The 127,049-nt window shown below is 36.6% G+C and overlaps 3 protein-coding genes across 4 annotated transcripts; 1 reads left to right on the forward strand and 2 right to left on the reverse strand.

The window, feature by feature from the left end:
* Window positions 1-2,255: 2,255 nt before the first annotated feature.
* Window positions 2,256-96,980, forward strand: thw (chitin-binding domain protein thawb). 2 transcript variants are annotated; one of them, XM_028307201.1, is made up of 8 exons: window positions 2,256-2,344; window positions 2,889-2,963; window positions 29,912-29,959; window positions 79,954-80,036; window positions 90,853-90,893; window positions 91,634-91,808; window positions 92,523-92,638; window positions 92,971-96,980. In XM_028307201.1, exons 4-8 carry the CDS (start codon window positions 79,961-79,963, stop codon window positions 96,625-96,627), a joined length of 4,065 nt encoding a protein of 1,354 aa, XP_028163002.1. In that variant the 5' UTR covers window positions 2,256-2,344; window positions 2,889-2,963; window positions 29,912-29,959; window positions 79,954-79,960; the 3' UTR covers window positions 96,628-96,980. The 2 variants fall into 2 exon arrangements, with proteins under 2 accessions (XP_028163002.1, XP_028163001.1); XM_028307200.1 differs by having other exon boundaries at window positions 2,911-2,963.
* A 435-nt stretch (window positions 96,981-97,415) lies between these two features.
* LOC114354697 (ribosome biogenesis protein NOP53) lies at window positions 97,416-103,790 on the reverse strand. Its single transcript, XM_028307210.1, has 8 exons — window positions 103,597-103,790; window positions 103,052-103,244; window positions 102,547-102,760; window positions 102,084-102,265; window positions 101,206-101,325; window positions 100,201-100,421; window positions 98,114-98,310; window positions 97,416-97,656 (listed from the first exon to the last, which is right to left on the reverse strand). Exons 1-8 carry the CDS (start codon window positions 103,716-103,718, stop codon window positions 97,487-97,489), a joined length of 1,419 nt encoding a protein of 472 aa, XP_028163011.1. The 5' UTR covers window positions 103,719-103,790; the 3' UTR covers window positions 97,416-97,486.
* Window positions 103,791-105,862: 2,072 nt separating this feature from the next.
* LOC114354692 (tol-Pal system protein TolA) lies at window positions 105,863-114,919 on the reverse strand. The gene is made up of 5 exons (XM_028307206.1): window positions 114,845-114,919; window positions 114,686-114,739; window positions 112,001-112,497; window positions 107,742-107,945; window positions 105,863-106,906 (listed from the first exon to the last, which is right to left on the reverse strand). The coding sequence occupies exons 2-5, from the start codon at window positions 114,717-114,719 to the stop codon at window positions 106,718-106,720; spliced, it is 924 nt and encodes a 307-aa protein (XP_028163007.1). The 5' UTR covers window positions 114,720-114,739; window positions 114,845-114,919; the 3' UTR covers window positions 105,863-106,717.
* Window positions 114,920-127,049: the final 12,130 nt, after the last annotated feature.

The following is a 127,049-nucleotide window of genomic DNA, read 5'->3' on the forward strand; positions in this document are numbered from 1 at the left end:
GCTACTGTGCTAACTTTTATGGGATTTCGTCCATAAAATACTAATCTTTGTACGAGCAGGCCTGTTCATCTCCGCGAGTTTACATCGAAAACAAAACACGCACGATGGCCCACCTACAGGATACTATTCGACAAGGCCTGACATACGAGCGAACATTAACTCACGCACGCGTATTCTTGTGTATGATGGAAGAAAAAGAAAATGGTGTACTAAATACTGTGCAGTATTTAACTGCCTAAATAATAATAAAAACACAGAATGCACTTTTTTAAGTTGCCTCAAGACACTGAGAGGTAAATAAGTAGTTAATATTATTCATGATAATTCATGCTAAATCATGTATTTCCTCCGCCATTTTCCGCAGTTTGGCACCTCACGTCACATCATTTTACCGAAGTCAGCCCTATAGCTTCGGCGCAGTGCCGATCACTGACGTTTGTCAACAAAATGGTGCTTGACTCTTGAGACAGGCTAAATTACACCATATTGTTAATGACATTGAGCATACATTTTTTTAAATACCTTCGCGAAGTAAAACTTCTGTACGTACCTACCTACTTATTATTATTCTGTCGTACGAGTAGCAACTCATATTAGTTTATATCGGCTCATTATGACTAAGCTTGATTCAACTATAGTAAGTAAATGATTGCACATGCTAACATAATAGCTAATTCTGTCCAATGAGTTGCAATATGGACGTCAGCGGGTACATTAGCGCTGTCGGAAGGCTCACGCCTCATGAGGTGTCAGACCGGTACAAATGACAATAGGGTTGTTATAGGGCTGGTACCCTCAAAGTAAATAGTTTTACTAACAAGGGAGATAGGTCTCCAATAGATATAGATAAATTATATATTTGCATACACTTAACACACATGAAATAGTAAAGTTGCTGCAAAACAATAATAAGAAAAGAAAAAAAACTGCAAGAGTCAACGATAAGCATGTATAAAACAAACAAAAGTAGTGTGTACAATTGGAAAAATGATTCCTCTGAGATGTGTGTCGTAGCTATGCATAAAGCAAAGAGCTCAATAAACACTGCCCTGAAAAGGGCAAAACAGTGATTTTCAGCTCTTGCTAGAGAAGCGCGCGAGAACGAAACGAACCCGCCTGCTATCCGTAAAAATGTTTAAAAATAAAGCTTTAAGTAATAAATAGCAGTTAGTACCAAGATTAAGAAAATTAGTTTTTACATCGTTATCGTTACTTTAGGTTTAAAAATGTTTAATCAATCACGCTCTACCTACAGCCTTAAGCAATAAATAGCAATTAGTACCAAGATTAAGAAAATTATTTTTTGCATCGTTATCGTTACTTTAGGTTTCCTATCATCTCTATGCAAAAATTCATCAATATTGGTTCACAGATACAGCTGCTTTATAAGAGTGAATATTGTAACAAAATTATTGTTTTTCAGCAGCCCTCACACTTCATCTGCTTGAAGCCTATCCTCGTTACGATCCATTCAGCGTATTCGATAGCTCTTTGTCGCCTGTCTGTAGCTTGTCTGTAATGCTTTATTATATTCGCGCTGATGTAGACAGGACTTTCGGGACGCTAGAGAAAGATGTGGATGAAATCACATCAAGCTTGTCAATACGCTATCTTATGCAGTTGAAATAGGAGCTATTATGCCACCCCTAACATTCTTTACTCAACTGGACACAACATAAAACCATATACCTCAAATTGTTTAGCAAATTTTCGCTAATTATATAAAAGAATTGATACGTTTTTCCTTTAGTAGAAAAGAAGATATCAACGAGTCAGTAGATATGTGTAATACTAGATGATGTTTTTCAATCAAAGTTTTTATGCAAAATACTTGAAGTAATAAGCTAAAAATAAACGTAAAAATATGTGAGACCTTTCATTTTTAGATAATTATTTTTATGATATCTTTTGTTACTTAATAAATGACGGAAAGCTAAGAAACTAGATTCGTTCATAAACAATAACATTCATTCAGCTAATTATTATTTTCTCTAAAACTTAAGTATTCATTAAAATATTTCGCTTACATAAGTTGATGTGAAGCTTCCGCTTCAGATTTACATAACAAAAACAAACTACAAAAAACAAAACTGAAAATCTCTTTGTTTTTGATGTTAAACAAATGCATTAAGCGTAGATTAGCTTTTTGCCTATTAAATCAAATTGCACCCTTACTCAAAGCAACCTTGACATAAAGTAAGCATCCTAGCTTTCTACCAATGCCAGCTTGCATCACACCCATCCTTTCCCATCTTCTAGCCGCCGCGGCGCGTGCGCAGCCAGTCTCCGACGGCCCTCGCCGCGATTCACCGGCTAGCTTGAGCTCTGCTAGCTTAGCACACCGGTATACCTTCAATTTTATTTATTAAACCGCATCTTGCACTTTCAAACTTTATTTAAAAACTTTAGTAAAAAATTGTTTTGTTAAAAATTTTCGCGAATTTAGAGGGATCTACGCCGCGACCTCCGTTTACATAACCTCTATTTTATCTTAATTCATACGCCGCTCACTGCACAATAGTTAAATTATTTTTTTCACATAAAACTTTAAGTTTACTAACAATGTTTTGTCAAATATAGACAATGTCCGAACGCTTGAAAAAAAACTTAACTAATTGTGTGCAATTTTTGCGTAACGCTATAGCGCCGTGAGAACGCATTGTCTTGTATTCCGTGATAACACGGGTTTAGTTTTTCATATATTAGTGTTATGTCTAGATTATACAATGCAGGAACTGGGATCATACTGTTGCTTGACATATGATAATTAAGTTTTCACAAGTTATTAGATGAAATAGAGTGTAGGATAGTTTTTGCTGTTTCGATCACGCGATGCGCGGAGCGTGTTAGATGTTTGTTTGAAAGTGCATCGTGCGTTGACTGTGTAGATAATTTTCGTGTGATATTCAGTGACCAAACTTTGCCGTTGTTGTGAACTCGTGCTGTGGGAAGAACGGACTGAGGTGAGTGTTGCAACGTAATGACGGTCTATTTGTAACGGTTTTAATTGTTTCAAATGTGTACGTTTTTGTAACAGCTAAGAATGGTTTATTCTTCTCGTTTTAAGGTTACTCCATTAAAGTACTTTAATGAGTTTATTAGGCTTAATTTTGTTTTAAGATGGGAATAAAGGTATGACGTCATATTTTTGAGGAAAAGTAAAAGTAAAAATCAATAGTCAGCTGTCAGAGATAAATAATTTATAATGTATTTTAAAATTTATTTTATGTACGCGAATTTAATTCGTGCTTAATTGATCGCGTTACAAAAACTATCAGTCTTGATGAAATCGATAAAACAACAGTAATTTGTTATTATTTTCTCTAATTACTATAGCGTGTCTGAATAACAAGTTGTAGTATTATAATAGTAATATACTTCAATGATTGGTTGTAAATGTTTGACTAAGTTAATATTTAATTTTGTACAAAGAAGTATTATTAGGTAGACAGTAACATTATTTATTGCATTTCTTTATATTACATAGCATATTATCTGCAATAAAAACAGCGTGGTGTAAACTTCAGCAATGGTGACCTATGGCATAATACAAACAGATACATAAAATGTGATATAATAATGACAAAATTGTGTGACAAAAGAAACTAAAATACCTGAATGTGTGAAAGAAAAAACACAAATTTTAATTAAGGTATGAAAAGATGCTAAAAACTTTAATGAAAATTAAACTCACATAATTAGTCGAATTTCATATAACATTCACAGTCATGAATATCTTGAATTTGTATAGAGTTTCAAGTGTAGTTTTATTAATAGGAAAGTCTACATTAATTAATGCAATAGATTAACTACATCGTGCCGTCTTCATTAAAACATATTTCGCGATCGTATGTTTGTTAATGTGGTTAATGAATTAGTAATCAAAATGATCTTTATATTGACATCACACATGTATTCATTTCTTATGTGTATTACAGTGATGTAACATCCTAGTTATAATAGATCTACTAGAATTTTTAAAAGGATTATTTCAGAAACTTTCAGGTTTCTTACAACTATTCGGGTATAAACGTAATATTTTAAGTGTCCTACCAAAAACTGTAGTCACGTTCTAATTAATTTAGATTAAACTGCATTCAAAATACAAAAAAAGATTAAAATACGTACAAAATGTTGAATGATAAATAAATTTCATTTAAACTCGAAAACTTGAACACATCTTAAGAAAACTAGTATTTTTTTATGTACAGCGAGGAAGCTCTTGGCCTGTATCTCACCTGATGGTAAGTGATGATCAGGCCGAAGGTGGAAGCGAGCTTCACCCAAAATCCTCAACCACGGAGGATGAGGATGAGGAGAAAATTAATTTTATCAGTTATGTTTTATTACTTTCGATCTCATTTAGTAAAGCTTAAGCAACTCTGCAATGATGGGTTACCCGATTGGCGTAATTACTAAGCTGCTATAACTAGGTTGGCAGATTATTTCTGACCATAAAGTTTGTCTTTGCTATCTTAAAACATTGCTTGATAGTAAATATATCTAACTTTGGTTCAATGATTTATTTCCCACCGTATTTTTTAGGTCGAAACTTATTCTAAGCATAAGACGATTTTCTTTTTTATTCAGGCTGAAAATCAGTAGGGGACTTAAACCCACTACCTACTTTTATTTTACCATTGATTTACTTCATTATTTGTCGATATATTCAAGGGTAAGAAAAAAATATAATTTGGTAAATTGGTAACTCATATTAAGGTTTTCGTACTGAAAAAAATTTCAGACCGCCGCGGTCACTAAAGATTTCTTTTGCACAACTTTTTCGTTTGATAATTTCCTTATGGCTACTTCTTAATTCATAAAATATTTTGCCACTATTCTTAGCTGAATAATATACTGAATTAGCTTTTTTACTCCGGAAAATACTATCATTTCTTCCAGTTCACTGAAAAACGACAAGTTATGTGGAGCTCGAAATTATTTTAGAAAACTTAAACAATGATGATCACTTAAACTCCAGTAACTCCATCTGCATCCCCGTGTTTAAAGAAATTGAATGCGCAAATCTAAATGACAAATGCCGATGTTGATTACGAAGAGGCGGACCGTGACACACGTAACGTACGGCACAACACAAATAAGCGAAAGGGAGACTTACCCACGATAGCCCATCAAGCGACGATGACGAGGGCACTATAAATTGACATTTAATAAACAAAAATGAAAAAGCTGCTTCAGCAAACAAAATGTCATGGTCTTTTAGCTAGGAATCCCCTGAATAAATAAGGAAAGTTGAATACAGAATACTTAATCCCCTTGTCAATTTTGATTATTGTGGACGTGTATAAGGAAAGGTCGTCTTACTAAAAGATTAAAACAGATTAAATGCAAGTGGGATTCTCAGACAAAGTGTACCAGTACCAAAGTGACAATAACTATAGTGCAAGATTGAATACCATGTAACTTTTATTTCTGTTATTAAAAATAGTTATCGGTTTTACAAAAACACATAAGTTACAATTTAACGTGTAACCTGTAGAGGTTTAGTTAAAATAAGTCCCGTCTGGTAACACTAGGGTATATGTCCATATCCCTCCTATTGGGCTCCCCCTAATAAGAATCGAGTGACCTAATCAAATAAAAATGATAAGACAACGTTTAGGAAAAGATTCTTGATTCAAGACTGCTTTACTAAAAAGATGTTCCTTTGATTTATTTAGATTTAGAGTATGATTTCATTGAGAGTCAATTAAATGTAGAGCATTAATTTTTAGAACGTTTCGTCGTGGCTAGTTAGCCAAATGCACTTATTTCCCTACCGGTAGAACTCCAGTTCATTTGCAATCGTAAACAAATTGAGTACAGTCTCTTTCTAAAGTATAAAATTGTAATAAAATAATAATATTGATTAATGATCATACATGTCAGAAATCTTTACACTTTATTTTGTTTCTGACACAAACAATTATGATCAAGTGATATTTTTAATTAAAATATACATATTAAAACGTAATGCAACAAAGCTAAACTGAGTAAATTGCTTGACTCACTTTGTATGAAGATGTATCAATTATTTTTGCACATGTTGTCTTTATACTTTAAAAAGAAATATTAGTTTAAATTCTTTAAAAAAAATCTAAGTTTATTTATTTAAAATCTTTATCCACAAAAAAGTGGCGGTACAATAGGCGAACTTAATGCCATGTGGCACTCTCTAGCAGCTAATCTTAATGTGTTACCTATTGTGTGATATGAGCAGGCCTCCTACTAGGTGGACCGACGATCTGGTAAAGTTCGCGGGAAGAGCCTGGATGCGGGCAGCGCAGGACCGTGCATTGTGGAAAACCTTGGAGGAGGCCTTTGTCCAGCAGTGGACGTCATTTGGCTAAAACGAACGAACGAACATGTGATATGAGTGATTTTACACTAGGTACGTGCGTCCGTCCCATCAGAGAATAGAACTCAGAAGCTCTGAATACTGCACCAGGCGTGTAATAAAACGTAGTAAATTTGTAAGTACATACTAATAAAAGACTATACTAAGAGTAATATCGCACGTTAATCTTGTTTAACCGTCAAATTAAGGCCCTAATGTACAACATCCTATCTCTAACGACATCAAAACTCATTACGCTTTTGTCACCGTCTGTACTAGACGACACGTGAAGCAAACACTTTGGCATCTTATGTACTTGGAATAGGGGTGAATTTGCAACAAAAGTGTGTAGGCTGATGTGCTGTTGTATGGACCATCCTTGGAGAATGCATCGCCTGCGCATACGGTCGCTCGCTTGCCTATACAATAGAAGTATGTAGACAGTAGACTTGGTAAAGCAAATAAAATGTTGGTCATAGGATGTAAATTATTTGTTGTGATAGAATGATATGTTAAATGCTATTTTTGATCGTGTAAGAAATAATGTAGTTAAGAACGGGTTCACTAAAAAATCTAACTGTCTATGCCTCTATACCAGGGGTGGCCAACTTGAATATCTATATATATAAAAGAAAGTCGTGTTAGTTACTTCGCTTATAACTCAAGAACGGCTGAACCGATTTAGCTGAAAATTGTCAGGGAGGTAGTTTAGAGCCAGGAGAAGGACATAGGATACTTTTTATCCCGTTCGAAATTTTAAAAAAAAGTCTGCTTATTTATTGCCATTAAGGCGGAACAAAGTTCGCCGGGTCAGCTAGTTATACATAAGATCTACTGTTTACTAACGAAACCCTGTTAGATCTACCACTAACATACTTCTTGAAATCTTAAATGAAACAGCATAGTGTAGTACACAATCATGTAGTATTTTTTGCCTTGCCACGGTCGCAATCGACCGGTTGGCCACCCCTGCTCTTAACTCTATGGTGAGTCGGGATATTTAATGCTACCGATCTAAGTTCTATCAGATCTCAGATAATTACCTTAATTTTTGCGATAATTTATTATCCTGATTGGATATACTCGTATGTAGTTTTGAGGTATTAAGTCTGCTGTTTGAACTTGGGTTGTGAAGCGGCGATCGTGTGACGCGTCCTTAAGTTTGTTTGTTTCCCTTGACTTTAAGCGAGTGACTATCACTTGGCTCAGCGTCACAAATTCGAAAACATATATTTAGTGATAAAAACAAAGATAATTGACTCTTACGTCGCTTTAAAACTATTCATTTGTATGTGTTATTATGCTCTTTATTAGGTTTTCTGTTTGTGTTTAAAAATTCAGTTTACGTCTGACGCGTTGATGTCTTTTGTATAGCGGCTATATAAGCTCAATTGAACGCGTTTTAGACTCAATAAACTGACGCCCGTATTCACAAACATTACTATGAAGTCTCACAGAGCGCGTGGACGCACAGGGTGACACACGAACCAATCACAGAGCTCTATTCAACGCTATGCGTTCGATTTGCTGCTTCACTTAAGCAATCATCGTTTATGAATACAAGTTTTAATCTCTCTCTCGTGTTGAAAAGCTCTTTCCATGATTGAAGACAGGAAACTACATATTCATAATGGAGATTGTTCGTTTGACAGAGCTTCAGACGTTTTGCCAAACATACACACTAAAACTCTATAAAGTAACATATTGTTTAATTGACTTGATGAATTTTTTAGTTATCGCGACAATAATATTCGTTGAAATAAATTTGAATGACGTCTGTAATTTATACTATAATTTAGATTGTAACTAGCATGCTATAGCCTGACCAGGAACATAAAAACCCTCGCCATGTTGCGGAAAACTAATGGTACTAATTTCTTTTAATGGCAACAGTAACTGAAAACTTCATTGACATGTCACCATGCATGTCAGTCTATTGTTGTCAAAGTGTAAACAAACTTTATTTTAAATGTTTGCAATTGATTTTGTGAATTAAATTGCTAAAATATTTTTATAGTCGTGAAAGAAAAGTGGTTCACTATGTGTTAAAGTATTTGTCGAAGAGAAATACTTAGGGTTCGGACAATATTTTCATTGAATAATGTTTCCGACAAAGGTTGTCAAATTGACTGACATGTTTATCGTATAGTACAGTCCACTATGAAAATTAGCTGTAGTCTGTTTCAACTACTATTTTAAAGTTTTTTGTCACTTTCTAAGTTTTGAATTTTATGGAATTGGGAAAGAAGTACCGAGTTTGAAGCGTTCATGAGCAGACATTGCAGTTGAATATTCAAGTTCTGAATTTGATTATTGATGAATAATAAAATAAATCCTACTAGCTCGATTGATGGTTTCATTTAATTTATTTAAACCAGGTTACCTTTAGTAATATTTTTCGTTAATTTATGAAAATATCAAATTAGCCCGTAATCCTGAATCCTGATACATAAATTTAGCCTATTAATTTAACACATGTACAACTGTACTCAGTGTTGCACTATCAAATGCAATTGAAGCGCTTCTATGCCAGGGTTTTTATGTTCCTGGTCAGGCTATACATAGCATGCAACCTACATTTACAAAATTTTTTAAAGTTCTAATTTTATTTTATGGATGGATAAATGCCTAATTTTATTGTGTACAAATCACATATACATCTAGGAGGTAGCAATGCAACATTCTGAACATCTTGTACCTACTACCCTTTATTGTTGGAACTTTTGTAACATTGCGAAGTGAATAAATGAATATATGAATATGAATTAATCGTTGTACGTACGCTAATAAATGTGCAAACATCGTTTAATCGGATTATGTCTTACCATTTAGTGACCCACATGTTTTATATTATTTACCCTATTTTCCCATCTTCAAATTGAAAAAGTTGCAGGGTTTTGCACAAATATAACCTTAACATTACTATTACTCAACAATCGGCCGGTTGGTGTAGTGGTTCGAAACTGTTCGAAACGGACTACTATTCCGGAGGTTGCGGGTTCGATTCCCGCACAGTACAAACATTTGTGTGCATGAACATATTTGTTTGTATTGGACTAGGTGTTTTCTATGTATAATATGTACGTATTTACAAAAAAAAGTATTTAAGTATGTCCGTTTTATATCCGTTGTCTAGTACCCATAGTACAAGCTTTGCTTAGTTTGGGACTAGAAGCGCAGTGTAAAATGTACAAGGATCGTCGTTCGTTTCAGCCAAATGACGTCCACTGCTGGACAAAGGCCTCCCCCAAGGTTTTCCACAATGAACGGTCCTGCGCTGCCCGCATCCAGGCTCTTCCCGCGACCCTTACCAGATCGTCGGTCCACCTAGTAGGAGGCCTGCCCACGCTACGTTTTCCAGCCCGTGGTCGCCACTCGAGAACTTTCCTGCCCCAACGGCCATCGTCTCTACGAGCTATGTGCCCCGCCCACTGCCACTTGATTTTAGCAATTCTGCGAGCTATGTCGGTTACTTTGGTTCTCCTACGGATCTCCTCATTTCTGATTCGATCACGCAGGGAAACTCCGAGCATAGCCCGCTCCATCGCCCTTTGGGTGACCTTGAGCCTTCTTATGAGGCCCATAGTAAGCGACCACGTTTCGGATCCATATGATCCATATGTCAGAAGCTATTCAATTCCGTCATCCTCGAAGGGAAAACGCCTACGACATGGCACAGAAGTGTGGTGGTACTCTTCTTCAAAAAAGGTGACAAAACCTTATTGAAGAATTATAGACCCATCTCACTTCTGAGCCATGTCTACAAGCTGTTTTCAAGAGTCATTACGAATCGTCTCGCTCGCAGGCTCGACGACTTCCAGCCTCCCGAACAAGCCGGTTTCCGAAAAGGCTTTAGTACCATAGACCACATACATACGCTAAGGCAGATTATACAGAAGACCGAGGAGTATAATCAACCACTTTGCCTGGCGTTTGTGGATTATGAGAAAGCCTTCGATTCGGTCGAGACCTGGGCAGTGCTACAGTCTCTCCAAAGGTGCCAAATTGACTATCGATATATCGAAGTGTTGAGGGATTTGTACAAAAACGCCACAATGTCGGTCCGCCTCCAGGATCGGGATTCGAAACCTATCCAGTTGCAGCGAGGGGTAAGACAGGGAGACGTCATATCTCCAAAACTGTTTACCACCGCCCTGGAAGATGTCTTCAAGCTTCTGGACTGGAACGGATTTGGCATAAATATCAACGGCGAGTACATCACCCACCTTCGATTCGCGGACGATATCGTAGTCATGGCTGAGACCTTGGAGGATCTAGGCACAATGCTCGATGGCCTCAGTAGAGCCTCTCAACAAGTGGGCCTCAGAATGAACATGGACAAGACAAAAATCATGTCTAATGTCCGTGTTGCACCCACTCCTCTGAAGGTTGGAGACTCTACACTCGAAGTTGTCGACAATTATGTATACCTGGGACAAACAGTCCAGTTAGGTAGGTCCAACTTCGAGAAAGAGGTCAATCGTCGAATCCAACTCGGATGGGCAGCGTTCGGGAAGCTTCGCCATATACTCACGTCCGAAATACCGCAGTGTCTCAAGACGAAAGTCTTCGAGCGGTGTGTGTTGCCAGTGTTGACATATGTACAAGGATATTTAAAATAAAAATAATTACACTTTTACCAAGCAAACGAATATTAATTTCCCATAACTTGACCCAAAATCTTTCGTGACCCGCAAAACAACGCATTTTTACCTATCTGCGTAACATCAGTAACTTGAACTTATTGTCTGTCCGTCTTACCGTTTATAATGATGTTACGTAAAGGAATTCGTACTGCTATTATAGGTCTGACATGATCTTTTAGGGCTAAAGTTACTTAACATAAGTTTTCTCCGGTTTTCTCTTAATGTTTAGGATGGAATCTAAATGTGAATGATTGTGATAAGTTTTAGAACCTACTAGCTTTCCGCCCGCGGCTTCGCCCGCGTGGAATTTCGTTTGTTAAATTTTCCTGAATTTTCTTTGCTATAAACCTCACGGAGCCCGAGACCTTTCCAACGAATGCAAAACCGTGGAAATCTGTTCGTGCGTTCTGGAGTTATAGCGTCAGGGAGGAAAACCCGACTTATTTTTATATGGTAGATTTAATAAATGAAAATACTTGGTTTAAGCTTAAAATATTTAGTAAAAATTCAAATCAAGTATTGGAATTAGTAGGAAACAGAACTGTTTTATAAAAAACCTATTTAATGCATTTCAAGAATTATTGAAAACCTCTAGTATCCGTGAGTTATTGCCAACTTTCCATAAAAATTGTTGAATTTCATTTAACACTTGATCTTAATGAATCAACACACTTCAAGGTACATTAAGTATGTTTATTATATTATAGTGTGTATACTTCTTACGTACTCTACATTAAAGTATTATAATATACCTAATAAATGATCAGTTCATTCATTAAAACAATGTAAATACTGATTCAAGTATAATCGATCAAGATACAGTCATTCACTCGTTCAACACACGCTCTTTCACCAAGTGCACAATACGAACTCTATCACACCGTCAAATTTATTGTCTGTCTGTATATTGGCATTATAATGGTGTTATATAACCGCTATTGTGCTACAATGTGATACCATCAGTTCTTTTGTTGAATTACTCGCCTGACTAGCCATATTTTCACGACTTTGTATTGTTGACATAACCGTGTATGTATTCTTTTAAAAACGCTGACGTTTTTTTCTTAATTATATGTTTAATTATCAAATTGCATTCTTGAATTAAGAGGATTTTTTGTGTTTCACACGGGAATTAACAGGTAATAAAAAGCTTTTTATCAAAGTAAAGTTTTTGGTTACTGACTGTTGAACTTTTTGAGCTTGATTATACTACTACTTTGATGATTTTGCTTTAAAACTGGTACTTCTTATTGAAACTAGCGGCCGCACGTGACTTCGTACGCGTGGATCCCGTTTTACCTCCTGAGGGGTGGAGTTTCGTAAAATTCTTTCTTAGCTGATGCCTACGTCATAATATCTACCTGCATGCCAAATTTCAGCCCGATCCGTCCAGTGGTTTTGGCTGTGCGTTGATAGATCACTATGTCAGTCAGTCAGTAAGTCACCTTTGAGTATACATATATTTAGTTTGTCCTCTTTAATAAGCATAGATTTAGTACCTGACGTAGTAAATACTGTCGTCGTATTGAAAAGCATTCGTCTCGGTTGCACTGATGCATTGCGAGAGCTTTTGACACCGCCCGCTAATGGGCGCCTCTGAGTTACAAGTTGTAGCGAATGTGAGTGGTGGGTAAGTTTTATATTGCTTAAATAGTTTCTAATTTATTTTTTCTTAGAATTTTCATATAAATAGTTCCATCGAATTCATATGTTCGGGAATTGTGTTCGGATAACTGTCTAGAAAGTCGATTTAATTCATCTTTTTCGGAAGTGAAAAAGGAAAAGTATTAAGCATGTTTTTCTGGGAAAACATGCTACTATTTTATCATGAGATAAATAGGATACTACATTCACTTGAGTTTGTATGTATGCCGAGAATCGTAACTCATCATCATCATCTCAGCCATAGGACATCCACTGCTGAACATAGGCCTCCCCGAATGCTTTCCATATTGCCCGGTTGATAGCGGCTTGCGTCCAGCGCCTTCCTGCTACCTTTATGATGTCGTCGGTCCACCTTGAAAGAATCGTATTCTAGAGTTTTAGTTTGGAATAATATTCTAAGCCTTCAGTTTGCTACTATGAAATTACTGTCTCTTATGCTTTAACCCAGTCATCAAACAGTGGGTGTTTTGAAATAATTATGTTTATTTAGTGGCATTATGCAGCGATGACCTCTGAGAAAATAGCAGAGAGCGGCTACTACGGGGCAACCATTAGGTGGAACGGATTCTTTGCGAATATTCCATCCTCTTGTACTCGTAGTATAATGATAATGTACTGCCAACATGCCTGAGCAATTCAGTGACTTGATAGCATCTCTAAGTTCAGAGGTTAAAGTTACTAGTTGTGTCCGCAACTTCGTACGCGTGAAAATAGTTTGAATAATAATATTTCCCCTTTTTGCAACATTTTTTTTTTGCTACGCCCCTATGGGCTGTAGGGTAATGTTTTATAGCCTAAAGCTTTTCTTGATAAATGGGCTATTCAACACAAAGAATTTTTCAAATCAGGTCAGTAGTTCTTGAGATTAGCACGTTCAATCAAACAAACTCTTCAGCTTTATAATATTAGTATAGATAGGTTCGGTGTTGGTTATAACATTACTTATTAGTCAACATATTGACAGAAAGAAAGTATAAATTAATATTTGGAGGCATGCTAAGTTTGATTCTAGGGTTGAAATATCAGTGGTTACGAACCTTAAAAATTCAATGAGAGGTCTTAAAAATCCTCAAATAAATAACTACCTGCATTACAAACTTTTACATAAAATTCACATAACTCACCGTCCCGTTGGTTACTTTAACATGAATGCGCATTATAGTCCATTCATAGCAAATACTGAATTGTGCATTATAACCCATTCATTCATAGCAAACAGAATTTCTCAACAATTGCTATAATAACACCTGCTATCACGTTAACCTGATCATTGTTTGAGAACGAAAACAACTTCGAATTTTTATATTTTTATTTTGATAACAACAACTGACGTAAATCGAAAACAACAAAGTCGAAATGTCATTCCGGAAGGTATAAAAATACAATAACAACAAACCTTTATTTATATCACACATATTAAGTGATCAACAAGCCGTTTTTTTTATTTATTTTTTTTTATTTTTCTTTATTCAGAAAACCACAGCTCTTTATAATAATAATACAAACAGGTATTTTTGTTCTTACAGCCAATAATGGATTCTATATATTATTACAATTTCGTAAAAAACAGTCAAAGGGGCAAAAAAAAAGAAACATAGGCTTGCATGCAGGTTGTGTGTGTGTATGTGTGTGTGTGTGTGTGTGTGTGTGAGTGTGCGTGAGTTTTCAATAATAATAACAGAAACTATAGTCGTTTTAAAATCTTTATGTTTTCCTAACAATGGTGTTGCCAGTCGTGTGAGTTTATAGTTTATAACACCATTATATCGCCAATAACTGTAATTGAAGAGAGCCCGTATAATAGTTTAATTTCAATGGAAGTATTATTAATTATTGGCATGAACTATAATTTGAAGTGAGAATCAGGGTTCAAAGGTTAAGATGTTATACTCGACGTGACATAAGTGGAACATTTGCTCTGCAAACGTAGCTTTTATTTCGAGTGCAATAAGGATGTTACAAGGTTTAGATCTTGTGTCAAGTACTGAGGTACTTGTTACGTCTGAAGTACGTAAAAGAATAGCAAAGGTATTTGATGACATAAGCAGTACAATTTCAATTTCGTTTTGTTTATCTGTTTAGAGTTTAACGCAAAGCTATTTTGAAATAAATGAGATTGACTCGTGCTATTATTTTAGTTTGGTCGAACTCGAAAGTCTTATGTTACTCAGATACACTTCAACTTATTAAATACACAGCTTTTGCCCGCGGCTTCACTCGCGTGAAATTTAGTTTGTCACAGATCGTCATAAATTTTAGCCTATAAAATATGTTATTCTAGGTTATAAACAATAATACTGTAAAGTTTCATCAAAATCCGTTTAGTAGTTTCTGCGTGTAAGAGTAACAAACATCCAGACATTCGAACTTTCGCATTTATAATATTAGTAGGACTATCTAACTGATAGACAGGTTGACACAACCAATAGAGAAGTTTCCTGGGTAAAAAAGCAAGCGTTTGAATTAGTCCGTCAGTTAACTTATCAAATAATACTCGACATAATTCACTTTCAATATTTTCGCAAATAAACAACTTAAATCATTTGTCATCTGTTGAAAATGATGTTTTCCTAACATTCGCAATAAAATTATAAGTAAAATACTCGTACCTATATCAGTTTTTAAAGTCAATAATCGAAATTTTAAGGCCTTTGGATATAAATCTACTACTATACTTCGATTTACTGACAGTTTGTATAGTGTGAAAATAGCCCTTTTTTAAAGACACACCTCACACACAACGAAGCTAACTTTGGGATTAATTGCCTTGTGTCATAATTCCCATTGTTTCCCACAGATCCTATCACCATAGTACGACACCATCATTGGCAATACCAAATAATTGTTCTCAATATTACCCAAAACCTTACATAGATCAATTATGCGCACGCACACAGCGGTCACAGTTCATACGGAAGCTTTCGCAAGCGCGCGCGCAACCGGCGGGATGGAGATATTTAAAATCGATTAGCGTTTGCGGTTAAATATTGCGAATTTAAACTTTAAAGCGATACAATTAAGAACACTTTTGAGATGCTTCGTTGTGGTGCGAAGACCCAGTTTTCAGAAATTGTACGTATCTTTGATAAATTTTGATTTTGACACAACGTTTTGACATGTTATGTGTAAGTTGTTTTGAAAATCTTGTGGTTTTTTAATGCATGTTCGCACTTCTAGAAAAACGCATATTTATGTTTCTTTAAAGATTTTGCTAGGTTATTGGCAATTTATTGGATTTATTGTAAAAATAAAGAAGATAAATCTTTACTCCAGTGTCAACAGTTCTTGTATACCACGTTCATAAGGGTGGGGGAATATTTTTCTATACTCTAGCTAGCAGCTTCTACTAGTCAATGAAAGCAACTAGGGCTGGGTTGCACCATGTCACTTTAACTTTGACAAACGTTAAAAATCTGTCAAAATCCATACAATAAACACCGGTTATCGTTAAAGTTACCGTCAAAGTTAGGTGATGCAACTCAGCCTAGGTATTTACAGTAATAAATGGTCACATTATAAAAGACATTTGTTTTTTGCAAACGGGCTTTTAAAAACCTCTTTCAAACATCCCAGTGTAACAACATTAACTCTGCAACTTGAGACATAAAACAAACCATTGGCTGAGAAGAAGCTTCGCAAGAACCTCACTTTTGTCAGCCTTCTCTATCAAATGTAAGAGGTGACATGGCCGACCACGATCGCGGTGAATGTGAACAAGTGCACTTTGGATGCGCGTGCGCCGAGGAAAGGACGACACCTAAGTAGAGCACTGGCGTTACTACAGCTTTGACCCATAAAAGTTTTGCCCTTGAAGAAGATGCGAAAAATTTCGCCGATGAGAGTGGTAAACATTTTTAGAACTGTTGTTGACTAGTTCTGAAATTCTTTTAAAAATGTAAATTTGATTACTACGAGTAAAACGGCTAGATCAATTTGAAAGATATTGTTAGATTGCGGCAATAATAATAAATTAGGTTCGGAGTAAAGTACATATGTGATTGTGTATTCAATTAGGTACACATTAAAATCCATTCAAAAACATTCATGATAGCCAAAAAGTAGTTAATATAAAAAACTCGTATCGTTTATAAGTAATAGAAGAGCTTTGTCCCGAATTTATCACAATGTTTCTAAAAAAAGAGCTATCACTTTCAAAAATATGCAAGTCTTTAATGTGTCAATACATCATTTCCAAGTTTTCCCGTATCATAATAATCACACGGCATCTCCGAACCTCATCATACTCATCTCTATTGCAAATACCAACAAAGTTCATATAATTTAAAACATTACACGTTTTTCACTTGCATTAGAAACCTAATAAATGTAGCACGCCATTGTCAAAGCCTCACACATTAATCATTTCAACCCGGCGACAAACAAGCCTTACGTCACAATCAATTATTACCCAGAACAATTGCTTTAATTACCAAAATAATAATTAGCGCACACAGCGGTTAGCTAAAGAAACACCTATTATAATACGAGTAAAGTTTAGTTTAGCTTGTGATAGTTACACCAATTTTAGTTGACCTTTACATTGCGAAAAGCCCTGTAGCTTTGAAATGAGTTAGATTTAAGTGAGAAATTTTTCTAAGATGTAGCATGTAACGCAATATGAGTGACACGCAACGAATTCGTAAAATTACACTTTCAGTTCTTAAGGCAATTTGTGAATAAACAAGTTTGTAAGTCACAATAGTGCTTACGTGTATCGTATGAGTTCAAATAATAATAACAAAATTTGATATCATAATTGCCATTATACGAGTATGTACAAGTATTGAATGGAGTATAATTTTATTTAAGAACTAGCGGCCGCCCGCGACTTGGTACGCGTGGATCCCGTTTTACCCCCTTAGGGAAGGAGTTTCGTAAAATCCTTTCCTAACGGATGCCTACGTCCATAACATCTACCTGCATTCCAAATTTCAGCCCAATCCGTCCAGTGGTTTGGGCTGTACGTTGATAGATTTTTATGTCAGTCAGTCAGTCAGTCACCTTGGAGTAATATACTCGTATATTTAGAAAAAAGCACTTCTTATCTTATAGCATGAGGATCCCAATATTTTGTCACAGAATAAGAAAAAGTGTTTTTTTTTTAATTAAAAAACTATACCAGCAAACTGGCGAGCTTTTTCGTGCTTTAAGTCCAAAAGTATTCCTCTTTCTAATTTTCTATAAAAATGTGGTAGAGTCAAGGGCAAGATGGATTAACCGATAAATTGCGCTACTCACTAAAACATTTAACTACCAGTTTAGGATGAATGTAAATTAATTAAGCCTCAATCAAACATGCAATATTATACCGGAGCTTCCATCAACCTGCACCAATTGCGGAGTTAAATAATAAATAATTACTTAAGACTAAACCGGCGTCTGCGCTTGCGCATCACGAAGTCACGTCACGACCGCCGAAATGCTCCGGTTTCAGACCCTGACTCGAATGTGGGAACTGCTTGATTTCCGACATTATGACGATTAGAGTATGCTCTTGCTCTAGCGTGAACACATGGATTTGCTCGTGTGCAGAATGAAGGGCAATCCATTGATTGACATAGAAGAAAACATGAAGTATTTTTTAAAGCATATTAATAGTTCAGCTATCGTGGCTTCAAAAGTTAAGCTAGTATTTAAATGATTGATTGTTCACTGACATTTAGATTTGTATTATAACTGATTTTAATATAATAACCAAGTTTTGTTTTGGAAATGATTATACGAATTATAATTTGAGGCTTAATTTTATAGCTGCTGTTTCTTGTTAAAGACTTTTTCACTTTTATAAAAATAGGATTCTACAAAACGTTGCTTTGCTGCTTGATCAACTCTATGAATGATCCTCATTTTCAATTAAATTCTATTGTCCTTCCTTTCCTTCTTTTCCTTTTCAAGATAGTATTTAACAGAAACACATATTATTGTACTTGAAATGGTGATAATAATATTATCGATCAGAACTGAAAGTGAGAGCACCACTAAACTCTCGGTATAACTACTTCTATAAACGTGACTAAACCAATTATACTAATTTAATCTATATCAATCAACTGCTCAGTGCTCCCTTCGTTTGCTGAAGGTCGATACCCAACCAAATTGAGAATACCATCTGATAGGCAGTTTGACTTCTACAAAACGGACTTCTGGATTTGTAAAGGTTGCTTGGACTTCATACGCGTGGGTCCGACAAGACATTTGAAGTACAGTCAACAGCACATCAAACTATACTTTTTTGTTGCAAATTAACCTTTATTGCAATGACATAGATGCCACAATGTTAGCTTGATATACTGTCGTCTGTTCATATGGGTAAAACATTTTCCTTTGATATTTCATGTTTGAATTAACATTTGTAACTGATTCCTGAATACTTTAAATTTGTTGGTGCTTGTTTATACGTTTTAGAATCACTAATTACTCCAATCAACATTTACACCGCATTTCCTATCAGTATCAGACGTCAACAAGTGTATTCTGATTGCAATAATAAACAATAATAATAAGAGCTTCCTCGTTCTGAATAAACAAATAATTTTTCATTTAGCCATTATTATGGTAATAGGCTTATAATTAAAAAAAAACATAAATTAAGCAGTATTGCGTAGTAAATGTGTATAATGACGTGATTTAATATTAACAAAATTCTAATGAAGTTTCTGTTCGAAAAATTTAAGAATTTTATTTTTAAATACTGAATAGAAAACAGCAATACTAATAAGTAAAATGCCGAAAAGAAATTGAAGTATATTATAATAATAATCGAAACAGAAGAAAATAATTTTAATTTTTATGTTTTCACGTTTTTTAGTCGTCACGTCAGTGAACTCTTGCTTTTAACATTACCTAGCTTATTATTATGAAAGTAAAAATTACATTACAAATAGATTTGATTAATTAAATTAATAAAAATGTAAATGTAGAATTATATAATAATTAGATTAGCAAACCAATAAGCGGACGATTACGCGGGATTACAAAAGAGGTTTAATCACTTTCATCGTGCATCGGTGTCACTGAAACTGCGCGCACGCAGCGTGACGCACGCGAGGCTTTCACCCTCTCCCGCATTGCTCGTCATCACTTGCTGATATTCTACAATGCATATACCATTGTATTCGTACCATAATCATTTCGAACAACTCCTATGAACGTCCTCCAGACGCAGTGGTCCCGGCTTCGATTCCCAGTGGGAGCAGATTTTTCTGTTCGGTTTGGTTGATGGTAGGGCTTGTTCTAAGTCCGCCTGGCTAGCTACCACCATCTTACCTAAGTCTGTCGCCATAACAACAATGTTAACAGCATGGTTGTGTTCCGTCAGTTAGAGGTAAGATAGCCAGTTCCTCCGTGGTTGAAGATTCTGGGTGAAGCTCGCTTCCACCTTCGGCCTGATCATCACTTACCATCAGGTAAGGCCAAGAGCTTCTTCGTTGTGGATAAAAAAAATCTTCTGATTAATTTCGTTGCGGGTCTAACGTTAGTTGTCCTTCTCCCGGGACAAACTTGGCCTCGATTGGGTTTTTATTGCGGTCAAGCATTAGATCCTGGCTGCACAGGAGTTACAGCCCATTTGAGCCATTAAACATTATTACCAAAACCTGGAGTAGAATAGGAACACCACGTAAATGTCGTAAGAGGTAAGAGGCTACTATGGAAGCACCGAACCTCCCCGACACGACACATATGTGAAGAGTAGACCAAATCCTCTACTTGTTTCTGGTAAAATAGAGAGAGTCGTACTCCTGCAGTGGAGACTAAATGATTTGATGATAATAATAGGATCATGTAGAGTCTAATACTAAACTAATACTACGAAACTATACTATAGTTACTATGCTATATGAAATAGTTTTGATTATACATAATAATATGAGTAGGCAAAATTAATTTGAAGTACGATTTAAGAATTTTAATCCGGTCTGTTTTTCTCTTAGCACCTCTTATAGGTAGGTGCCCTTTTGAGAGACTAGGCTACCTTTAAGAACCAGTTAGTTTACTCAAATACCTTTAAGTATAACATTTATCTTATGTTTGGATATTTTTAACATCTTAATTACATTTATTTCGGGCATTATCAATCACTGATTTATAATCGTGAGAACACAACATCCGTGACTCATTCAAAGTCATCTGGTGCTCTTCTTGATACAGTTTCGACAGAGCATTGACCATGACTTTTGCTTATAAGTCCTGAAGTCCATACTTAAGGCTGCGCGTACGCATAGTGACACGCTGTGACGTATTAATGAGTGTAGAATGTCAATAGGGGACCAATCTATTGAGATACTTATTATGAGTTGTCAAAACAGTGTTGTTTATTGTGAAATACCCACTAGGACCTAGTAGAGCTGACCAACTATTACGGAACTATTCCCACCGATCTTTCCCACAGCTTGACCACTAATAAAACGCAAACAGGGAGGGGTCACGTTTGTCTCGGGCCAATTATCAGATCTATATGCCGCCAGAATACGGTATAGTCCAGTCAATAAAGCATTATAGATGGAAAACTGTAGAACACAATTTCTGACTTCAGGACTTTATTTAGACTAGTTAGGAGGTGAACATAGCAAAAGTCCCCGCCCTTAGCCCTTGAGCCGGCGGGGAGAGGGGGGTTTAAAGGTGCCACTTTTCGGTTTTTCGCTTAATCCTCGGAAACTATGCGTCCTAGTGACATGACTACTTTGAACCAAAAAAAGCATATTCAATTTGCTACAGGTGAAATAGACAAGTTTTTCTATAAATTGTATAGTTTTCGCGGCATCTGCTCTAGAAGGTCTGTAATATTGGAAATTTTATTTTTGTCTTACATGTTCCCATCAGGAGAAAATCGACTAAATCAACATTGAGCAATCATCCTAGTAAAAAACCAGTACATTTTAACATTTCACATGTGATAGATAGATTTTAGTGCTCTAAATATCGATTTTTGAACGTCAATACCTAAATAACCGTTTGAGGTATATTTATGAAATTTGAAGCTGATGTATATCTTGCAAGTCTCAATACATGAGCCAAATTTGAAGTGTTAATGCACAGTAGTTTTGGAGTGATGAGGATTCAAAAGTGGCTCAAAGTAGTTCGTCTAAATATACGCACGGTGCAGTCCTCTCCCTGGAACTAGGCTTTACATGCTCCCGCATGTCTATAGTGTTTGCTCAATGTTGATTTAGTCGATTTTCTCCTGAAAGGAACATGTAAGACAACAATAAAATTTCCAATTTTACAGACCTTCTAGAGCAGATGCCGCAAAAACTATACAAGATATAGAAAAACTTGACGGTTTCACCTGTAGCAAATTGAATAAGCTTTTTTTGGTCCATAGTAGTCATTTCACTAGGACGCATAGTTTCCGAGGATTAAGCGAAAAGCCGAATAGTGGTACCTTTAAACCCCCCTCTCCCCGCCGGCTCAAGGGCTAAGGGCGGGGACTTTTGCTATGTTCACCACCTAACTAGGCTAAATAAAGTCCCGAGGTCAGAAATTGTGTTCCACGGATTTCTCTCTACACCATCGTTAAGGTATTCATTGACTGGACTAGTAGGATATCTTAGCGACATGAAGTTATGAGGTTGGTAACAGCTTAAACCCAATATTTAAAAGATGTCATTCTATTCTGAATCTGCGGCGAATGCCGCAGTACCTGTTAGCTCAGGCTAGAATGCGGATTCTGGTCCTATAAATTAGTGATGTCACGTGTCTATTTTTTTTTGTAAATATCTTTTACACCCATATTTTGAGAGTACACGTATTTTTTTCTTTTATGCTTATAAAATTCACCAGTGTATATTTAAGCGTGCGCGCAGCCTAAAGCTTGCATAGCCCGCGGGCCACTTTTGATATAGTGATATACACAACGTACTCGTAATATGCAAACTCGTTTACGTAAGGAGGCAATATTGGCACATGTTGTCACATTAGCAGTGCGATGGTTAAATTAATGATATACCTGGCAGCTACTTACGAGTTCTAGGAACATTGGTAGACTAATGGTTTGACCTGAATGAGTAACTATGAAAACACAATGAAAAACCATTTCCTTAAAATAACGAGTCTTCCAGTGACTAGGCCACTTCTAACTTGGTCCACAGGCCAAATCGCTGGTTTGAATTTTTAAATAGTTTTCCATCCATGGAGTGGCTGGTACCAGATTTCATTTCATTCCATGGACTGACACCAAATCAACAAAAATCCACTATAGAATTTAAAATTAATTACCGTATAATAATTTTCACGGTACTAATAAATAGTCATAACGAGTATAAATAATTCATGGTCATTTAGCTACCTATCATCATCCAAAGTGTGAAATACTGAACTACACTGTCTTAAATTATCACGTTACATAATATTCATTTTCAACTAATAAATATAAAATGCAATCACTTTAGTGCTCCGTCCTTGTTTAGATGTTATTATGAAAAAAATCACCCATCAAAAACAATACTTGTCAAAAAAACCAAGTCTCGCAACTCAGTTGTTCTACGGTAAAAAGTTGTGAGATCCATGTAATACCAAGTCCAGGCCAGGAAATCTTTAACGTTTTACATAAATATATTGACTTGGCCATCGCACTAAATAATTTAATTTACACGTGTTTTCATGCGATGGCCAAGTCAATATATTTATGTAAAACGTTAAAGATTTCCTGGCCTGGACTTGGTATTACATGGATCTCACAACTTTTTACCGTAGAACAACTGAGTTGCGAGACTTGGTTTTTTTGACAAGTATTGTTTTTGATGGGATCTCATTTCTTTTTGTATTTTGTAGACAGCAGTTATGTATCTAGAAAACTGGACTGAAATTGAAAAATTTTACTCGACTTGGCGGTTGCACTACCGTGCCCCCAAATATTTTAGTTTTTCCTTGATTCATACACCAAACACTACTTATATTCCAAATTTGAAGCTTCTAGGTCTGCTAGAAGTGCCTTAGAGTTTTGATGATCGGTGAGTCAGTGAGTGACAAAATTAAGTAACTTTGACCCGTTATAATTCTTAAACTACTGGTTCAAATTGAATGAAATTTTAAATATACCGTGTCTTTACAATGTCTGCATAGCTAATGAAAATTCAGCCTCCTAGTTTTATCCACAACGAAGTTACAGGCAGTCGAAAATGGCCTGAATTGCTTCGAGAAAAGGATGGTACGGCCGTGCCGCTTTTTTGCTCGACTTGGTGGGGGCACTGCCGTGCCCCCAGATAATAATATCAGTTTAAATAACTGATATTATTATGAATTTTTTTGTACTTTGATTAGGTGACTTTGACACGAAAATAACTTTCTTAATGAGGGCTATCGTTTTAGCGCTCACCAGTTAGCGCCACTGTAGAGTAAGGTCCTGTCACTTGCTAGTAGCGAAGACAGTGGCACCAACTGGTGAGTGCTAAAGTGGTAGGAGGACTATCGCATTTGCACTCATCAAGATGGCGCCACTGTAGAGAAAGATCCTGTCAATCGCCAGGGGTGCCAACTGTTAAGTATAAAAACGATAGCCCTCATTGGCTACACCGTGGTTGCACAAAATATTGGTTGGTTTTTCTGATCTCTGCATGAACGCACGTGGTAAAAGTATAAAGCACCGTGAAATCAATCAACAACGTTACGCTGCGATTTTTGCATTTTTTGTAAACGTAACAGAAATTATACATACAAATAATCATCGCTAAACACTGTGCAGTGTGTTAACCTGTCGGTTCCGGTTTTTAAATAATTGATGGCGGTTGTTAGCGGTGTTAAGGTGTCAGAGCTTGCAATTTGTATAGCTGCTAGCGAGGCTAGCGATGTTTCCGTTGTTTTAATGTTCCTTTCTTGCAGAAATACTATTACTGGCTTTTACGCACGGCTTCGCCCGCGTGAAAATAAATACTGTAAAGTTATTGCAATCCACGAAGGCGAGTGAGCTCTACATGTGTGGTGGCTCGCTACTGTTCGTCATTCAAAAGTTTTGACAGAAATTACACTATCGTTATGTGCGTGTAAGCTCACTCGCCTTCGTGAGTTGCAAGAACTATAATGTTACATCAAAATCCGTTCATTAATTTTGCATGAAAGAGTCACAAATATACATCGACACTTCGACGACTTCCGCATTTGTAATATTAGCATTTGTTTAATTTTCAGGGCCCTTATTTTAATTCTGTAAATTGTAAGTATTTTCAATCTCCGTAAACTGAGTACTCCCACTCAGTTTCACTTTTAGAGTAGGCGCACACCGTTGATTTTTCGTCGGCCGATAGTTTAGTCGGGCAGTTGATCAGTATGGGCATGTATGGGAGTGCGCACACTACGCCGATTCGATTTGGCCGATTCTTCATACAATTTGAAATCGGGCACAACTATCGGCCAACTAAAAATCAACGGTGTGCGCCTACTCTTAGGTTAACAGAATCATGATGATGCCTGCCTACACAAATAAAAAGTCTAATAAACTTTTCAATTAAGTAAAAGTTTAATAAACTAAGTTAAATTTCGACGCAATATTGACCTTTTGCTTCTGTGAGCGCCTACTGGGATTATACCTTCTGGGATTGCCTATTCAGCAAAATGCCTATTCGGACCCATTTTGAGGTAGTTTAATTTATTTTATTGCCTTTTGTTGAGCCGATTGCTTGTGCCAATATGTTTGTTTTATGGTATTGTTATGGGCCTATAGAGAAGTTATGTGTTATTCGATGTAAATATAAACGTTATTCTTCTGTTACGAATAATTATTATTATTTTACCTGATGTCAATAATGATTGAACTTTACCTTTTTAGTTTTCACTGTCATTAGATTTTATCATTTTAGTGAATAAAGGTTTTCTAAAGAAATCATTTATTAACTTAATCGTTTTCATTCTTTGTGGATATTGGTGATATATATTTACATTGCTTCTTCTACAAGAAAACGCCGTTTTAATTTAACTAAGAAATGAATATGTTATATTATACTTTTTCTGACCATTTAACTAAGCATTCACTCCACACAATTTTCTATAGCTTTAATTATGATTGCTCCAATTAAACAACTATTGCATGTCCAAGAAAACCGCCAAATCTTCGAATTATGTTGTATAAACACAATTTTCATCAATTAAGAGCAGATAGTTGCACGTGTTACCCAACATTTCTAAGTACGGTTATGTTTTAAACTCTTAATTGAGGTTAGGGCTTAAGTTGTTATTAATTAACTATAGTTATCATATTTGCTCAGTAATTATTTTAAAGACAGGGCATGTGTTATGAATGTGACCTCTTGTGTTACCTCTTGATGATATTTAATTTTAATAGCTCTTAGGGCATTAAATTGTCGTGTTAGCAAATGTAAACATTGCGTTAATAACGCAATAATCAGTTATTAAATGATTATATAGAGGTGTGGATTTTATGTTATGATGTCATAAATTTATTGTGTGAAAACGCGTAGAGCCCTTCGGTAGATAAAACGTTTACTACATTAGTAATTAATAGTAAAACACCAAGGAATTAGACAATGTGCTATTATTTTAAAAATCTTACAGCAAAAATCGCCTTATGTACAATAACCTTTTCGATTGCTTGTTTCAATTAATTAAATACGATATAATAATATTGCGTGTTGCATGCCACGATGAGTCATGGTAAATTATAAATAAGTTTAATAAAACTTGCCGTTTACTTTTATTTTTGTTTACAAATATTAGCTAAGACACAAAATCTCAAAATTACTTTCTCTAAATCTAAATATATTTAACTCAAAGGAGACTGACTTGACTGACTGACATAGTGATCTATCAACGCACAGCCCAAACCACAGTGGACGGATCGGGCTGAAATTTGACATGCAGGTAGATGTTATGACGTAGGCATTCGCTAAGAAAGGATTTTACGAAACTCCATCCCTGAGGGGGTGAAACGGGATCCACGCGTACGAAGTCGCGGGCGGCAGCTAGTCCCTCAATAAATGTCATTTTAAGCCTGGCCTTTCTATAAATGCGTACCAATAATTTACCTGGCAGGATAACCTACTAGTGAGTTATTTATTTAATTGGATCAATTAGCGAATATTAACTCACTTCATCGCAAATCAATTCTAAATTGGTTGGGAAAACAATCATTGAAAGCTACCGCCAATATAAGTGAATTTGGTCGTTCTTAGTCATAATATCTAATTTAACTAATGTAAATGTGTGAAAATAAATAAATAAAATAAAAAAATTACTTTACATTATTAATGAAAATTCAATTATATTCTTCAGACTTCATAAATTGATAAGTATCTACCAATAACGAAATCTGAGTTAAAATCACATTAGCTATGAGTATTTACTGTTTCAATAAAAATAAGTATTTTGAGTTGTACTACATAGTAGGTACTAATAGACAAAGGTAACTGAGTTTCTTCCGCCACTTCTTCTCATCACCAGCCCATAATATGTTGTCCCGCCCGAAGTGGATTTTTTTTTGAAGGGACGCGCGCTGGTAGCTTGAGGAGCTTTTCCAGCTTCACCGGGCAGAGTGGCGAGTACAGAAGGTACTCTAGCCGTTTGGCGATCGTCGGTCGCAGACCGACGTTCGCGATCGGGCCGTGTATCGAGCGCATAAGGCGCCCGATCAGTGGCGAACCCAACTAGAGGGTTGCCCACCGCGCCCGAAGTGGTAGTAGGGCAAACTATGTATATTTGGGACGTATTGCCCTGGAAAGGGCCTATGTACTGAATAACCAAAAAGATTAATAAAAAAAACCATTTGATTTGATGTGACTACTTTTTATCCAGATAGATAGAAAACACTTTATCATACAGCACACACGACAAGACAAGAATAATAAAACAAAAGATACAGTTCAATTTAGGTGGTCTTATCGCTATAAAGCGTTCTCTTTCAGACAAACTAGAGGACAGTTGTTTGGAATTGGTAGGTAGGTGTAATTTTCTATGATGATGCGAAGCTTGAACTCATTTCTTTAAAATGCTTTGAAAACAAAAGCTTTAGTTTATCGTATCTCTTATTGTCACACAATTCCGTTCTGCCAACCTTCGGCAATATCAAACAGCGAACGTATAATCGGTTTTAATCTCGGATACCATAAATGGCGGGTAAAAATAGGGCAGCGCAATCGATGATCCCCGATCGACAGATTGTGGCGAAACACCGGAGACCGCTTGCCCAAGTCGGGTCATGAGAGATGTCTCTAGGGTTGACAGATGATGAAGTATTCCTTTAGTAACTGTTTATAGAAATAGTTAAATATCTAGGTCGGCCATTTAGTCTTCGCTGTAACAACATGAACCTCATAAAGTTACTAAGGCAAAAGGAGGATTTGATTTACACTCCCGGATGGTCAGATAAGTTGGGGAGGCCTGAACTGATGTTAACCCCACCCTTAGTTGCTTTTTCTGATATCCACATTAAAAAGTATTTTCAAACTAGGATTACTCCCGTTTCCACCTTTGCAACTCTATTTACAGTTTGGTCGTTAGTGATTTAATTAGAAAAATATAAGCTGTTTTCAGTTGCATAGAAACTCAATTTAATATGATGTGCTGAAACTATGCAGTACATGAAAAACTGCATAGATTAGCTATATTAAACGTCTGCCTCATCATTTTGATGTTACATGAAGTGTATACTTTATGTTACTAATATACTAACTATTTGTAGATACTTATTACAGAAGAAAAACGACACAATTCAATAAAAACAAAAAGTTACACATACTTTACCACTCTAACGATGTTGATGTAATGATCTATCAAATATTGTAATAATCAACATATTTATGTAAAATAATATTAACGATTAGCACAAAATCGATGGGAATATTGATAATTAATGAGTTGATCTTTACTTTTTGTTTGTTGATTGACACACTGACAATGGCTCTGTGGGAAACACATCCTATACATATTTTCATGATATATTGCCAATTAACGAGTATTTTTGTTTCTTCACAATAGTCCAGCTTTTATTAGCATGTTGTAGAAGTGATTGTAAATAATGCTTAGTGTCAGGTTTACGAGTATTCTTCACTAGCCGTGCTAACAACTTTATGTGCGAGAAAATAGTTTTCCAGCTTTCCCTATCGTTGGAATCTTCCAGTGACTTAACCCACTTTTGGCTTGGACCACGGGCCAAGTCACTGGATTAAATTTTTTATATTTTTTCTTCTAGCTTCCATTAAACACCAATTCGATGAAAATCTACTCTAGAATCTTAGAATGGGCCCAGTTGCTGGAGGAAATGTTCTCAAATGAAAACATTCGGAAATTTTTTGTTCTTTTTAAGCTAATAACTATATTATCTTTATTTAAATAACTTTTGTGTCGATAATAATTATACTGATAGATAGAAGTGCAGTTTTTTTGGACAGCCCTGTCAGCCAGCCTAGGGTTCACACGCCATAACTTTGTGCCTTATCATCATTCTTTTGCTTCCGCCACGGTAGTGTTCTCTGAGGTAATGTTTGAACCCGCACTAAATTTGGTGCGCCTTACAAATAGTTACATTTCATAATAATTATTGTACTTATTACAATGGTTTTTAAGAAGTATTTCCAAAACAGACAAACTAAGCATTACCTATAATGTCGCAATTAGAGATGTGCCGTTGTTAGAATTATTTGCAAAGATATAAAAAAACAGAACAGTGAATAATTACGTTATCTGTGGTTAAGGATGAAAGGCAAATAAATGCCCATGTATTTTTTTGTAAAAAAAATAGAACGAAAAACATTGAAATGAAAATCAACTTAATTAATTCATGACAGATCATCACTACGCGAAAATTCATATCAATACTTAGATCCAAGTTAAATAAAACTTATTTTTCTTTATCAAATCAAGTAGGTATGCAAACTCGTCACGAGTTAAGCTCGTCAGAAGGTTAAGTGGTTTCTTGATTTAGATGTCACCTGACTTATGGCCTAGGTGGAGGTCGAAAGTACTTCCCTAACTTACTCCTCAATGCGGAAGAAGAGTGAAAGCTTGCCGGAACTTATTGCTAGCTGAAGCTTTTATTAGCCCTTCTAATTTAGTGTGATTGTAATAGCTGTTTGATTCATTTCTTTCACTGGATTCACTGTACAATGTACATACTTACAGTATTTGAAGAATAGACACATAATTTGTTCACAGACAATCGTCAAAAGAGTTGAGAAACCTTTTTTTAGTTATAATTTGGGAATTATTTTTAAGTGATAAGTACCTACTTAATTTAGGTTAAGATACCTATCTTAACCTAAATTTGAATGAGAACTTACTTTTTACGGTCTTATTATTAATACTGTCTTTCCTTTTTCAGGTTTTAATTGACTGATCCTGAAGAAAACACAACTGTACGAACGAATTGGTAAGTCTACCTTTTTTCAGCGCATGTTAGTATAGAAAAAAGTGATAAAAAAGTGTGTCATTTTTTATGCATGACTAGGCAGGTATTTAACTGCAATCGCACCTGGTGTTAATTGAGATGCAGTCTAGGATGATACATGTCTGTCATATCAGTGAATATTCAGAAAACTTCATATAACTTAAGAAATTGTAAACAAAATAGAAAACATCCAAAATCATGGAAAAAATCAAGTACTAGGTAGGTAGGTACATTTTAAAATTAGCCAGATCCTTCACAACATACCCTTAAAAAACCAAATGAAGGTTTCTAGACCTGCTTTTTAGCTCAACATGGACCTAGAAAGTATCAACTCCAAGTTATCTTCAAATCATGACCATTCCAACCGTGCAATTAAACCAACGCGTCTCTCACTACTGTTTCCCACAACTCTATTGTTTTAACGCGTGTCTTATGTAAATAACTATTAATGGCTGACATTGTGCAACGTGACCCAACGCGTTATAAGATCAAAAAATGATAAAGCTTATTAAAATAGTTCACATTTTTGGAGCATTTTGACACTTTCTAAAGGTGTCAGCGAAAAATTAACGATGATGGAAAATTTCTCACAGAATAATGAGTGTCTAGATTCTTACGTGTGTGTATTCAAATAGGTTTTGTATAATGTGGGGTTTTTCGTTTCCTTATTAGGATATTCGTAAGCTTCTAAGGGAGTCGCAATTATTCTAAAATTGTTGTAAGTATGGGACTCTTAAAAATAATATATTAATACATTAACTTATGTTATCTTATTTAACTAGTCGTGGAAGAGCAGAAACAGAAAGAGAATATAAGTATACGAGTATTTATTACTTGTTTGATTTCTTTATAACCTTTAAAAGCTCCTAACTAGCTTTTAAAATGTTTTGTCATAACTTTTCGAAACTTTTATTTTAAATCCGGTATAAATTTTTCTTGGCTTCCTAATTAAATAAAACTTTGCCGTTTTACAAACATGATAAACAACTTTGTACTCGTAAGTTTAATATTTTAATCTCACACGATTCTCTTCCTTGACTTGGCTAAAACCAGTAGCCTAAGGGAAGTGTGCTTGCATAATTGCTGCCTAGGTTTTAAAATATCAACCGGTCTACACATTACTTAAGCCGTCTAAAAGTCATATTAGTTTGATATACAGGTAGTGGTATGTAATATGTATGACTTATTTAGGCATAAAATGAATTCTGATTTGTTTTTTAAACATAATTAAATGACAATAGTTACTTAAGTTACCAAAATAGCTTTAATTAATATAGTATAGCTCAATTTTACATCCTCGTTAATACTTAAAAACTTGGTTGCACTTGCACCATCTTACTTTAACAAACGTCTGGAATCTGTGAAACTCTATAAAAAAGTACCGGTTATTGTTATACATAGTTACGGTTAAAGTAAGATGGTGCAACTTAGCCTTAAAATGATATAAACAGAAGCTTAAAATTATCAAAGATCAAACTACATCCTGTATACACTACAATTGCTATATGTTGACATTGCACAAATTGTTTCAATCAAATGTCATCACTAATAGGTACTACATTAAAGTTTAAGGTTAATTTACTAGACGAGGTTATAATTAAAAGTAACAAAATTTTATTAACTTATCTACATAATATTTTACTTACTAACTAGGTCATAGATTGTATGTAATAATATTTCTGTCGTAGTCTATGGTGCCTCCATATCTTAAATCGACAGATAATGACAATGCGTCATAGACAATCGCCGCCTACCGTGTGATTGTTTACACATGGACACAATAAACTTAAACTCGAAGAGCGTAATTATGTACGAGCCCCAATACCTTCTAAGGGTCAGTAACTACGGGTAAAAAAACTGGGCCCAAGTGGTTCCTTATAATGAATTTTGACAGCAATGACAAAAAACAGAATAATTTTAAAAATTACATTACAAAGCTCCCTTGGCTTTTAGTAAAATATTAATGTAAGAGTTTAGTACAAGATGTAGTTTGATATCTAAAAAAAAACAGATTTTTCCCCCTTCGAAAGGCACGCTAGTCCTCGGACCAATACTTCAAAATCTAAAGAAAAATACTATATAGGGTCTAAAGTTTAGACTTTTACCGTTGGCCGTCACGCGGCTCACCGGTGAGCCTCATCATCATTATCATCATTTCAGCCATGATAGGACGTCCACTGCTGAACATTGGTCTCCCCCAATGTTTTCCACAATGGCCGGTTGGTGGCGGCCTGCATCCAGCGCCTTCTTGCTACCTTGATGAGGTCGTCGGTCCATCTTTCCGGTACGTGGCCTCCACTCCAGAACCTTGCTGCCCCATCGGCCGTCAGTTCTGCATACTATGTGCCCTCCCACTGCCACTTCAGCTTGCTAATCCATCGGGCTATGTCAGCGAATTTAGTTCGTTTACGGATCTCCTTATTTCTGATTCGATCTCGTAAAGAAACTCCAAGCATATAGACCTCTCCATAGCACTATCCTCTCCGGTGAGCCTCGAAAAACAATATTTCTATTGTGTCTAGTGTCTCGGCAGTCAATGACTTAATATGGTGTGGACCCACTGCGACTATTGACTTCCACTGCGCTCGCGCGTGTGTGATTTTGTGCATCGAGCCGATGCCGCAATTCGAAAGTTCAAGGACACACAGATTATCCGACAGTAGGTATGGCTAGCAAAAACGACAAAAATATAACGTAATTTATGTATTACATACCTTTTTCTCTAATGGATAACAAGACATGTTACATTAAACCTAGGCGCAGACTATAGATTTTTAATTGGCCGATAGTTGGGTCGGGCTGTTGATCAGTATGGAGATGTATGAAAGTGCGCACATTACACCGATTTGGTATCGGCCGATTCTTCATACAAATTACAATCGGGCCCAACTATCGGCCAACTAAAAGTTGGTGATCTGCGCCTAGGCTTACAGCTTCATAATTGACAGCTGACTACCCGCTCAAAGCGATTTGATTTGATAGTACGCCGTGAAAATTGTAAAAGTGAAAAGTTATATGTATTTCTCTTTCTTCTCTTATTATTTATTCCTGTAATCTGAATGTCTTGAAATTGTGATACTGATAGTTTTCTACTTTAATTGACTTATCCCTATGTATGAGCTATGTAGGTCAAACTCAGACTTAATTAAATAAAGAATACTATACTTCGAACTACACAAAACTAAAAGGTGGTATGACATCTCTGTTTTCTCTACTCGTATTTCAAAGTATTCAAATATAAGTGTTCTTTACCGCTTAGGCCTTCGCTGGCTATAAAGCGACGTATCAAAGCAACAGGCGATATTACAGCATATTTTAACAATATAACTGTCTCTACATACTTATTACAGACCAAATTGCTATATTAGATGTAAATCTGTATACAATTAATTACCTACATAAAAGTGCATAGTATTAGACTTTCCTTCCGCGTGTAATGCATACTCAAAAGTTTTTAGCATCGTGAGAAATAGCATGTTATTATGCAAAATACATAAGCCTTATTAAAGTATTTCTAAGTACTTCCTAATGTAGAGTAAGTTGGACGTTTCTAACGTTGTTGTGATAGGGATAGAGACATGCGATTTTTGGTTTTACAAAGATAAGGGGTCATCCATAAAGTACGTCACACGTAAAGAGGGGGGGAGGGGGTTGACAAAATGTGACATGGTGTGACAAGGGGTGGGAGGGGTCCTAAGTTTCGTGACATCACATTTCAATTGTTTTAAATATTTTATATAATGTTGATTTCATAAAAAAATGTACTTAATTTAAATGGAAATAAAACTAATTTCGGAACTGCTGTTAATTTAATAATTTTTCGATGTGAAATTGCAAAACATGTTACGTCACACTAGGGAGGGGGGGGTCTCAGAAATGTGACCACCTGTGACAAGGACGGAGGGGGGGTCAAAAAATCATGAAATTCGTGTGACGTACTTTATGAATGGCCCCTAATACGATAGAGAATAATACAAAGTAATAAAAACCACCTGTTATTAGAGATGGGTAGTGGGTAAAAACCCATTTCACCCGATTGGGTTAAAACTGGGTGATTTGGGTAAAAACCCGGTTTTTACCCATTATCACCCATTCTGGTGGGTGAAAACAAAAATAGCGTTTTTTTAAAGTGAGAAGTGGTATTTGTTGCTAAGGGGGCGTTCTAGTGTTGGGCACTTCTTCGAAATTGCATTCTTCGGCTGATTCATATGGACAAATTTCAAATTCAATTTTGGGTCTGTAACATAGACTCACATGAAAATAGGTACACCCAATAACATATATTTGGATGAGGGACTCGTTTTTCTAAAGTAGTTTTCAAGATATCGACGTTCAAATATTTTGTGCCCATATAAATCAGAATTTGTTACATATTAATCAAAAATAGGAATAAAATTTAAAATCTTTATGTACAATTGGCTCTATATTAAAAAAATAATCATATTATAACAAAAACAATGATCTGTTGTTATGAAAAAAATATCAGTTATCAAAATATTACGAGAAAAAAATGCAACGAATTCCACAAAATTCGTGAAAAACATTTTTTGAAACTTTAGTATACCTACATCCATAATATTTTTTCATCATCATAATCATTTCAACCATAGGATTCACTACTGAACATAAGCCTCCCGCAATAATTTCCATAATGACCGGTTGGTAGCGGCCTGCATCCAGCGCCTTCCTGTGGATGAACGTTCTACACTGAGCTTTCCGGCACGTGGCTTCCACTCCAGAAACTTGCTATCTCATCGGCCATCAGTTCTGCATACTGTGTCCTGCCCATTAACACTTCAGCTTGCTAAAACATCGGACTATGCCACCATGCGACTTTAGATCGTTTATGGATCTCCTCATTTCAGATTCGATTGCATAAAAAAAACCAAGCATAGTCCACTGCATAGTAGTGAGAGGCCACTTTTCAGTATAATATGTCATCCCTGATAACACACACTGGATGTAGACTTTCATCTTATGGCACTAAGGTATTTTAGATGACTATAGAGTCAGTAAAACAACATCAGTGATACATCATCATAGGATGATGTATCACTTATCCAAGCCATCGTTGTTAAGACGTCCACCCATAAGGTGAAGAAGGTGAGATGAGCTTATAGAGGTTGTGGCAATGGCAATCAGTTAATCTCGAAATCATTGGAGGCCTATGCTCAGCAGTATATTATTATGTGCTATGGACGCCATAAGTGTAGCTGAAATTATAATAAAAATAAATAATCGTTGGGCAATTTCATACAGCGCCATTTAGCCACAAAATAAGCAACAAATATGCTTGTGTTATGGTTGCTTGCTTAACGGATATACTACTTATTTACTGTTTAAACACATACATTAATCATAGTATAAAAATGATAATGATTTTTTTATTCATAACAAGACCGCAATCGCACCTGATCTTAAGTGAGATGCAGTCTGGGATATCATTTTTAGCTAACAAACACTTTTTAGGTGCTTGATAGATCAAAAACTAATTTATTTTATGATTCATATAGGGCCCTGACCATATGAATCACGCACAGATGAATCAGTTTTTTGCCTAAAATCGAGCAAAACTCGTCATACATACAGACTACAGTGTTGTCATTTTTCTACATGAATCTATAACCGAAAAGCATCACATGAGAGACAGATTAGATTTTTAATGCAATAATATAATTTTATGTTCAACGATTCTTGAAATAACACCATTTTATAAAATAATTGGTCACATCATCATAACGTGATCAATTTTACGATTTGGCCACGATATAAATGCATATTAGTGTTAAATTTGACTTATTACTTATTAATCAATAAACTTAAATGAGAAAAATTCAATAAAAATAAAGAAAAGATACCAATTGAAATAATTATAAAATTATTTGTTTTCACCCGGTGTAAACACCCACGGGTGGAATGAAACGGGTTTTTATTGGGTTTTTACCCTCATGTGGGTTTTTACCCGGGTGGAAACCCATCTCTACCTGTTATAGGGGCATTTTTTGGAGAAATTTATCAAATAACCAAAAAAGCACCAATTTAAAAGCAGATTTTTTTCAAAAAGTATCATTTTTTATTATTTGTTGGCATTTTTTGTGTATTTTATGTATTTTTTTAGTATCGCCTGTTATGTAGAATTATTACTGTTTTTATTTTATCAGGATATACCGCTTAGTTTAAAAGTTATTACGTTTTCTTTACAATAAGTAATTGGAAGAAAAAAAAATCTATAAAAAAAAAATCTCAAAAATTTTTGGACCTCTTTTTTGTCGATAAAAATAGGTCTAGTTTCATCTATTTTCATATGTACACTTTAACGTGACTCACACTGTATATAGATAGCCTAAAGCCTTCAGCGATAAATAAGAAAGGCTTTCCAACACAAAAAGAATTTTTCAAATCGGACCAGTAGTTCCTGAGATTAGCGCGTTCAAGTAAACAAACAAACAAACAAACTCTTCAGCTTTATAATATTAGTATAGATAACTATGTTCTAATTTTGTCTGCCGACGGTACCAAGTTTGTACGAGATACCATAGACATTCAGTGTTGCAAAGGCCATCTTCTCATGTCGTACGGTCATCAGCATCAGTTGAATTTGCACAAAACATCGCTCTTATAACACTTAAAATACGGTCCAAATTGCAAAAATAATTACGTAAGATGCTAGAATTCTCTTCGAGTACATTTATTGTGACACTAGCTTTCCGCCCGCGGCTTCGCCTGCGTGGAATTTTGTCTGTCACAGAAAAACTTTATCGCGCGCGTCCCTGTTTCAAAAACCGGGATAAAAACTATCCTATGTTCTTTCCCGGGACTCAAACTATCTCTGTGCCAAATTTCATCAAAATCGGTTGCGAGGTTTAAGCGGGAAAGCGTAACAGACAGACAGACAGACCCCCCCCCCCCCCTCCATGTCCTTGCCATGATCACAAATTATTGTGTTCTTACTAAATTTCTTCTAAATCGGTTCAAATATTCTTGAAATAACACCATTTTATAAAATAATTGGTCACATCATCATAACGTGATCAATTTTACGATTTGGCCACGATATAAATGCATATTAGTGTTAAATTTGACTTATTACTTATTAATCAATAAACTTAAATGAGAAAAATTCAATAAAAATAAAGAAAAGATACCAATTGAAATAATTATAAAATTATTTGTTTTCACCCGGTGTAAACACCCACGGGTGGAATGAAACGGGTTTTTATTGGGTTTTTACCCTCATGTGGGTTTTTACCCGGGTGGAAACCCATCTCTACCTGTTATAGGGGCATTTTTTGGAGAAATTTATCAAATAACCAAAAAAGCACCAATTTAAAAGCAGATTTTTTTCAAAAAGTATCATTTTTTATTATTTGTTGGCATTTTTTGTGTATTTTATGTATTTTTTTAGTATCGCCTGTTATGTAGAATTATTACTGTTTTTATTTTATCAGGATATACCGCTTAGTTTAAAAGTTATTACGTTTTCTTTACAATAAGTAATTGGAAGAAAAAAAAATCTATAAAAAAAAAATCTCAAAAATTTTTGGACCTCTTTTTTGTCGATAAAAATAGGTCTAGTTTCATCTATTTTCATATGTACACTTTAACGTGACTCACACTGTATATAGATAGCCTAAAGCCTTCAGCGATAAATAAGAAAGGCTTTCCAACACAAAAAGAATTTTTCAAATCGGACCAGTAGTTCCTGAGATTAGCGCGTTCAAGTAAACAAACAAACAAACAAACTCTTCAGCTTTATAATATTAGTATAGATAACTATGTTCTAATTTTGTCTGCCGACGGTACCAAGTTTGTACGAGATACCATAGACATTCAGTGTTGCAAAGGCCATCTTCTCATGTCGTACGGTCATCAGCATCAGTTGAATTTGCACAAAACATCGCTCTTATAACACTTAAAATACGGTCCAAATTGCAAAAATAATTACGTAAGATGCTAGAATTCTCTTCGAGTACATTTATTGTGACACTAGCTTTCCGCCCGCGGCTTCGCCTGCGTGGAATTTTGTCTGTCACAGAAAAACTTTATCGCGCGCGTCCCTGTTTCAAAAACCGGGATAAAAACTATCCTATGTTCTTTCCCGGGACTCAAACTATCTCTGTGCCAAATTTCATCAAAATCGGTTGCGAGGTTTAAGCGGGAAAGCGTAACAGACAGACAGACAGACAGACAGACAGACAGACAGACAGACAGACAGACAGACAGAGTTACTTTCGCATTTATAATATTAGTTGGGATAATGTAGATTAGTTAGATTAGATGATGATTGAATCTGTTTGTAGGCAGATGTCATCATTTCTAGCATTCCAGTTAGTGATCTATGTCAGTATGCGATCGATAGATAGAAGATTTATGTCTATTCACATTTTATTTCGTAGGTAATAACTAGCAATTAACCAGCTATCATCGGTCAATTAATCAAGATCAATGAAACATTATGAAATACAGGGTGTCCCAAAAAGTAGTGTCAAGCCGAAGCTCATCGGTAGAGCATCACTAGGACTACCCAAAACACCGTGACTTTGATAGTTTTCGAGATATGATTTTTTAACAACATACAGGATTTTAGTTTACATTCGTGTTATGGATGAAAATACTTCTGAATCAGCTAGGCATAGTATTCATCTAATAATAAAAAAACAGGCCTTATAGTTGTCTATTTCCGCCACAGTGACCAAAAAAGTGCCTAAGCACAGAAATTTAAAACAATCATAACTCGAAAACTTTAACTATCAAAAATCGCGGAACATACATGGGAGTGATTTAGATAGCCGTAGTGATGCTCTACCTCAGTGCTTCGGCTTGACACTACTTTTTGGGACACCCTGTATAAAGTAGAGAAATGTAGATAATTAAAGTTTAGTAATAGAACATTCTGCACCTTCTTCGCATACGTAGATGTTAGTTTTTCTGATGATCGGTATTTATCAATCACTGATTTAATCAACGCAATACTATCTAATACTTGATCGTATTAATTATAGTTTTAAATTGGCTAAGACTGTGATAAATAGCTAATCGCATTATTTTCATGTTTATTTATTATTTAAAAGACGCATTGCTATTTACTTCGAATTGTGTAAACTCTTGGTTACTGACTTTTTATAGTTAAGGCTGGGTTGCACAATCTTACTTTAACTTTGACAAACGTCAAAAGTCTGTCAAAGTTAATAAAAAAACAGCGGTTAAAGTTATAGTTACGGTTAAAGTTATAGTTACGGTTAAAGTTATAGTTACGGTTAAAGTTAAGGTGGGGCAATTGAGACTAATTGTTTTGTAAAACAACCAGTGTCAGTACACTAAATCATTACCTGAAACTAGCTGTGCCCGCGACTTCGTGTACGCGTGAAAATAGTTTTTTTTTGCTTTAGTAACATTTTTCTTTACTGCTCAGCCTCTATTGGCTGTAGGGTGATGGCATATAGGCTAAAGCCATCGCCGAAAATGGGCTATCCACCACAAAAATATTTTTTCAAATCGGACCAGTAGTTCCCGAGATTCAAGCAAACAAAAAACAAACTCTTCAGCTTTGTATTATTAGATAGAGCAACTTTTTAAGAGCTTTTTACTTTAAATCTCAGATAAGTATATCACCAACTTTCACTCAAATCAGCAGGAAATTCACGAATCGTCCTTGTCTGACAGCTGACCTTGGCATTCGGACCGGTAGTTACCGGTGCAAACCGGTCCGCGTTATTAAACGATCGCCTTATACATACGGGTCGCTGAACTTGGAAACTTTGTTTACAAAGACGACATTTTAAAGCAGATTGCATGATGCAACTTAATTTGCTCATGTAAAGATTAACTAATAAGGTAAAACCTACCGTTCTGTATTACCTTATTGAATTCCAAACCATATCTGTCAGTAATAATACTTAATAAAGAGGAAAAAATGTATTTAAATGTATCAGATTTTGTAAATTACTTAATCACTGAAATTACAGGCTTCTAGGTTATCTTAGAACAATTAAGTTACAAGGGTACCTAAGAACAATTAAGTTAAGATGAAAATGTCCCGAATGGCTTCGAGGAAAGGATGGTTCCTCTGTGTTTTTTTATTCGCACTTCTGTGCCTTTAAATGACACTGATTCAAAGGATATATTTTAGCATTGAGTGATATATTTTTTACCCACTAGTAGCGAAAAGCACGTTCATTAAAATGACATTGTTTGATCGAAAAGACTCAAGAATTCGGCAAAAATGTAAGAAGTGAACTTAAACCTAGTCAATATTATCAAGTTCCCACATTTTCCCAGAAACAAAAGAACAATGTTTAATTAAACATTATTGGTCCTAAAACTCATTTAACAAGGTATCAGTGCTAAGTACCTACTCACTACTCCTATAGGAATGCAAATCCACCGTGCTACTATTTTGAAAACAGTAGCCTAAGATTACGTCATTGCCAGTTTTTCCGAAAAACGTTCGCATATTGCTAAATAGCGATACAACAATGACATAGTAAGACAACTAATTTGCGTGTATGTTACCGTAACATCGCGTTTAGACGCGTGGACCACATACCACCATTCATACTGACCTAAAATCCAACGCACTATAACTAGTGATGAGCGCAGTGTGCGCTACAGTTAGTACGTACTCGAGTACGCATCGAGATTCTGCGATGGCTGCAATCGTCAAATTCAAATTTTTTATTGTACACGTTACATGATCTTCAAAATATAGGACAGTGTGGAATCCTGTCATTGTTCAGTTCATTTCGTTTTAGATAAATAAACGATTTCAAAACTCTATCCATAGCACTTTATTCATTCAGACCTGAATGCCCAAAGCAGTGAAGAAAATAGCTCTTTTGGAAATTGTCTCAAAACAGAATTAATAACACAGAATAATATGTAAGTACCACTAACACCAATCTACATTCATACTGACCCAAAAGTTACTCTACCTAAAAAATATCCTTTCAAATCCTAGTTCCTGTAATAAAAACGTAGGGAGGAGTGGGTGGTGGTTACACACGATATAGACTCCCTATCATTTCGCTACCAAGTTGACGCATGTCTTTAATTCAATCAGTTGATCGAGCTTTGGACTCGAGTATGCACGAACACAATCGATACCTATACTACCTCCCATCACTAGCCCAAACTATTCGGTTCGTTTTCCCGTCTTGACGAGGTGTCCTAATAATTTAATCTTCATCACAATAGGTCCCACGCAATTACTGTTATATAACTTGACGCCATGTTGTGCGATAAAGCGCTGGGGCGCGGGAATCCAGCTATTTTGTGGTGTTAAGTCATTTGGTTAAGTCGAAACGTAGCAGGAAATTGTGTTAAATAACCGGTAATTAACGCCTTTGTTTGGTTTGGAAAAGTATTTCATAATGTTATTGTATTTGTAAGGTGCACTGGTGACCTACAGTGCAAGATTTGATAAATTTTGATTTAATTATGTCTATAGTAATAAAAATAACAACATTTATTTGTCTGAAGAGATAATAAATAAATAAAATAATGTGACAACCAAAATAAATAAAAAAATTTGAGAACTTGATTCATTGACCAAGAAAAATAAAGGAATTCATCAACATAGTTGTTAACTTTGCCCGCTAAAATAAGGTTTAGGACCTACTTGTAGGCTTTGCCTGAATTTTCAAAATCAGTCCAGTAGTTTGAGTAATGCATCGTTACCAAATTCCTACAAAGAAACTCACAAGCTTATAAACCTCCTTATTATAAGTTTAATATTGACTAATCTTTTTACAGTAGCAATAATCAAGAGCAAATCTATTCAATACAACAGCAAATTATTTCAGTTCGTATTCGTTCTTTTGTGTCTTGTATTACGAATGATACTCCGCAATTAGAGTATTCGAACGCAACTCGTCATTATGCCCCATTTCACTCTTTAATCAATGCTTAGCATTGTATCACAATGTCTGATTTCTTCACAAAGTCACTCGTAATCAGGCGAGAGAGAACTATAAACAACTATAGCTAGAAATTGTTGAGTTTGTAGATTTGATTTCGCATGCGAAATATTCAAGTGGTTCAAGCGGTTGGTAGAATAGAATTTGACACGTTTATGTGAAATAGTTTTTGAGTTATGAGGGGGTCAAAAGTGGCTCCAAATGGTTTGTGCTGCTCGTCAGTTCTATTACTTGAACTTGGCTTGACACGCTACTGACGCTACCGCGTGAATAGATAGGATCCTAAAAGGCGACTAATGAAAACATCAGATCTCCCTAGCCCGTTAGGTCATCACGGGGACCATGGCCCTGTAGGCCAGATACTTCATTTGTCTCTGGTAAATTAGAGAGTGCTCAGTGACGTAGCGTGCCTTAGACGGGCCCGGTATCAAAAGTTGGGGGCCCCGTCTAAAAAGGTAATTGGATCAAGGTGACGCTTTTCACTAAAAAAAAGGTTATTGCAAAATTATACTAGACTAAAACACTTTCCTAGTCAGTGCCCTGACTAATGCAAAATCTGGCACTGATGGCCTCTGTTGCCCGAAAGCCCCGTATCAAATTCAAATTCAAATTATTTATTGCATGTCACATGGTATCAGTGATACAGCGGTAGCTATGCCCCTGGTATTGCTCCTGAAATGGAGACTAAATGACCTGTCAGTGATAATGAACAAGAGATATTAGATACTGAGAGATCATAGTCCAGATTGTCAAAAAATCTTCTACCTTTATGATTCTACAGCACAAAAGAATCCCAGCTCATAGCTCACTATCTAAAAGATCTACACAGACAATAAGTCTAGAATAATCAGTGATTCTTTTCAATGAATGCATCTGACAGCCGACGTGAAAACCGTCTGCTCTCACAATAGAACAACGATCAAAATATCGATTTCAAATCTAAATCATCTCGCTTTCCCTCCAAAAATGGCGGTGTTATAGATCCTTCAAGCACAATGTACAGACAGACGTACGGATAATGAAAGCGAAACAAATACTTATTCTGAGTGAATGTTATGTAACATTTAGTTACAATAATATTGACGAAAATTACATTACAGTCATCCCGGAATTTTGAAAGTATGTCACTCTTATCGTCCATTTTAATCATTCAAAAGTTTCAAAACTTGATGTAGATATTCTTAAGACTATTTTGTTGTAGATTGAATATTTAAATTCGAACTTGCTAGCTAGAGGTATTCTTCGAAACACTTTGCATTCGAACGCCCAATGACATAGCGACTCAGTCGGGTGAACAACTTCTCTATGGAACCAATTGCGTTTTGAAAACTAAAAAGCTCATATAAAGCTCTTTTGTATAATGCTGCTCCAAATCTAAAATATCTTATTTCAATTTTCAATTTTAATAAATGTAAGCTTTAGTGTTAGGTTATATGAAACTATGCGTAATTACTTAAACTACCTTAATCATTATAATATTAAATATACAGGGTGGCTAGGGAGTTGACGTTCAAAGCTAAAATTTAGATTCCTTACATCAAGTTGTATCTAAATCACCCTTATGTATGTTCTACGATTTTGCTTAGTTTAGGAGATAGAGTTAATTTTATAATTTATCTTCAACTTTCACTTATACTTAGTTGGTTTTTTTTTCTCACTCTGGCGAGCACTTGTAGTTTGTTTTTCTTACTTACGCCAGAGAAGCTTTCAGAGTGAGAAAAGAATTAAAAACCAACCGTAGGTGATACTTAAGGATATATCACAAAATTAATTCTTATCTCCTAAACTAAGCAAAATCGTAGAACTTACATGTAGGTGATTTAGATATACCTTGATGTAAGGAATCTAAATAGTAGCTTTGAACGTCGACTCCCTGGGCCACCCTGTACAATTAATAGTTATTACTATACTATTTTGAAGACAAATAAACATTTACTAGCTATTCGATTTCGTACCACACATTAAACTACGACCGTCAGCAAAAACAACGCAACGAAACCACAGCACATTACACGTAGCCTTGACACCTATAAAATCTCTCATACGCAAAAACATTAGCGAGATAAAACAAAGATATCGCAAGTCTCAGTGCCTCGACCTATTGTTACATTGACCATTTAATTAGTTTTAATGATACATTTAGTTCATACGATACTACGTTACCTTGTCATTTTCGCCCTTATTCTTTTAGAGGGCGACGACTTTTGTTGCTAACTGTACGCGTTTTGCAACTTTTATAGAACATTTTATAAGCTATTTGTGTGAATTTGTATTGAGTTTGTATTAATTAGTGCAAATCACACGGTAACATGTGTCTTGCAATAAATAAGTTAATAATTTGTGGCGGCAAAAAGATCACCTAATTAATGTAAAAACATGAAATAACTTTGTAAGATTTTAATGTTATAAATACGCTATAGTAACTCGTTTTTAGATAGGATGAACTACATTTTTTGCTATGCGCGATGACATGTTGAATTTCAATCGAAGGTTTAGCAAGCTTTTTGACATTTAAGCTCAATAAAGATGCGATAAAAAAGCTCATCTTTTATGAAATGTCGAGATCGTGTGAATGAATCGAGTACACTCGATAGCTAAAAGAATATGAGCAATGTCGTTTAAAAATTTAAGATGATTAAAATATTGTTTTATTTATTTAAATTTTTATCCTACAGAAACTATGTACCTACGTTCTTACAAAAGGCAAACTTAACGCTATTACATAAGGCACTCTCTTCTATTCTAAGCATTTGGCATGATGCTTACTGCAACGTCACAATTTAAAGCTTGGTAGAAGACATAAATTGTTTTAATTACTGCTCCTGTGAATGTCGTAAGAGGCAACTAGAGAAAAATCATCACTACATAGTATAAAACAAAGTTGCTTACCGCTGTCTGTCCCTATGACAATACTTAGATCTTTAAAACTACGCAACGGATTTTGATGCGGTTTTTTTAATAGAGTGATTCAAGAGGAAGGTTTATATGTATAAATCATGCATTTTATAGAAGCAAAAAGCCTAGAAATTCCATTGGAACCGTGCGAAGCCGGGGCGGGCCGCTAGTACCTAAATAATAAATATGCGAAAACCAAGCCTCCCCAACCCGTGTGGCTAGCGTAGGGCATGTTGGACCAATCGTCCATTTAGGTACCTCTTGCTTAGGGTCGTGCTACTGCAGTGGAAACTAAATGACCTGTAGGCCTAGGATGCGCGCCGCGGTAAGCGTTTTTCACGCTATTTTATCGATTTTACGGGATAAACCCATACATTTGTCGTCTGAAATCATCGATAAGATTTTATCACGGCGCGCATCCTAGCTCGGCTGATGATGATAAAAAGATAACTGTAGTAGCTTACTTTATGCATTCAATACCATCGTGAGATTGATCAAGATAAGGTTTACCTTAGTGATGCCCAAAAGAACTTATGGCTAGCTATGCCAAAGTCATGTCAAAAAGAATAAAATTCCACGCCATGACCCGTCATGTTAATTGTTGTTTGGATATTTTATTGTACTGCTAATGTTAACAATTGTAGTCCCAAAAGTGATGTAAATATCAAGGTTTCTACTTAGATACATTTGCTAATGGTTCCGTGTTATAAATAGTTTGATATAAAGGGCATTTAAATTATTTTTCAACGCTCTCACGCTTGCTCGTAGAGACTCTTGTCAGAGGTGCAAAAAAATTATAATCCTACTAATATTATAAATGCGAAAGTTTGGATGTCTGGATGTTTGTTAATTGTTACTTATTCACGCAAATACTGCTGAACGGATTTTGTTGAAACTTTACAGTATTATTGTTTGTAACCCAGATTAACATTTATAGGCTATATTCATCTGTATTGTTTTATAATATAAATAGTATTTCACACACTAAAGAGGGAGCATTTATCTTATTTTTTTTAAAGAAAAAGAAGCAAAAAAATCATCTATGATTTAAAATTATCACTTCACGGGATTTTTGAAATAAAATCTTTTTAAAACAATTAATAACATATTTACCCTCTCGACGTTTATCTAAAGTAATCATCATCATCGTCATTTCAGCCATAGGACGTCCACTACTGAACAAAATAGTAACTAACCAGTACAACTAGGTGCCACTATGTCATTGTCTGACCTATGTACGAGTAGGTACGCTAACCAGCACTGTCAGCTATTCATAACATTCTTATTATTCTACCAATAAATTCCAGTCAAATAAAACAAATGAGCTCACGTTCGGTTCCCATTAGCGTAAATTATAACTACATCGGCTGTCGACGTCACGTCTCAGTTATGTAAACATGTACTTTCAAAATAGAAAGGACATGTAATAACAGATAAACTCATCGATTGTGAGGGCGTGGTCCAAGATCTGGGATTTTTAGTTAAACCTAGGGTTAAACCTCATCATCATCATTTCAACCAGTGGTCCACTGCTGAACATAGGCCTCCCCCAATGACTTCCACATCGCACGGTTGGACCTCAATCTAAACTCTTTACTAATATTATAAATGCGAAAGTAACTTTGTCTGTCTGTCTGTCTGTCTGTCTGTCTGTCTGTCTGTCTGTCTGTCTGTCACTCTTTCACGCCTAAACCACTGAACCGATTTTGGTGAAATTTGGCATAGAGATAGTTTGAGTCCCGGGAAAGGACATAGGATAGTTTTTATCCCGGTATTTGAAACAGGGACGCGCGAGATAAAGTTTTTCTGTGACAGACAAAATCCCACGCGGGCGAAGCCGCGGGCGGATAGCTAGTACTCAATAATTTATTCAGATCCTTAAGGAATAAGGAGGTTACAAAATAATATAAGACTAGCGTTACCGTAAAGATAACCTGATGTACGGAAAGTTATTCCTTGCAAATGGCTACCTATACCGCAACATAGTAATTTTCTTGTTATTGAAAGGAAATTAATTTGAAAATATGACTAAACTTCTTACCTCTTGTATGGATGGATTCTTGCCACAATCTTGACAACATTTAGAACAAATACTAGTAAAATTCGACATTGGACAATAATCAAGAAAATAAATATCCATAAAGAGGCTCTACTCTGTAAAATAAAAGAAAACCGATTTAATAACAACTTTATAGACATTTGTGTAGATTTTCGTTCCTATAACGCTTCCACTTATGCCTTAGCCCACCCCCTAACGGTAACATCGCATCGTGAACGTCTCGTCTCGTGATCTACCCGCTTTCTGTCCGGACGTACAATATGCATGTATAGTCAGCCACATAAATCTACTATCTACTAATTGTAACATTTATAAAATGTAAAGTCATGCTGCGCATAACATTTATTATGACATGTCATTCCAGCAAGACATAGTACCTAGTCATTTATTGTTTGTCAATCCAGTAAAACATAGTCATGTATGTCATAGTCAAATATGGCTTTGACACTCGCTATATTTATATCTTATTTACTTTTATGATGCTGTGGTGCGCCAAAATGTTTAATTATATAATGACTAACATTTGTCTCATTTTAAGTGAACTGTGTACATTGTCCCTATAAGAATAAAGTCTTTAATTAAAAAAAAGTAGTCATGTAGCATGTTTTGCCCGCGATTTCGTCCACGTAGAAGTCAAAAAACGACGTCCACAAACAGAATTTTTATACCTTTTTCCAGGTTAGCACACATATCTCAAAGCTTCGTATGCCCTCAGTTTTGTTGACAGTTTTATTCCTCTGACTGTACCTATTCCATGTAATTACTCTAAAGATATAATTAATGACAGTTCATTCCTCATTACCAGTTCGCCATTGACGATTGTGTTTTGTGATGATATATGGGAATCGATTCGAGAGCTTTCTTTCACTCTACATCGTGTAAATCGATACATCAATCGATTTAGTAATCGCTTTAGAAAGGTTGTAGCATTTACACGGTCGTACGAACTCGATATTTTTATTGGTAATATGACATTTGATTCACAATACCTATTAATAAGTAACAATAAATGACATTTCTAAAATAATTTTATTGTGTCATTTCACAAAATTGAACTTTGTGTACTCCAGTAATTTTATTACTTCGTTTGTGACGAAGAGATGTTATGACAAAATGTTATTAAACTTAAGAGCAACATAAAATCTTTCTATTGATGTAATCCTTGAAGAAATAGCGTAATAATAGCTTGGAGAAATCTTTGTTGAGTTAATAAGTTAAAAGAATACGGATTGTTTGTGTCATCTAAAATGTGTGTGATAGTTCTCTTAAAAGATTTCACTTCTTCTTCTACTATAATATTTAAATGATAATTACCTATGTTGTCGACTGCAGCTGTAGATGATTTAAAAACGCACTTAAGTCGACGGGTAATCTAGAAGAAATTGACTCCTCCAAGAAAACATTATGCAAATCTCTTAGTCATATAATTCGAATCATAATGTACTCGTATGCATTTGTTATTGTGAAATAAATGTAATAATATCTATCATCTCCAGCTTCCATTAATCCACGGTCGCACTCTAAAACAATAACATAAGTCAACATAATTAAAGATTCAAACCGCACGTTTCCGGCTGGTTCGGCCTTCCCGAGGCTTCGGATGGTAACGAGGATACATTACAGTTTCGCAAGAGAACAACGGAAAGCAAGGTCAGGCGCATCTCGATTGCTCTCTTAGGCCCGTATTGATAAGGCGGTCCTAAATACAGCAACGTAGCCTAAATAAAGCAGCGTGGTGGACAAGGTGGACCGACAACCTGATAAAGGTAGCAGGAAGGCGCTGGATGCAGGCCGCTACCAACCGTGCGATGTGGAAGTCATTGGGGGAGGCCTATGTTCAGCAGTGGACGTCCTATGGCTGAAATGATAATAGTGAAAATAGTACAGCAAAGATCCAAAGCTCCAAATTCAAAACTCAAGCATAAATCAGGTGAAAAAATTAAACTTGTATGTAAAATACGGGAACATTTAAGTCGCTCTAGATAGTTAGATCTTGCCTCTAGTTTATTCGTCATACGATATAATTGTGGGCATATTTAATTTTTGGTAATTGTCGTCGCAAATCAATGATTAATAACTTTATTTTTAGTAAATAATTGTATTGAAATACTTACTAAACTTATTTAAACAATAAACATGAAATGAGACGAATAATGAAAAAAAAAAAGTTTTTTTTGTCATTTAAAAATATATGCACAATATTTATTGTGTAAATAATAGCTTAAACAGCGACTCTTAATATTCTTAATGCATTGTTTTATTATTTAAAAGATTTGTGGGATAGAGAATGCTCAATTAGTAAGTACCTACTAATGAATAAAGCCTTGAGCTAACTCTTTCTTACAGTAAAATAATATTTAAAGAATCACCTTTTGAAAAGATTCAACCTTAAAAAATCGATTAGGTAGGTACTCTGTAATATTCAAGTATTTAAATGTAAAATCTGGACTGCATTATAAATAAAGGCCATAATAATACGAGACCCAACTTATCACGATATTGGAAAGATAACCCTGCACCGTTTTAGATCATCATAATTTTGCGTTGTTATTTTTTATTATTATATTACTAAAGAAGGTCTGGGTAAAACAACGTCCTATTATCTAGCTAGACGTGTGTAAGGTCATAGAGCTTTTACAGGCTATCCTGTTATCTACATTCTAGACGTATGTGATAAGGTCATAGAGCTTTTACCGGATGGCCTTATAGGTATAAACCTATGATAATGATATCATCAGGTCATCTAGTGTTCATTGCCTAAGTACGACCCTCTCTAATTTATGGGGGGGGGTTGTCTACATTCCCATGGTGGCCAGACGAGTTAGGGAGACGCTAGCCTCCTATAGGTAACAAATATCATAAAGATGTAAAAAATAGGTAATAAACCTAGAACCTCTTTCGAGAAGTCCCACTCTAACTAGTAGGTCCCAGAGGCTTTGCAATTATTAAAATAAACACCCTGTAATGCGTCTTGTTTAACCAACTAAGATAATTTGTCAGTAAATACCAACACTAATTTGAATCATTAGTTAAACCTCCATCTCGTGGAACACCATTGAAGTTTTTATCAGTAACTTACCTCCTTATATTATTTTAATTCGTCATTTGTTAACAGTGAGAAAAACATATTCAAACAAATTGTTGGTTTGTAACTCTGCGAAAACAAAGACAATGCAAACAATTTTGGTTGAATGTCATCTTTGGAGTTTAATTGCTTGATCCTTAGGACTTGGTATCTTAAAAATCTAATTACGGTATTAAATTGTTTAGGTACTCGTATATAGGCAAGTGACCTTTGATTGATTTGACCACCTTTATACTACCCAATTCCAACATCTGGCAGATTTCTCTATTGCACTGGCTCTATTCTAGTTATATGATGACAGTTACTTACTTGTTTTTTATAGTGAAGAAAAGATTTAGGCTGAGTTGCACCACCTAACTTTTACCGTCACTGACGATAACCGGTGTTTTTTTATGGAGTTTGACAGATTTTTGACATTTTTCAAAGTTAAAGCACAGAATAATAATAAGTACTTCGTAAGATAGTACAACCCAGCCTAAGTTGCTATCGTTTGATGGAAAACGTTAGCTATCAGACATTTCTGCACAGAGAGCAGTCTGTCCCTTTAGAAAAAAACCTATCCACCAAAATAGTCCTGGAAACCTAGTCTTGTACCTTATTTGTTTCAGACAACTAAACTTGAAAATACTAAAGCTGCCTTCTCCTATGACACTTGTACCAATCATATTACCAAATATTTTTGCAGAGTAGACATGCCTTGAGACAGTAAAATTAAATTAGACCTTCCATGGACAGCCCTAACTTACAGCTTAATCAACACTTGCACCGTGTTCGTACAAGCCAGACATGGAAACACAATGAAACACGGCGCCGCATTTCCCTGACTGTTCTTATATTGTAGAGTTTCAATCAGTAGGATCACTCCAATAAAGATAAGCTGTTCGTTCGTTCGTTCATTTCAGCCGAATGACGTCCACTGCTGGACAAAGGTCAAGGATTTCCACAGTCGATCCTGCGTCGCCCGCTCAGCTAAGATAAGCTGTATTTTGAGACTTTAATATCCAAGTTAAATAGGTTAATTACGGCAAAAATTATGCCAATTTTCATAAGCCAGATTAGATTAGTATAAACTTGTAGTTTTACCTTCTTTCCTAGTTCTACCTGCTTTTCCATTTGGTGTTCTGTCGGGAAAATTAAAGTGAGACCTTATTACGATATGCATGTAATGTCAAATTAAAACCCGCTCCTATTTAGGAGCAGGTTCAATCAGGCTACGATACGACTAGGCTATTAAAACTACAGGCTTGTTGTATGCATGAATCAACACTTTATTATGCAAACATCCATTCCTAAAAAAATAGGCTCAATACTCAATATTTTATTGCATCCATTATGTACTTAAAATTAGAACATTATGGGCCCTGTAGGGCACGGCAATTAGGAGAGAGGAGGACCACCCTAGATCAACCGAAAGATGTCAGAAGTTAGAGCCTAGTAATTTATCATTGAGATACTCACTTAAAGCATAATAGTGTTTGGAAATTAAAAGTTCTTTAAGTTTTTTTACGAATGTTAATTAAATAAATAAGGCTCTGCCTCGATAAGCACTCAAATAAGATATTTCATTACGACGATGACGAGAACATTTGTTCAGTGTTTTTTTTTTAAATTTTATTGTACTTATAAGCTCTGCTCACTTTTTTCGCATACTAGCTTTGTGGTCAATATCGTTTTTGAACCCTAATGCCGTGGACTTAGAGCGGTATTACTGGTTCTTACTACATTATAACTTTCAAACACGTTCGCGTGTAGAAGGCATCTGTAAGCATCCCACTGATACACATTGTGTATGGCAAATAGGCCGTGAGATTCGACGATTTAAAAGGTATTAAGGCAAGTAAATCATACTGATCCGATCTTTTATGGAGGTAGAGGTAGTAGTAAGCTTAGCTGCGCTTTAGGTAGTCTTAAATTCGGACTCGTAGAGTGCTGTATTTATTTTTATTTTATTGTTAGGAAAACAAACAGCATTCTACAACACACATAGAGTTACCAATTAAACTTCACATTTGCCAAAAGAGTTTTCACAAATAGTTCTTACATAGGTATCGTTTTTAGAATTTAACTATATTAATGAAGTACATAGTGGTATCGAAACCACTTTCAGAGAACATCATAGGTTTTTGTTAACTTTCTATTAGTTCATGAATTTCTTCGAGTAAGTTTGCTTTTGTTTATTTTAAAATTAGGTTTTGAAGTAATGTAGGTACTTAACTATAGGTATGTATATTGTGAAAAGTGGAATAAAAATGGTGTCCACTCAGCTTAAGCCACGGCTAAGGTTTAAAGCTAACCTTGCCATGAGGCTGGCTTTCAGTGGAAGCCATTATTGCATATAATATACATGAATATTCCCACCTCTCGTACCCACCGCTGCAACTCCTGTGTAGCCAGGATCTACAGCTTGACCGCCAATAGCCCAATCAGTGAATGTCAAGTTTGTCCCGAGGGAAAGCTAAACTGTCTTTGGACCCGCAAGGAAAGACCCCCAAAAGAAAAGAAGTTTGAAGTTAAAGTTTGCAATTTTTTTTCTCATCGTTCGTTCGTTCGTTTCAGCCGATTGACGTCCACTGCTGGACAAAGGGCTCCCTCTAGGATTTCCACAAAGACCGGTCCTGCGCCGCCCGCATCCAGGCACCTCCCGCGACCTTCACCAGATCGTCAGTCCTCCTAGAGGGAGACTAGTTATTGCTCATATAATAAAAGTATTCATGCGACTTGTAGCAACACGTCGCGTCACTTTCGCACGGTGTAATTTCGCATGCGCGCTTCCCGCATGCGCGAACGCTTCTTATACCACAATTATACAGGGTGTTTCTTGTAAGGTGTCAAGCCGAAGGCAGGTGATAGGTGAGGACTAGACCTATCGATTTCACCCCCATGTATGTTCTATGATTTTTCGTAGTTTAGAAGTTATCATTAATTTTGTGATTTTTTCAAATTTCATGACCTAGTGGCTTAATTTTTTTTTAATCTTTTTTTTGGGTTGACTTTTCTCTGATTTCTTTTTTTTGACAGATTCCCTATTAGTTGCAAATATTTGAAAAAAATAATCACCTTCCTATCTTTGATGCAAGATACAAAATTTTTGCTAGAAACATAAAAAATATGCTTTTAGCAGAACATTCTAAAATTTTCAACTGAAATGTATGAGAAAAAAAAAGAATTTCCATAGGTCCAAAATAATTTTAAAAACTGCGCAGTTTTCTGAACTTTCATAATAACACAAAAAAACATGTACTTAACAGGCCATTATTTTCTGTAATCGCTCCACTAAAGTGGTAAGTCGGAGATTCCGTTACATGTTTTTGACTTTCTTTGGACTAAGTTATATTTGCAATCCCCTAAGTTTACGTTATGTAGAACACATTTAGAGACAATAACTGAAAAGATTTTTTTTATCCACAACGTGGAAGCTCTTGCTCTTCATGTGGTATACAAAAGGGAATATGAAAATTTTGATGATAAACCATATTAGAATTCAGGTCAGCGACGGACATTTTGAACATTTACTTTAAATTAAATCATTACACCCTTTTTTGCTCTCTCTCTCTCTCTCTCTCACACACACACACACACACACACACACACACACACACACACACACACACACACACACACACACACACACACACACACACACACACACACACACACACACACACACACACACACACACACACACACACACACACACACACACACACACACACACACACACACACACACACACACACACACACACACACACACACACACACACACACACACACACACACACACACACACACACACACACACACACACACACACACACACACACACACACACACACACACACACACACACACACACACACACACACACACACACACACACACACACACACACACACACACACACACACACACACACACACACACACACACACACACACACACACACACACACACACACACACACACACACACACACACACACACACACACACACACACACACACACACACACACACACACACACACACACACACACACACACACACACACACACACACACACACACACACACACACACACACACACACACACACACACACACACACACACACACACACACACACACACACACACACACACACACACAAATTAAGCCACTAGGTCATGAAATTTGAAAAAAACACAAAATTAACGATAACTTCTAAACTACGAAAAATCGTAGAACATACATAGGGGTGAAATCGATAGGTCTAGTCCTCACCTATCACCTGCCTTCGGCTTGACACCTTACAAGAAACACCCTGTATTTCTGCTCTATTGCCTTTTTTGCTGTATTTTCATTAAATTTATTGGAACGTTCCGCTACGATTATAATAGATGTCTCCTTAGTAATTTAGGTAGACACCGCAATTTTATTAAAGTTTATTAAGGTTTTTATGAAGAGAGATAGTTTATTGACGTTTGAATATAATGTAAGTTAGATTTATCTATTGCGTGAAGTTGTCGCTGTTACATTTAGACGAAAAAGTCGGCAACACCAATGAATAAAAGTAAGTTTTATAAGATCTATCGGATGCGATATTAAGTGAAGCTACGCTTACTTACCTACTAGAAATACACTTATTTACTTCGGGTAGATATACGTAATGAGGGCTATCGTTTTTATACTTAACAGTTGGCACCCCTGGCGATTGACAGGACCTTACTCTACAGTGGCGCCATCTTGATGAGTGCAAATGCGATAGTCCTCCTACCACTTTCGCGCTCACCAGTTGGTGCCACTGTCTTCGCTACTAGCAAGTGACAGGACCTTACTCTACAGTGGCGCCAACTGGTGAGCGCTAAAACGATAGCCCTCATTCAGTACAAACTCTACTTAGTAACAGTATAGATACAGCATGTCCCAAAACAAGTCCATATAGAATATGTATTTTTAGTAGAGCATGCCTTTTTTTTCTTTGGCGAAACAAACGAAAGTAGACAGCCTAAGGTAATTCATATCGTAAAATCGATCAAGACATCATGTTCATATGTTTACTTATAAATCGTTATCGTCTACATAATTGTTAAGCTCAGTGTAATACTGTAGCAATACTCAGCACGTCTTCACACTAAATCTGGCCGTTAAACTGATACGATCAGTTTACGTCGTGTCGTGGGATGGGACTGAGTTGATATATTTTCGATTACTGTACTTAATATACTGCTTAATTTTACGTCATGCTTGGGAGAAAGTTTCGTTCATAAAAAACATTAACAAGTCGGATCATCATCATCAGATTGTTTATTCTCCACTGCAGGAGCAGACTCTCTCTAATTTACCAGAGGCATATTATTATGACGATTTGGTCTTATTTCACCACCTTGAAGAGACGAATCGGAGAGGTCTAATGTTCCGATACTTTTTGTCCCAAGGTGCTTTTACGACGGGCAATCCACGGGAAAAATGGACCCGATGGCCCTTTTTTACTCTGACGGAACCACAAGGCATGTGGGTTGTGGGGTGCCTATCAGGGCAAATCCATAAATTTTATAGTTCGTATTTTTGTACCTAACAAGTAGGGGAATCCCGGGCAAGAAGCATAATGTGGGTAAGAAGAATAATCGATTTTACTAAAAACCTACAACACATGGCGCTACTGGACGTTTGCGGGTCTGTAAAACAGCAACACAGCCACGACATGATAGTTCCACCAAAACAATACGTGCGTGAACTTTTTGTCAATTCGAAAACAAAAGTTTTTGGCTGTTTTCTTACGATTTTTGGCAAGGTATGTGTCGATTTCTTGTATTACGTATTAAGTGTTGACTTATAGACTCTGTTTAGTTGATTGCATGTTAAATTAAGTTTAATGTGTGTGTTGCTTTTTTTCACCGGTCGAAATTTAACGGGTATACAACTTTTAAATATTGGTGCTTTGGGCAAGACGGATATGGGCAGAACGGATAGGTAAAGACAGCCATAACTGAATAGCAGGCCCTAACAAAACCACACCTCTGAAAACAAGAACTTCCAAACAAGACTTGTCAAGAGGAAAAATGACCAAAAACAAAAATCAGATGGATAAACTTATTTATGTCGTGTGCTCAGAAGAATACACTGAACCACCTACCGAGGATTGGATAGAGTGCAATCAATGCAAGAAGTGGGCACACGAGGATTGTACCTTATATTCAGGCATAGGCAGTTATTATTGTGATGATTGCAATGATTAAAGCAGTTATTACTGTACATATCCGTGTTGCCCAGGGGGGTCGGGCAAAATGGATAATTGGAACTTTTTTTAATGACATTTTTATTGTAGAATTTGTTTAAGTTTCTAAGTTTATTCTTTACAATTCCAAAGATGATTACCTAAGATACAAATTATTAATTTATAGAATGTTGTTGATTGCATATTTATGTGGTTTTTTTTGCCACTTTTCTTAAGGTATCCGTGCTGCCCGGGATTCCCCTACATATAGTTTTGAATACTGTTGTGAATAACTAAAAAGGAGACATTTAAGTTGTAACTATTGGTTCTTGTTAATTTATATTCCATGTAGTTTTTTGCAATCAAAATTATATTTTTCCTTATTTATGACTAAAATTATAATAAAGCAACATCGCGTAAAAAGTGAGGAAGTATTTATTCATACGCTACATCACAAACGGCAGGGTAGAGCGACATTCAATATAATTTTCCATGTTGTTCCCACAGTAAAATTAGTTGTGCTTTGTTTGATGCTGTTTTTACAGACACAATCACTCTATTTCATTCAATATTCCTTGTTTTAAATAGTATTGGAATACCTACTAATTAAATTAAACAAGAATGCAATAAAAGATGCATTATTATGAGCATGACATGTATCAATCAATGTATTATGTAACTTAATATTTTCCATGCATATTTTCGTATTTATTACCACACTAGCTTTTACCTACGACTTCGCCCGCCTGAAATTAAAGTCACAGATCGTTATAAATTATAGCCTAAAATATGTTTAAATAATAGTACTGTATAGTTTCATCAAAATCCGTTCAGTAGTTTTTGCGTTAAATATTTCTCTTTCGATACAAGCATGTTAACATCCACACAAACTTTCGCGTTTATAATATTAGTTGGATAGGCCATTTTATGAACAGGCAACTATATGAAACATTTTATTTGTATGACATTGTGATCTTACATGAAAACAAAAGATTGGAAAATAATTCTAATATATCGATCATAGTTCATTAATTGTGAACACATTGCATAAAGTACCACCCACTTGTATAATCCCTATTGTCTATGAACATAGTCAAAATTGCACCTTCACTCGGTTAATTTAGCAAGACATCCATCAGTCCATAGAAAGAGGATTGTATAGAATCCCGCATCGATTCATCATACAAATCGATATATCACGATCTATTTATAATTTGTTGCAATTACAGATGAACATGTTGCAGCCACTCTTGTATTCTTCTTTAAGTTTAAAATAGGTAACTCCGGTTTTTTTTGGACTTGTCAAAACACTGTCTAGTAGAGACTCGTACCTCCATAAAATTCGTAAGGAAAATCTTAAGAATCCCCGCAAACTGCAGACTTTTTTATCGACCGATAGTTTGAACAGCTTAGAACAGTGTTTTTCAACCTGTTTTTCAAAAACTACCTCAGTAAAAAAAACATTAGTTATAAAGACAGATTTATAAGAAATTTTATTATGCAAATGCATTAAAATGTTGTATAGATTTAAGTATTCGGTCCCTAGAAACATATTTGTAATGTTATAAAATGCATGAAAAAAGAAAGCAAACGGTCGGGGGGTCGCCAAATATTTTTTCATACAATTTTTTCATACATATGGGGGGTCGTGTCATAAAAAAGGTTGAAAAACACTGGCTTAGAACATGTATGAGGAATCGGCCGTTACCAAATCCGTGTAGTGTGCGTACTTTTGGCGGACAATAAATAGTATGTAGTCAAATTGTATCGTATTACAACATCAAGTGACGAAATTATTGATTCATTTCAACAAAAATGAAGTCGTAAGAATTTAAATGACAATGTTCAGCAACTTTCTTTTGTCCCCTTTTAAAGTACTCGTAAGTTATTAAATAGTATACGAAATTATTGTTTATGTATATTGTGCTGAGAATTATGACAAACTCTACAATATGTATCATAATGACTCGTAGGTAATAGTATACAGATTATGAAACTTATGAAAAACTTGATCACATAGTATCTCTAACTTAAATGGCAGATGTCAACTGTTACCTAACTACAGAATGTTCGCAGTCGCAGACTAATAAAAACCTAGCTGTTGCCTATAAGCAGGGGTATGTCTTACACTTGGCCAATTAGGCAATGCTTAGGTACCTGGCTAAAGTCATCGTGGCGTCATTTGACTGAAACGCACAAATGCCTGAAATAAAAATGTTATTATTGTCTACTGATTTTTTGTTAATCTTTGAACCAAAACAAAACCTAAGGCAAAGATATCCTACTAATATTATAAATGCAAAAGTTTGTGTGGATGTCATGATGTCTGGATGTCTGGATGTTTGTTACTCTTTCACGAAAAAACTACAGAACGGATTTTGTTGAAACTTTACAGTAATATTGTTTATAACCCAGATTAACATATAGGCTATAATTTATGCCGATCTGTGACACTAAATTTCATGCGGGTGAAGCCGCGGGCAAAAGCTAGTTAGACATAAGTTTGCAACGAGGCGCATCACATAGCGCTCATAGCGCACATGCCTTAGCGTGCGCCAACCCGCGGTAGTTGCGTGCGCGCAGATAAACGATCATTGAGTCGCGAGAGTGGCGCAAACATAAAGCGGAAGCGGATTAGATAAAAACTTACTTGTATATATTAATTACGAATCGGTTCACCACAGTAGTCTAACGATGGGCCGACGGCCGATGAGGCAGCAAGGTTCTGGAATGGAGGCCGCGTGCCGGAAAACGCAGTGTGGGACGTCCACCTACAAGGTGGATCGACGACATCGTAAAGGTAGCAGGGAAGCGCTGGACGCAAGCCGCTACCAATCGATCAACATGGAAAGCATTGGGGGAGGCCTATGTTCAGCAGTGGACGTCCTATAGCTGAAATGATGATGATGATGATGAGTAGTCCAACGGCTGCAAAATTCGAACCCGCGTTCCTCAGATCACAATTCTGCCAATCCGATACTGACAGCAATAGGTTATTGTCACTAAGTTGTAAAATTTTAGTATAGAATAAGCTGTATAGTTCCAGAAGAGTAGAATAGAATCATCATAGGATCCCTTGTGGATGTCGTAAAAGGCGACTAAGGGACAAGGCCTTTTTCACACTTGCCAGCGTATGGAGTGAGTGAAGACCAAATTCTGCGATTGCCTCTAGCAAATTAGAAATAGTGTTCTTACAGTGGAAACTAAATGAACTGATAACCCAATAAGCCCTCAGAATCATCCCTTTTTCGGTTCTCATACCCTCTTCTTGCACCCGCCTGAATTCGAACCCGCTACAAGCTTATCCCTCGCACCGCATTCACTTTCACCAATCTAGCGGGATGCGCAGGAGTCGCCCAACCGAGAAATCGATTCAGAAATCATTTAATCGTCGGCGTCGTGCTGTAATACGACATAATGAAATATTAACCTCGTACGTACGTAGTGGAATATTGATATACTTACTCGTAGACGATAGACAAACAACCCAAATTATCGCTGTTTTTAAGATACGCTATAAGCTACTAAAGTCGGTATGTAAAACACCCCGCAGATAACTTTTTGGTAGCCGATAGTTTAGTTGGGCAGTTAAACAGTACCTAAGGGCATGTATGGAAGTGCGCACATTACACCAAATCCGACAGAACTATCGGCCGACAAAAATTCTATAGTCTATACCTTTAATAACTGTCTCTTAGAAAATGCAATTTTTATACCTTTCAAATCGATAAATAAAATTAGTCAATTTAATTCACGAACTAAGCTTTCTTTTGTCATACAAAATCTTTGGAAGATAAGCGTTTTAATAGCGCAGAAAAAGCACGTTAATTTACTGAGGTGTCTATCTTTTATTTTTTCTACAGTATCAATCATGAAGAATAGTTTGGAAAGATTGTATAATTATGCACTAATTAACCAGTGAACTCCATCAATTTGTCTACCACGTTACATATTTATATGTTATGAAACTAACAAGACCTCAAATCTTCTAACTAGCTAACAGAGAAAGTACTAAATCGTGCTCTATCGTGATGCATGCGTGGGTAAGCCCTAACTTATGTCAACTTTGCGAATAGTTATTGAATTTAAATGTTATTTACGACCGAAATCTGTTAGTATAATTGACATTGGTATGGAGAAATTGACCATTGCTTGAGCGAGAAAGCTTACACGGGACTTACTCGTAGGAGCACTTTAAAGACACTGATTTCCAATGCCGAATTTGGTCTTTCATGGAAAATTAAACTGACTACATATTAGCGCTTATCGCTACTTAACTTATCGCAACATACTCGTAACATAAACGTACGCCCGTATTCACAAACGATGCTTGCTTAAGTGATGCAACAATACGAACGCACAGCGTTGAATATAGCTCTGTGATTGGTTCGTGTGTGACCCTGTGCGTCCACGGGCACTGTGAGACCTCACAGTAATGTTTGTGAATACGGGCATTACACGCTACAAGGCAAGGTGGACCGACGATCTGGTAAAGGTCGCGGGAAGAGCCTGGATGCGGGCAGCGCAGGACCGTTCATTGTGGAAAACCTTGGGGGAGGCCTTTGTCCAGCAGTGGACGTCATTTGGCTGAAACGAACGAACGAACGAACTCTACAAGCTATAACAGCGTCAGAGTCGATTTCCTAAGTGTTAGTAAACAATACCACTTGTAAAATTTAAAGTTTAAAGCGTTAAAGTATACAAATATAACATTAAAATTGTTAACCCATTTCAGCAAATAATTTGACTTAAATTTGAGGACATTTTACCGCATAAAATGCAAGCAAGATTGCTAATCGTTAAGGTCATAAACCCATGGGGGTTAAATTATACGGCCTATAGTCATAATATAGGGAAAATATTCCCCCATTGTCTGGGATCGGAGAAATTGCATGCGGAATAAGCGACTTAGAAGTTAGACTTCATTATAGGGCTGCCACTGCAACCGATTTAACTTGAGACATTCTTCGAAATTGACAGTTGATATTGACAGCTCAATTTGAAAATAGTACCATACATGAGTAACATTTCTAATGTGTCAAATTAATATATCAGTCTAGTTCATTTTTAATGGTATTAGAAATCATGAATTGTCAAACTTTTTTTCTTTTTTTTATCCATAACGAGGAAGCTCTTGGCCTGTATCTCACCTGATGGTAAGTGACGATCAGGCCGAAGGTGGAAGCGAGCTTCACCCGGAATCCTCAACCACGGAGGAACTGGCTATCTTACCTCTAACTTACTTTATTTTCTACTCCATATGTGATGTATTTCCATGTAGGTATGTATTTTGCTTTAACACCTGAGCTATTAAATTATACAGAACAAAGACGCAGTTAACTTTTTCAATAGTTAAACTGTAGTGACAACCCTAAGTGAGTGATAAAAGCCTTTGACCCAGGTTCAAACTTTCAAACGGTACAGCAGGTAGTGCTGAGGACACCCGTTTAGCGAGCTTACTTCCTTTTATAGGTGAATCAAGTAATATGCTGACAGAGGTGAAAACTTCTGTTTGTTTGTACATACAACCTTTGACAGTAACATTGCAAATACCTACAGGTGATAAAATGAAAAGTCTTCTTGAAAATTGTGTCCCAAATTAATGATAACGAAATGAAGTTTACCAAAGATTTTTTTATTTTTTTTTGCCCTCACGCCTCACTCCACCGATATCTTCTTCTTAAGTTTGACTAGTTTTTGACAAACACGTAGAGTTCATGGTTAACTTTTCTCTGCCTATCCGCATAATGATTCAAGAAATAAAACACAAGTAACTGTAGACAATTTGACATTCGTATTCGAATCGAGATCATTTCACTACGTCCTAAACAATAACCATACGAATATTCAGCCGAACCGTGCTAATTCAACCGAAACCGTTATGATGTTTTGTCAAGAAATATTACATTGTTTATAGAGGTCAAGGTATAAAATCAGCATAACTTACCAAAACACAGTAAACTACAAACTAGGCCCTTCGATTCACACACATTCGTGTGATGTATTGTTCCATTTATTCAAACAAACTGTGGATCAAACGTAATAACCATATCCCATAATTAAAACCAACTGTTAATTTACAGTTTACTATTGGAACAGTTCAAAACGTAAAGGTATAAACACACCAGATGCTATAAAACACGTATGTTAAAGAATTTGCCCCACTGGATGTGTTTAGCGGGCAGCAGTTCTGTCAAAGTGAACGCAGCCCACCCACAAGGTGGACCGACGACCTGATAAAGGTAGCAAGAAGGCGCTGGATGCAGGCCGCTACCAACGATGCGATGTGGAAGGGTTCTATATTGGCTCACATAAAATTCTAAATCCTATTCTTTGTCTTACTACCGATTTGTGTTCATAATAATCTCTCTTCATAATTTTATTTTTCATACTTTTTTTATTCATACATTTTTATTACTACCATCGGAGCTCATAACAGTTAGTAATCATAATTTTTTTATCAATACTGTTACTACCAAGAACCATTTAAAATACATAATTTTTATTTTCAGATCTTTTTTCTTCATAACATTCATTGATCATATTGTTTTAATTAATAATGTTGTTACTAAGAACATACTTCAACTCATAATGTTGTTGTTCAGAATAATTTACTTTATAACAGACATACTCGTATCTTTAAAAAAAATCATATATAATTTAATAGAGTAGATAAGCATGCAGAGCATGCAGCATGAAAGCAAGCATGCAGCATGCATTGGTATCTCGTCGTCTCCGGCGCTGCGGGATGTGCAGCCCTTCCGCCCTTGCGTAACGAGGCTCAGGCACCCACGCTTGCTTCCGCAGCTTCGGCTTTTTGGACCGCCATCGGCGCCTTCGGCGCCTCGGCGACCAGCCTCAGCCGCTCCAGCTCGCCCGGGCGCCTGAGCCTCGTTACAGCGGGCGAGTGCTGCCCTCCCTCCGCGCCTCCGGCCTTTAAATTACACTCTAGGGGTAGGGCAGACAAGACTACGTGGAGTCGGTTTTGCAGCGATTCGTTTCTGTCACGTTAGTTTTGTGGCACAAAATATTGCCTGTTTTGGACCATTTCAAATTAATTTAATATTAAAATACGATTTAATACGAATATAGACATCATGATTTTCAATAATATGGATAAATACACTTATGAGTAATTTTATGAAAACAAATATTAGGATACATCACATTTATGAATATTATAGTTATTTATTCGAATGATTATGAGTTTCGATCATTAGTATAGAAAAATATATGAAAACAAATATTAGTAAAAACTTAGTGTATGATTAGTGATATTATGAATATCAATGATTATGTCTTTAAATATGTAGGTTTTAAATTTTTTATGAAGAATGATCATTATGGTATCAAATTGTATGAGAAATATTTTCGGACCTCCAATGATAGGAATTGAAAAGTTATGTAAGAAAATGCGTTACCCGTTGCGACACCCGCCCCGCCCTCTTGTCAATTCTCCCTTTAGTTTCTGTGATCTGTGTCCTGAACTCACAAAAACTTCTAGCGAACACTGCTCGACACCTGCTCGCACAGTGGAAACACATCTTAACCTAAGGGTCCATTCATAAAGGGATCTACGCTTGAGAACCCAAACGCGTTACGAAGGTCACTGTCAAACAATACCTCCCAAAATTAAAACACTTGAACAGATGTCGAAATAGTACATCTAATATCCGTTCTCATACTTCCGAAATGGTTAAGAAGATGCGCATGACCTTTATATTGTTGGTAGTAAAGGTTAAATAGGTGGTCAACATCATTAGGTTAAAGTTATGATCGGTGATCTTCTTTTGTTAGTGGGCATTGTGAAATAAGGATCATTATATCACAATGACTGTGAGAAAATATTGTGAATACTTGCTAACTAGATGAGTGATTAGGAGCAATATTTCGCTGCAGCGACCTAATACCCATGTAACTAAAGGTACCTACTGAATTTCCATAAATTAATAACGGATTTGCGTAGACTGAAGTTTGGAACGACAGCTCTACGAGTAGGTAATATTTTGATTTCTACAAAATTCATTCTTTGCCTTATTGATTCAATGAGAGAACGAATCTTTTTTTGACTTGGAGCTTCTGGGTTTCACAGACACACGTAATCTAAAGTATGTATCTGGTTTAATGAAAACAATACAGGCTTTAATCAACCAATTGTTAAAAAAAGGGTTATATTCCAACCCTGTTCCCCAACGTTTATTTATTCGAGCCTCCCCGATCAAAAAATTTTATACCCCTTAATTAAGTTTTAATTAAAAATGTCCTGTGACTGAGGAAGAAAAATAAGTTTTAGTTTATTTCCGAGAGACTGTGTCAGCCACCTACTTATATTATTTCACTCTGTAATATGAGTAAGTCCTTTAGTCCTATTAGTTTCACATAAAAATGTGTGCCACCTCTGTAAGATGCGGCATACAAGTACAGATTAGCACCGGCAGGTGTTGCCAATCGCCAACAGCACAATTTGCCGAACGAACAAATCGCTCTGATTGCAAACGCTCTATTATTCATTGTTCGCCGCGAACATGACTTTGTGGGTTTAGGGTGGACGCACGCTATAGTGGAAGTTTAATTCTAATCTTTTTTTATTTTGTACAATGCGCTACGAGTTAACCTACGTTCCTATACACATCTTTATTTACTTATGATAAGGCAATAAATTCGGTTCTGTATTTCAAAACATAATCTAGATTGATATTATACTATCCAATAATGAAGAATGTTCACTAATTTTGTTTTTTAGCTTTCTGTATTCTCTGTTAAAAATAAAAAATACACGTGAAAGAATTATTTCGATACGTCAATTAGTTTCCAAGATATTGAATTTTAAAAGGGCGGGCGGCAGCCGTCCCGCCATTTTATGCGCGTGACGTCATATTACAGTGACTGGCTCATATATTTTGTATGTCTCATATTTGTTGTGGAATCTTGCAAGCTGAATTAAGACCCAGTTCCAGGCAACCGATTAAGCTGAAATTTCGCAAACACATATGATTTGGATGACAATGCAATATTATGATGATATGGAGCTGATCTGATGATGGAGCTGGAAGGTGGCCATAGGAACTCTATAATAAAACGACTTAAATCCATCGAGTTTGGGCTCGTTCGTTTTGTATTGATGAGTACTTTAATTCTATATAGTAATCAGGGTCTAATGATGGAGCTGGAAGGTAATTCGCAATAAAACGACACAATCGCATCAAGTTTGGGTTTGGTTCAATTTTAATTCCTGTGATGGGTCTGGGTGTTAATATGTATAATAAGTTTGTATTTACAAAAAAAATGTATTTAAGTATGTTTATATCCGTTTTCTAGTGAGCGGACACTGTGAATGTACGTCACGCGGGGTCACGTGACCGTCGGCGGGACTCAATATTTAAGCGAACTTTGAATGCCTATAAAATCATAACTACTGGGTATTTTTGAATGAAATAAAAACGAATGTATTTTTAAATGTAAAAGCCTAACTGTAACATAGGTTTCAAGTGATTTTGCATACCTAGTAACATTCTCAATTCCTATTCAGATGTAAAGGGAGACAGTATAATTTCATCACCACTAACAAATGAAGCAACTGACCAAACTCTCTTGATTTTTAGCCAACGTAGTTTACACATACTATTTTTAATGTGTCAATGGTGTCGTTGTCGGGCTGGCCGAAGATCCGAGGATTGCGTGTTCGAACCTCTCCGCCGCTGGACTACTGTGGTGTACGGGGTACCTACTCGTCGTAACACAGGCACTTAGATTAATAAAACCTAGATAGATAGTCAGTGCACGAAAGGTGAGGCAGCTTTTAGTAAGCCAGAATGGCTTACCCGTAAACGTCACATGAACTGTCAAAGTTAAAAATTGGTAAACACGTCCGACGAATTTTAATTAAATAAGACGGTTTGGGCTGTGAAAGGGTGTCTAAATACATCAGAAAAAGGAAAGAAAGTGACCAGTGTTACATTTCATAAGTAAGTACTACAATTCGACGCGTATTATGCTTGAATTTGGCTTTCAAAAATTAAATACGGGAATGATACCAGTAACAAGAAAATTTATTTCCCAATTGTTCGCCCTACAAATACACTTCTTTTTTTTATGAAATCGAGACTTTTAAGTCGATTTATCTTATTGTCATTAAGTAGGTTCTTTGAATTCAATAAATAAGTAAGTACATGATGCGTTTTGTTTTTGTTAATTATAAAATCATTAAAAACTTATTAAAAATTTCCCTACTTTCGGGAAAATCGCCTTCACTGTCTACATTCCCCAACAAAATTGACACTAATGACATAAGATTTTTGCCTCACTCTTGACGAAGCGTTTGTATGAAGACTATCCATCTAGGTTTTATTAATCTAAGCACAGGCATATTTAGCTTGCCACGAAGGCTCACGAAAAAAAGTAAAAAACGCGCTAGTGTATTAACGCCTTAATGAGTTGCGCAGACGCTCGTTTCACGCACCGCTTTATTGGCGATCACTCCCGCGCATGTTTAACGACACAGCTAACTGCTTTCCGTTTAAACCTTTTGTTTATTATGTGTTTTGATTTACATACGGGGTTTAACAGGCGTTTTAAAGAACACTTGAAAATTTATGTGGGAATTAAGTATTTTACCTGAGTTACTTATCCATAAAAGCGAAAGGTCTCTGACTCACTCACTCACTCATCACGAAATCTCAGAAACTACAAGTGCCAGGAGTCTCAAATTTTGCATGGGGGTTCCTTTTAGAACGTAGGTGCTCACTAAGACGGGATTTTGCGAAATTCAACCTCTAAGGGGGTAAAACCAGGCCTGGCTCACTCCGCGCGGTACATCCGATAATTACCTACAGCGAAGCGCCCCGCCGGCGGGTATTATATCAGTCGAGTGTCACGCGCGCGCCCGTCAGGACGCTGGCGCTGGCGTGCGTTGTAGTACCTAATTCTATGATCGAAGTATTATTACAAAATGGACTTAAAGAGAAAGAAATATTATTGTGCGGCGTTCGGGTGTTTAAATTCGAAAATAAATCTATAGCCTGACCANCCGGATTTATCTCTTTTTTCGCTTCTGAAGGAAAGATGCTGAAAGGTATGTTGGCCATGTAGGTAATCAATAATTCTTAGGATAGTATAGGAACCTAACCTACCATGACTACTGCTCAGAATGCGTTCGTTCGTTTCAGCAAATTAATGACGTCCACTGCTGGACAAAGGCCTCTCCCAAGGCTTTCCATAATGAATGCGTACTTACCTACATACGTACCTTATTACAAATAAGTAAATTAATTATTTTTTTACTAGACACTACTAGACAGCAACCCTAACAGCGTAAGAAGAGTTCAGAGGCACGCGATAGAAAGAGACAAAACTTGTAGGTGAATAAAATTGTAGGTACGTAGTGCTGTGCGAGCTGAATTCCACTGTATCGCGTCGTAGCAAGACTCGCATTTATTTAAATCGTCTTGCGGAGTAATCCTTCTGTACCTGTACTATTACTTATTCTGTGGTGCCTTACAAAATACAACAAAAAGACAAACTTTATAAAATTACAAAATAAAAACAGACTAAAAACTTTTCGTTCACACCTTTAAAATACGTATTCAATTTGCATAAAATTTCTTTCACTTGGCTGCTTAATGGATTTCGTACAGGAAATTCACTTACAGTAGGAGCCATTTCACTAATATTTGGAACACAATTACATAAAATTACACGTATCTGCTACCAGTACCGGGGGTGAAGTGAAGTATGTGAGCGGCAAGGAAGCGGTGCGTGGCGGACGCGCCGCGCTTCAGGCCGCTTGCTATAAATAAACCGGTTTAAACCATGCGCGGGACGCGCGCCGCGCTTCAAGCCGATTGCCACTCTACACTATCGGTGTGCACTCACACAAATGCAATTCTCAGCTTAAGTTGAGAGGACTGTAGCAATACTCGCATTTATTTAAATCGTCTTGCGGAGTAATCCTTCTGTACCTGTACTATTACTTATTCTGTGGTAAAACGGGATCCACGCGTACGAAGTCGCGGGCGGCCGCTAGTTTTAGTTAAAAGAAAACGTCAGCCTACCTAAAGAGCTTCCGGGATCAAAAATCTTAAATGCTTACCAAAACCATTTTTATAAAATTCATAAGATTGAATGAAATTCATTTATTTTTGCAAATAGGCTTTTAAAAAGCACTTTTACACGTCCCAATATTAACCCTACCACTGCTTCGGGAGAATAAATGGGCCAGTGCTGAGAAGAAGCAGCGCAAGAAACTCGGTCAGTATAGGTAGTTACTAATGTAAATCTGTTTATTTTTTGCATCCCATCCCTTCATTTATGTCCTTCTCTAGGTATGGTATAATCTACCTCTCTCATACCTCTTCATCTTTAAACTCTCTTCAATGGGGATGTTGCCTGGGTCAAAAAGCAAGAGTTTTAATTAGTCCGTCAGTTAACTTATCAAAAAATACTCCACACGTATTTTTCACTTTTTCAAACTAATGAAAATTTAAAGAGATAAAGCGCCCCAAAGTTCATAAGTAGAGGCCCGTGACGTCAACGCTTGCTTAAAAATGCCGCACGTTGTGACGTCGTGCGCAACTTCAACGCACCATAAATATGTAATTATTTGTTAGATTGACAAATAAAAATATATGTGTCCAATATTTTTTGATATTAAACGTTACGGACTAAAAAAATTTTTTTAGGCAACTAGCCTATTTACTCTACGGGCAAACTTGAATAAATAATAATTTATTATTATATTCGTTCGTTCGTTTCAGCCAAATTATTATATTATTAATATTATACTCAACACTGTATTACTGTTATATGTAAAGTTATATGTCGTTGTATATAAATAAATAAATTAAAATTCATCCATCTATGTAAGCTGAAAGTTATAAGCTACGATAATACGAGTATTGTACTGTCAGTTAATTCATTTATTTGTTTTCACCTCTAAAATCACAGGTCTAGCGATGGAATGCTATAATATGTAGATACTTATGCCAGTTTGATACCTATCTAACATCAACAAATAATGTAAATCTAGATCAAATAATCCAGCTAATTACTTAAATTGGCCGTAACAAATCATTATACATATAAGCACTACAATTATACATCACTCTATCCATTCATAAATACCTAATATGCAGCTATCAAATACGATAATTGTAGACCAGTTGATTGTATCAAGATCATTATCAAACGTGATGATGGAGTACGTCATACAAATTACATATTACATGCTGTCATACATACACAGGGTCATGGAAGAGAGAATGAAATATACTTCTTAAACACCTAAAGAAATTTAAAGCAATGATAATAATAAATTGTCCCTATTATGGCTCGTTCCCACGGCAATCCAAACGGAACGGTCTTTTGCGGGACACTGCAAACGGGATGTTCGTCTGAACGTTAATATTAAAACAAGTATACTACCAAACGGGATCCTGCAAGAAACGGGATGTCTCCTGGGGATCATCATCATCATCTCAGCCATAGGACGTCCACTGCTGAACATAGGCCTCCCCCAATGCTTTCCATGTTGCCCGGTTGGTAGCGGCCTGCGTCCAGCGCCTTCCTGCTACCTTCCTGGGGATCAAGCCTTTACTATTCGTTATGCTACTAACAATTTTATTCCCGGAGGAGTCTGAAAACCAAAGTATAGTTTTGTACCTTCTATTACCTTCTCCTAAATACATCTTTGTACCTTCCTATTCCTTGTATTGTAGTTTTGTGCCAAATACAATGATCCATCATTGGTCCTTTCAAATTACATTATACACATTAATGTTTGTTAACCAATAAAGTAAAACACATCAGTAATTTAGAATAAACAAGCCTTCAATGTTTCCCATCTAATTTCATTAGAAACCGATTTAGAGATTGCATTCTTTTGTACAAACGCCACAGTAAAAATGCAACCAGTTAGTTCAGTGCAAATTATCTAAAAAGCTTTGTAGACCTAATTCTAGGAAAAAATAATTTTCAGTCGATGAGCACGCCATGCTAAGCACTGTGGCCACTTGTTGATTGCGACAAAAATGTAGTGTGATATGCCGTCGACTGTACCTATTTTTTTAACTTTTTTTTTAAGATTTTAAATATTCGCGTTTCAGATTTTAAAATTCCACGGCTGCTTAGCAGCCGAAACGTCAACCTGTGAGTACCTAATGTAACTCATTCATAAATGTCGCGTTAAGACCCGTGTCTTTATATTTTTTCTTTAATCGTTTTTCCCAATAAAAAAAATATGCTTTAGTACTATCAACAAAGTTCATGAATCAAAGCTCTACCATCACCATCCATCGATCAAAATCTACTTTTGCGTTTTTGCTCGACCGTTACATTACATACAATATAATCACCATTTATAAAATTTTATCAGTTTCAGTTATCTTAACACTATCATATCCAAATACACACAAGTTTTGTTGACCCCAATTCCTAGCTCCAATTGAAGATGCATTACCAACCCTAATTTGGACTGTGGCAAATGTTGGTTCATATTGTGCAGTTAAAAATACAATGCACCGCGTTTTGCAACGTCTGAGTGTACATCTGATAATATTCTTTGCGAATCAATGCTGCACTTACAAAATTGCAGATTTATGGTCTAACCGACCGTCGGACGTGCTGAGCTAAGTGGAGATTAGTGGCTAGACTGTTCGCGATGCGGATGTAAATTAGATTGCAATGTAGACAGGTGATTTGTATTACTGATGAGTTTGTCTACAGTTTGCTAAGTTAGGTATATTTAATGCAAGTGGCATAAGATGAGATAATGTTAAACCTGGCTTTTATAAGTTAGGAATAAATATAAATAAATACTCCCAAGCCGGTTTCGGCTACGGTAACTCGTAGTTAAAATTCCTTTAGTCCGCAATATAACTCAAAGGTGACTGACTGACTGACTGACATAGTAATCTCAACGCATAGCCCAAACCTCTGGACGGATAGGGCTGAAATTTGGCATGCAGGTAGATGTTATAACGTAAGCATCCGCTAAGAAAGGATTTTACGAAACTCCACCCCTAAGGGGGTAAAACGGGAACAACGCGTACGATGTCGCGGGCGGCCGCTAGTTTTCTTAAAACTTTTAGGACAAGTATAATCTTCAGTAGTTTTCAGTCCTCATTATGACATTATAAGCCATGGGCCAGTTGTAGAGTCATAGAGGAAGACACACCACTATCTCTGAAGCAGAAAAAAAAGGATTTTTGGTACAGTCTTCCTTACACGAGCTTAGAGACGTGCCATTAGAAATATTCTCATTATTCCCACTCATTGGTATCATTCCAGGAACTCTACTTTTCTTATCGTATTGCAAGGAACGGCACTTACTTAAATAAGCTCATAGCACTAATTCAAGTTGTATAGTAGTCATTATTTTCACTGTCATCTTTATTATAAAATAACTTTAATTCACCGTCATAAAAACACCGCAATCACATTGATAACCGTTGCAAAATGAGACAAGCAGCAAACATAAGGTTTCGAAATTACTTATTTTCTTCGCAATAAACAAGCTATTCAGACACATGATTAAGTTAAAGGTGAACAATGAAGAAAGGCCCAAGGTCGGGCGTTGATTAAAATTCTGGGATTGGAATAATAAAAGGACAAACGCACATCAAGCGAAACACAGTATTATCCATCTAATACTAATATTATAAAGTTGAAGACATTGTTTCTAGGCCAGTAGAATTAAACACAAAAATTTATTAAATCGGAAATAATTCCTACAAAAGATTTTTTTGCTTTAATGGCTTCATTGGTTGCCCATTAAGACTCTCCTAAGTTTTCGACTTCGACGGAGTTGTGCTTAAGTGGTGGGGGCCCCCGAAAGGGGCGTTTTTTCGGTTTTCCGGTTATACCGCGTAAAGGACTTACCCTATCGAAAAGTGGTCTTCATGACGGTTAAAGGGCACTTAATCCTGCATTGAATAAGACCAAATTCATATGTTTTGGACAAACCGTTCTCGCGCTAAAGTTCGGCAAAGTAGAAAATATACGTATAATTAATGACCCTCTCCACGTCCAATGGCTTGTTACCCACATGCTTCCAAGCCTTGTAAAGGGTCGCCTTAACCAGTGTAACCCTAACAAGGCTCACGAGTTTGATTCGCTTATCCTTGTTCGTCCCAGCCGTTCCTTAACTGCGGTTGCTGCACCTCTTCCTGGCACTCTCCTGAACGACTCTGTGTTACCTAATACTCTGTGTTACCTAATGTGGCTGCCCCTCTTCCTTGTACCCTCCTGTACGATTTCATTGCTTAGCCATATGCCTGGTAAAAGGTTCGACGCCTCAAAATCAACTTTGTACGAGTGAAAATAGTTTAAATACTATTTCCCGTGCTTGCAACATTTTTCTTTACTGCTTCGCCTCTATTAGTCGTAGAGTGATTGTATATATCCTATAGCCTTCCTCAATGTATGAGCTATTCAACACAAAAATAATGATTTCAATCAAACTAGTAATTCTTAAGATTAGCGCGTTCAAACAAACAAACAAAAAACTCTTCAGCGTTTTAATATGAACTTGTTGTTGTTTATTTTTGGCGTCGAACCTTAGACCAGCCATACGGCTAGGCAACGTAGTCATGCAGGAGGATACAAGGAAGAGGGGCAGCCACAGTAGGTAACACAGAGTCGTTCAGGTGAGTGCCAGGAAGAGGTGCAACAACCGCAGTTAAGGAACGGCTGGGACGAACAAGGATAGGCGCATCAAGCTCGTAAGCCTTCAAAGGGTTACACTGGTTGAGGTGGCCCTTTTCAAGACTTGGAAGTCTGTGGGTAACAAACCATTGGACGTGGAGAGGGACATTAATTATACGTATATTTTCTACTTTGCCGAACTTTAGCGCGAGAACGGTTTGTCCAAAACATATGAATTTGGTCTTATTCAATGCAGGATTAAGTGCCCTTCAACCGTCATGAAGACCACTTTTTGATAGGGTAAGTCCTTTACGCGGTATAACCGGAAAACCGAAAAAATGCCTCTTTCTGGGGCCCCCACCACTTAAGTACAACTCCGTCGAAATCGAAAACTTAGGAGAGCCTTAATGGGCAACCAATGAAGCCATTAAAACAATAAAATCTTTTGTAGGAATTATTTCCGATTTAAAAGCTAATTCTACTGGACTATTCTTTAAATGCGCTAATCTCAGAAACTAGTGGTCCGATTTGAAAAATTCTTTCGGTGTTAGACACAGATATGGATAGATGCAGCATGTGTCAAAAATTGTATGAAGCCGAGCGTGCCACTTTTTAAACGTCATTAGTGTCATTTTGGCGAATTTTAGTGATTGCCGCAACGTAAAAGTAATCGTATCATCGTACTGCATTCGCATAGTCATCGAATGATATCGTGTGACTCGATTCGAAAATTAATTAATTCCGATAAAACTGATATTTTGTTAAATTTATAGTAGTTCTAGTCTGACTGTGGATTAAAACAATTGTGTAAAGGTAGACGTTATTCTACAATTCTACATTATTAATTTGCAAATAATATTTTTGTTGTGCCTAATGTTTATGAAAGTAATGATCGTTATTCCATTATGTTAAATGGTACTACTAGTAATTCATACTTAATTCCATACTTTTAAATATCCTAGTAAGTAAATGACCTAGTTTCATAAAATAAAGAAACAGTACTCAAGTTTTTTATTTTTAATAAATGTAAAATTGCGTAGTTTTGCCAATACGTTTTCTTTCATAAAGCTAAGTCAGGTACCTAGTTTTGAAGATATTTCTAAACGACAAAATCTCGGCTGTCGTATACATAGACTAGTAATTTAGTGTATACTGCGATCACTGACCTAACTTCTTGATTTGTATATTTCGACGTTATACAGTGCACTCTGTCTTCCGCGATCACTGATCTAACTTGTTTTATAATTCTTCTACTGCTACTTTATTCTAATTAATGCGAATTTTAGTGATTGCCGCAACGTAAAAGTAATCGTATCATCGTACTGCATTCGCATAGTCATCGAATGATATCGTGTGACTCGATTCGAAAATTAATTAATTCCGATAAAACTGATATTTTGTTAAATTTATAGTAGTTCTAGTCTGACTGTGGATTAAAACAATTGTGTAAAGGTAGACGTTATTCTACAATTCTACATTATTAATTTGCAAATAATATTTTTGTTGTGCCTAATGTTTATGAAAGTAATGATCGTTATTCCATTATGTTAAATGGTACTACTAGTAATTCATACTTAATTCCATACTTTTAAATATCCTAGTAAGTAAATGACCTAGTTTCATAAAATAAAGAAACAGTACTCAAGTTTTTTATTTTTAATAAATGTAAAATTGCGTAGTTTTGCCAATACGTTTTCTTTCATAAAGCTAAGTCAGGTACCTAGTTTTGAAGATATTTCTAAACGACAAAATCTCGGCTGTCGTATACATAGACTAGTAATTTAGTGTATACTGCGATCACTGACCTAACTTCTTGATTTGTATATTTCGACGTTATACAGTGCACTCTGTCTTCCGCGATCACTGATCTAACTTGTTTTATAATTCTTCTACTGCTACTTTATTCTAATTAATCACATATTTGTAACTCGTTGCTGTTAATTACAATTCTCAATCCGTAAATAATTTCTTCTCTCTACCGTGTTCGTACTACTGTCCTCGTAAAATCATCGTATCCGATTGTTGTAATCGGATTACATGAACATCACTCGACCATGTATGTCCATTTGGACATATCGGAATGGCACGCTTTGACTAGCAACTTGCTGTATTCTACTCTAATCTATATCTGTGGTGTTAGACAACTCATTTATCGAGGAAGGATTAGACTAAAATCATCACAAACCCAAAGTAACTATTCCACGCGGTCGAAGTAGCTCAACAGCACATCAGATTATACATTTTTTGTAGAAAGATAGTTATTTTTTACAACTTCAAAAAATGTTACCGTGACGTCCTGTTGTTCATACGTCCATCCATACATAATGTGATGTCCATGGACCTATAAAAAAAGGCGGACGGAACTCGCGCTACAACAAAACTGTGACGCAAAATTTTGGCGTTTGTCTATTGTGTGAGTGAATTTAGGGATGCCAAAAACATAGATCGGCAGATGTTACTTGGAAATGTAGACAGAATTATTCCGTGCCATTTTAAAAGGATGAAAGGTGAATGCGTTGAGGTAGGCGCGAAATTTTCAATGTTCAAATTTTCTTACATTGTTTGCAAGTCAGTGTGTCAGGGTATGTACATAATGTTGATCAAAAATGATTCACGCAGTTACAAATTACGAATCTTGTGTACATTATAATCATAATCTTATGCATCATCAATATATTATTATTATCTCTGATAGATTTTTTTTAACATACAACCTGACACTGACTTGCAATTAATGTAAGAAAATTTGAATTTCGCAGTTCCACATTTTTGGGAAGGATCAAATTTGCCTATGAAAATATATCCTATTAAAACACAATTATTATGATAAATTATTTTATTTCCATAGTATGCGTAATAAATAACTAAAAAGTCCTAAAATTATTATTAATTTCCCATATTTCGGGTAATTTTCCCACGTAAATAACTGAGAACACTGGTCTTTGACGTATTATTTTTTCGAGTGAATGACGTTTGATTTCAATTAATTTCAATATTTTAATGTCGGGAAATAAGTGATTGGATTATTATTTTGCCTGTGAAATGTGATTCCTTAATTTTTGTTTGTTCGAACAGAACGGTTTTTACACAATTTCATCACACAAGACATGTCGTATTCGTGTTGTTTTTTCGCTGCTTAAATGTGTCAACTGTGTGAAGTTTGCACTCGAAGTGGTGTATCAGGGTGTGAATGTGTGCGTGCCGGCCTGTACGTACGGGCAAGCTGGTGTATCCTAATGTCACAGTATTTTGTTGATGAGAATCCGTCCGACTTTTTTTATAGGTCCATGGTGATGTCGAGCTATTTTCAACAGGAATGAGTCTATGATGAGCTTTCGTCTCTACATTGTTTTATTAGAACCTTCTCTAGATAATACATAGTGTAACAGTTGCTCATATCCACTAATATTGACCCAAATATCCAAAGTCCATCCACAAGGTGGACTGACGACCTGATAAAGGTAACAGGAAGGCGCTGGATGCAGGCCGCTACCAACCGTGCGATGTGGAAGTCATTGGGGGAGGCCTATGTTCAGCAGTGGACGTCCTGTGGCTGAAATGATGATGATGATCCAAAGTCTCAGTATACATATAAAAGATCTAGCTTTCTGCCACATTTTTAGTGGAAAATACACCGTCAAATGCATCTTCCCGCCGCTCATTTTCCAAGTGCCAGTGCAGCCTTACAATTAAGCTGCAATTAGTGAACTATGCCTCAACACTTCCCTATCTGATAAGGCAATAAGTTATAGACCTATTCGTGGCTCTGAACTTCTGAAAGGCTTGACATTTCAACCCGGCAGGTCTTCACGGAATCACGACTCGCCACACAAGCAGATTGATTTAAAAAAAAGCGAGCTGGTTTATTGCAGTTATTAATATTTCTATGAATTGTAAGACAGGACGTCTGTCGGACGACTGTCTGGATGTCTTGGACAACTGTCCACGGACAGTAGTAATTCTCGAGTTCTTTATTTTCAGCCTTGATAAGGCCTTAATATTGATATGCTGATTAGTTTTGAACAGCCATCTTTTTTTTACTTACCTTCAAGTATCATGGATCAAGTCTAATCTTAAGAAAGTTTATTTTATATCTATTGTACAATAAAAATAACGCTTTCAAAACCCGTCCTTTTGCAGCACCTTTATTTATACAAATATCTTATTCTTTTCCAACCTCTAGTATTATCATATTTGTATCAAGACCCCTCAAAGCACCCTACTTAACCTGTGCTGTAACCAACCAGGAAGGCTCGCTATCTGGATCTGAGAGGTAGCAATCAGACCCAAGATGAGCAGACCCCCAATTAGCCAATCAACAACGGTATCGATCCATGGTATCGATCGTGACGGATTGTGGGAAGATGAAAAGTCGATATTGGTTACGCAAATTGTAGGGGGTTAAGATATGCTACGTCAGGTTTGAAGGCAAAATTAAATACGTTTCAGAAAGGTGCTTTCCATGATAGTTAATATCAGTTTGACTACGTCAAATATTGAAGGCAAAATAGTTTCAGGAAGCCGTTTTCCATAATAATATTAGTTTAAATATTGCGGAAGTAACACCTGAGCAAAAATTGTATCAAATTTATGAAATTTGGTATGGTGGATAGATTAGACCTTGGAAAGACAAAGCCTTAAAAAGGATGAAAAGTTTGTTCATGATTGAGGCATTTCTCGTGTTAACAACCAATTAAACAAGTCACAAAACGACACTGTTAATGACAGAACGAAATCCACGCGGGAAATGCCGCGGGTAAAAGTTATATTTTAGCATAATTTACGTATAAATAAATATCAGTGAAATGACGTCATTACACTTAAGAAACAAAATCACAACAAACCAAACAACTTTTGTTCTTTTAGCACGAAACGGCTGCTGAAATGTTAGGGCTATATTTCACCGGGACACCATGGCGGCGCAACCAGTCGCCGGCTACCAACAAAATGTATAGGTACAGTAGTGATGGGCCGACTATGGTCTTTGCCGAATAACCGACTAGCCGACTAATCGGTTTCCAAATTGCCGACTAGTCGGCCGACTAATCGGCAATGCCGATTATTCTAATACCTACTTGTTCGAAGAATAATATCTAGATTTTCAAAGAAATAAGAATATCTAGATTTATAAGAGATATACAATAACTTCTTGAGAAATAAGATTTCTTTATTATGAGAAAAAATTAAAAGCAACATTACAATCACTTAATAGTACCTACGGTAGATGTCATAATTTTCGACTGCGGAGGGGTCAGGGGAGGGGACAATAATAATATAATCGCCTCCTGCTGGGCTAGGATGCGCGCCGTGATATTCTTATCGACGTCAAAATGTATGGGAAAATAAAATGGCGTGATAAACGCTTATCGCGGCGCGCATCCTAGGCCCACTGATTCCTCTCCACCCTCATGGTGTGGACCACGAGGGCGTGGGGATTTCCTGGTATTTTTAACTAATCTTAACTTTATATGAATTTAGACTGATTGCCAAACTTTTTAATTACGTGAAACCACTTTAGACTGATTTTTGCTGTCAAAAGTAGTTGAGATAAACGCCCTTCTTGGTAGAAGACCAATCATCTTGGTGATTATGAGTTTTATTTCATTCACATATTTAGTTTTGTAATGCGCCGATTATAATCGGCATATTTTGCCGAATAGTCGTCACTAGTCGGCCGACTACAAATGACGCCGAATAGTCGGCTTTCCTGACTAGTCGGCGACTAGTCGGCCCATCTCTAGTATACAGCTCTATAGAGAGTTACTCACCTGGTGTCCGTTTGGTTGCGCAAAGCTGTATACATTTTGTTGGTAGCGGCGACTGGTTGCGCCGCCATGGTGGCCCGGTGAAATATAGCCCTTAGAGGTTTTCTTTAAGCGAAAGCTCTAATCAGTCCCCGTGACTCACGCCTCTTAATATACGGGAATTTAAACAAACCCAGAGCGCTACTACACAATAATTAAATTATTTTGACATCTACTTGTCTGAACGAGGTATCGCTTTTCAGATGATCTGCGCACGAATCGGGAGTCGTGAACTACGTCGACTATCTTTGCTTTCGTTGGTATAGTCGCTAAGGAACCTTACACAACTCAAAAACTACCTTAAAACCAGTAGTTAGAGTACTGTTTCAGTTTTGAAAGCTTTAACAGACTGATACCTGAGTTGTGATGCTGACTGTAGAATGCATGTTCTCGTGCAGCTTTCGACGACATTTGAACTTGCAAAGCACAATCGTTTGCTTGTGAAAGTTCGCGGTTACGGCAATTAATTTAATTTCGGGTCTGTTTTTGTGCACGGATGTGTATCTGATGTAAAATTGTCTTGATAGCATCTAGACTAATCTAGGGTTCAAAATCTACTTATAGAGGCACTTTTACCTGAGCTACCAGTTTCGATACATTTTCATTTAAACAATATTTTAACACAGGCATAGGTATTATAATAACGCCCGTATTCATAAATATTACTATGAGGTCTCACAGTGCGCGTGGGCGCACAGGGTGACTCACGAACGAATCACAGAGCTCTGTTCAACGCTGTGCGTTCGATTTGCTGCTTCACTTCATAAAGCATCGTTTGTGAATACGGGCGTTAGTATCCCAACTAGTCCCAACTAATATTATAAATGCGAAAGTAACTCTGTCTGTCTGTCTGTCTGTCTGTCTGTCTGTTACGCTTTCCCGCTTAAACCTCGCAACCGATTTTGATGAAATTTGGCATAGAGATAGTTTGAGTCCCGGGAAAGAACATAGGATAGTTTTTATCCCGGTTTTTGAAACAGGGACGCGCGCGATAAATTTTTTCTGTGACAGACAAAATTCCACGCGGGCGAAGCCGCGGGCGGAAAGCTAGTACTTACATAAACAGCCGGTAACGTGTCTTTGTAACTATTTATCCTACAGGAGCTTCGAGATATTAACTTAAATATTTAAAAACACTGCTAGAAAAAGCCCGGGTTCAAATAACTAGTCATTGGTTATGTGATCTGTTCAAAAATTCAAAACTCAAAAATTCAATTTTTTTTGAATTTTTGAATTTCCTCTATGCATGTTTATATTTAAGCAAGTTTGTTCAGTACAACTTTAAACGTATTATAAACTTAAGTTCTATTAGTGCTTATTGTTAATTATTTAAAAAACCTCATCATTTTTACATGTTTTTGATTAAAATACTTTTCTTTTGTTTCAGAACTGTGATGCGGTGGAAGACGAGAGGTTTCGAAGCGAATATGATTACCAGAGCGATATTACTCGTCGGCATTCTAGCGATAAGTAAGTCCCTTCTTTATTATTATTAATAATGCTATGATGTCTATTTGTGCTTTACTTTAGAATTAACCGCCGATGTTTATTACTAAAAGTAGTAAAACCTCTCGATATTTTAATAAAAGTAACTTTCATACCTATGTCATTTAGTAGCTGTAATCAATAAATGTAACATAACAAAGCTCTTGCTCTTGCACATATCACAAAAGTTTACATGTTCTTACCCAATTACAAAATACAAAACATTTTTAATTGATCTTTATTGTGACACTCAATCAAATCTGCTGCTTCCGAATCACACACATGAATGAGTGCTCAACTTGTAAACGTTTCAATCCCCTTTTCCGATGCCCTAACTCACAATAACCATTATATCGTGATGAAATTATAATTCAGATGTAAAATATTCCATTATCATTGCAACAGTGTCGGTACTTGCAAAAGACATCGCTTCAACGGGTACTAAGAAACCGGCGAAGGCATTTTAAAACAGATTAGGAGTGATGAATTGTTCTGAATCACTGACCCTTCAGATTGTAGATGGTAACGGTTATAGGCATCGGTGTATTTGGTAGTTAGACAATGTGCCAATAATAACATACTTTATTGTACACCATACAAACATAAACCCACCCTTGACATCATAAAGGTAGCGGGGAAGCGCTGGACGCAGGGGAGGTCCATGTTCAGCAGTGGACGTCCTATGGCTGAAATGATGATGATGACACCATACAAAACAAGAAAGGAAGAAATACACAAAAGAGACAGTAGTAGATTATTTTTTAGCAAATCTGTGATATATCTAGGTATAATTTGAATAAAGTTATCATAAATAGGAAAGTGGGAAGTTGAACACACTGAGACAGTTCAATCATTGTTTCAGTCGATTTATCATCTTATTGCCATAAATTCATTGTTGTAAAAATGTCCTAGCTCCTAGGTTCCACCAGTCTCGATATCCTTAAACTAACATACTAAGGCTAAGTTGCACTTTAACGGTAACCTTAACGACAACTAGTGTTTTTTGTATGGAATTTGACAGATTATTGTCGTATGTTAAAGATAAAGTAAGATGGTGCAACCCAACCTAAGTAAAATTACCTACCTACTATAACTTTGTTGTCGTCGTTAGTCTACTGTTTTAAAACAATATTGCGAGCTTTATTGTATGGTTATTTATCTAAATCCGCACAAATGTTAAGGCTACCGTACTGACAAGTCAGCTATAACAAATAAAAATGGCCAGTGAGGTATTTTGAATAGGATGATCACGATTCTTGACAATGAGAAGCACGACAAGGAAAGCTTTCGTAACTTTTATTGAATTATCGTGTGTTTGCCAAGGTTATGGCTAAATTGATGGCTATTTAAAAGCCATAGCACACATTGTTCTTTTAGCATCGGCGATCGGCGATTTAGGCGCTTTTTAGAAGCAATGCAGCGGCCACACCTTCCACACCGCACACTTAAAAACAAACGCGGCGATTGAGTCGCTTTTCGGAAGCTCGACGCAGAGTCAGCGTAGCTGCATAGTCGCTAAACCGCGCGATTCTGACCCATTACGAATGCACGAAATCGCAAAATCGCGATGCTGCATCGATAGAGTTTCTAAAACGTGCGATTCCGATACCGCATCCGAACGCATGTTACAGTACAGTACAGTAGATGCTCATAGTAATGTTTGTGAAGACGCCCGTATTCACAAACATTACTATGAGGTCTCACAGTGCACTCACAGAGCTCTATTCAACGCTGTGCGTTCGATTTGCTGCTTCACTTAAGCAAGCATCGTTTGTGAATATGGGCGATAATGTGCTATGTCTGTAATTGGTAATTTAGATCTAGTTTATATTAAAATGTATACTATAACAACTATTTTTTACCAAAAGCGCAAAATTACATGGTGTTCGATCGTGATCATAAAATTGAGGAGCGGGAAATGTCAGGACGTTGGTGTAACATTAAATATTTCACAAACCACGTCCGAGCCTCGTCTAATCATCTGTTGTATCGTCAATGATAACAATGACTATAATTTTTCATCTCCAATCAAAATGTCAACAGATTAAGACATTACACTTAGGTATTTGGGAGAATTCAGCTGCCAAGCTGACCGTAAATAAATAAGCCCACTTAATTTTGCTAAGACTAGTGGTACGTTATAATTAGGCTTTCCTAATTCTTCTAATTAATTTTGTTTCTTCTTTAATAACTCAAATTCTTGTTCTAATTTAATAACTCAAAGGAGTTACAGACTTTATAAATGACTAGCTGACCCGGCGAACTTTGTTCCGCCTTAATGGCAATAAATAAGCAGACTTTTTTTTTATTTCGAACGGGATAAAAAGTATCCTATGTCCTTCTCCTGGCTCTAGGGAGGTACCCTGACAATTTTCAGCTAAATCGGTTCAGCCGTTCTTGAGTTATAAGCGAAGTAACTAACACGACTTTCTTTTATATATATAGATACTAGCTGACCCGGCGAACTTTGTTCCGCCTTAATGGCAATAAATAAGCAGACTTTTTAATTTCGAACGGGATAAAAAGTATCCTATGTCCTTCTCCTGGCTCTAAACTACCTCCCTGACAATTTTCAGCTAAATCGGTTCAGCCGTTCTTGAGTTATAAGCGAAGTAACTAACACGGCTTTCTTTTATATGTATAGATTATTCAAAATTTCCTCTTATTAGTTAAATACTTCAAAGATGATAAATGTCAGGAAAAAACATCTTGAGAGTCTTTTGAAGTAATTTTATTCAGCTCTGACTCGACTTTTTTAAGACATAAGGTTCACTCTAGTTACTAAAATAGACAGACTTTCTTTAAGAAGCTTTTCGGAATTCTTTCACAATCCTCTGATTGTAGAGGAGCATTCTTTGCGCAGATGCAATATTAGTGTACCTAAACCTATCCTTAAATACAGGCCACGAATGCAAAATACTTCACTTTGTGGAACCTAATGATACCAGGGTAGCCTCATCAAATGGCCATCTAATTATTTTCATGGGTAGGTATAGTGACACGTGCTAATCGGACCACGTGCTTTTAAGTATAATAATATGGTATCTCCATCTTTGAAACTTCTTATTATATCAATATATCTTTACCCCCTTAATAATTAAAAGTTACACCCGAGTTATGCCCGTTTTCACCATCAATCCCTAACTTTTAAGTGACCTCTATGGTAACATATAACAGGAATTTTGTTTTCAAAGGGGTCACTTAAAATTAGGGATTGATGGTGAAAACGGGCTTTAAACTCGCAGAATGCCATATAGAAAACTTCACTTAAAAGTACAAACCAGCTTTCAACGCGCGTGTAAGTTACCTATTGTGTAAAAAACAGTGATACTGTTTTACAAAGTTTGTTTATTTCAATCACTCACACCTTTGACCCTTAACCCATGCCGTATATCAACGCCTCAGCATTCACTTCGCACTTCAAATTTTGACATTGGCACTGTTTAATCTGTGGCATAAATTACACCCCGATTGACAGTGACGTTGCGTGCGCGCATCACAGCTAGTTAGTCGTCAGCTGCGTGCCACGATTCTGTCATTGTCTCACTCTATTACAGTGCTTGTTGATTTGATGAATTGGATGTCATGACACCTCCCATTGACCCTGGTGTCAAGGTTGAATTATGTTGATGGCATAGTTCAACCGATTACTTTGAGTGGGTAATAGCTACAATTGTTCGGGTTTCCACGACTGTTTTCTGTAGTATCTCTTATACTTTTGCGGTACTAGATTTTCTGTCAAATTGATGGAGAATAATTATATGTTCGCTGATTTCCATTCAGTCGTCTCCACATGATTATTTATTATGTTCAGTGGGTCAAGCTACATCTCATTTCCATTACTAATCGAAATAGAATGTAAATACCCCAGATTTTGTGTATCTTAATAGGTATTATGCTGTCAAACTACCTAAATAAAATACAAGGAAGTAGATCAATCATTCAATATAATAGACTAACGCCCGTTTATTAAGAGCTATGCATACTCGCACCGCTCATTTAGACCCCATTTGGCAGCTTCGCTTACTTAAGTATCTTACACCCGTATTCACAAACGATACTTGCTTAAATAAAGCAGCAACACTATGCGAAGTCGACCGCACAGCGTTGAATAGAGCTCTGTGATTGGTTCGTGTGTCACCCTGTGCTTCCACGCGCACTGGGAGACCACATAGTAATGTTTGTGAAGACGGGCGTAAGATTCAAAACGTATACATATATTTGGTCTCTACGGACTCTTCATAAACTCAATGGAATGTGTAAAACAGGCAGAAAACAAAACACTGTTTACAAACAGTTTATTGGCTGAGTTATAATAACAAATTGCTCTATTGTATTACTGTGCACCTGTACACTAATTGTTCGGTTTGACCCCATAATTGCTACTCATTGTTCACTCGATAATATTTGACTCTTGCCTTTAGGTGAGTATTTAGTTTTAACGCCAAATACGAGTAAAACAGTATTTATGTCTTATTTTAGGTTTAATCTTTGCAAGGAACTAGCTTAAACGTAACGTATGTACAACAAAGTTCACGTAAGTACAGGTTTGTTAGGACGGTTCCCGCAGAAGTACATCTGCTTGTTCTGGCTATTGGACAACTTGTAAATTATCTACCTACATAAAATTTGTTAATTTCTCATGTAAGTGACTGTAATGTTTTTAATGAGAAATAAATGTTCTTTAAACCTAAAGATATGCTTAAAAAATAATGTCTCAACTTTTAAACACTTTTGCTAACTGCTCAGTTTCTTGCACTGAAAGTAACGTCATCAACACCAGCTGATTTGGAAAAATAATGCATCAACAACAACTAATGTTCCAGTATCTAAGTAGCTCAGTTGGAAGAGCAGTCGCCCGGCAAGCGGAAGGTCGTGGGTTCGAGTCCCGCCTTAGGCAGTTCGATTTTTTCAAGTTTTTTATTTAAAATGTTCATAACGCACATTCACACACGCTTTATTGATATTGATATCCACAATTCAACATCTTTAACTTATGCGCTTTGTTGTCGCCTATAAAAACCTTATGGTATCAGTTACCATCACCGAACAATCGGCCATTTTAACGCTATCTTACTCTTAATTGCCTATAGCACAATGGTTGTATAACATAAAGTGACAAATGACGTGTGGTTTTGTACTATGGGGTTTATACCAGTCGATTGCCGTGTGAAGCGATGAAAAACTATAGAAACATATGAGATGTCATCGGGGAGATTGTGTTTGTAGATTAATGGAGGTAGACCATGTCACGTATTGATCAATGTTTTTATTTGACTCTTCAAGCATCTATAAGAAAGAAAGGCTTAAACCACACGTCATAGTGAAGCTTTTATGGTATTTAAATAGTTAATTAGGCTCTTATTTAAGTTTTGACATACATTTTGTGAGTATTTATTACACTAGAATAAATTGCTTATCCTCTATCGAAGAGTTGTTTACTTCTGCTTGTTTAAAAGTAATAACACAAAAATGTAGAGTCAGTAAAGAATTTTCAAGTAAAGGACCTTTTACTGGTATTATTCTCCAAATATCCAGCTGTATACTACATGCATAGGCTAACAATAATATTTCAGGGAAAAATTGTATCTCTGCAAATAGTTAGTCCTTTCTGTATCTAATAGGATAATAGGATAGTCTATTGGTCAAAATTAGCCCAAAAAGACAATTTTATTCCGAAAAAGCTCACGATACCAATCGCGCCGTGTAAACCGCACTCTATTGATGAAAGAGTGGGAAGTAATGACGTTTACACTTTACGAACATGAGGAACTAATTCCGTCGATAGCGATATAATGCTGTTATACTTTGCGGGTTAGATAACAGATAAAAGATGATGAGAATGCATTGACACAGATTCTTGGTGCTAAATATATGCGAACGTAACGTAAAACACGCGAACTTGCGAAATATTTGAATGTATAAGCAATTAAGATTAAGGAAATGAGGATCAAAAGTCGTGCTATAAAGCTATAAAATAATGTCCGATTGACATAAAACGTTCCGACTTTTCCGGGAAATAGTCTAACCTAAGCTATTAAGTTTGTATGTAGTAATACCTAATTGGTATTTGCTAAGTTCGACCTTTTAAGTGTTTGAAAAGTTCCGAGTGAGAGGGTGTTGAAAAAATCACTATCTATCTCATGGTTTCCCAAACTATGGGTCGCGACCCAGTGGTGGGTCGCGAGCGAACATTGAGTGGGCCCTGCCTGTAGAACGACACACCACCATACCCATCCAACCGCTGGGAAGCGGGCGAAATTTCCTATAGATGGGTCCCGAGTTTAGAAACTTGTATTAGATGAGTCGTAGCCAAGACAACTTTGGGAACAACTGATCTATCTTGTTCCTTAACCTTTCAGTGCCCGCCTTCTAAGATTAAAAACATGATTGCGTGGTTATTCTCAGCACCTTTGAATAATATGTTTTTAATTCACTCAATCTGAATTCGCTTCACGAATAGGTCGAATTGAAATCGATATTAATTTTATATCACATAAATACATTGACCTTGAAATCTGTCCCAAATATAGCTTAGCAGTAGACAAATTTTCATCATCATCGTTATTTCAGCCATAGGACGTCCACTGCTGAAAATAGGCCTCCTACAATGATTTCCACAAAAGCCGGTTGGTAACGGCTTACATCCAGCGCCTTTCTGCTACCTTTATGAGGTCGTCAGTCCACCTATTTGGTGGACATCCTACTCTGCGCTTTCCAGAAAGTTAAGCTTTCATTTTAATAATTTACTAAATTACCAATTTACTCAATTATTTAACTTCGTAGAGGTCAAGTAATTTCGTTGACCACTAACTCGTATCACGTCATCAGATGTAGAAATCATCATCAAAATGGCCGACCACGTTATGACCGTTACTTGATTGATACCATTTTATTCTAACCCCGACAGATCTTTAGCAAAACATTCGACACACATTGATATAGATAGCAAAACTAATGGTTACATATATTATAAGCTGCGCGCGCGCCGCTTTCGCGACTCGTGAGAATAAGTTGATGCGATCGGATCTAAATTGGAGCCTCCAGCTATTGTACTAAGATGCTGAAAACAAGGATCTTAGAGGTTAAATGAGTTATATAATGAACAGCGTGTTTTATTTCGCATGGATGCGAGGTTAAATAAAGTCGCACAGTTAGACCTTGAAATTAATTGCTATTAAAAGCACTGAAATAACAAGAATTAGCATTAACCTGAGTAGAATTCATTTGTTACAAAAAAACTCGATCTCTAATTTTTAAAGCCTCTATGTTATTATCAGTTTCTGACTCTACCTTTTACGAACATATGAGGCTTATGAGGCAAGTATAAAGAAATGTTTGAATTAAAATATACCTAATTGTATACCTACTGTACCATTAAGTTCTTTTACTCATATATTTTTCCAACAACAATGTTCTTTTATAATGAGGAAAACCTGTTATTTGCCATACTATCAGTCTAAATCTTATTTAACTAATATTATCGCTGTTGGTTTCTATAAATAAATGAAGTACCTATTCATCGGAAATTATTGTCATGTCAATAAAGTATTTTAATTAGCTTCCTACTTTATTCAATTTACCTACATATTGATTAATCACCTTAAATTGCATTTCAACTATGATTTTATCATAGAATAGCTTTAATCAAATATTGCAATGAACCGTAGGTAGTAAGATGAACAACGGTTCTTGCTTAATGCGTAATTTTACCACATGAATGGCTACCGAATATTATTCCATGAATAATGCCTGACAATCAATTGATTATAATGTTAATTTAATTAGAAATTTGATCATAATGGATACTGACCAAACCGGCTTCAATAAAATGCAATAATAAGAACTAATTTGCATTGAATGTAACTTTAAATAATAATAAGAGCAATTTCTAAAATAAGTTACATTTGCATTTGGATAGGTAGCTAATAGGATAGGAAATATTAATGTATTAGATAATGTAACTTCCTAGATCAATATCTACTCGTATTATAGAGTGAACAAGATTATGTACATTATCTACATAAACCCGTATGCAAAACACTCGCGTCGAATAAAGAATCGAGCTTGAAATTAGTATAAATATTGATACACAAATGTGTAAATGTACCTATGTACAAATGTGTAAATTACACAATAACATAATATTATGAATCCTATGTATGAATCCATTCTTGACTGTTAGGTATATGCCTACTATTATTGAGCGTCGTTTGCTAATACGGGCCTTTGAGGAAGGTGCCTACATAATAATCTTTTTTTTTTCAATTCGGTTTAATTTCGATTATAATTATTTCCGTCGCTGTGCATATTTAAGTCTCCTTTAAAAGCACTTAAAGATTTGCCTTGTCTGCATTGCGAATTAACGCTAGGTACCTATGTTTTTCAGTCAAGCAAATAAACCTATAATAGGTTTTATACTAGATGAGATTGTGTTTAATTATATTTTAATAGAGCAATCTACATACAGTCTATCATTAAACAGCAATTTTACAAAATTCTAAAGCAACATTTCGTTTCTCTACTTCCTAAAAGTAAGTTTTTAGAGTTCCATTATGCAAGATTATTGCATTTAACATAAGTTTAATATCCTACATAGTTGAACAACCGAGTAAGAGAGACTTCCAAGAAATAAACTGTCTTGTAATCTATACGCTTGACTACAATCTACCTAGATCTCTAACAGGGTACCTAGAACACATAATTATACACCACTTCCAATTTGTGTGTGGGAATATCGATCTAAGATAGGCAAGATGATGCGCGGAACAATAGTGCTTTTGTGGCCATAGTGAAAGCATAGTGATCGATGATTCATGAATGCAGATGGACAAAGACTTCTAAGTACTACTAGAAAGGTACTAAAGTAAGTACAATACTACTGAAATATACCTTACAAAGTCGTTGACAAGTATCGTGAGTGGGTAAAGAACTTATGGTCTTTTACCTCCTTCTGATTCTGCAAGACCGGCAAAGGTTTTAATGGCCAATTTTATAAAAAAAAAATGCCTTGTTTCGAATTATGAGAATTAGTAATGCCCTTTAAACATTTTGACCAAAAAAGTCGTTTTTTTTTCTAAAATGTGTCGTTACACCGCTTTGTGTTACATACAGTTACCTATATCGCTTTATTGGGCTGACAAATAAATATTAATAGGTACTAGCTTTCCGCCCGCGGCTTCGCCCGCGTGGAATTTTGTCTGTCACAGAAAAACTTTATCGCGCGCGTCCCTGTTTCAAAAACCGGGATAAAAACTATCCTATGTTCTTTCCCGGGACTCAAACTATCTCTATGCCAAATTTCATCAAAATCGGTTGCGAGGTTTAAGCGGGAAAGCGTAACAGACAGACAGACAGACAGACAGACAGACAGACAGACAGACAGACAGACAGACAGACAGAGTTACTTTCGCATTTATAATATTAGTTGGGATTATGTAGAGCTGCATGCGATTTAAAGTGAAACCCTGGTCTTCCTTTATAAATAAATACATAAACAGGTATCTTAAATAAACCACACATTTGTGACACATTTTTACTACACTAGCACACAGCCTGTCTAGTATTCTTCGAAGTCTTTAAGATGCACAGATAACTTTTGATAAGCAACACGATAAGTTTTGGCCAAAACGGAGCAGTGATTGATCAAAAAGTGACCATTAAAATAAATAGTCTATTGAATTGAAAGCGATTCCATTTAGAGATGATACTATTAAATAGTTGATTGAATTGAAACTACTTTTACTATGTGCTCCATCAATCGTAGCGTGGGTAGTAGATTAGATACCCATATTAGGCTAAGTAAATATCCCATTTGATTCCAGTAAATCATAAACGCTCGTGCTACTGCAGTGTTGACCAGGGATGTTATTGATATCCGTAACCGAAATTTTCGGATATCCGAAATAAAAAAATATCCGAAACCGTAACCGTAACCGATTTAAAAGTTTCGGATAGTTTCGGATGTAGGCAGTTTAAATTGTTTTTTGTATAGCATTATATGTAAAGGCATAACAGCCTGATTTACCATTACAAAGCCATATAATATCAATTCTTTTTTTTTAATTCCTTTTTATTCTATGTAAAGTGTGCGGCCATGAATGAAGCGTGTTGGACAACTATTGCAAATTTCATTCTAAAGCACAGACTTTCGGATATCCGAAATAAAAAAATATCCGTAACCGAAACCGGTATAATATTATTCCTATATCCGTAACCGTATCCATAACCGAAACTACATATCCATAACATCCCTAATGTAGACTTAACAAATGACCTGATGATGACATTTACCATATCTCAACATGGGGTTTTCCATTTATTTAGTTACATCACACATCTGATATGATATCAGAAGAAAGCGATACACAGGTCCTATTGTTACATTAGAATTCATGAGGTCACAATAGTGGTACGATTATATCTGTTTGTATATTAGATTGATCTTTTGTTGAAAGCCAGCAAGGTGTTGTGTAACGAATTGATTCACTTCGATGCCCTTTCATCGTTTGGATAATATGTTAATAAATTCACATTGTACTTACACATCTCTATTTCTATGAGAGTCAAGTATTTGAACCTAAGAATTTCATCTAATACAACGTGTCACGTTACAACACAATTTATATCTTGAATTAACAATTTTGTTTAACTTAGACAGTTTTAGAGCATATTTTAAGTAGGAATCTAACTACATAGTTTGGTTTTATTGATGAAATGATGTGTGCCCATTTAGACCTTTTTCCATTAAATAAAATATCAATTGGATCAGAAAAAATAATGGAGAATATTTGATTTTCAGACGTGTGTGATGGAGCTCGCCGACCAGCACAACGCCGAAAGGTACAACTTCTGATTCTTCTTACTTATTTCCAATATTTAATTAAAAGCTTGAGTAATAAATGTAAAAATGGCATTTCCGTATGTCACAGGCAGGGTCTCAAAAATATCATTATTTGCCTAAAATTACTTGAAAATCTTTAATTGGTCCTAAGGAGCCTTTGCATGTTTAATTTTATTTTTTTGCCCTACCAAAGCGCTTCGAGATTAAGCAAATGCTGAGAAGAAGCGTCAAAATCTACAGACCGCCCGGGCTTCGTGCCCTTTTAACCACCCACCGGGCCCGGCTTAGCGAGGAATGCAAGCGGGCCCGGCCGGTTTGAAAAACATACCGGGTTGCAATCTCTAGTAGGGATTCCCGGGCCGGAGAGTGCCTAAAATGGCACCTAAGTTTGCACGGCCCGCCCGGGCCCGGTGCAATCTCTAGTCGCAACAAACTCAGTCACTCACTACTCGTCGCTTGCCTGTCTAACTGACGTAACTGACATTTTGCAAAATTTTCAGGCGATTAGACGGATCGATTCGTCTTGCAAAATTGATTAAGATGGTGTAGATAACTCAGTTTCGAAAAAAATGACAGATACGTCAGTTAGAGAGGGAAGCGACGTACTGTTTGCCGGTTTAACAATAGAATTCCCATCGCACAAAATTCACTGACATGTCAAAAAACCGTCGGGTATAGTTAAGATGCTTGTTGGATCCTGGTCTCTACCTGCTCTAACCTGCTACCAACCTTCTTCCAGGACACCTCCCGCTCAGCAGAACTCTACGAGCCGGCGCCCAGCGCTGAGAGCCTCCAAGTGATAGCGCAGGCGATGGGCGCAGCCGGCTTTGAGCACTACACCGAGGGGCGGGCGCTGGTGAAGCGACTGATACCGGCCGACAGCCAGCCCGACCTCGACGTGGTAGAGCATCAAGGTAAATACGTACTAGATTGGTGCAGTGAGAGGTTGGGATAGGTTATTTAAAAAATAATTTTTCAATTATGACCTACGAGTTTTTCTTAGCAATTTAAGTAACTTAACGCTCTACATCAGGGAAGATGTGGCGATTTTCGCGACTTTAAGATTCCTCGCGAGGAAATATTCTCGTACTAAGGCGATTATCACACTGCACCGCGCTCCGCCGCGGTACGCGGGACGAAAGATTTAATAATTATATGCAAGTACCTCAGTTTGTACAGAAAACACGCGCGGCGCACACTGACAACGCGTTTGCGCGCGGGATACGTTATATGTCGCCACGCGGACCGCGGTGCAGCGCGGTGCAGTGTGATAATCGCCTTACCTATAGAATTGAATACCTTGTATGATAAGAGTTACCCTATAACATAGAGCCCTTTTACTTTTTTTTAGTTTTGCTGTAAGATAAAGCCCTTTCACAGGATCTAAGCTGAAATATACTGACTGGTTATTATACACCCTTAGTTTATTCTGTTATATTACAGACTAAAAAATATGGTAATTTTTAATTTTATTTTGGTACTAAGATTTTAAAAAGCTCATCTAGAACACATCTCACTTTGATCTTTGATTGATAGCAGAAATCCTTCCTTTCATTTTTATTTTATTTATTTATTTATTTTTGGGAATCATACATTCCAAACTAAATTATGCCAATTTTAACTTTCAGGAGTAATCGGCAAGGCTGGCGTCGACTTCCCGGCGTATCCCAACATACCGGCTACAGGGTTCAACTGCAAGAATGTGCCGACCGGCTACTACGCTGACTTGGAAACGGACTGTCAGGTAATCATCATCATCATCATCTTCATCAGTAATCATCACCAATACTACTTTTTAAGACTCCATTAGATGCCCGTAAGGAAATTCAGCAATATTTACGCCCGTATTCACAAACATTACTATGAGGTCTCACATTGCGCGTGGACTCACACGCACACACGAACCAATCACACAGCTCTATTCAACGCTGTGCGTTCGATTTGCTGCTTCACATAAGCAAGCATCGTTTGTGAACGGGTTACAAACCTATATCTCTCTCTCCACTCTTTTTGACATTTGCATACCTATTCTATAAATTGTATAGGTACTTACAATCTCAATCTCTCTTCTTCCAGGTTTTCCACATCTGTGACACATCCCGCAAAATCTCATTCCTGTGTCCAAACGGTACCATCTTCAGCCAGTCCCACCTAATCTGTGACTGGTGGTTCAAGGTGGACTGCGCGTCTGCTCCCGCGCTCTACGAGTCCAGTGCCGAATACTACTCCAACGAACAAAAGAAAACCCAAAAGATCACCCAGAGCCTGACCAAGAACCCTGATCTCCAGCAAATTGGCACAGACACTAACGTCCGAGCTGAATCGAGGAGAGCCTCCGTCAATGTACCCAGCACCACTGAAAGGCTGCTCAGACACAGGCAGAGACTCCAAGGAGACGCTCTCATCAACTCGAAGGCAACAGCGAGGAGCTTCCAAGCACTCTTCGACACTACCAACTTCAACCCTACTCAAAGGACTCAAGCCACCACAGCAATTGAAAAGAGGAGGAAGAACTTGGTGCAGCTGATCACGAATAACTTTGGCAACTTCCCTTCAAGAAGCACTTCATCATCTTTCACAGAAGGACCTGTTTACAGACCGACCACGGCTGCCCCAGCTATCGATTACAACAGCATAAGAGAGATGCAAGTTGCTGCCGAAACTGCTTCATTCGCAGCCAATAATAATAACAGACAATTCTTGCAAGATTACAATAACAAGAACTACCGCCCCTACCCAGTTTACACACCCAATGTGCCAGTCAAATCTAACAAGCCGAAAACTAACCATCATCTGACAACTTTGTACGATTTCCGTGATAAAAATCTGGAGCAAGTTTCTGAAAAGGCCAGCGAATCTACAACTAAGCGATCCACCCTTGTACCCTACAACAAACCTTATACTACACCGAACCAGGAAAGGCGCGACCCCTACACAAGACCAGGAATATCGCTTCTTAAAGACTTCCTCGAAAAGGAAAAGAACAAGACTATAGCTACATCTACTGAGAAAATCTCACAAGCCACTGACAGAAGCGACCAATACGACCGTAACGATTACCATAACAAAGTAACTATCGAAACGAAAGACACATACGAATCGGCTACTAAAATACCGCAAACTACAAGGAGTCTGAATTTGTATGCTTCTGATACAGCCTCATCCGACAGGCAAGAAACACGCACTACTCCAGCTATCCAGGTAACTACAGAACCGTACCAAGAAAGAAGAGAGAGGTTGATTCGAAAATTGAATTTGGGAAACTATGGATCTACTACTGAAGCAACTTTGTCAACTGAAACTGAGAAATACTATGGGGACTTGCCAAACCGACCAGGCCTTGTTGTTCCCCCATCTCTAACTCCAAAAACTCTGCACAGTCTTGCAATTTACTACGCTACTGCACTAGACAATCTTTCGACTACAGAAACCCCAGATGCCGAGGTCACTACACCAGCATTTGATGAATACGAACCGCTCGACGAAGAATTACCAGGGCTGTTCAGCCGCCACACTCTCAACAAATATAGCAGTCTCTTTGGTCATGGCCACGACAACTCTGAACTTCTCGAAGACCTGAAACTAGACCCTAATGGAACTTACAATGAACTTGCCGAAGATTTGAGTGTTCAACAAAGTCAGAATCCTCTTGCCACTTCCCCTCAGATTAGAGAACTAGCTCAAGTCTTCACTCATGCCCTTTCAGCATATCTGCAAGACCCTGTGCAATTCAGGAAGGTCCTCTCCGATATCAGACCTACCCAGCCCTCATTTGGCGAATACTTAACGACTGAAGAGGGTTACAATACCGAACCAACAACTACAGTCAATGAAGACGATGACGAAATTCTAGGATTCTCTGACGACATCAAAACCCGACCAGCGTTGCCTTCATTGAGAGATCCCAAGGCACTTAACATACTAGCTACTAACTACCCAACTGTCTATGACGACTTAACTACTACTCCAAAACCATACACAACTGAAATTAACCCTTCATCATTCTCTACTGTTACTCCACGAAGCCCGTTCAGATGTTGTGATAGGATATCCGCGTCTTACACTACTGCATCTACTCCAATTTCACCAAGTGAATCCACGACTCCTAAGCAGTTTACGAATACTGTGGCTGTTAAAGTTAACACACTGGCTAACCGTTTTAGTGAAAACCTAGTATCAACGACTGAAGATAGTTACGCAGTACCGAAATTCGGTGGATTCCAAAATAACTCTCTAGATTCACCTTACGGTACAGGAGTTAGCCCCACCAACTCTCAGCCTCTTAACGAGTATGTTGAAGTGACGAACTTGCCAACAGCCTGGGGAATTGATGCATCCGACTCCTCAGCGGCACCCTCTATAAGCACAGTTGACAACACATTCGAAAGCAAAAAAATAAGAACCACCACAGTTTTTCCGGAAACCACACCAGTTTATTTCACTGAGACTGACAGCGTTGAATTGGAAAACGAAGAGGAATTACAGAGGGCACACAGTCAATCTTTCATTGCTCCTCAAAGCAACAGTTTGCGGCAAGGCAAACAACTTCAACTTGAGGAAACTAGCACAGTAAAGAAACCTTCAGAAGATCTTGAGGCACCTACTGTTTCTGAAATTGTAACCACTACTGCACAGCCTACAACTCAGGCAAGTACAACAATCAAAGTTGAAGAATTAGATGTTAGCACAACGCCATCTCCTGTATCCAGTGACGTGTTTACTTCTCCTGACAGCGAAAAGACGACCAATCAGTTCCAATGGAGCACTTTCGAAGCCTGGCAGAGTACTGTGATTGATCCCATCACCCTGAACGATGGTCTAAGTCCTTCAGGTCCTGAACAACAATCGCAAGTCGCAAGGCAGACGAACGCTTGGGCTCTAAGTACGACTGCTGTCCCATCAACTGACTACACGGGAGCTAACGAACAAACTGTGTCACCTACAATCAATGTAGAGTTAACCACACCTGGCACTCAAGAAAGACTGGAAGGAGACAGATTCGGAAGACTCCTAAGAAACCCAACATCAACTGAGCCAGCACAAGACCTAAGCGCAATCACAGACACAGTTGTGGAGAAAGCCAAGGAAATCATGGGAGGTATGAACGCTACAACCACTGAGAAATTAATGAACGTTATGAAGAAAACGAAATCAAAGACGGTCAGAAGACTGATTCTGCTCTTAGTTCAGACTTGCGATGACGATCACAACACTACAGCTGAGGCATCGAAGAGAGCGTTGTTAGAAGCACTGATGGCCGTTTCACAGAAGGATATGGAAGAAATCGCAAAGGAACAAGAGCAAGGGGAATATCAAACGACAACATCAGACATTGAAGCTAGATCTACGGAATATCGAAAGCCTGAACGATTTGACAGACAGGAGAAATCACACGTCAGCGATAGGAGAGGCAAAAGTTTGAACTTTGACCCCAGCGCGATTAACTCCTTGTCGAACCCTACATCGACTGAAACCGTAAGGACTACCACAGAGGTGGTGGAGACTACAACAGTACCAGTCAAGACTACGTTTGCCAGTCGAAGGGGAACTAAGAGGTTCCATTCAAGAACTACAGCGGCTGAAGCTAAAGTCACAACAGCTTTGCCATACGTCGACAGTCCGAAAGCTGAAGCCAGGACTGCAGAACAAAGCGTCGATTCAAAAGGTACTTCTGACACCAGAGCGTTAGAACTATTAAGATCTTTATACACAATCGCCGCTAGATGGGGTTGAGGGTCAACAAATTTTGTTTTGTTAGTAATTGGTTTTTTATATTGATGTTTAGGAGTTGTTTTGCTCAACAGTAATTTTAAACAAAATTTATATTATGTATGAAATATTTTAGTAAACTTTTTAAGTAAGAAGTACGTGCATTTCTAACAATTCCTAAACAAAAATATAACTAAAATTGTGATGTTTGTAGATAGCTGTTTTTATTTGGTACTGAATGCAAAATTTGCGAGATCATCATGATTTTCAATGTTCATTCATTGGGGACATTGATGATTGCTTTCGACCTGATGTTACATGATCAATATTTCGTTTATATTATGTTCATTTCAATACATACTCGTACTTAAGTGATTGGTTATACAAAATGTAAAGTTATTGATACGTGTACATTCGGTCTTTAGGTTAACATGTAGCTAACTTATTATGTTTTGTTATGAAAAGTATTAGACTTGTATTCGACGTAGATATAGAGATTTTTAAATAATATTTTCCTATTTGTATGGAAAAATTACCTGAAAACTACTGAGTTACCTACATTAATTTTATTTCTAGACTTATGTACTGTTAAACTGCCACAATTTGCTGTAATATATTTGTAAGTAGATTATGGTTAGGTATAATTGTAAAATATGTTAAGATTTTTACAGTAAAGTTTTATAAAAAATAAATATTTTTTCTTTCACCAACACCCGAAAAACCAAACTGACTTTGTTAAGGCATATGATGTTGTGTGTAAAAGTGTATTATTTTAGAAAGTAGAAATGAAAGGTGTACTAAGAAAAAATATGTACATGTAAATATTTTTATTTATCTATCAACAACTGACATATTATTATCACCTTAACACCACGTAAAAAGGTCACTTTTTCTCCGCACTCCTGGTGGTGTACTTCTCAATGTCTTTCTCCGTGACTTTGTGGCCAGCCTTGAAGTAACTCTTGATTTTCCTTTTCTTCTTCATCATGACCTTGGACGCGGCCAGCGCGCCTCGGCGTTGGAGAGACTCGAAGCGATCGCGGAGAAGGTTCGCTGGAAAATAAAAGTTATGGTGTTACAAATTAGGTTGCAAGTCGTTTGGTAGAGTAACTAAAACGCATTTTTATGATTCTATAAATAGCCTAAAGCTTTTGATAATGTTGTTCTAAAAACAACTCTTAAAAGAACTATAATTCTTGATAGCGCTATTGACAATTAATGATCATCTCAGATAAAGTAATATACACTGTTATAGGTGGTATCGGCCCGTCATTAGTTACAATAATTATGTAGGTCTCTCACAAGGCACCATACTATGACCACCACTGTTAAGTCTTGTATTAACCACGACAAAAATCCTCCCGAATGCACGGGGCCACTGTAAAGTTCGCACAAGTCCCTAGACGTTTGATTACTTTACAATACATTACGTGCATAACACTAGAAAGACACGAGTCACAAGATAGTCACCTCTAGTGAATACTATACATAAGACTCAAATGGAACTTACTTGTAGATCTGAGTTTCCTCAAATCCCCTGTCAATAGTTCAGGGTCGACGAAGTCTGGTTCCTTCTTAGGCGTCTTGTGAGCGCTTAGAGCTGGTAAAGCAGTCGCTTCTTCTATGGTCTTTTTGGTCGCACGCTTGGTACGTTCTTCAGCTTGAGTGCTTTCTGCCTTCTTTATCGAAGATTGGAGCTGACGGAGCCTGGAACGAAAATGAACCTTATTTTATTTACCGTTAAGTTAAAAACGTTACGGGTTCCAAGACAGGTATCGCGCAGAACTATTCTACCTTCACTGGAACTGAAATTAGTCCCTTTTTATCAAGCTTTTTTTAGTTTTTAAAGTGGAGAGGAAAGCTTATACGGGTAAATTCAATAAAATGTAGGTAAGATAATTATTTAATAAAAAAAAACGTTTATTATAAAAAATACCCGCATCTTTTTGTAAGAAATTCAAGTTTCTAAAATGTCAGATTACAGTAACTCGCTCAGTACAGTCATTCACTCGGTTCACTCATTCAAGTTCAATTACTCATTCGCTCGTTTACTTTATGCCGATTCGAGTACAAGACAGTCAGTCGTTATCCGACCTCCACGGCAGACGGACGTGTCGAGGCAAAATTCGTGAAGTGTTGTGTTTTGTGATAATAAGGCGGGAATACTGCTGGTGCTACTGCAGGAGCAAATCTAGGTAAGTTTTAATTATAAATATTATGCTGTTAATAACGATAATAATGTTTTAGAAATAAATAGTAGTCAATAAGAGGGGGTTGCTGGGGGAAAAACTCGTTCTAAACTTAGATCAAGATTTGCTCTATCTGAAATCTTAATACTGTATTATTTATTAAGTAGCCTATAATAAAAATTAAAACCTGGTGAGGTGGTCTCTTACCTGTGCCTTAAAAATATTTTTTGTGCAAGTACAGTACGTTGGGAGCGTAATGTGACGTCACGGCCACCTGGTGCGCAGTTAACGGATGGGGTTGTAAACATTGTCTACTTTATTTTAGATAAATTAATGTAAAACCTTGGTATCACTTACTTGTACAAATCAGTGATCTTCTTCTTGTCAATCTTGAGCCGCTTCAGCCGTTCTTTCTCCTCCAACTGCTCGCGCTGTTTCCTTCTAGCCTTATGGTCTTTCTTATTATTCTTGACGGGCGGGTTCACCGCTCTGTACTCGTCGGAAGTATATTATGTGCTAAAGAACAATTTATATTCAACTGTCACTTACCTACTTGTAACTTGGCGGCGCACTGTAGCAGACGAGGCGAAGAAAATCTACAAGACCTGGAGCGAGATCAAACGCGAAGCTCAAGACCGAACGCGATGGAGGACTGTTGTGGACGCCCTCTGCCTCATCTAGGGGACATAGGACCTTAAGTCAAGTAAGTCTATTGTCACTTACTTGTACAAATCAGTGATCTTCTTCTTGTCAATCTTGAGCCGCTTCAGCCGTTCTTTCTCCTCCAGCTGCTCGCGCTGTTTCCTTCTAGCCTTATGGTCTTTCTTCTTGTTCTTGACGGGCGGGTTGACCGCTCCATACTCGTCGGACTTATCATCATCATTATCATCATAATCTCAGCCATAGGACATCCAATGCTTTCCATGTTACCTGGTTGGTAGCGGCCTGCGTCCAGCACCTTCCTGCTACCTTTATGATGTCGTCGGTCCACCTTGTGGGTCGACGTCCCACTCATATTGTGCTAAAGAACAATTTCTATTCTACTACTACTTACTTGTACAAATCAGTGATCTTCTTCTTGTCAATCTTGAGCGGCTTGAGCCGTTCTTTCTCCTCCAACTGCTCGCGCTGTTTCCTTCTAGCCTTATGGTCTTTTTTCTTGTTCTTGACGGGCGGGTTGACCGCTCCACACTCGTCGGAATTAGCATCATCATTATCATCATAATCTCAGCCATAGGACATCCAATGCTGCACATAGGCCTCCCCCAATGCTTCCCATGTTACCTGGTTGGTAGCGGCCTGCGTCCAGCGCCTTCCTGCTACCTTTATGATGTCGTCGGTCCACCTTGTGGGTCGACGTCGCACTCATATTGTGCTAAAGAACAATTTCTATTCTACTATCACTTACTTGTACAAATCAGTGATCTTCTTCTTGTCAATCTTGAGTCGCTTCAGCCGTTCTTTCTCCTCCAGTTGCTCGCGCTGTTTCCTTCTAGCCTTATGGTCTTTCTTCTTGTTCTTGACGGGCGGGTTGACCGCTTTATATTCGTTGTCGGACTCGTCGGACGGGTCGTTAGCTGGGTTGTGCGGTTGGGGCAGACCGACGCTCATCTCTTCACGCCATTGGTTCTGAAGTTTAATAGGATAACGATTAACTAATTAACTCTTAGGTCCGTATTACCAGCGATAGAAACTCGATTCAGTCAGTCTTAGTTTTTTTATCTTGTAAAGCCCGGTCTGTGAGCACGTAGAAGTAGAATTTTGTCCAATGACCCCAAGCTACCCATCCTTATCGCTCGCGAAGTGAGTGTGCGAGCGCGACAGCAATATAATTACGCGCGAGCGATAAGGATGGGTAGCTTGGGGTCATTGGACAAATTTCTACGTACTCACAGAATGGGGTATTTATTATTCTGTGGCTCAACACAGAATAGTGTTGAGCCACAGAATAATAAAATAAAATAAGTATTACATAGTTGAGCTTCGTTCTACAACGCGGATTTAATAACCGTCGTCTATCAATCTACACTCAATAAATAGATACAAGTCATGAATTGATTAATACATTTGCCCCACTATTCTTTCTTACGCTAATGTTTGAGTGTTATCGGTACACGCTAAATCATTCATGAGTGCACACGCACACTACAATAATGACGCTCGGATTGCTCGGATCAAACTCCCCGCACCCCGCGCCTCGCTTGACCAAAAATTGGTGGGGCGCGTCTTCGTGGATAAAACGATCTATGACATAGTTTGACATAGTTTTGAGCGGTAGTGACGTAATTTCACCATCATCTGCTCCAAATACCAAAAATTCAGCAAAATATCTAAAAAATCAGCAATGTTTTAAACACAATCCGCTCTAATATTTAACCTCTTTGTAGTGGTAGGATCCTCATCAAAACCTTACCTCCTTCTGCTCCTGCGTGACCTTCCTGAACATGCCATTAGTGACGCGCAGCAAATGCGCCTCGCGTTTCATCATCTTCTGTTCGTGCTGCACTACTTCTTGCAGCAACTCTTGGTGCTCCTGGGAATATTCAAAATCCAACTTTATTAGTTTGTTCAGTGAAATGACGTCCACTGCTGATCAAAGGATTTCCACCACAACCGGTCCTATGCTGCCGCATCCAGGTGTTTCCTGCAATCTTCACCTGATCTTCTGTCCACCAAGTGTGAGGCCTGCCTACCTACACTATATTTTCTGTTTGTTACATTCTTTGTTCTCTACGAGCTATGTGCCTCGCCCACTGCCACTTGATTTTAGCAATTCTGCTTGCTATGTCGGTTACTTTGGTTCTCCTGCGGATCTCCTCATTCGTAGAGACGATGGCCGTTGGGGCAGGAAAGTTCTCGAGTGGCGACCACGGGCTGGAAGACGTAGCGTGGGCAGGCCTCCTACTAGGTGGACCGACGACGGTAAAGGTCGCGGGAAGAGCCTGGATGCGGGCAGCGCAGGACCGTTCGTTGTGGGGGACCTTGGAGGAGGCCTTTGTCCAGCAGTGGACGTCATTTGGCTGAAACGAACGAACGAACGAACATTCTTTGTTAGTATGTAGGCCCTTTTCAGAACACTTTTAGACACCCTAAATATGTATACTTTGCTCTTATACCTATCAATTTTGACACAACATATCTACTGGCTTCTGATGAGAAGTGGCCGAATTTTAATAAATAATTTTATAGTCAGCAGAGTTTTATAAACGATTTGACAATTTGTGATTACCTAAAAAGTAAGTTATTTTTAAGTCATCATTACTTAATTGATCATAAAGAAATAGTAAATACCTTAAAACTAGGGTTATAACTGATGCCTGGGTGTGGAGTGTCCACAGCTGATCTGGTAACCACAGTCTTCGGTAGAGGTGGTTTGGGCCGCAACCTCCTCTGTGTTGGAACGTTGTGTAGCTGTGCCTCTGTCGGAACAAACTCTTCGCATAGCGTTTCGGGGATACCTTTGGCTTCTGGCACTGCAAATGTAAAATGTGAGAGACGAGTTATTAGTGTTTTTATTTAACAAAAATGAGTTCAATCAAAACTGTATGAAATGAGGGATCATTTTGTCTTATCAAATTCAGATATTTCAAAGATAAAATATTTTTGATCACAATGGAATAAGAACTTTTTGAAACAACAAAAAACACATGTTCAAAGTTCTGGGCACAAAGTAAGTTGTACCATCATCAAAATGATGACAGTCTTTATTGTATGATGATGATGATCAATAAAAGATCTATAATATTCAACTTACAGTCTTGACCCCATAAGTCCAAATCAAATGTGTTTCTAATGGCTTTAGTCTTCCTTTTTTTATCCAGAGCAATTTTTCTATTTTTCCTGGCAACTTCAACTTTCTTCTGGAATTTTCCTGTTTCAATGCATTTTTTCTCATTTATTTTACTGAGAGCCGTTGGTTTGGAGCCCACTGGATTGACGTGATTCCTCTTTGCATTTGGGTCTTGTACCTAAAAGAAAATACTTAATTTAATCTTATGGCAGACTAAATTAGGTTTCTATTGGGTTTTTTTACTGGTCCATGAAGAGTTTATGTAATTTTTTATCTTGATACAGACTAAAATACAAAATGTACTATCTAGTATCTACTGATGAACCGAAAATGACTTAGGATAATGCATTTTCACCACAAAATAAGTAATTTTTGACTGACAATTTTATAAAAAAGTAGTGATCAATTTGGAACTTAATTTTTAAGCACATTTTTATTATGTTCGTTGATATTTAGACATCAGGTTTACCTTAGAAGTAGGTAGCAAAACTTCGAAGCATTTAGGTGTCTGTGACAACTGTAGACGTTTCCTCTCCTTGGCTGATCTAGGCTTAGCCACGACTTTTGCAGTCTCATCAGCTGTTTTTTCTTTTGCTTTAGTATTTTCATCACCCTGTGTGTCAACTACGAACAACTCGCTGTCTGGCTTAGTGTCAAACTTTCTAAAATAAGCAGTAATGATAATTAGAAATTGTTTCATAAGAACTGTGGATCACAAAATTGTTGAGTACTTATTATGTTCTTGATATCGCTGAGAATAATTTAAACTCCAGTGATTAAGTGTATGAATCGTATAGTTATATCCTGTACTATACTAGTAAATTTGGTACTTTCATTATGTTAAAAAATGTGGTGTTTTTAAAAGTACTGAGGTAGATATTATGTCCAGTTACTTTTATGCATCTTCCGTTTATGTTTTTAATTGTATCGTAGTTGAATTTTATAAGCTGTTTTTGTATATTCAAAGGTCAAAAGGAACAAAAATGAGTTTCAAATTGATAAACATAACCTCACCCCAATCTTTCCTCCAGCCGCTGGTCCTCTAAGAATTCTTCTACATCATTGATATCACAATATTTTCTCCATGCCTTTTTATTCTTTTTAGAAACGTGCTTCTTTTTCTTAACAACAGACATTTTTGTTTATAAAATTAAAACAAATTCAACGTGTATCGCACGAGTCGACCTTAGTTTTGAATGACAGATGAATCTACGTCTCGTTACACGTCAAAAAACTTATCAGCTGTAAGCTTAGATTAATATAATCTAAGGCTGTAAGCTTAATTTAAACAAAGCATTTATTTACTACAAATCTATTTCCGATCTATGCAATCAAAAGTAAATTATAAGATAATTATTCGTTTTCAATTTATTTTATTGTTATTTAATGTAAAATAAAGGGTCGTTTTTAAAAAATACTTGAATTCTTTTCTTTTTGTGAAATGAAACGTATAAAAACTGATTGACATTTGACATTGACCTGTGACATTGACGTTTAGTATCACATTTACGAAGCAAGTTGCTAATAAAATGTAGAACGATTTTATTTTTTATGTTTTTATTTCAAACTTAACAGATGTATAAAACTAAAATATTAAACTTAATGGCAATTAATTTTACTATTTGGTTATTTATTTCTCTTCTTCGCAGTCTTCCTCTTCTTCTTCATCACCCTCCTCAGCCTCTTCAGCAGGTGCGTCATGAACTTCTGCAAAAAATAATGTCACCTTTTCTTTACCCTATCCACGTAGGGGTTGTTTCAATGATGCCCGAATAAAAGTACTACCTATTGTCCACTTAAACGTTTGTGTTAATTATTCTGATGAACAAGGACTATGAGAAAGAGTTTAAGTTTCCACCATAATTAAATAAGCCTAGGCCTACATAAAAAGTTTCGAGTGTAAATTAATCTGACTGGAATAACTATTGCTATCTATTGATTCGTCAATAAATAAATCTTACTTTTTCCAAGTTACAAATTTTTAGGCTCACTTTTATCAGCAATTCGGATAAAATAATATTCTAGCTAGGTGATTTAGATCTACTTTAGAATACGGCAGATGAAATGTTTTAACTATACGTTAATAAAGACCCCACAACCTACCACCATTTACTTCCTTGCGACCATATTCCTTGTTTCTTGAAAAAATTGTTCAGATCTACATAATCATCGGGAAACACTTCTTCGAACGAATCAGCGTCTAACAATTTTATCGGCTTGGCTGTTAGTTTTTGTAACTTTTTATTCGCAAAGTAGTTTACGTTAAATGCCTTGACCGGTAAGGCTCGAGGTTTTGTGCTTTTGTGCTGGTTAAAAGCAAATGGATCTGGTAAAATCTCTATTTCCACTGTGTCAACTGGTTTGAAGTGCGCTGGTTTTGTTGCGTATGGGTCAATGTCAAGCACGATGGGCTTAAGTGAGGTATTTTCGAGTGCATTGTCGAATGTGGGTATGGTGTCTTCATGATTGGGGTGAATTTGCTGTGAGGTTTGAGTCTCGTAGTGGACCTGGGCGCTGGACCCCTCTGAAAGAATGAAACAACTCGCTTTACGAATCTCCTCGATTCGTTAGAAGGCGAGAAAAGTGAGTGATGAAAGCGGGGTTTACGTGAGTTTTTATTATGTTAATTACCGTTTTATTCACTAGGCTTTGGTCCTATCAGTTGGATTGTAAGACTGAGAACTACTAAGCAAATAGCCGAAATATAAAACTAATTTTCCTTCTCGTTCCTACTCATAATTCACCTGACCAGGAGTCGAACCTAGTCTTTAAATTCTAAAATGATTTTGTCCTGTAATATTTCTATGATTGACTATAGGTACAGTAGAGAACTTTTTGACTATATTATCTTAATATTTCTCAAAATCGCCAAGGTTATTGCAAGGGTTTTTCTGGTTTTCATAGCTATCTAATCTCTATAATACTTTAGTGTGTTAGTGTTAAGGAATCGTGTATTGCAGGTAAATATTGTATAGGTGGTGAGGTACTTAATTAATGTTAGGGATGAATGTTAGTCAAGTCATAGTAGAATTAAGTGAGATGTCAAGTCAGAACAAGTCGAGTGATAACCAACTGATAAGTAAAGTAGTTGAGTATGTTAAGAGAAAATAAACCTCAGATTCTGTGAGTCATGTTATCAGATAGACAACATACTTATTATTAAGTTTAGTTTCAGTTTTGAATAGTCCAGTGTCAGAAATAGTCAAGAGTTCGTCAAGTTCGTATTAAAATAAGCAGTTTTAACAAAACTCTTTTATTTTTTCTTACACAAACATCGGTTTTTATTTGTAGCACACTATGGCTTGGAGACATCGCACTTAATTTTGCAAAATATTAGCACTATGTTAGTGATGGTGGTGACTGCGTGCCAAATTCGATGGTGCTGCCATTTTTGCAATATAACTATAAAAAAATTATACTTATACAAAAATGTAAGCACCTAATATAATATTAACAACTGAATAAATAAACTGCAAATATAAAAAGGTATAAAAACATTCAAAAATATAAAAGACTAACAACATTCAGTTGTAAAAATTAGCTATGTTAACAAAAATAGTTTATTTACACTTTGTAAAAACCTAGATTTTGGTTAAGATTAAAATAGGACTCAAAAGTTATCAAATAAATATTTTAAGCTAATCATTAGGTTGAAATCCTATTGTAAAAATAACCTTATTACTTATCTAGTTCTTAGGTCCAACGTTTGTCTAGTTTATTTCGCATCACTTTGAAAATGCAACTCGGCGTTATTATTAAATAAATTATCAGAAACTTAACGAATAAACTGAAAAAGTTGAAACCTTAGAACATAAGGTTCCGATTACTGTGCTTGGTCTATAAAAATTGAATTAGAGAGTTAAAGACAGAGAGTATTTGACTTAATCTAAGTCCCGTATTAAGCAATGACGCTCGTAAACGAATCTGCACTTGACTAGATTCGAGTCTGTGATTTGTTTAAATATTGCAATTCAACCAATCACAGCTTAGAATCTATGCCTGGGTAAATCAAGTCTAGAGCATCATTTCCTAATACAAGGATAAGAATTTAAAAAGTAAATTATTCTCTCATAATAAATTCAATTTTAGAACTCTACACAGAATCAGGCCTGGTGCACCTAAAACCTTATTGCTACTAGTGGTGGTAATCCGACTGCAGAGTATAATATTGTTCTTGGCTGTTGTTCTGTTCTGACGCTGGGACGACCTGGTACTCCTCATAAACCGTACCTTCGTGGGAGGAGTCCTTCTGACCTCCTAGACCAGCTGCTGCTGCCTTGGCTGCCGCTGCCGCGGCGTTAGCTTGGGCTTGTTGGGCCGCCGCCTGTGACATAAATAAATAATGTAAAGATTCATGATTGAGTGAGGGTATCAGAACTCTTATAATGATGTGTATCCTATCTACGGGTCAAACACCTACCTGTTTTAATAATGTTTAATTTATATTTTGGTAAAAATGGGGGAAAGTATTCAAATGAAAAACTGAGAAATGAAAGAAAGTTTTTCATCATATCAGCCTTTTATTATAGATTACCCCAGCTAGAATCATTCACTAGAAGTACATGGTTATTCTTATATCTTCAATTATGTACGCCTTTGCTTCGTTCTTTGCTTCCTGTTTAGCAAAAACATGCAATTATTAACAAGAGGAATATGCCTGTCCATAATAGATTTGTTAAAAAATTAAATGTGTTAGTTTTTTTTTTTCTCTAGACTCCTGGACTATGACGTAACTTCATTTGAAGAGTTTACGGAGTTAGTTTTAAACTTAGTGAAAAAAGAGTTGTAAGAGCACTAAGCAGTACTAATTTGAAACCTAAATCGGAACATGGCCACACACAGTTTAATATCTATAATATGCATATGGTTTAATACCTACTTACGTGCTACTTACCTGATTCTACTAAGCATAGATCTTGGTAGCAGCTTCGAACTCACTCCCGACTATTGTAATCTAAACTGCATCTAGAACCAGTGGAGCCTGTCTATGACCAGCAGCACTTTTGCCACACTTCGGATGAAAATCAAAATATTGCCCAAGATACTTTACCCGGGTATTAGATCAGCTAGGCTGCTTCAAAATCCTGAACCAGAGCAGCTTGCTGAGACGATCAGCATGACCATGACCCTTATTCTTCAGTTGGGTCTATTGTACATACCTGAGCCTTCCTAGCAGCAGATTGGGTGGCCTCGAAGTCGATTCTGACTCCATGCAGCTGTTCCTGCAGGGTCTGCAGTCTCTGTCGTGCAGCGCCGACCATGGCAGTCTGTGCTCCGAGCTCACCGGCAGCTTGGGACGCTGCTTCATTGGCGTTTTCTGAGGTGGCTTGCGCGGCGTTCAGGGCAGCTTGGATCACGTTCACCTAGAAAATGGCATTGTTGATTAACAGACTCCTCCTGATCCGAACCTTTTTTTTAAAGAATTGTAATCATTGGGTACACAAAATACTAATAGCCCCGTCGCGTTGGCCCCTCGTACTAGCTCGTTTGTGCGTGACACAAACTGGGCTCACCACAAAAGTCAAGCGGTCGGGGTTCGAACCCGCGTTCCTCGGGTGACGAGTCGGCCAGTCCGACCCCTTCACCGTTCGGCTATCATGGCTTCAATTTCCATCAAAAGTAAAACTGCTTTTGCAGGAATCCCTGGTCTTAAAAAATATGTAACTACCTATCTACCTAATGGGAAATTAACTTGTGTGGTTTTCTAAATTAAGTTTATTTAGGTAAATTATTTCTTTGGTTGACACCAATGTTGTTACAGCTCAGATACGTTAATAGAATAACCGGAAACCAATGAATTTTCATGGTTAAATGATTAAGATTTTTATTTAATAATGGAGCAAAATCGATCGAAGGAACTTATTTAACAAATAAATTACACAACGGAAAACTTCATTACAATAGGCATTGAATGAAACTTCCAAAAATTTCATTAAGTGAAATGGTTGTGCAAGAGAACTACCTATAAAATGCTATTACCTAAATTATTTGTTAACCTATCTACTGGTTACGAAGAAATAAGAAAGAATTGAACAAAGAGTGAATGTGTTCCAATTTCGATAATAATGTCGCAAAACAACAAAGCTTTGCATCAGAAGATTTAAAATTAAACGGTCGATCGGTGCCGGTTTAATTTGAAAAAGTTGAGCAATGTTTAGTAACCGTGTGACTGCTTACGACCTTGAGAAGTTGATAGCCTAAATAAGTTTAATTACTTGTTGAATTGTTGTTTTCATTACAAAAGTATAGCACTTACTACATCTTTATTAAAAGCAGAGGCCGACCCGATATTACGCGCGATTACAAATTACCAGTAGTACTTATAGAGACTCGTAGAATACAAGCCGAAGCTAAAGACACCTTTTTAGGATCATTGACTATGACACTGTAAAATTCGATTCTTAAGTATTCCTAAATACTTCGCCATGTCCTCGTATAGATTTATCCTAGAAAATCAAGCGCCTGCAATATAGAGACACCGATGTCCTGCAAGGCACTATCAATAGCTCCAAATACCTAAATCTATGCCTATGTGGTAGAGCAAACTAAACAGGTCTAAAAATGTAATAAACAACGGTAATTTTACTAGACTCTACACATCGTCTGTCTTAGCCACTGATTCATCAATGAAAGGGAATATGAATTACCTAACCGTATTATTAACGGAAGGAAAACTATCTCATGGTCGAGGATCAAATTCCAAGAAACAATTTCTAACCACGAGACATTGACATTTCTATTTCATTATCTAGGTACGTAGGTCTTGCATAAAACGCTACTCATGTAGGTCCTACTTAATATTACTTTTAAAATTTCGCGTGTAATTTTATTTAATCAGCGTATTACATTAATTAAATTGGCTATAACTAAGTAATTATAAAAATACTAACATCCCGTCATTTTGTTATTAAGCGGACAAATTAAATTAGATTTCATAAACAAATAGCATTAAATCTCCTCCAATAAATACTTTAATTTAAAAATACTAACTAGTAACGTGCGGTAATTATTAATTTTTTATTTCATACTAGCGGCCGCCCGCGACTTCGTACGCGTGGATCCCATTTTACCCCCTTCATGTATCTTACGTGGTTTAGATTTTTTCATACAAATGTTTTTTCCCGCTAACTCCCGTTCCCGTGAGAATTTTGCAATATCCTGTTGTAACTAAGCTTTAAATTTACTAAGGTACCTGCATGCCAAATTTCAAGCGTCTATGTTACGTGGCTTAGATTTTTTCATACAAATGTTTTTCTCGCTAATTCCCGTTCCCGTAGGAATTTTGCAATATCCTGTTATAACTAAGCTTAAAGTTTACTAAGGTACCTGCTTGCCAAATTTCAAGCGTCTAACTTAAGCGGTTTAGATTTTTCATACAAAAGGATTTTCCCGCTAATGCCCGTTCCCGTGGGAATTCCTAAGTATCCTATAACCTGCCCAGGAGTATGAAAAATAATTGTACCAAGTTTCGTTAAAATCCGTCGAGTAGTTTTTGTTTCTATAAGGAACATACAGACAGACAGATAGACAGACAGACAGACAGACAGACAGACAAAATTTTACTGATTGCATTTTTGGCATCAGTATCGATCACTAATCACCCCCTGATAGTTATTTTGAAAATATATTTCATGTACAGAATTGACCTCTCTACAGATTTATTATAAGTATAGATATCAGATAGTGTTGATTTATTGTGCACAAAACAAATAAATAATTAACTAAGTACACGAGTGTATTAAGTCAAGGAGATTTGTACTTCCTACCAAATTTATTGGCACGATTCTCGCGCGATACTTCAAAATAAATAAAGGCTATCGATTTGGAAAAAATATCGATTTACTGGTTGTGATTTCAACATTGGACAGTTGTTTTGCGAAAATTGTCGCAAGTGCGCCTGCGACTGCAATACCGATGGCGCGTCGAATGGCGGTTGCAATTTGACTGTGACCTGTCACTAACTCCGCAAAAAAGGCTTGAAACAGCAATATCCAATTCAATATTGGTTAATGTCTAAATAAACAACAATGCTTAGACCAATTTGTAATATTAAATATGAAAATTTATCTGCGTTGATGTACTAATTGAATGTTTTTAAGTTATGTTAGCCAAAATTAACTGGAATTTAGTAACATTTTGTGTCATTTAATGAGACAATATTACGATCAACCATTACGATTATTTTATTTATATCGCATGAATTATTCACTCAAGTTATGAAAATCTGAAATAGCGTTAGCGTAACAGTCGTAAGTTTCATAATATCCGATTATAACATAGATCAACCAAAGAAAATGTTAAATCGTAATCAAATCGAAACAACGAACTACATGACTAGCGGGGTCATTGTCAAACTACCTTGAACTGGCTTTTTTTATTGTTTTTTACTCTACAACTTATGATAACGCAGTCTGCAGCGTTGCAAAAACGGGTAAACCAGAACTTCAAATAATTGCAAACTGCGAAATGTTTTTTAAAAATGACAGCTGCAATAAAACTGCCCATTTTCCAGACCAAAAAGAGCAACACGGTCAAATCGAACGATTTCTTGTAGGAACTGGACCGATTAGACTTACGTAAACAATTATTTCTAACCAATATCCACTTATTTGTTTTGTCATTTTCATCACCAGACTCCATCTAAGTGTTACGTAAGCCGTTGCGATTTTTTCACGAACTAAACGAGCAACAAAAAGTCGATGGTTTCTTTTAAAATATGCAACTCGAAATGAGATCACTGTCAAGCTTTTTATAGTTTACATTGCGTATGATTTGAATTACAATTAATTGGAAATTATTTAAATTGGAGCATTGTAGACGATGTTGCTAAACGGTTTGTTGAATTGAATGTAAAACCAATAACTTTGTTGCAAGTTCGCTTCGCAAAATAAACAATTTGAAATCAATTTTGTTCACTACGCTACAATACAAGTAAAAGTAGAGCAGTATTATGGGAATGACAATAGTTCTTACACACGAAAAAATAGTAGCTAAGTAGGCATGTAGCAATTGATTTTTCTGTTTGATTACTAGTTGACTTTCGGTAGAGAGCTTATTAAACTGTACCTACCTTTTAAAACCTCGTTTCTGCTGTCTAGCTAAAGTTGTTTAAATGACACGCATTTAAAAGTAAGAGCAAAATAGTAATTTTCTTCTACTATGATAAGAAACATCGATGTTTTGATCCAAACAGACAAATGTAATCGATCTTAACTGATTGTGAAAAACTTGAAGTTCAGTAAAGTCTTCTTCAAGTAGATTTTTATCATAATTAAGTAGGAATATGCCTTTTTTCGGACAGGTAGGTAGACTTTCTTGAGCTTTACCGGGATATAGCTAAGCTTAGAGGGCTCATAACTTCTACAGAGGACGTGTTTTAGACTAGTTAGTTTATAAGTCTTGGTTAAATTAAACTCACCTGGTGCATAGCTTGCTGAGCCGCTTGCGCCGCGGACTGGGCTGCTCTCTTAGCTTGCTGCAGCTGCATTTCTTCTCCTTGCAGGCCGACCTTAGCGTCTCTGACTTGCTGCTCCAACCCCGACAGAATCACTTGCTTTCCAGCCAGCGCTGCCTGCGCTGTCGCACTAGCCTGAGCCGCTGACTGGGCTAAAGTGTTCTTCGCTACATACGCCGCCTGGTACGCCGCAGCCGCTTGGTTACCCAGCGCTGTCTTCGCTTGATTGGCAGAGCCTACAGCGATGGTCCTCAGACCGCTGCCTCTGCTGAAACCTTTCTTCTGGTTGTCGCCGGTGGCAGCGGCCTTAACGTCCTGGATATAAGCGTCGTAATGGCTTGCAGACTCTTGGGGCTCCTGTGCTTGGACCTGGCCGGAGGACTCGTAGTCATATTCGTACTCGGCCTGTTGGGGAGCGCTTTCGCGGGCGACAGGGGCAGCGGCGGCGACGTAGAGGGTGCCTGGAATATGGATTGAGGATATTTAACTTGTTCAAAGCTCAGCCTTTAGTGTTTAGAGAGTTTGACTTGATTTTTCTGGGTTTTAAGCTTTCAGCGTCTACCTAGGGTTTTACCTGAATAATATAGGTTTTCAGAAGGACACGTATGGTAGAGACAGCATTACGAAATTTTCGATTGAAGTAGGACCTATATGATCATTTATTATGATCTGCATTATCTTTAGAGTACTTATTTTCTCTGTTAGTAGACAATATTTTCATGAGTCCTGAATAAATCAAGCTAAGTAAAACCTAAGTCCAATCCAAAGTTAATGTCTTTCTCCTGTAAAATATCAATTACAGCCTACACATCTACGATAAAAGTAGTTAGGTTCTAATATTCTCAACAAAACCTTTAAAATCTGTCAATTAGAAACCATTGAAAAGTTGACAAAGATACTAATCTCCACAAAAAGCAAATGAAAAACATCCCACCAACAATCGACGCCATCCGTGCGTTTCGCGATCACACTCCGCTAACAAAACGCTCATAATTACCATTCATTGCACTAAATATGGTAACCGCAACGCTATCGTTATCAAATAACGTTACGTAGTAACGCGTTAATACGTTGAGGAACTAAAACTTGCGTGAATACAAAATCAACTTCCGAAATACGCGTTACATGAATTATTATACAATAAACCAATAACATGCAACAAAAGAATCTTTTTAACAAACATCGAACACATCAATGTTCAATAATTAAATTGTATTTTACGCAACAATAAAAATAATTAAGCATTCTCTTCACCGTAATAAAAAGCGATTTATTAACCCACTTTGCTACGACTGATTGGTTTCATAAATTATAATAAATATAGGACATTTAAAACTGTTAATTAAAGTAATTGATTTATGTAATACTTAAATAATAACTCTTTTCATAAATAAGGTTATTAATTTCCTCTATGTAAGAATGTTAATATGGTGTCATGAAATAATTTAATAAGAGAATGTGGGTTAATATAGTGCTCTATTTTAATTTAATAAGTTATGACTTAGATACGTGTATGTTTCAACTTTCCCTTGTTACTTAGTTTTAGAGATAGGCAATAAATATTCTAAGCTTAAGACTTGCAAATCAACCTGAAAGATCAACTGAATCATTCTAGATTCTGTTCAAAGACCGCTGAAAACCTTTGCTCAAAAATTCATCTTTCAAATTCACTGAAAACGTTGATAAAAGTCTGAACCGTTACTCAAGTTTCATTCAAGCAGACTTTCAGAAGCTTATATCTATTTGCCTCTGAAATTCAATGTGTATTGTACATTCGTTCACAGGCTTTTAGTGTCTTCTTGAATAAATTTTAATATTAATAAAATTAATCTCAGTATTCGGGTATTATTTTACTAACAGGAAAGTCAAGAGCCTTAACATTATTCAAGTTGATTTAATTATGAATGAAATATTGTATTATGTATTAATTAAAATAAAGTGCGCGTATTTAATATATTATTATGATATGCAACCATTACGTTAGTAACAAGAGTGATTACTGAAATAATATAATTATTAAATAGAAATAAATTAGTGAATGTAGAGTTTAGAAAAGTCTGTATTTTCTGAAAAAAGCGTAATTTTCCTATCATGATAATTGATTCAATGTGGTTTTAAATAGAGCTTTAAGATAAATATTGTATTTTAAATAAAACTAGCGGCCGCCCGCGACTTCGTACGCGTGGATCCCGCTTTGCCCCCTTCATGTTTTTTCCCCGCTAACTCCCGTTCCCGTGGGAATTTTGCAATATCCTGTTGTAACTAAGCTCTAAGTTTACTAAGGTACCTGCATGCCAAATTTCAAGCGTATAACTTAAGCGGTTTAGATTTTTCATACAAAAGGATTTTCCCGCTTATTCCCGTTCCCGTGGGAATTCCTAAGTATCCTATAACCTGCCCAGGAGTTTGAAGAATAATTGTACCAAGTTTCGTTAAAATCCGTCGAGTAGTTTTTGTTTCTATAAGGAACATACAGACAGACAGACAGACAGACAGACAGACAGACAGACAGACAGACAAAAATTTTACTGATTGCATTTTTGGCATCAGTATCGATCACTAATCATCCCCTGATAGTTATTTTGAAAATATATTTCATGTACAGAATTGACCTTTCTACAGATTTATTATAAGTATAGATTAACTTACCTAAGCACAACAGAACTGTCCTAAACGCCTTCATATTTATACTCTTCAGTCGTACTGAAACACAAAAACTTTATCACTAAAATACAATTTATTAATTTAATAGCTAAAACACTTGAAGCACTCAAAAAAGCGACACAGCATCACTGAAGTCTAGTCTACCTTCCAATACTTTCACAGTGTTTAATCGTTATCGGTTTAGGCGGGGAGTGGCCCCTGGCTCGCAGTGAGGTAATGTGCTGGGCAACTTCGAGTACTTGTATTTATAGGAAGGTTCGCTCCGTCCAGTGAACGGCTGAGATAGATCTGTATAGAGTTGCTGAAACAATATTTGGCAAGGACTTGTGGACTTCCGTCGATTTCATGCATAGAAGAAAGTTAAACGTTCAACATGCTGAAGGGTATTATCTTTTTTTGATATTAATATCACTTCTTATATTGAATATTCTTATATTGAACTTCGGCCATAAGAGAAAATGAGAGGATTTGGGAAAAAGTGCATGATAGTTTTTATGGGAAACGCAAAAATAAGTCTCCAATGTCACTAATCGGTATTTTTTTATATCTAGCGTTCCTTAATGTAAATTTAAATTCTTTGTTGCATGTTACATAAGATAGGGTTGAAAGATTGCAATAGATGTAGGGAATTTGATTCTTTTCTACCTTAACTTAACTACCTTTATACCAACTTCTCCCATGAATGACACAAATACAACACAAAGAATCGATTTTCTTTTTAATCGCTGGAAAACTCTCGAGATCGTTTTTCAGAGCAAATATTATAGTCTTGCAATTCACGAAAGCGAGTGAGCTTTACGTGTGTGTGTGTGTACGTGTACATGTAGGTACATACATAACGATAGTGTAATGTCTATCAAAACTTTTGAAAAACGAACAGAGAGGCACCATACATGTAAAGCTCACTCGCCATCCTGAATTGCAACAAATATCCCTAAAAATCTAGAGAGAACTTGATATGGATCTCTATTTTTTTAACCGATTTTTTCAACGATACTAAGGTAAAATATTGTATGTAACCTGTAACAAAAATATGTTCATCTAATTCAACGTATGTTGATACAACTGCCTCGAATATTTATGATCAGCATGCTTTTAATTTATTAATAAAGTGAATAATATATTAAAGACATATTATCTCAATACTTAATCATTACTGGTAAATCACTTCACATTCACTGTACAAATTAAGACGAGTTACAACATAAAACAAGCCTATGATCTTCAAAGTTAAAATAAAAATAAAATAAAGCTAGAGATCTTTCTTTCTTCTTTAATCATAAAAAATATTATAGAAATGTTTTATCAACTCTATACAAATCTTCCAAGTTTTCTGGCAGTCTGCAGTGACTTATTGAATGCTGAAAGCATTGTATCTAGGTAGATCAGTGATAATGGCTTCTGAAGACACGATCGATACAAACAGCTTTGATAAACGTTTTACAATACTAATGTAATAATACGAAAGTATAGTTAATTTGTCTGTCACGGTTTCACGCCTAAATGAACGGATTTTGACGAATTCTGGTATAGAGAAGAAAGAATAAATGGGGATTAGGAGAAGATGCATACGTACTTACTAATAGATGCTTTGCTAAGTGTGGCACCGTAATAAATACCTAATAAAGGTGAAAATAGGCATGAAAGTTTTTATGGACACCCCGTGGATGTTGATGGGTTACCTATACTAGTTATGAACGTTATGAAAACTATGAGTACTTTTCGTAATAAATAAAGTGCTGCAGATACTGAAACCACACATCCATTCATAATGTCATTGGCAGAAGTTCCTCTTTAAAACTTTAATCCCACGAGCAATTTTACTAACTATTATGCTAAATAACATGAGTTGCAAAAAAATAATTTTCATTAGGGACTTCCCGATTTAAGTGTCAACAAATCATTTTCAGTCACGTTCAACTTAATTTTTATAAGGGATCTTTGAAATAGCTATAATAAATTCAGTTTTGCATAAACTGGACGACGATTGCCGTATTGATTTATTTACAATAGTACAGAAACATTTATCGAGTAGCTTGATAATACCTACTACAAAGAAATTACGTTATAAATTATTTTTTTTTGTACATTATTGACAAAGATTTATCAAAGATATCATAAATACCATATGGTAGAGTCATTTGGCCACTAAAACTTTTGATTAGAGTTAATAATTTGATTTGATTTCAAAGTTTCAAATACTATTGTCCAGTTAATTAATTAATAGGTCATTGAGATTTTTGGAATGTTGTCAATAGTTAGAAAAAAAATTATGGTAGAGAATTCTGTACCTACCTACCGAAATGAAATAAAATATAAACGTAGTAATATTTACTTAGTTGCCCTAATACTAGATCTAAGTACATTACCCGTGTATTTTTAATTAACACAGTGGTAAACCCAAATGGTATGTTTAAAGAGATTGAGAATCTATACTAAAACAATAAATAAAGAGCAGACTTTGTAAGTTTTTTTTATTATGTAGAGAGTTTGAAGAAATCTTTGAATAATTGAAAGGAAAATATAATGAAAATGAAATACTTTATTTAGCGAAACAAAACAACTAACTAAACTAAAACTAAATAGAGTCGGTAATTATAATAATAATTCTAATGTGCGTGTCACCGAAACGGTACATCCACTCAACATCATGCTCAAGTGTCGTATAAGTGTCGTGTAGTCCTCTATTTCCTTATTCATGGTATAATAATAAAACATTAGAATTTTCCTCAATTTCCCAAACTTTCTCATCCATTGGATAATAATTACCGAACTTACATCATTGGAAAATTCGCACCAGCGAAATTATTAACATACAATTACGATTCGTGACTAAGTGTTGCAACTTCCAGCGGAACTTCTACTTAAATCCGCCACAGAAATATGTTCAGTAGGTACGAATTAAACACGAAAGATGCTATAAAAAGTTGCTATGATTTAACTTAAGTGATTGCGTCACTAAATTAATTAGAAACCGTTCGTTTGTTTCAGCCAAATGACGCCCACTGGACAAAGGGGTCCCGCAAGGATTTTTACAACGACCGGTCCTGCGCCGCCCGCATCCAGCAGGCACCTCCCGCGACCCTCTCCAGATTTAATTGGAAATATATTAGAATTAATTTCAAGGATATTTGAAGACCAAGTTGGTATTGAATGGCAGAGTAGAATAGGGTCACTCATACTCTTTCCGTGGAGTCGTAAAAGTCGACTAAGGCCCAGAACAGACGGTGAAACGCAACTGCAACGAAACTTCAACTGCTAGTTACTTTTGAGTTGCATCTAAGTCTCTGCCATAGCGTCCGTTGAGAGACCACACATGACGCGACCAGTTTGAAACTTTCAGTTTCAGTTTCAGTCATCAGAATCATCAGAAAATTGCAGTTTCATTGCAGTTGCGTTTCACCGTCTGTTCTGGGCCTAAGAGACAAATGTGTATAAAAGAAACTACATACTCGTATTTTGTGCAAACACAAACTACACTGACACTCGTTATTATTTGTGTTGTAATTAGAAATGTAAATAAAACAGCTCCCTCTCAATTGACACAATTTATTTTATCTAGGAAGCTCTTTTATACTGTTAACAATTAAGATATTATAACTACTGTAATCATAAACATAACCATCCTTCTGAAAAAATAACATTCTATGACAACCCGGCTGTCACTGTAGACTTCCGGGCTCTTGAACTCTCTCCGTATCCGGTAGTCAGTGTACCTGAAATATTCTGAAAATATCCGAAGAAATTTACGTGGTACATACGTCTTTTCATTTTCATGACATTCTCTAACAGAGTTTAGGCCAAATCCTCCATTATTCTTGTCGTTTCGACAACAAACCTACACAGTGTCAGCTCAAAACCCCGCTACAAGAGTGGTGTTGTCAGCAGCATTCATTAAATCCTCCTGCGAGCAGTTGCTCAGGCACTCAGAGCACGACATTTCCATCCTCCATTTGTCTCTGGCAAATAAGAAAGGGAGTTTCTTTCTCCTGCTGTGGAGACTGAATGACTGATGATAACGAGTCATCTTTTTACTGTAATTGCCATGAGCCTTTTGCCTTTTTTTGGGACTGTTCCCATCTCTCATTCCAACCGCTGCAAGTCCTGTGTAGCCAGCTTCACCGTCAATAAAAACCCAACCAGTGAAAGGCAAGTTTTTCCGGGGGGAAAATTAAACTGTCATTGGAAACTCTTTCAAAATCAAAAAAATCAAAATCAAAATTATCTTTATTTGTTTAGACTCATTAAATTAGTACTTGCAAATCGTCAAATGCTCTTAAGGAGCCTATGACATGTCTCATTCTTTTTTTGCCCTACCAGCGCTTCGAGACAAACATTTCGCAAGTGCTGAGAAGAAGCGCCGCAACAAACTCAGTCACCACTGTCTTATGAATCTTAGTTAAGTAAGACTACAATACATACAGCTGCCTAAAAATACATGTACAACACTTTTTCAGACTAACTTCCTACACAAACCACGTTTATCGAGGAGTTTCGGTAACGTCGTTAAGTCGCATTATGTATAATATCACGGTAATGAAATATAGCCCGATTATACACTTTACTTCAACTGAAGCGAAAACTAAAATGTTCACTAAATTGTTCAGTCTTGTCCTGTGTCTTAATAAATGGATTTTACGCAACATTTAGGTTATAGTGATTATAACATTATTGATTACTGTTACGTAGGAGGTTCAACTTTTATAAAAAATCATTGGCAGAACAGAACAGAAACCTATGATAGGCTACCTAACCAAAGTAGTGTTTTTTTATTATGACAGGAAACATACAAGATTGTAAATGTAAATGTCGCAGTCAGATTGTATAATCCGCCGTTTTACATTACAGCTAGGCATTTTGCATTACAGCTCTGTTTTGTAATACGGCGGATTAACGTTTAGCCGGATTGAATACGGCTGAATGAAAATCCGCCGGAATGTATTCGGCGCCAAACGTTCTTCAATACGGCTAGCCGTAATGTAAAACAGCGTGTCATTACCCGCCGCTTTGTCAGTTTTTAGTTCCTATTTTCAATACCGTGGCGCTGCCGGACAAAGTGGCTATGGATTCTGGTGTTCGGCGGAATCCTACACAATATTATTAGTGCAAAAATATGAAATCATGGATGTGGCCGGTGAAGATAATTTTATCTTAAAGAAAAATAACCCAGAAAAAATGACTAAAACTTTATTGTTTTGAGTTACCTGTTCCCTTTGATCATTTTTAATGTCTAAAAAAGACTAAAGCCAAATATCTAATTAATTCTTAAAATGTTTAGACAAGTCTAATTGTTTTGAGTTACTTTTTTTTAGATGGCTATCCCTTGTGATTTATAAATAAGTAAAAAAAAATACTGAAGCCAAATATATTATTTAGTATACAGTAACGAAGGTAATAATTCTTAAAATCTGTCTTATTAAAATTTATTTTCATTAAACATTGTTTTATTTTGTAAGTATGGTCACCCTACAATCTATAGTAGTATGATGCGGCTAAACGTGGGCCGCCGTATTGAAGAACGTATCGCAATGAAAATCTGCCTAAACGTTGAACCGCCGTATTACAAAACAGAGCTGTAATGTAAAATGCCTAGTGGTAATGTAAAACGGCGGATTATACAATCCGACTGCGACATAAATATTATATTGTTGTACATAAATCTAGTTTGGTGTAAACTTGATGGTGTTCTTTTTAGGGCTGATTTTTCAATCGTCGGATAACTTTTAACTGAAGAATAAAATTGTCATTTTGACATATTTCCCATACTGGAACTGTCAATGTGCCAAACTTATTCTTCAGATAAAAGATATCTGAGGATTGAAAAATCAGCCCTTAAATAAATAAATAAAGATTAAAGTGCAATCAAGGCACTCTATGTACAGTGGGCCATACCTAGTTCCAGTTACTCATTTCCGTTTTTTCTCGCTCTCATTTAATGGTGATTATTTGCGATAGAATGAGATGACATGAACGGAAATGGGAAGCTGGAACTGTGCCTAATAGCCCATGTACTCTTGTCATTACTTGTTTTAAATTCAAATTGTATTTAAATAAATAATTATTATTATTCTACAAACTTGGCAACCCTGAAGCTTTGTTTGTTTTTCTTCTATATTAATTCAATTTGGATGTTAAATATTGATTTAGTAAATTTATGAAGTAAATACATAAAGTAAATAATCAGCACCCAATTATAATAGGTAGTTCAACGATGAATTTATTTACGTTTGACAGCTCCGTTTTACCCAAACCGGAAATACTGAATATGACGAAATAATTATTTGTTGAAGGGATTAATAATGTCACTAGTTTATATCATTAAATTATTGCGTCGCTGATTGCAATTTATCCGTTAAATTGTTTTTGTCCGTTTTAAAGGACATGTCAAATAATTGCTTACAGAATCTAAATTAAAACAATTTATCGACTTTCAAGGGATATTTTATAAAAAGCATGATATTTTGGGTGAAACACGGGGCTGTAGTTCAATAAAAAGCCGCGAATTTTAAAAATAAAGACAGTCGAATAAATGCAACAGCAATGTCAAGTTTTCACTCTTGATAAATGTGGCAATACTGTAGGTATTACACTTGTTCTTGTGCTTTATTGATTGATTTTAGAATATTAACGAATAAAACTGACGGTTATTGCCAAAACTTTTAAAAAATATCGATTTTTTTCCATTCATTTCAAGGTTACAAATGTTATGTCACTTAAAACGGACAATGCCATGTATCAGTAATAAATACTCATGTTGATTTTTAGACATTTTTACCCAATTTCCCCCTTTTAGGGGTTGAATTCTGAAATAACCTGAAACACGTGTTTATTCATTTATCGATAGGAATGTATCCTGTGAAGTTTCGAATTAAATAGTGTAACTAATTTTGTTTCGTCCTACAAACTTTGGACCCCCATTTCACCCCCTTAGGGGGTAATTTTGGAAAAATCCTTTCTGATAACACCCCTAGACCCTAATAAGGAACCTACACGCCAAACTTTGTGTCTTTATACCCACCGGTTTGGGATTTATGTTGATAAATCAGGCAGTCACTTAATGTTTTTATAAGTCAGGGTATTTTTTGATAAATTTATGTAAAATCAACAGTAAATAGTCCAGATGGATTGCAAAAGGCGCTGGATTAGCCAGAGGATGATTATCAGGGATTCCTGTATTGTTATTAAGAAAAGTTGTTTTACGTTTGTTTTTCTACACTGGCAATGTCCGCCCTAAGTGACATGGTTGTAATGCTAAATAATTGGCAATGTCCGTTTTGAGTGACATGTCATAACTTCTATACTAATTGAAATTTTTTCAAAAAGTAAATATTTTTTTCTTAATCTATCAAAACAATACCTAAATCCCAAATTTGACCATTCTTGAAGCAAGGATTCAATGAGTGCCAATTTAAGGGTTATTGACCCCATTCGGCCGCGAACAGTGGCCACGTTTCACAACCGGTTGTGGATCGGGATTACATGATCCTAGTTTACAATACAATACATGTTTCGCTCAAATAATTGTTCAGGTATGAGTATATTACTAAATTCAGGTTTTGAAAGACGCGAACGGTGAATAAAATGCTTTACATGAATCGACATTAATCTGTTCTTCATTCATTGTTGTAAAGAAATTGAATGAACGAAAACAAATGAACATTGCTTACTCTTACTCATTAGGCACTTCTATTCAGCAACAGAGTTCGAAGTGATGGTAAGGCAAGGTATCACCATCATCATCATGTCAGCTACAGGACGTCCATTGCTGAACATTTGGCTAACCCAATGATTTACAGATTGGCCGGATGACAGCTTTGCAGCGGCCTAAATCTAGCGCTCAACCAAAAAAAATCACGCTGTTTCCTCATGAAGCGTCCCATGTACTAAAAATTCATGAAATTATGCACAGTTTCCCATCTCTATATATCCTATACATATAGACAGTTTTCGAGAAATCAGAAAATTTTGGCTCACCCTGTATAAAGAATTTTAATTAGAATTTGAACGTCTGAAATCTTGAAGGCTGAACTGAAAACTTGGTGAATGTGTGAGCCTACTGTTTGTAAGTCCAGTATAAACCACGGTGTCCATTCATGCAGGTCTGCGTTATTATCGCCGCCATAGAGTTCTGTTTTCATTCCGGTACAATGAACATCTATAGTTGAATGATTGTGATTGTGACCGATAAGGCTTCTGTTGACTTTATTTTTTATTCTTCTGAACTATAATAGCCCTTGAAAAAGGTTCTTCTGACTCACGATCTTAAAATATGTCACTAAGTACCTACCTATTTATAAAAGCGAAAGGTCACTGACTGATTGACTAACTGACTAACTCATTCATCACGAAATCTCAGAAACTACAAGTGCTAGGAGTCTCTTTCTCCATGGGGTTCCTTTTAGAACGAAGGTGCTCGAAATTAACTAAGGGATTTTGCTAAATTTAACCCCTAAGGGAGTAAAACGGGATCCACGCGTACAAAGTCGTGAGCGGCCGTCTTTAGTTATTAAAGATTCGTAGAAAACTTGATAATATAGACTTCTAGGGATTTGAAACTCTGAGTAGTAGAATCCTCCTACTTAGACTAACTTTAGGTGGGGACCCAAGAATAAGACATATTCATAAGTTTTTGTAGTTTGCGTAAAATTGAGGTCGAGGCAATATTTAAGAAGTAGGTTATATTTATTGCATTGTAGGCAGTTTTCTAAATTTCAGACATACCTACTCGTATAATATTTCGTACAAGTCTACATGGTTTCCCCTTAGGTATTCTTATGGGATCAAGCAAACGTAGTAGTGATATCGTACTAATCTTGACAAACTAAATGCCCTATATTTTGTTCCAACATATTTGTATCTAGGAAATGTAGCCAGTATCAGGCTTCTATACGCTTTTTTGGACTACTTAAACTATCTAGGTAATTAAACATGCAAAAACATGAATTAAATAAAAAATAAGTAGCCAACTTTATTTTTTATCGAACTACAAACAACAACAACAAAAGCAAACAATAAAAGCAATCCATGATATGCTTCAAAACCCTTCAGTAACTTGTCAAGTCCGCAGCCATCGCCAACTTAATTAGGAGAGGTAAACGAAAGCATAAAAGGTTCTATGAGTTTGTAAAACCATCTTTCCTATTTGTCGAGGCCGGCCGTGGTCAACACATAAGTACCTACTTACCTATGTTCATGAATGAGAGATTATGAGTGGACTCGGGAAAAAGCTCAGTGCTTTTTAAACCATGTCAAAAGGTCGTCGCGGGAAGAGCCTGGATGCGGGCAGCGCAGGACCGTGCATTGTGGAAAACCTTGGGGGAGGCCTTTGTCCAGCAGTGGACGTCATTTGGCTGAAACGAACGAATCATTTAGGTCATCAACATCATCTCAGCCATAGGACGTCGACTGCTGAACATAGGCGCTCCCCCAATGCTTTCCATGCTGCCCAGTTGGTAGCGGCCTGCGTCCAGCGCCTTCCTGCTACCTTTATGATGTCGTCGGTCCATCTTGTGGGTGGACGTCCTACGCTGCGTTTTCCGGTACGCGGCCTCCACTCCTCAATCATTTAGGTACCTAATGTAATATTCTTTAAGACAAGAGCATGAAAAGTACTAGGCTAAAATAGATGCCACCAGCTGTAAAGATGGGCAAAAACAATGTAGGTACACATTAATCAGAGTAATAAATTAACTTCATGAATGAACAGAGAGTATTGAGTAGCGTCCTGCGTTCCCACATCATTGCCCAATACAATTAACAATAGGAAACAATAGTTATACTGTTCCTTGTATGTGTCGGCGGCTGAGCCCGCCAGTTTTATTTTAGTCGCAAATACACCTTTAAAGAAATCACATGTTTTACTGTTCCAACCTTCTGACGTACGTTTTGTGGACTTAACAGTAATATACCTGAACATAACGTATATCAATATAATAACGTACATCGGGTATATAAAAATTAACGTACAAACAATACTTGTAAATGAAAGATGATGTACGACGAGCACGCTTTTAATGCCTTTCCTGTTGAAAAATATTATGTTACCACATAAACAAACAAGCACCTACACAACATAGGTGTTACAGACAGCCCACTGTGCAGGGGGTGCATGTAGGCAGAGGAAACACCGCAGCATGTGCTCATGGAGTGCAGAAGCGTAGCAGAACAACGGGCTCAATTTCTTCGATCACCATCGTAGCTACAGGAGGCCTGCAGCAGCCTAGACGGGCTGCTTGCCTTCTGGGGGATCTGGGGTGGTTGGAGTAGGAGGATAAACCACAAATCGCGCACAATGGCCCAATCATGAGGCTAAGTGCGGTATTCGATTGCCCTGCAAAACTATGTTACCACTTCTATAATTTATTCGTTCACTTAAATAAAAAATAAAGCAAAATTGCTAATTAGGTGCTTAACGATAACGATTACGGGCCTACTTACACAAAGACAGTCAGGGAAGTCAAGTTTTTGTTGACAATGCTCTGAAAATCACTGATGCATACTTTGTTACTTATTTTATTTTATTACTTTTAACCAGAATAAAAGTAGGTAAACCAGTTAAATCGGAACGGATTTTATGTTGTGGGAACTAAAATAGACAAACCGCAAACCTAGAGACGAAGTGTTAGCTAATAAATCCTACTAATATTATAAACACGAAAGTTTGGGTGTCTGGATGTTTGTTACTCTTTCACGCAAAAACTACAGAACGGATTTACTTTGCATGATTATTGTTTATAACCCAGAATAACATAATTATAGGCTATAATTTATGACGATCTGTGACAAACTGAATTTCACGCGGGTGAAGCCGCGGGCAACAACTAGAACAAGATAAGTTCTCTTACTATCATCACAGGTCATAACGCATATAATAATTTTAGCCATAGGACGTCCACAGCTGAACATAAGCCTCCCCAATGATTTCCATGTAGATCGATTGGCGGCGGCCTGCGTCCAGCGCCTTCCTGCTACCTTTATGATGTCGTCGGTCCACCTTGTGGGCGGACGTCCCACACTGCGTTTTCCGGTACGCGGCCTCCACTCCAGAACCTTGCTGCCCCATCGACCGCCAGTTCTGCATACTATGTGCCCTCATAAATGCATAGACAGACTTTATAATGACTTCACTAGTTCGCTAAATTAATAACTGAAAAACGATATTTCAGGACATGGAAAACTAACTAGGTTTTCAGGGCTTGTATCGTAAAATTTTCTTTCTTTGTTTACAGATTTAACGATCTTTATAACAGTTAACTCATAATGTGTGCAATTTAACTGACCGCCATGCGTGTAAATCGCATGCAACCCCTTTACGTCACTGCTAGTATAAATTACATTTCTTTCAAATAATTTGTATGTACTGCTTCACGTGATTCCGATCATCCTGGTTACTTGCATGCGAAATACATATTATAAAGTACCTAATTAGCTTTATCAACTTATTATTATTATTGGTTTTTTGGGCCTTCATTTGCGCCAGCTCGATCAGGTTTGATATATTGTGGCAGCCCTTGTGTTTAGAGTTCACTGCTTAGTCCTGTTGAGTCTCTCATCCGGGTGCATGATGTGCCGCCCGAGATGGATACTTCTTTTGCTTAAATAAGCGGGCCGCATGAGCAGAGAACATGCATGTTCATGAACATCATCATTCAACTCAATGAACTTTCCCAACTTAGACGTTTTTGGTCTATTCTTGACACGCTGAGAGAAGTGGATAGAGATATAAATGAAAGTACGGAACTATTCCTACCGTTGCAACTCCTGTGTAGCCTGGATCTACAGCTTGACCGCCAATAAAAACGCAACCAGTAAAGGTCAAGTTTGTCCGGGGGATAGTTGAACTATGTAGTTATTGGACCCGCAACGTAATCAGAAGGACTTGGAGGAGATCGAAGCAATGGCTAGAGTTCTGTCCAGTGCAAAGCTGATGACAGGTGACAAAACAAAGAAATGGAGGTAGATAAGTAGATGCAATACCTATAGATTAAGCAACGTCAAATATTCTCTTTAGCAGCTAGACTTAGTTGAATGTGGTTGGTTGGATGTTTAAGGCACTAAATCTAAAGGATTTTGAAGACATTACGAGAACGAGTGCATCCAACAGAGGACTGTCATAGGCTGAAATGAAATAAATTAATTGCGTAAATAAAAATACATGTTTTACCGAAGAAATGTTCAGAATAATAAAATATGGCACTCACTCCAATTAAATTTTGTCTTGCGCCGAATTATGTCAAGTTCTTAAGTAGATAGTTTAGTAACCACCTTTCTCTTGCAATGTCTTGATTTTATAAAATCGTCCTTGCATTTTTGAATTCTTACATTCATTTGACAACTGGATTTGTTGGGT

The sequence above is a fragment of the Ostrinia furnacalis genome, unplaced genomic scaffold, assembly GCF_004193835.3.
Source record: "Ostrinia furnacalis isolate ACB-3 unplaced genomic scaffold, ASM419383v2 OfSCF2106, whole genome shotgun sequence".
In the NCBI taxonomy this organism is placed as follows: Eukaryota; Metazoa; Arthropoda; class Insecta; order Lepidoptera; family Crambidae; genus Ostrinia; species Ostrinia furnacalis.

Coding starts and splice junctions, on each gene's coding strand:
- thw (XM_028307201.1), top strand. CDS start 79,961: ATGCGGTGGAAGACGAGAGGTTTCGAAGCGAATATGATTACCAGAGCG. Junction 80,037..90,852: donor CGTCGGCATTCTAGCGATAA/GTAAGTCCCTTC, acceptor TTTGATTTTCAG/ACGTGTGTGATGGAGCTCGC. Junction 92,639..92,970: donor ACTTGGAAACGGACTGTCAG/GTAATCATCATC, acceptor CTCTTCTTCCAG/GTTTTCCACATCTGTGACAC.
- LOC114354697 (XM_028307210.1), bottom strand. CDS start 103,718: ATGTCTGTTGTTAAGAAAAAGAAGCACGTTTCTAAAAAGAATAAAAAG. Junction 103,245..103,596: donor CGGCTGGAGGAAAGATTGGG/GTGAGGTTATGT, acceptor TGCTTATTTTAG/AAAGTTTGACACTAAGCCAG. Junction 100,422..101,205: donor TCACGCAGGAGCAGAAGGAG/GTAAGGTTTTGA, acceptor ATTAAACTTCAG/AACCAATGGCGTGAAGAGAT.
- LOC114354692 (XM_028307206.1), bottom strand. CDS start 114,719: ATGAAGGCGTTTAGGACAGTTCTGTTGTGCTTAG. Junction 112,498..114,685: donor GACAGTTCTGTTGTGCTTAG/GTAAGTTAATCT, acceptor TCCATATTCCAG/GCACCCTCTACGTCGCCGCC. Junction 107,946..112,000: donor CTCAGCAAGCTATGCACCAG/GTGAGTTTAATT, acceptor GCCATTTTCTAG/GTGAACGTGATCCAAGCTGC.